At 30.3% G+C, this 144179-nt stretch overlaps 10 protein-coding genes, 1 long non-coding RNA gene and 1 pseudogene across 16 annotated transcripts in view; 6 read left to right on the forward strand and 6 right to left on the reverse strand.

Annotated features, from left to right (window-relative positions):
* Positions 1 to 6308: 6308 nt before the first annotated feature.
* On the reverse strand, positions 6309 to 8122 carry LOC114367110. The gene is made up of 3 exons (XR_003657116.1): positions 7911 to 8122; positions 7432 to 7623; positions 6309 to 6464 (listed from the first exon to the last, which is right to left on the reverse strand). It is a non-coding gene; the product is annotated as an uncharacterized LOC114367110 (long non-coding RNA).
* Positions 8123 to 18625: 10503 nt separating this feature from the next.
* On the forward strand, positions 18626 to 28159 carry LOC114367785 (sucrose nonfermenting 4-like protein). Of its 6 annotated transcripts, none has more exons than XM_028324971.1 (14): positions 18632 to 18972; positions 19078 to 19468; positions 19572 to 19659; positions 20143 to 20322; positions 20749 to 20886; positions 21010 to 21069; positions 21368 to 21457; positions 23628 to 23762; positions 25150 to 25294; positions 25367 to 25540; positions 25834 to 25897; positions 26053 to 26122; positions 26499 to 26613; positions 27488 to 28159. In XM_028324971.1, the coding sequence occupies exons 2-14, from the start codon at positions 19341 to 19343 to the stop codon at positions 27580 to 27582; spliced, it is 1482 nt and encodes a 493-aa protein (XP_028180772.1). In that variant the 5' UTR covers positions 18632 to 18972; positions 19078 to 19340; the 3' UTR covers positions 27583 to 28159. The 6 variants fall into 6 exon arrangements, 4 of the variants coding, with proteins under 4 accessions (XP_028180772.1, XP_028180775.1, XP_028180774.1 ...); XM_028324974.1 differs by having other exon boundaries at positions 19231 to 19468; XM_028324975.1 differs by having other exon boundaries at positions 18635 to 18972; positions 20752 to 20886.
* Positions 28160 to 29315: 1156 nt separating this feature from the next.
* Positions 29316 to 31708, forward strand: LOC114366920. Its single transcript, XM_028323956.1, has 5 exons — positions 29316 to 29553; positions 29718 to 29872; positions 30914 to 30978; positions 31069 to 31176; positions 31254 to 31708. The coding sequence occupies exons 1-5, from the start codon at positions 29456 to 29458 to the stop codon at positions 31311 to 31313; spliced, it is 486 nt and encodes a 161-aa protein (XP_028179757.1). The 5' UTR covers positions 29316 to 29455; the 3' UTR covers positions 31314 to 31708.
* Positions 31709 to 34869: 3161 nt separating this feature from the next.
* Positions 34870 to 44477, forward strand: LOC114367754 (annotated as a pseudogene).
* Positions 44478 to 62424: 17947 nt separating this feature from the next.
* LOC114368712 (plasma membrane-associated cation-binding protein 1) lies at positions 62425 to 63930 on the reverse strand. Its single transcript, XM_028325946.1, has 4 exons — positions 63578 to 63930; positions 63365 to 63454; positions 63167 to 63251; positions 62425 to 63042 (listed from the first exon to the last, which is right to left on the reverse strand). Exons 1-4 carry the CDS (start codon positions 63686 to 63688, stop codon positions 62705 to 62707), a joined length of 624 nt encoding a protein of 207 aa, XP_028181747.1. The 5' UTR covers positions 63689 to 63930; the 3' UTR covers positions 62425 to 62704.
* Positions 63931 to 65491: 1561 nt separating this feature from the next.
* Positions 65492 to 71769, reverse strand: LOC114368825 (DNA replication licensing factor MCM6-like). The gene is made up of 18 exons (XM_028326089.1): positions 71604 to 71769; positions 71365 to 71517; positions 71154 to 71279; positions 70814 to 70976; positions 70445 to 70638; positions 70139 to 70334; positions 69976 to 70050; positions 69374 to 69603; positions 69176 to 69290; positions 68535 to 68609; positions 68316 to 68456; positions 68024 to 68227; positions 67770 to 67931; positions 67630 to 67685; positions 67312 to 67547; positions 67109 to 67231; positions 66122 to 66252; positions 65492 to 65948 (listed from the first exon to the last, which is right to left on the reverse strand). The coding sequence occupies exons 1-18, from the start codon at positions 71678 to 71680 to the stop codon at positions 65817 to 65819; spliced, it is 2589 nt and encodes an 862-aa protein (XP_028181890.1). The 5' UTR covers positions 71681 to 71769; the 3' UTR covers positions 65492 to 65816.
* A 1682-nt stretch (positions 71770 to 73451) lies between these two features.
* LOC114367468 (probable purine permease 4) lies at positions 73452 to 74925 on the forward strand. Its single transcript, XM_028324656.1, has one exon. It carries the CDS (start codon positions 73526 to 73528, stop codon positions 74753 to 74755), a length of 1230 nt encoding a protein of 409 aa, XP_028180457.1. The 5' UTR covers positions 73452 to 73525; the 3' UTR covers positions 74756 to 74925.
* A 2866-nt stretch (positions 74926 to 77791) lies between these two features.
* On the reverse strand, positions 77792 to 79382 carry LOC114367329 (probable purine permease 4). Its single transcript, XM_028324493.1, has one exon. It carries the CDS (start codon positions 79166 to 79168, stop codon positions 77963 to 77965), a length of 1206 nt encoding a protein of 401 aa, XP_028180294.1. The 5' UTR covers positions 79169 to 79382; the 3' UTR covers positions 77792 to 77962.
* Positions 79383 to 89962: 10580 nt separating this feature from the next.
* LOC114367522 (probable purine permease 4) lies at positions 89963 to 91461 on the reverse strand. The gene has a single exon (XM_028324722.1). It carries the CDS (start codon positions 91390 to 91392, stop codon positions 90169 to 90171), a length of 1224 nt encoding a protein of 407 aa, XP_028180523.1. The 5' UTR covers positions 91393 to 91461; the 3' UTR covers positions 89963 to 90168.
* Positions 91462 to 103128: 11667 nt separating this feature from the next.
* Positions 103129 to 104187, forward strand: LOC114367755. The gene has a single exon (XM_028324949.1). The coding sequence runs from the start codon at positions 103129 to 103131 to the stop codon at positions 104185 to 104187; it is 1059 nt and encodes a 352-aa protein (XP_028180750.1).
* A 14919-nt stretch (positions 104188 to 119106) lies between these two features.
* LOC114367861 (galactan beta-1,4-galactosyltransferase GALS3-like) lies at positions 119107 to 122533 on the reverse strand. Its single transcript, XM_028325089.1, has 2 exons — positions 121223 to 122533; positions 119107 to 119658 (listed from the first exon to the last, which is right to left on the reverse strand). Exons 1-2 carry the CDS (start codon positions 122440 to 122442, stop codon positions 119310 to 119312), a joined length of 1569 nt encoding a protein of 522 aa, XP_028180890.1. The 5' UTR covers positions 122443 to 122533; the 3' UTR covers positions 119107 to 119309.
* A 21475-nt stretch (positions 122534 to 144008) lies between these two features.
* LOC114425100 (fasciclin-like arabinogalactan protein 4) overlaps positions 144009 to 144179 on the forward strand; it is a 1714-nt gene continuing 1543 nt past the window's right edge. The window contains exon 1 of the mRNA XM_028391862.1: positions 144009 to 144179. This exon is cut by the window's right edge and continues 662 nt beyond it. Within this exon, the coding sequence (XP_028247663.1) occupies positions 144158 to 144179 (22 nt within the window). The 5' untranslated portion in view covers positions 144009 to 144157.

Genomic DNA, 144179 nt, shown 5'->3' on the forward strand with positions numbered 1-144179 from the left:
ATGATTAATTACGGGAATGATATATGGGAAATATTTAAGATTTCTATTTGAGAGAGTCGGTGAAAGAGAGGCTCATTTTTTCAAATTTTTTAATATAAGGAGACATTTTGTATAAGTTAAAATTAAAGATTTTTAGCATTATGAACAGACATGTTTGTTTTTCATTTAAAAAAAACAAGAACATTTTCAAGAAACATGTTTTTGAATCAAATATGGGATCTTTACAAAAACTGCATGCCATAATCTTTATGAAAAAATCAAAACCATAAATGCTTCATGCATTGAATTTTTTATTTTTGAGATAATCATGCATTGAATTTTTTATTTTTGAGATAATCATGCATTGAATATTACATTTGCCATTAATGAACTTTTTTTTGAAATAGTATACTTTTTTAAAAATTTTAAGATTTTATGCATTACCTTCGTGATTGGTTTTTATTTAAATTGAAATTTTTTTTGTTTATACGTATTTTTTATTAGAAATAATTTTGTTCGAGTAAGTAGGATAAATATTTTTTTTCTATGTAATCTTTCAATCCACAAAATTAAAGAAAATACTCTTAACTTATCTACCTTATGGTTCTGTATCGAAAGTTTTTCCATAGTTTTCTTATCTAATTATATATTGAGATTAAATTTATAATTTATAAAAAAATATTATTTGAAATATTGGGTATATGTATGTATCTTAAATAACTTATTCAAAACATATGCTTTTTTATCTAAGAAAGCATAAGCTTTTATTGCAACAACAAGATTATTTTGGCTTAAATTTAAGAAATCTCCACTTACATCTACATCATTTTAATTAGTTGAGTAAAAAATTAGGTGAAGGCCGAATTCGTTTTTTAAAAAACAAAAAGTAGACGCTAACTTAGAAGTTAGATAGATAGTATGGAATTGTTGTTGAAATGTTTTTTCTTTATTAAATAAAACATTTTACCCCAAATTTTGATATCCAAGTCCACTTTCCTTTTTATTCCTCATTTTTTTTGTCCAACACCAATAAAATTTGGTCTTAGTTGTTTTGTGTACAGTTTTTACTGGTTTTATAATGTTTAATATTAGCATATTTAGTATTCAAATAAAAGAAAGTACAATTATTTTTTCCATTTCATTCCTATCCCATTTTCTTCTTATTTTCCCGATATTTTTCATTATATTGTCTGTTACATCTTTTACTTTCCCCCGTGATTTTTTTATCTCTCTTCTTTCAATTTACACACTCCAAAAAAAGGAGTATAAGTTGAACATTTTCCTTTGCATACAATGGGTCAATACGTTATATAAGATATGTGTTATAATTTATCTATAAATAAATAAAATGGCATATCAAAGTGGTTATCATGGCTTAAGTTGGGACTTACTCTTTTCGTCTCGTCGTCTCTGGTTATAAAATTCTTTTAAAAAAATTATTTGTTTTTTTATAAAATTATTTTCTAATTTTTAGATATATTAATTATATTTTCTCTACATATTCTCACTTAATTATTATCTTTCCAAATGTTAATGGAAAATAATTAAGTGGATAGAGAAATAAAAAATAATAATTTTGGAATGATAGACAAATTTAGAGTAATAAATTAAATTAACTACTTAAGGAAGGCAAATTAATTAAAAGAGTGTTGTAATTAAAAATAGAAAGAAAAAAAGTAACACTTAAATCATTATTAATTTAAGTCTTTTTCACACCTTACATTAAATATTCTTTAAAAAATGATAAGTAAATACTCTTAGCAAAATGACCAAAAGACAAAATATTCATTATATATACAATTAGACAATTATTCTATCTCGGTATCACTTTTTAGATTATTAGACATAGTTTATTTTAAATATGATATCAAAGTCTCATAGATTCTTGTGTTGACTATAATTAATTTTTATGTTAAGTCACTCATAATAAACATGTAGTTTTACAATTTTATGTCTCAGTGTTTAATTCTAGGCATAAGTTACAGATGTTAAGACATCACATTAATTATGAATATAGGTATAATTTCTATAAGGTAAAAAAATGTTCTCCATAAATTAGAAACTATGTTAAGTATAATTTTTAAGAAAATAACTCTATAAGATAACAAATTTATGTTCCACCCACATGGGCATATAATGTAAGAGGTTAAATTATTGATTATATGATACCTTAACTTTATTTTAGGTCGTAAATTAGTTTAAGTATTACAAGTGGCAAAAGCACGTTCGTACGTAGTTTAAAATGCGCAGAAGCTATGGTGATTAGCTTCTCGTTCTCGTGAATCGATTTTGTAGAAACAGGAAAACAAATATGTTATTAGTGATTTCGTTAGGCAATTTTCTTGGGGGAAGGTTTTTGTTCCTTAATAAGTTAATATAGATTATAAGTCAACTCTAAAAAGCTTATTGGTATTAGCATAGTATATTAAAGTTGTATTATGTTGGTCTGAGCGAAAAACAAAAAAAAATATTATAGTAAATGATTGCAATGTAAAGAAAAAATTGTAAACATTGAATTTAAAAGAAAGGGTGTAAACAACTGAAATGTAAATAAAGCCATAAAAGAAAATGAATGATTGGAAAAATATATTGGTCAGGGACCTATTTTAAATATGAATTTCTAATATAGATACTTTCCATTTGAAGCGCGAAAACTAGCACACTTTCCTTAAGTCATAAAAACTCACATTTTATTTCAGCTGATTAAAAAAAAATAAAAGCTCACAAACAATTTGTGCAACCATTCCACCGATACAACTAATTTGGCCCAAAAATTAAAATGTATAAAGTCTTACATGATTCAACACTCTTACTTGTGTACCAAGATGTAAATTGATCCAATTAATTTTAGTGTCAATAAATAAATAAATAAATATATATATATATATTAAGTTGAAAAAGATATTTTTGTTAATTTTTAATTTTTTTAATTGTCTAAAAAAATTCATTTGGATATTTGATGAATAAGTTTTTTTCAGTATTTTTTCAAATACTACTTGAAGTAATATTTTTTAAAAATATTAATTTTTAACTTTTTATATGTTTTTATCTTTAATATATTTATCAAATTTTTTTTCTTATCATTTTAGATGAATTATGATTTTATCATTTTTCAATAATTTTATATTTTTTAATTATTTTAATAATTAATTTTATCAAACACTTATAATTTAATAAAATAACTTTTTAACTTTCGACTATTATTTGTCAACTATTTTTCAGTTTTGAGCTAACTTTCGAGTTAGTCTTATCAAATATAATCATACTTTAATCCAAATTTCCTAGCATGAGTTTAATAATATGCTTGACAACCCCTTTAATTTTTTTAACTTGTTTATGTTATTAATTATTATTTGCGTTAATAAAATTATTTGCTTTGTGAAAATAAAAATTATTTTGATAATTAGATAATTATTCAATATTATTTTGATAACTAACTTATAGAAATAAGTTACTTGAGGTATCGTGTGAAAAATAAGTTTGTATAGATGTGTATCAAATAAATTTATTTTGGTCAAAATAACTTATAAGATAGTCAAAGAGCTTATAGGGTGATCAAAATCCTTATCAAACATAGAGCAATGATTGTTATACCCATTTATTAATTTTTCAATCAAATATTGGATCTTTACAAAATCGCAATTTCTTAATACTTGTGGAAAAAAAAATCTAAATCATAAATGCTTCATGCATCGAATCTAACATTTGCCATTAATAAATTCTTACTTTTTTGGAAAAAAAAAATATTTTATTGTAAACTTTAATATTTTATCTAGCATTTTTATGATTTGATTTTTATTTAAAAAATGAGCATTGATGAATAATTTTTTTTTGCTTTTTTGTTCACAATCTTTCATTCCAAGGAAGATGCACTTAATTTATCCACTTTATAGTTCTTTATTGAAACTTTTTTCCATATATAGGCTTCTTGTACGCATTAAAGCCTTAATTATATGTTGAGAATAAATTTGTAAGAATTTTTTTAGATGTGTATTATAGATTATAGATGTGTTATAATTTATCTAAAATTAAAAAAAAAAGTTTATTTTTTAGAAAAATAACAAATCAAATTAGTTACAATGGTTTAAGTCGGGACTTAACACACACAAGTTTTATCAACTCTAATCATTATTGATCTATGTCTTTTTTTTATAAAAGTATAGGTGAGTTGAGTATTAAAAGCTTGTTTTTGAGGGTTAAAACATGTCTCAAGGTTCAATAAATACTTATATAAATACTTACATTAAATATTATTAGCAATATGGAAAAAAAAAACCATATACTATTTGGATAATTTTTTTCTTCCCTCCATATCATTGTTGAGATTAAGCTGGGCTTAGTGGAATCGATGCATGGGTTTGTAAATCCAAATTTAGGTTATACATAAATATTAAAGGTCACCATCAACTATCATATTTAAGCAATAGTGACAAATTGATGTTTGAAAATGTAAATATGTAAATATTTGAATATTTTTTAAGGAGGCTGATACTTTAGTCAATAAAAACATAAAAGTTAAATTCAAATGGCAGCCTAAAACACATAATTATAATTATAGCTAATTATAATAAATATAGCCAATGAAAACGATCCCATAGCACTCTTGATTAATGTATGTTTCATTCTTCAATTTCTTTGTCATTCCAAGGTTTGTATTTATTCTCTTATCATCAATCAAGATACATTTAGTAAAAAAAAAATCAATCATCAATCAACATACCTCAAATCATAGTTTTCATGATGATGCAATAATATCTGACAATATTTTGAGGGTAACTAATTTGCTTATAATTTATGTAATATTATGTAGTGCACTACATAATATTAAGAAAAGATTTATCGATTTAAATGAGAAAGCAATATGTTAGATCTTTCTTTACAAACATGTTTCACCTTTTTCATTTTATAAAAACTAATAAAAAATATAATTTTTGCTGATAGGTCTAAAACTTAAGTTTTAATTGTTTAACCCATAGCCGACCTTGGTATCATGGCATATTATGTACAATATATTTTTAAGGTTCAAAGTTTGTGATATATTGTTTATTACCTAAAAAAACAGTCATGTATTATTATGTATTAACACCAATTTATGCTATTAGTTATTTTTTTTTCATGACTACTTTAAAATGATTATGCCCTACTAAAAAAAACTGGTTTTAGCCAAGAAATTGATATTGCCTATTGTGGTTAAACATTTTCAAAAAATCATGAAGTCATAGATGCAATAAGACTCCACGAGTGGCAGGGCGCGATTTTATCGTGGCAAAAAGTTTTAAATTCACACAATAATATTATATTATAGAAAAAATAAGTTTCTTAAGTCATAAATATTCAAAACAATAATATTATACTTTAGAGTTAACTTATAAATGTAAATATAAATAATTTAAAATATTGAGTGAAAGAAAGAAAACAAACATATAGATCTTATGTTTAGAATTTTGTTTGAAAAAGTTGTTACATACAAGTAAAGTAATAAAAAATAATATCTTAAATGGCTTAAAAGATAAGATACCATGAGTAGTGGTTTTGAATTTATTGGAAATTTATTTTTTCTACGGTGTGCTATAAATACAATTCTAAGCTACTCGTTGATGCACACAATTATCACTTTTCTTCTCATTTTCGTAAAATACCAATATTTTAAAATTATTATTTCATCCGTCAAAGTTGTTGACAAACAAAGATCATTTTTGAAATGAATATCCATATAATCTACACACTATTGAATAATTTTTTTTATGTTTCAAGAATTCATCAATAGGTACACATTCAATATAATGTATGTTTCAATATAATTTAGATACAAAATAAATCTTTTTTTTATGTCGATTTGTGTTTTGAACACTCTTTTTTTTTCCTTTACACCTCACCATCAACCATCCACCATATCTTGAATTTGAATTGGTGTTATGAGTAGCAAATGACTTCTACTCATTGAAATTATCCTTAAACTAACACAGTTTATGAGTAGCTATCTCAAAAAAAGAAAAAGAAAAAACTAATGGACCGGTACGAACCCTTTATTCTAAACTTGCATAATTCTTTATTCCCAAAGTTGCATGATTGAGTTAACTTATATGTAGACTTATTGCACACCAAATCTGCGTTAGAGAGCCAGAATGTATCAGAAATACAAAGGAATGACATTTTAGATGACAAAGACGGTTTCCACACTAAAAGTTAGAAACATAATATTCAAATAACAACAGAAGTCTTATTTCACAATAACATAATGTTCAAACATATAAAGAAAATGAAACATATGGGACCAATATTAATTTATTAAGTCTCACTGTTTCATAAGTAATTGTAAAGAAGCAGAATTGAGATATTAATATACTCAGATAGACCACAAAACCAACCTGTCTAGATTGAAAATGCCTCATTTTTTTTTAAAACAATAAGATAACACATATCTTCCTCCTCAGCTTCAAAACCTTTATACAGCTCTGCATGCACAGTTAATGCAGTGGCTATACCTGCAAACATTGTGCCTAAAACAGATTATGTTTACTAATCATAATACAACTTGTAGCGTTTGGAGTAGGGATCATTTCATCACGAATTAGCGAGACAAAAGTAAAATACATCAGTAATGTTAGAAATGATCATGTCTAAGTTAATTATGAACTCAATTGCTGCAAATATAAGGCAATATTCCTACTCTGTAATTTCAATAATTAAGCCACTAAGTTAACTTAAATAGCCAGAATAAGTACAATGCCTTTAATTATTTTCCCTTTTTTTGTTAGCAAGCCTATTATTCTTAATTGTGTCACTCCAAGTAAAGTAGTTATAACATTCATGGATTTAATTTGGCACAATTTTTTTAATTATAAATGTTGAAGGGGCGTCATGTTTCTTTAATATTTTTGTAATTCTCCTTTTATGCATAATAAAATTGAGAAATATTATTGTAAACAGGCAAATTATCTAAACTACATGTAAAAAAGGAACTGAGATTACCAAAAACCAGAATTGTAATTAAGACCACTAAAAGAACCATAATGTTATTTTTCTGCACATCCAATATTTGCTACTAATGATTCGAGTAATTATGCTTCTAGCATACAAAATACCAACCACAAAAACCCAAACAAATTGTCTCACTCTAAATCTAAGTTGAATTTCGAAACCTCTTTCACCTATCAATCAAGTGATATTTATCTTGACTCTGTTATCATTTGCTGCATAATTTGGTTCCTACAATTAACACCAATAATATGTAACATAATAAAAAAAATCAATTTAATAGTAAAAAATATTTTAATTAGCAAAACATTTTAATAAGTAAATGAAATATACTCAATGTCAAATTGTAATCATAAAAAATAAGTTCACACAAGAAGATATAAAATACTTTCTCTTCTGTTTTTAAAAAACTCAGGTTGGTTTTGATGCTCTTAAACCTATTTGTTGTAGCAAGATTCCCAAATAGCAACTCACCAACATGAGGGATTAAAAACCCAAACATTGATTGAGATCAAGCATCCGTGAATCTAATTTGGAAACAAGCCTATTGAAATCTTGGTTCTGGTTTGCTACGAACATAATTGTGTCATCGTGGAGTGACCAGAACGTGTTGGAGGATTTAATTTGCACCTTCGATGTGATGCGAGAGTTCCATATGTACGAACACTTTACAGGAAAAAAAGAAACAAAGAAAACAAATTAGCCAATAAAGAATCTTGAGGAAAGGTTCATGAGGGCTCGAGGTGTTTGTGCGATTTCTGGTTTTAGTTTTTCTTTATCAAAGTAAGGATAATCTTCCATTTGATATTATTATGCAGAAAAACATGATCAGAACAATGAAACTAATGCCATGTCCATGAAAAATTACGACACGTAATAATAATAAAAAAAGTGGTTAGTAAAATAGATGAAAGCAATGAGGCTGAACAAAAAAAAGAAGCAAGGTTACTTACCATGCACCTGTAATATGGGTTCGATAATGGAAACGATGAAATGATATGAATGTGAATTTTATTTAAAGAATTTGGAAGGAGAAAGAAATGGAAATTCAGGAACAATTTGGTTGACGAAAGATTATGAGTTTTCGAATTTTACATGTCGTTTGCATTATGAGCATCATTAATATCAAAGAGGGTACATCAGGAGCATATTTATGCCTGCAATGAAAATTGTAGGGTTGGCAACGGAATGAGGAAAGACAAAAATGCTGCTTTAATTTGATGGAATGATGTTTAGGTGGGAAGATATGAAGAGTCAAAACCTTAATAGTGTGTTTGGATTAGGAGAATTCATTTTTTTAAGGAATTTAAAATGATTTATGATAAAATAGCTTGTTCGGATAGAGTATTTGAAAGGAAATTTAATTTTTGGTATTTTTATGAATCATTTTGATTGACTAAAATAGTGGGATTTCAAATTCTCTAAAAAAATATAGAATTTGAAATTCTTTTTTTAGAGATGCTCACTCTAACTCACGTTCTTGTTCGCGACTCTTTCTTGTTCAGCACTCACAACTACAGGTGACCAAAGTTTTTACGGCCGATATCGACAGACGTTGACCGAGGTTTTTTCGGTCAGAATTTTTTTGTATGATGTCAACCAAAGCTATTTTTTGCCGATATTGGCTAAGATTTTTTTTAGATGATGTTGGTTAGGGTTATTTTCTCACTCACGTTAGTCATGGGAAATTTTTGCTAGCGTCAACCAATGATTTTTTTGTCGTTGTCATCCAAGTTTTTTCAGTTGATGTTGACCAATGATTTTTTTCTACTGACATCGGTCATGACTAACTTTTGAGTAGACACCTATTAGGGTTTTTCAGCCGACGTCACTAGGTTTTTCCAGCCAACATCAGCCAAAGCTATTTTTTAGCCAATATCGGCTAGGGTTATTTTTTAGCCGATGTTAGCTAGGGTGTTTTGGCTGATGTCAACTAGATTTTCTTAGCTGACTCCGGTTAGGATTTTTTTGTTGACATTGACTAGGGTTTTTCGGTTGACATCTACTAGAGTTATTTCTTAACCACATTAGCTAGGTTTTTTGGTTGATGTTGGCTAGGATTTTTTCTGCTAACACCAGCTAGGTATTTTTGACCGACATCGGGCATGACTATTTTTAGTCGACATCGATCAGAGCTATTTTTTAGCCAACATCAGCCAAGACTATTTTATAGCCGATGTTGGGTAGGATTTTTTGTCCGACATTGGTCAGGGCTATTTTTTAGCCAACTTTGACTAGGGATTTTTCGGCCAATGTTGACCAATGATATTTTTCAGCCGACATCAGGTAGGTTTTATTGGTCGACATCGACCAAGCTATTTTTTAGATGATATTAGGTAGATTTTTTTGTCAACGCCTGCTAGGATTTTTTGGGCCGACGTTGGCTAAAAATAGTTTTGGTCAATGTTGTTCGAAAAGATCCTAGCCGATGTCAGCCAAACAAACCCTAGCCAACATCGGCTGAAAAATAGATTCAACCAACGTTAGTCAAAAAATAGTCCCAACTGACGTCAGCTGACAAATATTTCTGACATACTTTGACCAAAAAAAACTATTTGATGTCAACCGAAAAATAGCCTTGGTTGATGTCGGTTTAAAAACATCGTTGGTTGTGATCAGACAAAACAACCCTAGTTAAAATTATCAATATTTTGTATTTATAAATTATTAAAAATTGAAAATATTTTTTAATTAATATTTCAAAATTAGATTTTGTTTATTTTTTATAAAGTTTAATATTAAAATTTCATCTATTTAAAATATAAAATTGAAATTTTGCATATGGAGGAAATTGAATTGCCCTATCCAAACAAAGAATTTAAAATGAAAGAAATTTGAATTGATTTATCCAAACAAAGCATAAAAAATGAAGGAAATTAAGATTAAAGATATTCAAATTATAGGCATTTCAAATTCTTTGAAATTTTGAAATTCTTGATCTAAACACAAGGTTAATGTTTTTTCCTTGTAAACTGGAAACACACACAATCAGATAACCACAAAACTCACAAAGAACATAAGTAAACAAATAAATCCTAAAAGCAATAAAAATGAAGGACTTTTCGACTTCTCATGATGAAATTGAAACCTATCCTTCAACGACAACATCCATGCCCCGCACTTGACGCGTGAATCATGAGGAGCGATTTGAAAAACTGGTATTATCAACAAGTCTAAGCCTGAGGTCGGCATAGCGCGACAACATGATGGAGATCTGGTGGTCAAAGTGGAAAAGGTGACAAAAGGGAGCGGAGAGGAGCAAATGAGGGTTAGCGACCGAAGATGCACACAATGACGTAAATGACTGTGATTTCTTTTAATTTTTTAATTAAAATACATCTCATTCATTTAAAAAACAAATATTGTAATTTATAAAAGTCAATGTTAACTTTTTAACAATTTACTATTTGATTTGAACATGAGGACCAAAATAATTGATTTTTAAAAGAGGAGGGCTGAATGTCTAAATTTTAAAATAGGAGGACCAAAATTACAGATCGATAAAAATAGAAGGACCAAAATTATATTTTAGTCTTTTTATTATGCGGTCAGGATTGTTAAAGACTTGGTTACAATCATAAAATTTTGTGCCTTTACTAGAAAGTGGGCAACATGATCGGCTTGTTTCCTCGTAAAACTTACTTTAGACTTTGAAAAGGACAATATATTTGCTCTACACTTAGCTAATATAACACAGAGATCTGAAAATCCAGTAGCATTATTGTTTAGACTATTGGCAATTGTCTTGTTACCAGGCTCAAAGAGAACTTGCTCGAATCAAGTGTTGTTGTCCATTCGGTGGTGGCCTGGAAGAGAGCTTCTGCTTCTACCGGTGATGGGATTCTCGTTGAGAGTGTTGGTTTTTGCTTTTAAAAATTTGTCATGTGATCCACGAATAACAATGTCAACACCAACGGAATAGGAATCTTTGAAAAATGTTAAAAATCCTAAACAAAGTTTTCATGTCCCTAATGCTCTTCGGCCACATTGTTGATGTTGCACTTAATTTATTCTTTCAAAAGAAAATTAATTTCAACTCTCACCAAATGTTTTATTAATTTGGTATGACATAATTAGCATAGAATCATGGATTCAAAAGGAGAAAGAACCAATTTAATTCATTCTCACTGGAGCCATGTGATAATACATGTTATAACTTTTGCGAATTTGTATGTTTAAGGGTAAAGATGCGAATTTCAAGACTCCAAAGACAAAGACTCGTATCTTTGTAAAAAAAAAAAATAGTTGTGCTCTGTGGGTTTAAATTTTAAAGACTAGTTTCACATATTCAAGGTATGTTTAAGGGCAAAACTCATATATTTCAGTTAGTTTGTATTAGACAGGTAATTATTAGGGAGTATTTTAATAAATATATATATATATATATATATATATATATATATATATATATATATATATATATATATATATATATATATATAGGCAAGCTGAAGAATCATGACCATGATTAATTTTGTACTTAACATACAATTTTATATACAAAGTCAAGATTGTGTACGACAACAGATTTCATCATGATTATGATATTGTGATATTTTCATCATGGTTGGCTCCAAACTTTTATCATGGTCATATTAATCTATTCGAATCTGATCTTATTTGATTCAGGGTAATCATTTTTATTATTATTTGTCAATAATATATATAGTTATGTTTTTGAATAATTATATATACGAAAAAATGTGACGTACAAATAGTGAAGCAGTAATAGACACCTCTCAAGTTGTTTTACCTCACACTCAAGAATAATTATATGCAGAGAAAGATGTGACGTACAAGCACATTTAGACAAATGTTGAAAGGAAAGTTAAATATTGTTTGTTTAAATAGAGTTGCTTGTTTGTTTAGATAGAGTTAAATAATGTTTTTGTGGACAACACTATTTTCCTTACTAGTCATGCAATTGCTCAAGGAGCTTAACATCTGAGTAATCTTTGCACCATTATTTTCTAGACCTTACATTTGTTTACTGATTGTTCTATGTAAAATAGATATTTAATTAATGTTTGGCTGATAACTTTTTAATTCAATGGTTTACATTAATCACATTATGTTTGAGTTGGTCAGGTTGGTGCTAGTTCCCTTCGTTAAGTCAATCGATTATTGGCTATTAATGTTATTCTATGTGTGACATTATATTTAGTAACCTTTTGTACTGTTTTGAGCTTCTAATGTTTTCTTTGGACTTGTATTTAAGCTTCATACGGATGGTACCAATTAATTTATATATAAAATATTTTTTACCATTGTTAGTTTATTATCAATGTATAGAATAAAAATTACTCAAAATTTCTTTTGCCGTAGGAATATCAATATATTATGAGAGAACTTCAAAATCCCAATTCCTCATGGTGCACCGAATGGGTTCACAATCAGATTTAATGGGAAGAAATCAATTGCCGAGAAAATGTGGCAACGTCAAGCGACTATTTTTTTGTGTAAGAGAACAATCTCATAGTGTATTTACTAGAGAAGGAAATGATTTGCTTATCATTGAAGACTTTTCTCTTTAGGAAGTTTTGCCCAACGAGTACACCATCAATCTCCATACCTTAGATGGTTGACATCCTAAGGTAGTCATCGAAATGAAAAATTATCTTAAGGATAGCAACAACTTTGTCTATATTGTTCTGAAGGAAGGAATGCCGATCCATGAAGTTCCACCAAGGAAAGAGAACTTGCTCACCAAGCTCAAGCTCAACCTCTTCAAAGAGTATCTTGTCCCTGAGTTGATTGAAGACATGCATAATCTTTTTTTTTTGGTTGAACACTATGTGTCATTATTGTTGATGGTTGTTTTTTTGGTTGAACTTTGTGTCATTAGTGTTGGTGGTTAAGTTGTGTTTTGGTTGAACATATGTGTGATTAAGTTATTTTTTGGAGAACATTGGACGTAGTGTACCGACCTGGTTATGATGTTAACTTTAGTTTTTCTAACACCTATTCAATTTGTTTTTGTTCTTTCAATTTTTGTCTTTTAGGTGCATTTTCCGTTTCCTTTTAATTTTTCTGTCAAAGTTCCTAGTTTGACCTCCACGAATGTCTTCGTAGTAAACACATAGATTGATAATAATTTAAAACATATTGGCTCTCCAAAGGTCATTTAAAATCTATAACTAAAATTATTACAATTTAAAAACATAAATTTAAAGAAAAAATATAAATAAATCTAGGCCCGATATCACAACCTATCAAAGTATTAGAAACCATAAGAAAACACATTATAAATTAAAGTTTAAGTCTCTCTTTGAGAATCATCTTCAACATGGTAATGGTACTAAGTCTTACTTGCAAATAGGAATGAACCCAAACACAAACAAGACAAAAAGATATGAGAGTAAGATACATCTCCCATATATAACAAATTAAGTATTTTAAACAATTAAAACAAAGTATCATCACACTAACAAAATATAGTCACATAATAATTTACATTCTCATAGACACACATGCATTATGATGTAGATTCTATTTAAGACTCTATATACATGTGTTATCAATAAAACACTTTTGAAAGAACCTAGAAGAACATGCAATTCCCATATTTTCACGCCATGGAAAACCCGACAACACACTCTCACTAAGATGAGACTACCGACGATGTGTTAGGGTTATCCTCATTGCAAGGATATTCCAACTCATGGGATCAACATGAGTCGCATAGAGATTCCAAACCGAATAACCATAAGGACAGAACCATACTTCAGCTTATTCATGTCATCCCTGGTTAGCTCAGTAACATCTTATAGTAGTAAAGTTAATATCAATTTATTCTTTCTTTTTAATTTCTTATATGTTTTAGAAAATATCTTATAGGAAAATACTTATTTTTTATTACACATATATGAGAAAAAAAAAACTTTAGTGGGGGCAATTGCCCCCATACACAATAAGTGGATTTGTTTCTGAGGTGGCATACCCAGTGCTTAACATTGAAAAATATAAACATCACACAACAAGAAAAAGTAATGTTATATCAATTGCAAGTGATAGCTTGACTTAATTATAAATTAATTAGAATAACATATGTAATATGTATAGGCTTGCAAGATCTTTCCTGAACTTAGTAGTAATCATGTATTTTTTGCCCTAAGCAAGAATAGGAAAGTCACCTACAAAAGTAAAAGGATGAGCGTGGTGCATAATTGATTTGTGAGAGAGTTGTTTTTTTTAAATAAAAAAATAAAAAGAGATGATTTTGCTCACAAAATTAGGAGGTTAAGCACCCACCAACACCTTACATCTTCTTCTCAATGTCCATCTACATGTGCATATTCTCTGATTTGCAAGTTTTTGTCGAATCCTATTGCGTTCGATCTGTAATGCAATGCAAGGCTTCAAATTATCATTGCAAAAACAAAAACAATAAAATTGGATTAAAAAAATAAAGGATTTGAGAGATCGTAGGTGAAGGAAGAAGGAGGTGAGACAACTTTGAGGCTATGTGGAAGAATTGGTACTAAGTCGTGGGAGGAAAGGTCTATGATAGAAACCCTAGGTGTGAGATTAGGAAAAATGCAAAGCACACTAAAAAGAGATAGGGCAAGTCATATACCAAGGCACGCCAATTTTTATCGGAGGTGTGACACCTTCTATCCTAACATGCATATAAATAAGTGGAAAAAACATATAAAATGCAGAATCTAATTAAATCAATTTTATTCAATAAAATAGTAAGTGAATCCACGTGGGTAAAATATTTATATTCACTTTATTGTTGTCAAATAAAACTTCTTAGAAACATTTTTGGCTCAAAATAAGACCGTTCAAGTTTACAAAAGAACTCAAGTTAAGTAGCAAAATAAAATAAAGTTAAATGACACGTTTGGAACATCATGCAATTAAAACAAAAACCTATGTCCCAATGTTACATCATATTAGAGCATTGTGTTTCGACGTTCTCCAACACGAGGTTCCTTAAAGTAATTCTTCTAGTCATTTGCTCCCACAAACACAAGATTTGAGATCATCACAGGATCCAAACACAAACAACACACGAGGAATGAGTTATCACATTCCTAAACAGGTAGAGATAAGCAAAGACACACACACACACACACACACATATATATATATATATATATATATATATATATATAGTATAAGTATAACAAGCTCAACTTAGCACAATTCATATCATTTTATCACTCATTGTGTAACATCATTTGTCCCAAGGATTTAATCACAAATTCACATTCCACACCTTCACATTAATCACGTGTTCAGAACAACAAATCTCAAGTACAACACAACATTTCACACTCGCACAATTCATTACCCATCATCACGTAGCAAGTCATAGTGATCATTACACATGCGTTATGCAACAGATACACTAAGACCCAATCTTATATGCAATGTGGTACCATGTCAGTACGAGGGAGCCTAGGAGTACATAACAAGACACACCACACAATGAGTATGTCTGGTTACTTTCACTAAATGAAGTTATAAGGTGACCAGTCAGGATCACTCTGTTTAGCGAGAATGCTCCAACCATATGGGATCAATATATACTTAAAAGAACACTCAAACCGAGTGTATTTACCCTAAGGCCTAGACTCTAAAGAATCCGTTAAGGACTCACCTTCTTGATTCAAGTCCAACCCTTAAAACAACTTTTGCTTGTAGACACTACTAATGAATTATACAATACTCATGATCTCATACTTATTTTCAAATACATTTGACATAATGCCCTACAATTTAACACTTTAGGTTCCTAACTTGGAACCCTACACTTTCCTTTTAACACCTCACGTATTGGGCTACAATTTAACACCTCATGTTCCTAACTTGGAACCCTACACTTTCCTTTTAACACTTCACACATTACGCTACAATTTAACACCTCAGGTTCTTAACTTGGAACCCTACACTTTCCTTTAACACCTTGCGCATAAACACTTGTCTCAAGGTAAACACCTGTCGAGTTATTATACAATTCACAACTCAAGACACAAGTAATGTCACATAAAGTATTAACCATACACTTATTTACAACCATATCCCATGTCCACAATTTAACACCTTCCAATGTCACAATCCATCATTACATGTTCTCGTATATCTCACGAATTAACACATGCTCAACTTATCACTTATACTCAATTTCAATCACAATTTATAATATACTAATAGTGTTTCATATATAAACACACATAATATATAAATAATTAAAAACACAAAAATTCTAATCATGCATTTACAAAGTAAAATATAATCAAACAAAATTGCACCAAGGATTCACTAAAACTTTTGAAGAACCTTATAGTTAAATAGACTTTGGCCAATTTTAAAGAATAACAATATGAAACAATATATAAACTCATAGTAAATATTAAAACTAAAACAATAATCGAAAATATCATTCTGTTAGGCTATTCTAATTCCAAATTATAATATTAATTCCAAACTATATATAAAAAACCCTAAAGAGCACGAAAAGGGGAAAATATGAAATCAATATCTCACTCCCTCTTACGGTAAATCTCTCCTTACTTAATTTCATCAATTCATGCTAATTAGAAAATACCCAATTTTTAGGTTTCACATTCAACACAAGAATATATCAATTTCACAATAATTTCGCATCGAGACATCAATTAATTCGTTAAACACAATCAATTCGCGAATAAAAGAATAAGAACAAAATTGAAATTCATAAAACAATCCAAAATAACCCAAATTTTATCCTCTAGGGATCTATACACATGTTCATTCTAATTCCCAAGCGTGAGTAATTCATCCTTTACCTTTAAGCAGACTCACATGTGTAGTCTAGTAGTGACAACGACAGTTCCCTAAGATTTCTCAAGCTTTTCTTTTGGTTGCTCTGTTAGGGTTTCCAAGCGTTAGAAAGAAGAAGAAAAGATTAAATCATCAATTTCACTGTCTCTATGCAAGGGGCATTTTTCTCTCTCTGCATACATTATTTCGCAAATCCCAACAGTGGGAATGTGAGTGAATGAGTTCTGAAGGTAATGTCCAAATTTTGGAATGATCCAACGGTTAATGAGTACGAGATCGTAATTTTACTAATATAAATTTAAGCGTATGCGAAAAAAAAGGATTGTTGGGATGAGAGAAGAGAGAATGAATTTGGAAAAAAGGAAAATCATACAGACGTATTATAACCGTAAAAACTAACCTAATATGTCTCTGTTTATAATTAAGATACTCTGAACTTATTATTTACTCAATTTTTTCTTTATTTAATTATTTTATAAAAATAAACTCTATTTTATTCTTTTATTACATAAATAAATAATTAAAATATCTTTTTATTTTGTAAAACATCTTTTACTTTATTTATTTTCTAATATTATGAAACTCTTATTTTAATTAATAAAAATTCCTTTATGTTATTTGTTTAATTTCTTAAAACTTTATTAATTTTTAAATAAAACTCTTTTTATTTATTTTATAAAAAAATTGGGTGTTACATGAGTTGAGTGCTACAGTGTTCTAGATGGAGAGAGTGGTCATGAGGGTTTAAGCAAAGCAAACCACGAGAGAGACCAAGACTCAGAGTAGGGGAAGGGTTGATGAGTGAAAATTTAAAAATGATATAAAGCGCTTTTATAGAAGGTGATGTGTGTATTTTTTTTTTTTCTAAAAAAATATGTCAAAGTAAGGCGCTTTTCTAAGTTGGCGCAATATAGTTGTTTAGATAAGCACTATGTCAAATTTCCATACTGTAATGTAACACTTTTTAAATAAGTGTTGTATAATTGTCGCTATATAATTACATTTCTGGCGTAGTGAGCCCCTCTTTCATCCAACTGGAATAAACATAACTCTTGATTTATGAAACAATATAAACATATGTCTCTTCTTTATCTTTTCATCCTTCACATTTTGTGAACAATCTTATACAAAAGGGGTTAAAATACACAAAAGTGCAAGAAACAATTCAATCCTCCTCTCGTGTATTCTTTGTTGTTTTTTTTTTTTTTGGAATTGTTCATCATAAACTCAAAATATAAATTATGTGTTCTAAAGTATTTATGTATTATGAAATTTAGACATAATATAATTTATATATATTTCGAAATATAAAATAAACATTCATATTATGTACTGCACATAAATACTACTTATAATTTAAATTGTTCGCTACAAATATAGAATATAATTTATACATTTAAAAAAAAATTTATTATAGAATTTAATCATATAAAATTAAATATTTATTTTATACAGCACACAAAATATAAAATAATTATATAAAAATAAATATTTATATTTGTACAGTACACATGTAAAAATATTATTTTTTTTAAAACATAACAAGAATAGGAAAGATAAAGTATACAATTATAATATTTTCATAAAATATTTTAATTAACTTGCAGAGGACTTATCTTTGGATTACATTGGGCTGTTTGTTGCTGTGTAGGGTTAAAATTTAAACCAATAGTATAAATCCGTTTGTTCTTACTTAGAAAGTTAGAATGGAGTTAATCAATTAACCCCTTTTCTTATTATATGCACTTTTTTTTATGTAAAGAACAAGGTAAATTGCTTTTTTTAATATGTTTTTTTATAAAAAAATTTGGGACTCACCACCTCAGACACTTGCCAAAGGTATAGAAAACAGAAGACAAATACGAAAAACTTCTTACCTTTAAAAATGCGCAGGTGCACTTCCAATCTGACACCTTTTACAGTTTAACTGCCACTTTTATCATTCCATTTTTTCCAATTTCACAAACTCACTCACAGAATTTTCCCTTTAGCAATTCGCACCTTCATAATAATCATTCATTTTCCCTATTCGATTTTTTTTTTAAATTTAAATTTCTATGATTTTATTTTATTTTATTTCTTTTGTTTTTCGTCTTCGGGGATAAATCTCTCGGTTTTCTCAAACTAGTTTCTTCTGATGTTTCAATAGGGTTTCGAATTTTCCTCTGTTTCCCTCTTAGACTCTCTCTCTGCTTTGGTTTTCTCAGATTTTTCCAAGTTCGCGGCTCTTCCAGGTTGAATTTGGTAGGTTTTTTCAATTTAGGGTTAGGGTTTTGTGCGTTCTAGTCAATGGTTTGTTGCGTGCACATTTAATTAACTGTTTTTTTTCCATTTCCGTACCCGCTTCAGTTTCTTCGTAGGTTCTGTTGCAGTGAGAAATGGGCACTTTCTCCTTTTGATTTTCCCGTCGAATCAAGCATCAAAATCCGAGCTTTTTCTTTTTTGCAAGTGGTTTTTTTGATTTGGGGTAGATTTTTTTCTTTCTTTTTTTGGGCTTCGTAGTGCATTGAATTGGCGCGGCATTCACTTGAATTTGCAACGTGGGAGCCGGAGCTGCGATGAAGTGTGGTGCTTGGAGGGTATTCTCAAAGTAGCACTTAATTCGAGGTTGAATGTTTGGTCAGAGCATGGATTCTGCAAGGGATGCTGCGGGTGGTGTGGCAGGGACAGTGCTAATTCCCATGCGTTTTGTGTGGCCATATGGAGGAAGGAGTGTGTTTCTCAGTGGTTCTTTCACACGGTGCTTAATTTTGTTGATTGTTTCATGAACGTCGTAATGTTTTTGCTAGAATGTTTTAGTTTAATCTTGCTTATCTCTCTTGATGTAAGTTTTGGTCTGAAAGGTGGTTGGAGCTTCTACCGATGTCGCCAGTGGAAGGTTGTCCAACTGTGTTTCAAGTGATTTATAACTTGCCACCCGGTTACCATCAGGTGAGTTTATGATTGTGTTTCTAAATGTTGCGGGTGTTGTGTTTGATGGTTTTGTGGATTTGATAATTTGTATTGGCTGTTATTTAGAGAGATGTTTTGGTAACAAAACATTCCTTTAGCTTGTGAGGGTAATATTACTGACTGTACTCTATATTGCTGCTAAATAATTAAAATTATAAAATTCATGGTTTAATATGGAGTCTGGTTGATATGGTCGTAATTGGATATGGTGCTTGAGGTTATTTACAAAGGTTTAGATCCTGTTTTATTATAGTTATTTAATTTTCTTTTTGAAATGTTATTTGGTTTTGTCAATAGTTGTTATCTGAGTTTGAGGTCAGGTGCCATATGTTGCTCATGTTTGGGATTTCAAGTCGCTGATTATGATACGCACTGATGGATTTGAAAAGATGTTATTTGTAGAAAATGTTTGACCTTGATTCCTGGTGGTTGGATACTTATTATGAAGTTATTTGAATGCAGTACAAGTTTTTTGTTGATGGAGAATGGCGGCATGATGAACATCAACCTTATGTACCTGGAGAATATGGGATAGTCAACACTGTCTTATTGGCCACTGATCCTAACTACATGCCTGTTTTACCTCCAGACGTTGCTTCTGGAAATAGCATGGATGTGGATAATGATGCTTTTCGCCGAATGGTGAGAGTTAGTCTTACCTTGACACTTCTGTTTGTTTTTAGTGACATGGCTGCTCTTTGTATTCTGGCTATGCTGTACTTGTGAATGGAATTTCAAAAAGTAGGGTCAATACTATGATCTGACTGGACTCTAGAGAATGTTTTGTAACTCATTTTAGATGTTAAGATCTATGTTCCAGCAATATTAATCTATGTAGGTCTGTTGACTTTTCTCTCTGGAATGAAATTAAATATAATCTTTCTGATTCCTTGTTTGTTATAACTTGTGAACCTGGTAACTTACAATTTCTTGTTGCTCATGTTTGTTCTGTAGCATTTTATAATATGATTTCCACTCATGTCTGAAAACTGAAACTGTATCTCGTTTATTTGCATAGGATGTTTAATTGTTCAGACTTTAAGTATATTATGTTGTTCACTTAATAAGCAGGCCCGGTTGACCGATGGTACTTTGAGTGAGGTGCTGCCAAGAATATCAGATACTGATGTACAAATATCCCGTCAGCGTATTTCTGCATTTCTATCTTCACACACCGCTTATGAATTACTTCCCGAGTCAGGCAAGGTTTGGAAGTTTTACCTTTACCCTTTATTTTGGACATTATGATTTGCCTACATTTCATCAAATTTACAAACCTCAAACTTGAATCATAAAATTACTAATAGTGATAGTGACTCCTGGCCACAGGTTGTTGCTTTGGATGTTGATCTACCAGTGAAACAGGCATTTCATATATTGCATGAGCAGGTAGCTATTTTTTTTCCCTCTCAGATGAAATGAAAGTTTCCAGAGTCCTTTAAGCATATTTAGTAATGTTTGCCAAACAAATTGGTGCCATTTTAAATGTGCCTTTACCCTGGTAAATAGGTGAGAATGAACTCGTGCTTTTGAATTGCTCTATGGAATTTGACCAGTTATTTTGACAATGATTTTAAGACTTTTTCTTAATCCTTATTCCTTTATATGCATTAGCTTTCTTAGTTTTAGTGTGAATTGCTGATTAGAAATTTGCATATGCAATTTTTCTGATCTGGATAATTTGCAGGGAGTTTTCATGGCTCCTCTTTGGGACTTCTGCAAGGGGCAATTTGTTGGTGTTCTTAGTGCTTCGGATTTTATTTTAATTTTAAGAGAGGTATTTATTTTATATTTTAACAGAGGTGCATAAGTTTAGGATCATTATTTCTTTGTATTGATAAGCTTTCTGAATACAATGCTTTTATGGTGATGATTTGTGATGCTGTGATAGATAGTGTATTATATGTCATATAGATAGAAGAGGTATGACAAGTTACAAAACCTGGTAATGAAAGGAAAAGGAAAAAAAGAAAAATGTGTGAAAAACTTGTATTTTTATTCTTGAAAGCTAGTTGCTTCAAATTCCAACCAAACAGTCTACTTGTATGATTGAACAAGTGTCTTGTGCAATAAACTTCTTGGCAAAAAATATTTGTTCAGATTTGACACTTAATCATCAGTGATTGGCAGGACCAAAGTACTATGACTTGATTGGTAGAAATATTTGCATAGAAATTTTCATAATATTTGAGCCATTGGAAGTGTATATACATATCGATTGATTCTGCATGCTGCTGTTTGCACAAACCAACTTGTTGCTATGACTTTTTATTTTAAATTATTTGATGTTGGTTATGGGTACGGTGAATTGGTGTGTTAAATTCCACTTCAAAATTTGAAATCATCTTTTTGTCTTTCTTAACAATTCTAACATTTGATATGCACAATTACAATGCTGATATTTATTTTTAGCACTTTCCAGTATGATCTGGGAACCAGAAATAGTTGTTTAAAATCATCAATTTCAAGATTTTGCAGTATCGTTAAACTGCTCATTTGAATTGCATATTTTTAGACCACTTTGTCTTTTTGCTGGAATATACAGTTTATTCTTGGAATTATATGAAGATCACGATACAATTTTTACAACTTGTTTATTCATGACCTTTTTCCATTAAAAAGAATTTGTATGCAAATCTTCATCTGAAAAGAACTCATGTATCACAATCCTACTATCAAATAAACCAACTCATAAGTTTTCTTCTGTTTATGTTTATGTCAGGGACTATAATAATATTGACCTTCTACAATAGTTTCCTTCTTATCATCATAGTGATATCCACTGCTAAGCTGCTATTCACCACATCCCTTTTCGATAGAAAAATATTTTTAATTTGACAGAAGAGAAAGAAAGTAATTATGGTTTGGGCAAAATGAGGTTGTTCTCTAAATTATGTAAATACAAAAGGAAGAAAAAAAAAGAATATAAGAAAACTAAGTGTGCAACAGGGCTACTTAATCTCTGCAAGTCAGAGATGGAAAACATTTTAACATTGAGCTGAACACCAAAGAGAGGCTTTAAGACACAATGTTGTCCAAAAAGGAGATTTAATAGCATGGAAACCCCTTGAAGAGTTGAAGGTGTGTGCGTATTAGGCTCTGATTAAGTTCACCAAAGAATTGTATAACTTGCACACTGCCATAAAATTTTCGCAGCCTCCTTATTGCGAATCAACAGAATTTGTTTTAAAATATGAGGATTCTTCATCCTCTCCTAAAAAATTCCACAAAATATTGTTCCAGTGGAAAATAGCTTCCTTGCAAATTGCAAACAACAGATTTGGGTGTTGGAGGGACTTTTGGACTGTCTAAGGATTTATCAAGGAGGAATCTCTGGATATTTGGGAATTGAGCTAGGTTGCACGAAAACACACCAGAAGGAGCTAGAGTCTATACTCCATTTTCCGAGTTACTATATAGAATGTTTCTTTCTTTCTTCTCATGTTGCTGCAAAAGCAGTGACCTGAAACAAAGATGCTTATTAAACTATCATTTGGCTCAACTCTTTTTGAGCTTCTCTTCTTGATTAAAAGGAGGAGCTGGGCCAAACAAATTTTTAGGTCCATTTTCAGAGAAGCTCCAAAGAGTAAAAGTATCTCTTTTAGTGAAGAAAAAACTATAAACAGGGATGTCACAAAAGCTAGATGGATCCGCTTCTACTTTTAAGGAGAAGAGATGACTACAAAAATTAGTAGAATCCTAACTTGAGAGAGTGTGCTTTTAAATTTGTTTGCTAACTATTAAGAAGAAAAAAATTGTTGGTTAACTTACTACTGTTGATGATTAGTAGAATATATAGCTTTGTTTCTTTTGCGACCATTGTGCATCACTAGCAGTTATTCTTCAATTTTTACATGGATACCTTAAAGTTTATTTGTGTGTGCACACATGTGTAGTTTGCAACAATGCTTGTTGAAACTTAAAACTTTTTATTTTCCTATTTTCAGCTGGGGAATCATGGATCCAATCTGACAGAAGAGGAGCTTGAAACACATACCATATCAGCTTGGAAAGAAGGAAAATCGTATCTAAATAGACAGAACAATGGACATGGAACTGCATTTTCAAGATGTTTTATCCATGTACGTGTTTTTTTATGGCTTTAGTATGTCATAGGGCTCATTTTTTTATTACTTGCGTATTGTGTTTTGTAAAATATATACAAAGATGCATGTGTATAATGGTGTAACATGAGCTGCTTGAATTAATTATTGCTGTGGATTTTTTTGTTTTGTTAATTCTATCTCTGGGTAAAAGGTTAATGAGATGAGGTCAGATGTAGAGTAGTGTCTGCAACAGGCTTAAATGAATGGAAAAGAATTTACAAATTGTTAAATGGTGATTATGCACCACCATAACGGAATAGTGGTGTGGTTTTGATGTGCACTGCCGTTTGCCTCCTGCTTTGTGGTGTTTTGTGACCATAGTGGTTTATAGCGACCATGGCAGAGATGGACATTTTTTTCCTTATTTTTTTAAATCAATTTTTTAAGAGTTTTGAATAGGATTTTTAGAATCTTTCTTCACTCTTCTGCATGTTATCTTCTCCTGCTCTTTCCTGGACCTGTTGCTTCTCATTACATTCTACCACCTGCCGACAATTATGACTCCAGTGACTCAAACTCTGGTGACCAGAACTTCTTTAAACCCTGTCTGAGTTAAATACTATCTTCTTTCCTTTTTTTCTTCACAATATCTTTATCTTGTCTATCTTTCGTTTTTTATTCAGTTTTGGGGACCATCTTTTCTTTTGTCCTTTTTTTTTTTTTTCTGTTTTTATTGTATTTCTAATCCTGTTTTTATTGTCCAAACTCCATTGTAATGATACCATGACCTTGAGTGGTTATATATATTAGCCAACATATTAGGGCTTCAAATTGTAAAAAATTATTATTATTATTATTACTATTTACTGCCCATCCCATTTTCACTTGTTATTTCAGGTTGGGAAGAAATTGGCATGTGTCTACTAAGCTTTGGTCTTTTCCTTATCAAAAAAAGATAATAAAATACTGTTTCTCCTTCATTATTCTTGTTAATCTTTTGTTCTTTTTTAGTTTTGTTTCGTCAAGTTAAATTCAGTATGTTTTGTGTACCAAGTGTCTTTGTGGGTGTTTGGGTATCATTTAGGATGCATGTAAGTGGCTCAGATCCACATTCGAAGTTGAAGCAATTATTTCTAGCTTCTCTTTTTTCATAATATTGCCCTCAACGCCAATCCACCATGTTGTTTGACAGTCAAGTCATGGACCATAAGGAAGAGGATCTTGAATCTAAATTTTCTAGGGATGGAGTTGCCTATGTCTTTGCCTAGACTTATATGTGTTTGGAATCATGAAATGATTGACTGGTTTTACTAATTATCATTGTATTCTTTAATTAAAGGTACCTGTCTATTGCATTGCACCACTGTAGTACTATTAGTTCAGTATATTTGACATCCTTTTGTATGATTCTTTTATGATGCAGGCAGGGCCATATGATAATCTGAAAGATATTGCCATGAAGATCTTGCAAAAGGAGGTTTCAACTGTTCCTATTATCCATTCATCTTCTGAAGATGCTTCATTTCCACAGTTACTACATCTTGCTTCACTTTCAGGAATACTTAAATGTAAGCTTTCTTGGTAACTTTCTTTAATTGTGTTATTAGGCATGCTTGATCCTTACCAAATTGATTTTTCAGGCATTTGTAGGTATTTTAGGCACTGCTCTAGTTCCTTGCCTGTACTTCAACTTCCAATCTGTGCAATACCTGTGGGCACGTGGGTGCCCAAAATTGGGGAATCAAATCGGCGGCCTCTAGCAATGTTGAGACCAACCGCTTCTCTTGCGTCAGCCCTAAATTTATTAGTTCAAGGTGTGAACTTTTTGTCTGACCCTGAACATAGTGTATCAAAAAGAAAAGCAACAGAGAGAAAGGATGAAGAAATTGGTATCCTATTATACTTCTGAGGTATTAGGCTGATGATAGAGAGCACTGTCTTCCAGTATGAGAAGAATTTTAATGTGTGATTAATCATCAAAAGAAAACATGAATTTTATGGGGTGATACTGTTTTTTTATTCAAACATTAAAATGTAAAAGAGAAATATTTTCTTTGAGCAAAAGCTTAATTTTACTTACATTAATTCTTGCCCTGTTCTTTTGCAGCCCAAGTAAGCTCAATACCAATAGTTGATGATAATGACTCATTATTGGATATATACTGTCGGAGGTCTGTTGTGTTTTATATCCTTAATATTATATTTCATGATGCCTTGTTTGATGTACTATAATGTCTCAGTTGGTTCAAGCATTAAATTGTGCTAGCAATTCTTTGCAATGGTTTGTATAATCTAACTTTTTCACCCTGCTTTTTTTTATTGACAGTGACATAACAGCTTTGGCAAAGAACAGAGCATATACACATATTAATCTTGACGAAATGACTGTTCATCAGGTAAGTCTTTTTTCTTCTCCATTTTGCATACCTATAAACTTCTGCCAACATAACAATCTATGTTTTGAAAATTGAAAATTACAAATATGTTCTGATTTCGTCTCTTCTTCATAAATTATATAAAATTTTGTAGACCTGATCTATTTAATGAGAATTCTCGATCCAGGGATTGGTTTAATGACATTCAATGTCAATAAATAGTTATTAAATGGAGTAAGACAGACAAGCCATACTCTTGGAATAAGGGAATTCCTTTCCTATGTTAGCGTCTTTGTCAGCCTGTATTCTAAGCCAAGTTTGCATACTTTATCTATAGATATGAATGGCTTTTTTAAATGTTTTTCTTATGACCTCATTTGCATCCTTTATTGTCCAGGCTTTGCAGTTGGGCCAGGACGCATATAGTCCCTATGAGCTTAGAAGTCAAAGATGTCAGATGTGTTTGCGTTCTGATCCTCTGCATAAAGTGATGGAACGCTTGGCAAATCCAGGTGTGCTTGTTTTCCCTTTCTGATGAAAGCATGACTTTCACTTTCATTCAGTTGACTGTTCAGTGTTCATTCAAAGCTTGCTTTTTTTATTTTTTTATTTTTTTTCATATCTGGGTTAGCATTCAGTTCTTGTCAATATTCATTTGTATCTTCAAATATTGATAAAAACATCTTATTTTGTAGACTTCTACCCCCAAATTCACTGAACATGGGGAATAGAGAATTATTTTACTTTACATATGTATATATACTATATTTATGTTGTTTCTGGGTGCCATTCTCAACAATGTGATTCCAATTTCCTATGTTGACCTTGGGTTAGCTCTCTTTCCTCCAACAACTATCTGATGGTTTTCCTCAGCCATACTGAAAAAAGGAGTTCTTTTGTTTATCCCCCGTCATTGTATTGATTATTGACTTAGCAGGTGTAATGGCACCCATAATGAATGTTCACAAAAATAAAAACTAAAAATCCAGACACTAGTGGCCTGGCATATTTTTCTCCTTTTAGGCTTTAAAAACCGAATGAAAATTGACTAAAATACTCTTAAAATAATTAGTTGCTTGATAGTAGAAAGTGGACGTAAGGTGGCCTAGTCGTAAAGCTGTAATAGGACTATTTTTTTAAATCTATTTTTCATAGCATATACTATTTCTTAGGATTTTGTTAATAGAGTTGGATAGACCAAGCAGATTGAGTGTCAATATAAACAATGAAGACTTTGAGCCCAACTAACAACTGTGATCTTCAATTTGTTTGTGTTTTTTGTTAAGTTGATATTGCAGTTAAGATTTAGTTTATCCAGATTTGCATCGATTTCATTTTGAAGATTGTCCTGTTGAATGCTTTAATTGTGTTTAATGCTGGAGTCAGGTGTCAGGCGGCTTGTCATCGTGGAAGCTGGCAGCAAGCGTGTAGAAGGCATTGTTTCATTGAGTGACATATTCAAGTTCTTCATTGGTGGTTAGTTTTGGATTGGTGAATGGAGAAGTAAAATGGTATGTGCTGTGGTTATGACACTTAAGCATCCATACAACTAGCCATCATCACTTGTCCAAACCATTGAAAGTGCTTTCTACACGGTGATTTTATCTCTCATTTCATTGTAATACAATTGGATTGGCCTCTTGCTTTATTGCCTCTTTTTAAGATTTTAGGCTGAGAAAGAGGCCTGTAAATTCAGAGTATTTGATTGCCCAAAATTTATTCATCTCTCCCCATTCGTATTATCTTCAAATGTATTGTGCTCCTGACATAGATACCAGCAAGGTGGGGGAGCACAACTTCTGTAATCATTCCATGCTGTGAAGATATCAAGTTTGAAGAAAAAAAAATGAGGATGAAGATTGAGATACTGTTGTTTTATATTTCTTGATTAGTAATCCTTACTTACGGTTTGATTGTTTACCTTACTTATGAACAACTTTAGCCGGAGTAGCTTATGAATAAGGAACCGTTGCATATGAAGTTGTATCATTAGAGGAGCTGATGCTGATGTGAACAAAAAAAAATAAAAAACTATAAGCAGCAATTGTTTGTATAAGTGATCGGTGTTTATCTCATAGTGGGGCACATGATTTAAGCAACTCTCTTCAGTTGCACGGCTAATGGTAAATGTTAATGATGCATTCCAAAGCGTTGCATATTAAGGAGCATTACACTCTTGGCTTTTGCTATGCCAAAAATATACATTTCAAAGCAAGGTTTTTCAAAGTCAAATTCTTTCACTTCAACGAATGGAGTTTGGATGGGTTTATAAATTTAAAATTATAAGAGAAACATGTAAATTTAAACTACTGAAAATAATATAAATAAGTCAGGTTTAAGAGAAAAGGGATTTTTTTTGTGAAAAATTTAGAAAGGATTAATTTTGAAGTATAAATAGTTGAGACTAAAATTACTCACATTTCATTATAAGTAACGCACGCTCTAAAGAACTTGTTATTATTTTATATAAGTCATTTTATAAAATCTATAAAGCATTTAATATTTTAAGTCTACCTTAAATTTTTAAATAAGGAGAGAAAAATTAAAAAATGGTGAATTTTAAAATAAGGATAAGTTTGAAAAGTTCAAAATTTTTTTTTCTATAAATTTAAGACTAATAAGTAATTTTACCAAAGTTTCTCAATCTTTGTTAATTAGTTAAGAACGACTAAAAGAAGTAAAATAAAATAAATTAATTACCAACGAGTTATTGGATCGAGTAGTACGGTCAGATTTTCTGCAAAATCACTTACCAATAATATGATTTAAAAAAAATATAAAAGAAATTAATTTGTATAAAAGATTTAAGGCCAAAAAATGAAAATTTTACATTAAAAGAATATTATATCTAATTTAATAAGCATAATAAATACACAAGAGGTTACTCAAGTGAAGTAAGGAAGGATTTTTTCCTTAAAAAAAAAAAAAGTAGGTGAACATCTTACTTGTGTGTCATCCTCTCTTATCAAGGTTGTGTTGGTTTGAAAGAAAAAAAAGAATAATATATCAAATAAATTTGTATTATATTTTATGAGACTCATATTTCTTATACTTTATTTTAATTAAAAAAAATTCTTCTATTTCTTTCCTCTATTTATTTTCTCTAAACTAAACATATCCTACATCTTTTTACATAAAATAAATAAATAACAAGCCTAATGAATTTTAAATAAAGTATTCTTACAAGTGAGTTTTCCAACCTAGTCAACCATGAAGCATCAACGATCCATGTCAAATAAAACATTTTGTTTTTGTGCGCAATAAATCAAATTGAATTTGAACTAGAAAGGAAGAGAGTAACTACGATTTGAAGGAAGAGACGCAGACATAGGAGGTTTTCCGCCAAATTCGAAAATGGTGAAAGAAATCGAAACTCTGACAGAAGATGAAAGACGCGCACTTCGTGGAAGCAAATTCGCCCCTCTTCCCCGCCCTTCCAATTCCAAACCTAGGTTCGCTTCTTCCTCATTTTAGGGTTTTTGCCCCCTTTTCAATTTCACACTTCATTGCTAGCCCCATGATTAAATTTTTTATTTTGAATCCACAGTTTCATTACTCACCCCTTCAATTTTAGTGGGTCTGACGTGAATTTTCGATTGGTGGATTTTTGTTACAGGTTGGCTCATCCAGGTGGACCCTTGGCGACGAATAAAGCAGCGGCTTTGGCCAAGTTTCTGGAGAGAAAGCTGAAAGACCCAAATGGATTGGCGTCTATTAACCCTGATATCCTTGAACTTGCTGTCAATAATGCCAAAGAAACTGTCTATGCAAGTAACACTTCTAACTCTTTCTCTATCACTCTTCCCTCTCTTGTATGACCCTCTCTGTCTTGAATTTTAATTAGAGTGTAATCTAAAGAGTTTTTATACCATCATTTAATCATAGTTTGTGCTGACTTTTATAAAATTTCTTATGCTGAGAGTGTTTTAAAATTGCATTCCTTTTTGTGTATTAGATCAGTTATTTATATTTTATTGGTTTGATTATTAATTTGGTCCCTATGTACTTGTTGGCACTTTGCTATTTTGACCTTATGTGTAAAAATTGTAAGTTTTAGACCTTGAACGAACAAATTTAATGTGGTTTGGTCTGTGTCGTTAGTTGTCTTCTTACTCTGTTAACTTTGACAGCTGTAACAGAGCTAAAAATATTTTATGGCGGTGTAAAATCGTTCAAAAAAAATTTCTGCTGATGTAAAATTTCCAGAAGATTTTCTTCTGTGGAAAAAATTTCTAGCGGCTTAACACTGCCATTTTTTTTTTTGCTGGTGCTCTTAACAGCAGCACCATAAGCCACATTATGAAAAGTCAAAACACATTAAATTTGCTTGTGGAGGGACTATAACTTACAATTTCGATGTATAGGATCAAAATAACAAAGTGCAGACAAGTATAGGGACCGATTTAATAATAAAAACTATTTTATTTATTTGTTTATTAACTCATGGTATGAGAAATTCAAATTTATTTACTACTGTTATTTTGCGTCAAGTGTGTGTTTTTGCTGTGACTATTGTGGGAATGCTGTACTTGGCTTGTGATTATTTGATGCATATATTTATCTTCTTGGCCATGTTTAGTAGAAAAGAATAATGGTGGTTTTCTTCTGCTATTTAATAAAAAATATGGAATAGAGGAGGAATTATTTTAGTAGAACTTACCAATACAGACAGACATCAACTGGACAATCATGATTAATGTTTATACTATAGCTTGCTTGTTCTATGTGATATTTTAGTTTCTTTATCCTATGTCTTTAATTGAATTTGTGGGAGTTATTAAGTGTAATTTTTATGATTTCCTACAACTTTAGGTGGTACTTCTAATTCACGAAGAAATGTTCGGCATGTGGACTCCTTTGGTGACTCTGATTCTAAGGTTCTTTTTTCATTACTGTTAAGTGCTGTCTGAATAGTTGTTAAGATATCTGCCTTTTTCACTTTCTCAGTTTGTTTCTGATCTTGATAGGATTCTAGTGATGAAGAGCAGAATGAACTATCTGAGGTAAAGGAATGCAAGAAGAAGAAGAAGAAGAAGAAAAAGAAGAAAGAGAAAAACAAAAACAAAAAGCCAAAGGTCACTACTTGTTTATGTGACTGGTTATTTTCCTAGAGACTTTTACAATTCACCTAACCAGGTTTGTTTTGCTGCAGAATACAGAGGACCCTGGATGTGCCGTGATGAAAAAGCCTAAACAGAAGTTTAAATTCTGATCTTATTTGTACTGGCAAAATTTTGAAAGAGGATTGGAGCTCAAAATTTTTAGCCATGGTTTCTTTCCTTGCCCAAATTTGCTACTTACAAGTAACATGGAGTTTAGATGCAATATTGTGCAGGAGCTTTTGATTCGATCGACCTTTCCAACAAGCTACAACATAGATTACGAACCTTTATATATATATATTGTTAGATTCTTTCATGTTGTGAAGGTGGAGGGAATTATTGTTGAAACAAGTCCAATTTCCAAATATTAAATGGCAAAAATGCAGGTCGGGCGATGGGATTTCAAATCGTTGTTGTAATTTGTAAACATTCAATTTCAATCGGGATAAACACTTTCATTTGTCCACCCCTTCTTTTAATAGTTTTTGTGTTTTCTTTTCGTTTTTCATTTGTCTTTTTTTTGTCCCTGGCTGGTTTCGTTAATACATCATCACTTTTATTTTAGTTTTGTAAAAGGAATAAACAAAAACCCTCTAGTTTGATTTAGTGTGTTTGTTTTACTCGAATCATGCGTTCCAAAGCACGTTGAACGTGATTCAATGCCAAATCAAACACAATATTAGTTGATCTCACTTTATTTTTTGCTTTGCTGTTTGCATAACATTAGTTGAGTATATTTGGGAAGATTTCTATGGCAGAGAATTATGTACTTTATTGACCCTCTTACTAGTATTGTCTGCATTAATCAACGGTAAAAAATTTAGTATCGTTGTGTGATTCAATAAAATTAGTTTATACCCTTGTAAAGTACTGTTCTTGATGTGCAACATTTTTTTTTTATCTCTCAGACGAACTTGTTTTGTAATTATTCTTCGAGAGTCCTATAATTTCACGAGTGATTTTCATCCCTTGTGATGATCAATTACAAAATAATAAGGCAATAATATATTTACTTAATAACAAAGAATTTCAAAATTATCATGCATGACTGTTTATTATTTTTTAGCCGCACATGATAATTTTGAAATGTTTTATTATTAAATATTTTTTTTTCTATTTTGGGGTGTGTGTAAGGTGTTGCATACTTGTATTTGTTCACTGTTAATAGTGTCATTATTATTACACCACTACTACTGCCGGTTAAAGGTGTCTTTCTTGTTAAATAAGTTAGTAGTAACTGAAGCTAGTAGGTTGAGATATCAAGGGTGAATTCCAAAAAAAAAAAATAAAAAAATACTAAGGATGCGTTTGAATTTTTGGTAGGAGCAATATGTTCGAGAAAAAAAATGAATTTTGAGATAATACTTGATTATTCTCCAAAAGTATGTTTGAGACTAAAATTATACTTAAAAACTCAATTTCAAAGAAGCAGCAAACAACGTTTAGTAGGAAAAACAAAATGAAAGCAAATTCAATGGATAAAAGTAAAAGTAAGAATCCTAATCCATTGGTAAAATTACTTGGCAAATGTATTGCTCCTGATTTTTTTATACTTTTTTATGATATTCATAATAAATATTTTTTTTCGTTTAACTTTTTAATCAATATTCTAAAAACATTAATTAGCAAGACCTAAATTATTTTTTTTTCTTCTCAAAATTGCTTTTGTAACAGAAATCCAAACATTCAGGATATATTTACAAACTTAAATTTTACCCAAACTTTAAGTTTTCCAAACTTTAATTAATTAATTTAGAATTTTGTTCTTTAAGCTTGAGGGACTAAGTCCATTCACCCTTATTTATTTGAGGGGTTAGGGTTAGGGTTAGGGTAGAATGCATAACCAAAGTGCACACTACACACCATTGTTTCCCTCACACACCCATCTCTCGCTCTCGTTCGTTCTCTTCCATGTCTAGGCCAAAAACTGGTAGTTGACCCACCAGACATCCGACGCCGTCATCCGCTTCCTCAAACTTGCATAGACAGATCATCCCCTGCTTTGATTTCTTCAGCAACATGTTTCCTTCTTACCACAGGTCAGTAATTCAACCCATCAATAGCTAAAATGCTAAATAGTTCTATAAAGTCAAGTAATCTTCTAACTGTGAAAAAATTCTTCAAGTTGATGTTTAAACTTAATTTTTTTTATAAGTAGGAATAAATACAAAGTATTACAAAATGAGAAATTATACTTGTACAACAAAACATACAATTAAGAGAGATAAATGTGGATAAATTTAAATTTGAAATGTAATAAATGATAGGGTGAAAGAGAAAGATAAATTCAAAATATAATATTGTATCAATTATTGTATGTGTATCACTTCTTAGATAAAGTTTAAATATATTTTAGTTCTTGTAACTTAATGCTATTTTGTTTCTTTTTCTTACAAAATTATTTTTTTGTTTTTTGTTTTTATAAATTATATATTTTTTTAGTCCTTAAAACATTTTATATAACACTTTGAAGAGTGAAAAAAACATTATCTAAACACTGCAAAAATAAAAGACAAAACAAACATAATTTATAATGATTAAAAAAATAATTTTGTAAGAATGGAAAATAAAAAATCATTAAATTACAATGACTAAAAAGATATTTAAGCCTTAAATGGGTAAAATGCCATTTAAACCCCTAAAAGTGTATAGCATTGTTCCATTAGCTCTCAAAGAAGAACAAATTATAAAAAACAAAAAAATTCCCTGATCTGTCAATCACTTTAGTAGAAACATAAAAAATGGTATGACCTAAGTGATACTACTAACATATCTTTAAGAATAAGGTGATAATAAGTAGTTAAGTTTAAAAACTTGTTATGATTTTTTTTAGTTTCGGGACTAAAGTGATAATCCTTTACACTTTAAGGAACCAAAATGGTGTTTTACCCTTATTTAAATACATCAACTTAAGGACTAAAGTGATAAGTAATTACTTAAATAGTTTTAGAGTAAATCATCTATTTTTTTTTCTTAAAAGAGAGAGGGCGGTTTAATTCCCAAAATTAAGGAAATTCAAAACAAGTTCCTAAAAGTGTAAATCGTCAATTATATTGTTCCAACCATTACATACAACGTCTAACTTAAGTGATAATATTAATTTATATTTAGACATCATAAGTTGATTAAATTTAGAGACATATTAAATAACTTCAATTTTAGGAATTTATTTGAAATTTTCTTGATTTGGTAGACTCGTGACAAGGTTTAGGATTAGAATGGTGATTTACCTATTCATGTTCCTGAAAGCATACATAGATATCACATTAGCCCTCGAAAGTGAAAAGGTTCAAACAATAACTCTTGAACGTGCAATTTGTCATTTACTTTAGTGTAAAATTTAAAATGTCAAGTGATTTAAGTGATAATATTAACATATGTTTAAGGACTAAAGTGACAATGAGTACATAAGTTTATAGACTTATTTCACATTCTAGAGATTTATTTTGAATTTTCTTAGTTTTAGATATTAATGTGACAATTTTCACACTTTCTTTGAGGACTAAAATGGTGTCTTATCCGTTTTATTACTTTAGAACTACTTAGAGGGAGAAAGTAATACTTGGAGGATGAAATTGATGGTTTATTCCACAACCACCATACGTTAATGAAAACTGATGTCTACTACGCAGACATTTGCTACGACATGGCAACACTTTAGCATGAAATCTTGAACATTTGAAGGAAGAGGTAGTCCTTGAGTCCCTCATTGTTAGACTGATGGAGTATTTTCCTCGTATGATGAGAGCAACCCCTAAGCAGTTTAAGGAGTCTATGTAGAATGTGACTCTCTCTGTAACATTCTATTTTTCGTAAAATAAATTAAAAATAATTTTATTTTAAAATAAATAGAGTTTTATGAAAATAATGAGGTCTTTATAATTAAATAAATACAAAGAAATAGTTTTATTAATTAAAATAATAATTTTAAGGTAAATAAAATAAATATATGTTCTTAGAAAATAAAAAAATATTTTATTTATTTATTTGATAGGGAGTAAAATTGAGTATCTTTTATAAAATAAAAAAAAATAGAGTAAATAATAGGCTGAGAGAACCATAATTATAAATAGAGACATATTAAGTCAATTTTACATTTACGATACTTCTCTACGCTCTCTTCCTCTCACATTCATTCATTTTTCCTTCTTCCTCTTTCAAAATCCTTTCTTTTTTCCGCATACACTCAAACATATCTTAGTATGATCTTGGACTCGTTAACCATTAGATCATCGTGAAATTTGAAAGCTAGGTCCGAAACTCATTTTGCACACATCCCCACCATTGGGATTTGCGAATAATGTATGTGGAAAGAGAAATGTCCCTCTCACGAAGACAGTGAAATGGAGGATATGATCTCTTCTCCTTCTCTTTAATGCTTGGAAATCGTAATAGAAGAATCAAAGGAAAAATTTGAGGAATCTTAAATTGGTGACTGAAAAATGAATTTTAAATGATAAAGTGGTGAAGTGACGTGGGTTGTATTAAGTTGAACTATGTTATAAATATTTTTATAATTTATTTTGCTCATGTATTTGTTTATCCATATTTTAGTTAGAAATGTGATAACTCATTCCCTATGTGTTTTTTGTGCTTAGACCCTATGATGATCTCGAACCTTGTGTTTGTGGGAACATATGACTTAATGAATGACTTTAAAGAATCTTGTGCTAGAGGACGATGAAACACAATGCACTAATAGGATGTGACATTGGGACATGAGTTTTTGTTTCAACTCACACTTTCTACCCCAATATGCATATAAATGGGAAAAACATATGTAAAATGTGGAATCTAATTAAATCAATTTTATTCAATAAAATCGTAAGTAAATCCACGTGGGTGAAAGGTTCACATTCGCTTCACTATTACCAAATAAAACTTCTCAGAAATATTTCCGCCTCAAAATAAGGTCGTTCAAGTTTACAAAAAAAAATAATTTAAGTTAAGCAGCATAATCAAATAAAGTAAAATGACATATTTGGAACATCATGAAATTAAAACATAAACTTATTCTCTAATGTTACATCCTATTAGAGCATTGTGTCCTGGCCTCATCCAGCACAAGGTTCCTTAAAGTAATTCACCTAACCATCTACTCCCACGAACATAAGGTTCGAGATCATCACATGATCCAAACATAAACAACACACATGGAGTGAGTTATCACATTTCTAAACAGGTAGAGATAAATGAAGGCACACACACACACACACACACACACATACACACATTGTATAAGTATCACAAGCTCAACTTAACACAATTCATATCATTTTACCATTCATTGCATAACATCACTTGTTTCAAGGATTTAATCACAAAATCACATTTCACACCTTTACATTAATCATGTGTTCAAAACAACACATCTCAAGTACAATACAATATCTCACACTCACACGATTCATTACCCACCATCACGTAGCAAGTCACAATGATCATTGCACATACGTTATGCAACAAATACACTAAGACTTAATCCTATATACAATGTGATACCATATCAATGAAAAAATAACACCGGGGCACCTAAGAGTACCTAACAAGACACACCACACAATGAGCATGTCAAGTCACTTTCATTAAATGAAATAATAAGGTGACCAGTAATGATCACTCTGTTTTGCGAGAATGCTCCAACTGTGACACCCTCTACCCCATACATATATGTATTAATAATAAAAGGAATACAAATTCATAATTAATTAAAATTTTTTAAAATACATTTAAATAAAAACATTTCAAAATGGTAAAAGACTCGCATTCACTTTTCTAACATCATAAAATGACTTGTCCAATAAATACTAAAATCATCTCGGCTTAAAATAAGGTCGTTCAAGACTTCATGCAATTAATATAGAAACTTATGCCCCAATGTCACATCCTATTAGAGCATTGTGTCCCGACGTCCTTCCGCACAAGGTTCCTTAAAGCAATTCACCAAGTCATCTGTTTTCCTGAACACAAAGTTCGAGATCATCACAAGATCCAAACACAAACAACACATTGGGAGTAAGTTATCACATTCCTAACTAATAGAGAAACAAGATAACTAAATATACATATCATATAAATAAGATACAATTTAAACATAACTCACGTAATTCCACTACTTTGTCATTTAAAATTCACTTTTCAATCATCAATCACATTACACATGAATCACACACTTCGATTAAGACATAATAACACTCATCAATTTCATAATAAATAATTAGCAAGTGTTATGCAACAGATATACTAAGACTTAAGCCTATATGCAATGTGACACTATGTTAGTGGAAAACCACCCTGGGGCGATTAGGAGTACATAACAAGACACACAACAAAATGAGTATGTTAGGTCACTCTCACTAAGTAAAATCACAGGGAGACCAATTAGGGTCACGCTATTTTGTGAGAATGCTTCAACCATGTGGGATCGACACAAACTTCAAGGAGCACTCAAACCGGGTGTATTTACCCCCAAGACCTACACTCCAAAGAGTCCGTCAGGACCTCTCCCTCCAGATTCAGGTCCAACCCCTAAAATTTTTTTTGCATGTAGACACTATTAATGAATTATACAATACTCATGACCTCACACTCGTGTTTCAAACATGTTTAACATATTGCACTACAATTTAACATTGGTTCCTAAATAGAAAACCTACACTTTCCCTTTAATACTGTGCATCAACACTTTTCTCAAGATAAACACTGGTCGGGTTATTGTACAATTCACAGCTCACATCACAAGTAATGTCACATCAAGTGTTAATCACACACTTATTCACAACTAAAACTCATGTTCACAATTTCACATCTCATTATGTCACAATCAACCATCTCAAGTTTACATGTATATAACAAATTAACACATGTTCAACTTTGCACTTATACTCAATCTCAAATAACAATATTATAATCTCAAAGTAACATGTTATTCCACAATTCATCACATATTCAATTTATAGACATTGTTCATGAATTATACAATACCCACGACCTCACACTCGTGTTTCGAATACGTTTAACACATTGCACTACAATTTAACATTGGTTCCTAAATAGGAAACCCACATTTTTCTTTTAACATTGCACATCAACACTTTTCTCAAGATAAACACTGGTCGGGTTATTGTACAATTCACAGCTCACATCACAAGTAATGTCACATTAAGTGTTAACCACACACTTATTCACAACTAAAACTCATGTTCACAATTTCACATCTCATTATGTCACAATCAACCATCTCAGGTTTATATGTATCTCGGAAATTGACACATTTCACTTTGCACTACTCAATCTCCATAACAATATTATAATCTCATTATAATAATTTATCATACCTCATAACTCATATACACATCACAAAATAATAATATTTGCATGACACAAAACATATATATATAGTAAATATATATATATATATATACACACACACACACACACATAACATGTTGATCATCATCGTGGGAAAATATAGAATAAGATAATAATTTGTATAAAATAAGTCATTAAAGAATATTATTTAGAGTATAATTCACGTTAATAAAAAGAACTCAATTTAGAACACAACAATTTTTCATTGGGACATCAATTGGTTCGTCAAACATATATAATTCACAATTATAATTGTAAGGATAGAATCAAAATTTGCAAAAACACCCCAAAAACCTATTCTAATTGATACTCTAAGGATCCCTACACATGTTCTCACTACTTCCCAATTGTGAATAACTCATCCCTTACCTCTAAGTAGGCTCACGTGTGTATTTTGACAACGATAATGACATCTCTAACATTTTCTTGAGATTCCTCAAGCTTTTCCTCTGATTGTTCTAATAGGATTTCCAAGCGTTAGAGAGAGGAGAAGAGATTGAAGCCTTTATTCCATTGTTTATGTGTGATGAATATTTCTTCCTCCAAAGACATTATTATGCAAATCCCAACGGTTAAAACATGAGAAAGTGAATTGCAAACCTGGTGTCCAAATTTCATGAAGATCCAACGGTTAATGAGGTCGGGATCATAGGTTTACTGGGATAGTTTTGGGTTTCTACGGGAAAGGAAAAAGCTACGATGCGAAGTGTATTTCTCTCGGCTCCAACATGCTTTCCTAATTTCCAACGGTGAGAATGTTCAGAAATGAGTTCCAAACCTGGTGCTCAAGTTTCATGACAATTCAACGGTTAAAGAATTCGAGATCGTTGTTTTACTAAGACAAGTTTGAGTATATGTGGGAAGAAGAGAGGGTTTTGGGAGGAGGAAAAGAAAAAACAAAATTGAGAGGAATAGAAGACGTAGAGCCTATCGTCAAAACTGACCTAGCATGTCTGTGTTTATAGGTAGGGTACTCATAGCCTATTATTTATTCTATTTTTCTTTGTTTATTAATCTATAAACAAATACTCTATTTTATTTCCTATAAAATGAATCTATCAAATATCTTTCCTTTTTTTTTTCTCCTTCAAACTATTATTTTAATAAAGTTATTTCTCCTTATTTTTTTAATTATAAAAACCTCATCATTTTTTCCTAAAATTCTATTTATTTATAAATAAAAATCCTTTTTAATTTATTTACGAAAAATGGGATGTTACACCAACCATATTGGATCAACATAGGCTAAAAGTGTAACACCCCGTTTTCTTTGTTAAAAAAATTAATTAAAAGGGGTTTTAAAACAAAATAAATAAGTTTTTATTTAAAAAAATAGAGGTTTAGAATAAATAATAAATATGACTCTTTAGAAAATAAAAAGAATGCTTTAGAAAATAAGAGAGGTTTATTTATGCATTTTTTTTATTTATTTAATAGAGAGAAAATAGTTTTTTAATAATTAATAAAATAAACTAGAAAAATATGAATAAGAATTAAGTCATCTGATTTCTCACTATATAAAGAAACTTTTAACCCTAGAGCAATTTTACAAAACATTTTCTACATTTTCTGTTCCTTTTCCTCTGATGCTCAAAAACCCTAATAGAACAACTAGAGGAGGAGTTCTAGAGAGTACCAAAAATGTCACCATTGCTAACGGAGAACACTTGAGCGACTGCATCGAGGTAAGAAATGAGTTAGTCACACTTGTGGATTAGAATGAAAACGTGTAGAGATTTCTAGAGGATCAATTTTGGGTTATTTTGGACTATTTTTTTAAAATTCAATTATGTTTTTATGCTTTTATTCATAAATTGATTGTGTTCATGGGCCAATTGATGTCCCGATATGAAATTGTTATGAAATGATATGTTCTGGTGTTTGAGTGTGTTTCATGATTTTTTTTTTGCCTATTAGGAATTGTGATGGGTTATATTTAATCATTCACTATATATAATTCTTAAAGGGTGACTTATTCTAATTATATATAATTTGTACCTAGTGATAATCGTTATATAACGATTATTCTTGTCGAAGTTTGTTTGAATTTTGTTAATTATGCTTCGTGATTTTCTTTATACAAGCACATTGGAAAATTTAGGTGATTTGAAAGTCTAATGCAGCGGTGTGATACAATGTAGAAATAAAGTATATAGACCATGTCAGTAATTGTTTCAAGTCTAGACAAAAAATGAGTTTGCAACTGATATTACACATTGTGTTGAAGTCATTTTAGTGTGTACGAATTCCACTTGCATGCATTAGCTATTCTATGTTTACGGGTTCATGAATGTTACAATAATAGTTATGCTATATTAAAACAAATTAAGTACAAGAATGCGACAAAGTTAGTCTACTATTATATATATATATATATATATATTTGATTATAGGTGTATGTTTATATTATAAATTGATATTTAGGATATCATAGTTTTATTATAGCATGATTTTGAAAATGTTTATTGTCATGAAATTGGAAATATTATGGATTGATCGTTATATATGCGTATGTGTATGTTGTATCTTATGAATATTGTTATGAATGTTATGAAGATGTATAAATGAACTTGACGTGGATTAAGTGATAAATTGAGTATGTGATGAATTGTGAGATACATGTATATTGAGATATTATATGCAATGAGTTGTAAGCTATGAATTGTGCATTCACACAACTGTCAGACCCTTTAAGGATGACGAGTTAATATGTGATGAGTTTTACTATGGGAACTCGATGAGTTTAATCACTTGAGGCGCAACAAGTTAAAATAATTTTGAAAATAATTGAGATTTTGAAAACAATTGAGTAGTTGGGTGTATTGCATAATTTATAGGTAGACTCTGTGTGTTAAAATATTTTCCGGGTTGGACCTAAATCAGGAAGGAGAGACCCTGATGAACTCGTCGGAGTCTAGACCTTGGGGGTAAATACTATTCATTGAGTTAACGATTGGGGTTTTGATGTTATTTTTTGGAGTGTGTGAACTTGAGTAAGTGTGAATACTTCTGTGTGATTTGGTGAAGTGTTGTTGTTTATGTAAATTCAGCTCTATGTATTTATATGTTTCACATGCTTTAGTATTTTATTATATATGAATGTGATAACTTATTCCCGGTGTGTGTTTGTGTTTGGACTGTTTTGGGTGACGAGTTCCATGCTAGAGATGGAGAGACTTAGCCTTTTTCAGGAAAATGCTCTGATATATATGACATCAGGGCATGTGGTTTTATTTCATATGTTACAGTTTTATGAATAGTATAGTTGTTTTATGTTTTCCACTATTAGTTTGACTTCTTTTCATTTAGTATGAACGACCTTGTTTTGAGTAGAGATGATTTTATTATTTATTTGGATAAGTTCTATTATGATGTTCAAAAAGCGAGTGTGAACCTTTTACCCTTTTTGAAATACTTTTATTCAAACGTGTTTTAAAACTTTTAATTAATTATGCATTTCTATTCCTTTTATTATTAGTACATATATGTTATGTGTAAGGTAGATTGTGTCACATAAAGGAGTACTCAAACTGAGTGTATTTACACCTAAGGTCTAGAATTTGAAAAATCTGTTAGGGTATCACCTTTCTGATTTAGGTCCAACCCCTAAAACAACTTTTACATGCATACAATGCTTATGAATTATACATGCAGACACTGCTCATGAATTATACAATACCCACGATCTTACACTTATTTTTAAACACGTTTAACACATTACGTCACAATTTAACACCTCAGGTTCCTAACTTGAAACCTTACACTTTCCTTTTAACACCTCACACATTGTGCTACGATTTAACACCTCAAGTTCCTAACTTGGAGCCATAAACTTTCCTTTTAACACCTTGCGCATAACCAATTTTCTCAAGATAAACACTAGTCAAATTATTGTATAATTCACATCTCACAATACAAGTAATATCACATCAAATATTAACCACACGCTTATTCACAATCATATCCCATGTCCACAATTTAACATCTCATAGCTCATGAATTATACAATACTCACGATCTCACACTTGTTTTCAAACATGTTTAACACATTGCGCTATAATTTAACACCTTAGGTTCCTAACTTGGAACCCTACACTTTTCTTTTAATACCTCGCACATAAACACTTTTTTCAAGGTAAACACCAATCGAATTATTGTATAATTCACAACTTACAACACAAGTAATATCACATCAAGTATTAACCACATACTTATTTACAACCATATCCCATGTCCACAATTTTAACATCTCACAACATCACAATCCACCATCACATGTTTACGTGTATATCACTAATTAATACATGCTCAACTTGCCACTTATACTTAATCTTAATCACAATTTTATAATATACAAATAGTATTACATATATAAACATGCACAATATATAAATAACTAAAATAAATATTTTAATCATGAATTTACAAAGTGAAATATAATTAAACAAAACTGCACTAAAGATTCACTAAAACTTTCGAAGAACCTTATAGTTAAATAGGCTTTGGCCAATTTTAAAGAATAACAATATAAAATATATAAACTCATACTAAATATTAAAACTAAAATAATAATCGACAATGTCATTCTGTTAGCCTATTCTAATTCCAAACTATATAAAAAAAAACTTAAGAAACACGAAAACGGGAAATATAGATCAATATTTCATTCCTTCTTACAATATATCACTCCTTACTTAATTTCATCAATTTACGTTAATTTCATAATAATCGAGAATGCCATTCCGTTAGCCTATTCTAATTCCAAACTATATAAAAAAAACTTAAGAAACACGAAAAGGGGAAATACAAGATCAATATCTCATTCTTTCTTACAATATATCACTCCTTACTTAATTTCATCAATTCACGGTTAATTAGAAAAAAAACTCAATTTTTAGGGTTCACTCTCAATACAAAAACATATCAATTTCACAACAATTTCACATTGGAACATCAATTGGTCCATCAAACACAGTCAATTTGCGATTAAAAACATGCAAACAAAATTGAATTTCATAAAACAACCAAAAATTAATCCTTTATGGAACATGTTTAGGTGTATGTGGGAAAAAGAAATGATTTTGGGAGAGAAAAAAGAGAGAAAGGTCGTAGGAACGTATCCTAATTATAAAAACTGATCTTATGCATCTCTATTTATAGCTAGGATACTCTGAGCCTATTATTTACTTTATTCTTCTCTTTATTTTATTATTTTATAAAAATGAACTCTATTTTACTCTTTCATTAAATAAATAACCAATTAAAACATCCTTTTATTTTCTAAAATATCATTTTACTTTATTTATTTTTTAATACTATGAAACCCTTATTTTAATTAACAAAAACCCTTTCTTATCATTTATTTAATTTCTAAAAACTTTATTAATTTTTAAATAAAAATCTTTATATATTATATGAAAAACGGGTGTTACACAAGTGAAGGAAATGGGTTTTGTCCTTTGAAGTTGCAATTTGTTAAAGCCGTTCATGTGAAGCTGTGTGTGAGCAGGGCTACGTGGGCGTGGAAGGAGGGTGTGTATAGGAAGTGGGTTGGAGTGATGATGATGTTTTTGCAGCGTTTAGATTGCATCCCTTATGTATGTCTCTCTCGTAAGGGAAGATTGAAGAGTGTCATGAGTTTTTTGGTGAATGAGCTGGGCTTTGAGGCTTCTCATGTTGCTAGGTGTTCGGTGGTGTTGTCCTTAAGCTTTGGGAAACAGATTGTTCCGAGGGGGTCTGTTGTTCTTGTTTTGAAGTCAAAAGGAATGGTAAAGGTGAGCTTGGGTGGGATATTTAAGTGTGATGAAAAGTTGTTCTTGGATAAGTTTATATATGGTCATGATGAGAAACAAACTGAGGAGTTATTGAAGTTGTATAAGGATAAAATGACTCTTGCAGGGTGACTAGGGATCAATGTTGGTTATAGGTAATGAGTGAAATGAAGTAATCAAGCTTTGTGGTTGTGGTTTTACTGCAATCATTAATATTGTGGGAGCAAGAGTTCTAACAGCACACTATTTTAGCACATATAAGGGTAAATCGACTTTTGCAGGGTGACTAGGGATCAATGTTGGTTATAGGTAATGAATGAAATGAAGTAATCAAGCTTTTAAATTGTGATTGTGGTTTTATCGCAATCATTAATATTGTGGGAGAGAAGAGTGCTAGCAGCACACTCCTTTTAACACATATAAGGGTAAATTGATGGTGACTAGGGATCAATGTTGGTTTTAGGTAATGAATGAAATGAAGTAATCAAGCTTTTAAATTGTGATAGCCATTTTATCGCAATCATATATTAATATTGTGGGAGAGAAGATTACTAACAATACATTCTCTAATATATTTATTTTAACACGCATTATTATTGATTGATATTTATTGGAAACTACAAAATTATAAGAGAAAGTAATTTGATAATATGTGCAACCCATAATTTTTAGTATTTTTCAAAAAATTTCAATAAATAAGAAAGAATGTGTTTGAAAGAATGTGTCTAAGAGCATTTATCTTGTGAGAGATTAGACACAATGTTCATCTTCGAAAAAGACTTTAGGCAGGTGAGTATATAACCTCCATTGAAAAGATGACATGAAAGTTATAACATAAAGCTTTTGGATGGACGAGAAAAACTACATTGTTGATCCATAACCAAGCACGCATATAATCAATGTGGTTTTAATTGTAATATTGAACAAGTTTTAAAATCTTGAAAGTAAAAGTTAAAGTGCTTATTCCCGTGAGCTACCTGTCTTTTGGTGCATTACATTATTCAATCCATTTTTCTTCTGGTTTCCTCCAATTCAGCTTAAATGTGGCTAGAAAATTAGTATTGATCTTCACTGTTTTTAGGCATATTAAATGGATACATTTGCTGCCCATTTAAAGTTGGTTTTCAAATGATTGTATGGTACAAATTAAGATACGATGGATTAGGTTTGCTGACCTTTAGTATTATCTGAGTTCTATGTAATTGTTGGTTGGGTCATATCATGGCTTGATATGAAAAAATATAACCATTCTCTTCATTTCATAGTCACTGTTCCACTAGATATGTATGCTTTCACATATTTTTTGCTGTAGTAAAATGTTTATAATCTATAACGAATGTGCAATCGTTGGAAGTGAATTAAATGAATTGACTAATTAAAAAAAAGATTATTTTTTCGAATAAAAATTATACTCTAGAAGTTATTTCACTTATATATTTGCAACTAAGTCATTTTACCAGAACAAAAATTACCATCGAAGTTTTCTTTTATAATTTTTATTTTGTTAACAAAGCTCCAAGAGAAAAATACGAATAAACTGTAACGGGGTAAAAGGTGGCATTGTGCTTAAAAACAAGAAAGCTATAACTATTTGCTTCTAAATTAAGGTGAAAAACAACATCCACAGTGTGGAATCAAATAAGCTTGACAATTAAAAATGTTATTTCCACCATTTTTTGAATAAGTCTTTGAAAATAAAAAATAAAGAGAAAAAACAAAGTGATATTTTTATAATTATAATTAAAAATAAAAACTGTTTTATCAAATAAAAAAACCTGCTTGAATATGCTGAAAGTTGTCGAAATAAAAAGATCTTAATTACTAAATGTGACATTGGTCTAAGCTATGCATGTCAAACACTCCAAAAGTTTGCTGAGCATATGCAGCTCAATCGAATCTAAGATAATCCCTTGTGCACTGCACAAGTTAGTCACAAAGTACATAGCTATTCAGTTCTTCACACAGATCTCTTTGGCAACCAAATCACAGTCACAGTTTCCTCCTTTTGTTGGTGTTTTTCTGGTCCTGAGTGTTAACATTGTGGTTAACAGCCATGTCCTCAGCAACAGCTTTGTCCTGATCTTCCAGTGCTTCTTTGACAAACATGTTTAGTTTCCACAGTATGAAGTCACTCTGCATAAACTAGTCAAATTGGTGAGTAGCTCAAAAGCACTTACTAAACAAAACAACTTAGGATAGGACAGACAAACTTAAAAAAAATAAAAATGAATGACAACTAGCATGTTCGGATAGCTTTTGATTTTAGCCCCCAAAATCAGGTGAAAAATTGAAAAAGTAGAAGCAACTATTTGTTGCTCTGACTCTCTCGACTTGACTTTGGAATTGATTCTATAGGAAAATTGAATCTAATCCAAACATGCTAAACATACTTTAGTAGCTATAGGGTAGCGTTATAAACCTGACAATCAAGGTCAAGGTCGACCTGTGGAGCATCATGTTGGAAGGTTGGGTCAATCTCATGAATTATGGCCATTGCCTTGAGGAGATTATCACCATTCAGTCTGTTTAAATTTTTCTTAAGTGCCAGTTTCTCATGAGTTGATAGTTTCCTGCAATATTGCCAACACATACACATAATCAACCCAATGCCACAACATGGAAAAACAAAAAACATAGCAAACAAAAGTCATGTACTTAAAAGGATCAAATATTGCTGGACCAAATATTTGTTAATTAGATTGAACTGTGCTCGAACCTTTAACAAACTATGGATTTTTCATAGTTAATTTAGAAAAGTAAAAAACTAATTCAAAAACATTTATTTACCTAAGCAATAAACCACAAGGAACCCCAGAATGACACACTCAATATAACAGAAAATTTCAACATCATGAGTGGGACAGGCAAGTTAATGCAGTGCAGGGGTATACATTTTCACCAAATCTTCTTGGAGGTTCTGGTAAATCTCTAAAAATTCAAGCACCATTTTGAATTTAATCTCATTCATACTCTCAAGATTTTAACAAAATTTTATTATCAACGTTAAAGCCAGGACAGTAAACAAAAAGATGGCATATGATACTTGTTTATTGCAATTTGACCTTGATCACCAAGTAATACTAACTAATAAGGGACAACATCTTAAAAAAAACATGTTCACGAACCTGCACTTCTTAATCACCATTTCTTTGAGATTCTTTAACTGCTCATCAACATCGCACAGCTGAAACAACATGTAATCAAACACATTAAACATCTGATATACTTTAAAGTAATACATAAACAATTACTAATTTTTCACACACTCTAACAAGAAAATAGTAAATCAACCGCATGTCTTATATCCTTTGTCATATTGGCATAAGCAGCTTCTTCAGCAAGCTTCGCTTTCAACAGTGCACGTGCTTCTTCCTTTTCACTTTCCTGAAATAATCACAAGAAAAAGGTGAAGGTCATAGGATGACTAAAATCACTATTATTTGACTATTTCTGTATGTGAAGCCTCCAAAATTATATATAAGAAAGTTCCATTCATCCAAAATAGAGGGAAATATTTTGGAAAAGCAAATTACCGCCTGAGCAACTTTAGGTAATAGCTGCAGCCATTTCTTCTCAAATTTTTCCCGCAATGTCTTGGCCATAATGTGGATATCAGTTTTTTCATCATTGTATTTCATTGCATTCTTAAAAACCAGGGTGACATCAGAATATATCTGACGCACGTTCTTATAACCAGAACCATCCTTAGCATCCATTTTCCTTTTTATCGTACCGAAATCCATAGGCTTTTCGATAATCTAGGGAAAGAAAATTATATGAACAAATTCACTTTTAGAAGGAAACAGCAAACAAAGAACTCTGATATAAAATGTAAACTTTTAACAAGTAAAAAAGGCCACCAGTTACAATGACCAAACAATTATTTAAACATTTTTTTCTGTAAGTGTACAAGAATACATGCTTTTATGTTAAAAAATGATTTCAAATGTCATTTATATAAATATAAATAATATATTTATAGCCTTCTTTTTTTCCTAGATATTTATAGTCTAAATCAAGAGAAAAGCTTTAAAAAGAAAAGAAAAACTTAAATACCTGATAATAGTCACTCAGCCCAAGACCTTCAACATCTACAGGATCCATGAAGGGCCAAGCCCATCTATGCTGAGTTATCTGAGAAAAAATAAAAATGTATCACTATTTATTTTCTGCAGGAAACTTGGCACAGTCAATTTGGAAGATTCAACAGAAAAACGACAAAGATAACTTGTAAATTTTCTAAGTATCTTGTGATACATTTAAACCTTAGAATAACCTGCTCATATAAAAAATTTAAGTAAAAGATAAAACTAAACAAAATTATTATAAATGACTACCATTCAAAATGCCGGTCCCAGTTTTAAAGAAGCTTGAAATTGTCATGATTAGATCAAAACAAACTAAAGCTTTTTAGCAATGTATTTTTTTCTGTACAAATCACACCAAATAGTGTCTGAATATATTTACCATATACTAAAACTTGAAAATTAAAGTTTTTTTTTTAAAGAATTAGTTAGTAACACATATCCTAAGGCTTAGAGAAAATACAGTGACAAACAAAGCAAGGAAGAAATGAAAAATAAAAGTATTGCATCGATAACTAAAAGACAGTTACAGTACTTGGAAAAGAAAAAACTACATAAAATCCAGAGGGAGAATGCAAAATACTAAAATTGAAGAGCAAAACTTAAAATACATTTTTGTACATTAATGGCATGAAGAGAAGAACCAAAAGTAAAACTGTATATAAGAAAACCAAGATTAACAAAAGCAAGTGAAAAAATAAGTAAAAATTGGTTAAATATTAGGGAGCCGGGCAGGTAAATTGATGTTAGGAAACAAAGAATAACTCAATAAATGAGTAACTAGGCTGATACTCAGGTAAGACAAAGTTCTGACATGGTCAAATGGAGCCTCATAGGAAAGATGACAAGTGGGTGTATGATCCGAACTTAGTAAAGGGAAGCTATGAAATTTCAACACAAGCCCCATATGGCGAATGAGCACAACTAATTAATAGTAAAACAATTTACGTTGTCTATCATTGAAAGCTGACCAAATTCTTTTTATTGATCAATGGTTCAAGTTCAATTCATGTAGGTCCAGTAGAAAGATTATTGACTCAAGTGGTGTATGACCAATTTCCAATGTAGGTCCAAGATTGTAAATTGTAATATCTTAACCCCACAATTGAAATATGAAATACAAAAAATAGTTGCAAGGTATTTGCACTTGCCTGATGGAATATTGTGGAAAACTGGTGCATAACCTCTTTCATTGTGTTTGAAGAATTAGCTTCCTTACTTGATCCACCTTGTCGTGACCTTTTGGTGCCAATAACATGCTTCTCCTGGCTTTTGTCTTTGGCATTATTAACTTGATCATTGATGGTACTGTAGTACTTTTGAACCTCAGCAACTTGCTCCTCAAGCTGCATGCAAGACATGACACAAATAATTTTTTAAAACTCAATGTCAAGTTCAAACTTATAAATACTACATCCCATAAAAAAATTAAGGCCAATTCAAATAGCAGTCTAAGAAAAATAGAACACGGAGACTAGAAGAGAACTTTGTGGGCTTGTGAAAAATAGGACTAAGAAGAATGTTTAAGAAACTGAAAAAAGAATTTGAAAGAGAGCACATAAGAGGAAGCCATAGTTTAAATTCTCCAATCTTCTTTGAACGAAAAATGAGAATAAACAAGTGAAAGGTGAAAGGACTGAAGCTAAGAACTCTCTCTACTCTTTAGTTTCTTTGTAAAGTAAAATTTCCATTCACTATCAGAACCCTGAGTACAATAAACATTGGATGGGTGAAAAGAACACAAAATAAACAGGACAGAGAAGACAAGTAAATTAGTATTTCTATATGATGCATTTAGGTAAATAACTTAATTAAATAGTTAATGAATAACTTCTTATTACACGAATACTTATATTATAAATAAATATAACAAGAAGATTATTGGAAGAAGCTAAAATGAACTTGTTTTAATAAGTTACAGAAATTTATTGAAATACACCAAAAATAATTTATGAAAACCATACACTATTTTCTTGAGTTCAAACAAGTTCTCAGTAAACTCTAATTATCCTCCCAAAATTTGGCATAGGAACCATGACACAGATACAACTGTTCAAAAAAAGCATTAGCATTATGAAAAAATCTTCCAAGAACTTGCACGAGGTAACAGTGGTTGCTAGGTTGGCTCAAGACATATTAAACAACATAATGCCATAATGAAATGACCTCAAGACAGAAGTGCCAAAACTATTTAGCTGTCAAAGCAAATTTTCAGCATTGAAATCAAGTTTGTAGGTCCCCAAACCCTACTCAAGGATAACAAAATCCCATCCAACAAAACTTTTAAATATAACTCTTGTGCAAAATAAATCTGTTGGAGATATATTAAAGAAGAGGAGAACTGAATATTGTAAATAAAAAAAATGCACACTTTTATTGATTTCATCAGATATTGCTTAAATAGATTGAGTTAAAAACTGAAAAACAGAAAATAGAAACTAACTAGCTAAACTTCAGCAACTACGTGAAAATAAAAAATAAAGAATCAAAGCTACTGATGCACACATTTGCACACGTTCAAACACTCCTCTTTGCATCAAGTAGGTGCAAATTTCAAGTCTTTCTCTTAAATCTTCAAATCTGCTTTTTGCAAGAAGCTTTGTGAATATGTTTGCCAGTTCATCTTCAGTTTTGCAATACTTCAGTCTAACTGCACCATCTTTCTGAACATCTCTGACGAAGAGTAGTTTGATGATGAAATGCTTGGTCTTCCCATGAAAAATTGGATTGTTTGAGATAACTATAACTGCTTGATTATCAACCATGACTTCGGTACTCGTTTTTTGCTCTAAGTGCAGATCATTTACAATTTTTCTCAGCCATAAAGCATGATTAACAGATGTTGTTGCAGTGATGAACTCTGCTTTGATTGTCGATTGAGTCACAATTTCTTGCTTCTTTGAACTCAAAGTAAATATTCTTGATTCGAAGTTGAAACAAAAACCAGGAGTGTTCTTCATGTCATCTAAAGACCCAACCCAATCACTATTAAAATAACCTTGCAACTCAAAGCTTGGTGTTAGGCAAAACTTAACACCGAAGCTTACAGATCCCTTAACATATTTGAAAACTCTTTTAGCAGCTCTAAGATGAGACTCATTAGCACAATTCATAAATCTTGAAAGAAAGTTTACAACATTCATAATATCTGACCTTGTAGTTGTTAGATACATCAAGCAGCCAACCAAACTTCTATATTCAAACTCATCCACTTTAGTTGTTCCATCATCCTTGCACAACTTTTCTTTTTGACACATAGGAGTGTTCTTACTCTTACAGTTACCCATGCGGAACTTCTTTAAAATCTCCTTTACATACTTTTGTTGATAAATGAATATTTCATTTTCTATTTGCTTGATTTCTATTACGAGGAAATAAGACATTTCTCTAAGATCAATCATTTCAAAGACTTGCATCATGTCTTCTTTGAATTGTTGAATAAGCTCAATGTTGTTGCCAGTGACTAAGAGATCATCCACATATAAGGATACCACAAAAAAATTATCACTGTCACCTTTAACATATAAAGTAGACTCACTAAAGCTTTTAACAAAGCCTAGTTTCAGTAGGTATACGTCAATTATGCTATATCAGGCTCTTGGAGCCTGCTTCAAGGCGTACAGTGCCTTCTTTAATAGATACACCTTGTCTTCATCTCCTTTTGCATCAAAGCCTTCAGGTTGCTCAACATAAATTTCTTCCTTTAGGAAGCCATTTAAGAAGGCTGACTTGACATCAAGCTGATAAATCTTCCATTGATTTGTGCTGCAATGGCTAGTAACATTCTGATTGTATCTAGCCTTGCAACTGGAGCAAAAGTATCAAAATAATCTACTCCAAAAACTTGAACATACCCTTTTACCACTAACCTTGCTTTATATTTGTTAATTGAGGCATCTGCATTCACCTTCTGATGTTGAGGTCTTTCAACTAATTCCCGGGTCTGATTTTTTTCGATCTAGCGAGCTCTTTCTACATAGCATCCTTCCATTTAGGATCTTTTTCTGCTTCCTGATATCCTGCTGGTTCAAGCATAGCAACATTGCACCTCTGATATATGTCAGCAATTAATCTAGTGTTGCGAACAGGAGAATGATCAACTAACCCTTCTTGATTCAAATCATCAGTTTGCTGATTTTTTTTCATCGTTCCAACTCCACTTCTCATTCTCCATGAAGCTTACATCCCTACTTATTAGAATTTTTCTTGTGTCAGGTTGAAAAATTCTATAAGCTTTAGATGTTAGGCTATACTTGATAAATATGTTGGGCTTCACTCTTTTGTCCAACTTGTCTCGCTTAACTTGTGGTACATTCGTAAAACACAAACAACCAAAAACTTTCAGATTTTTTAATTGTGGCTTAAAGTCATACCAGGCCTCAAAAGGAGTATTTCCATCAACTACTTTTGTGGGAAGTCTATTCAACAAAAATACAACAATTGTTGCCTCCGCCCAATATTCTTTGGGAAGTTCCTTCTCAGGAAGCATACATCTAACCATCTCCATTATGGTTCTATTTTTCCGCTCATTGACCCTATTTTGTTGTGGAGTATATGGTGTTGTAAGTTGATACTCAATTCTAGCCTCCTCACAAAATTTATCAAATTCATTTTAGGTGTATTCATTGCCATTACCTGACCTCAAAACTTAATTCTCAAGCCACTTTGGTTCTCAATCCAGTTCTTGAATTTGAAGAACACACCTACAACCTTTGACTTGAACATAAGAAAATAGATCCAACACATCCGTGTATAATTGTCAATAAAAACAATGTAATATTTACTCCTATTTAGTGAAGGAGCCTTATGAGGTCCGACAACATCTGTATGTATGAGTTGCAGCTTCATGTTAGCTCTCCAAGCTTTCTTTTGAAAAGGAAGCTTTGCTTGTTTACCAAAATGACATGCCTTACAACTTGGTAGATTCAACTCAATATGGGGCAAGCCACGAACTAACTCCTTCTTTTGCATATTCAAAATTGTCGTGTGATGAAAATGACCTAACCTCTTATGCCAAGTCTCTGTGTTGGTCATAGCAGCCGTATAAGCTGCTTGTTCCTCCTTCATTAGGTCAAGTGAGAAACTCTTGCCTCTCATTTTAATTCTTATGACCTCATTGTCATACGGATCCTTGATCGTGCACTGCTTGTTCTCAAAGAAGACTTTGAATCCCTTCTCAAGTAGCTGCCCAACTCTCAGTAAATTCTAACTAATGTTTTTTACCTGTGCTACTTTCTATAATAACAGTTCCTTTCCCTTTGACAGTAATGTAATCACCATTGCCAATTCTGACTTTGGATACTTGTGAATTGTCCAAATATCTAAAGAGTTCTTCATTATTGGTCATGTGATTAGTACAACCACTGTCTACAAGCCAACAATCACTAGAGCTTGAACTGCTGCTTGTAAAACATGATGCTACGAACAGTTGCTGCTCTTCCTCTTGTTTGCTTACTGCTTGGGCATCGTTCTTCTGTTGAGAATTGCTTTTGCATATTCTTTCATGGTGGCCAAGTTTATTGCACTTCCCACACTTTACATCAGGTCTTCTCCAACATTTGAAAGGAGGATGACCCTTCTTGTTACAATGTTTGCAAGGAGGAAAGTCCCTATTCTTTTCACCAGCTGTAACACTTGGGTTGAAATTCTTCTTAAAACTCCTCCTTTTGTCTTTATCTCCTTAATTACTTTGTAAGTTAGCTTGCAATGCTCCTTCCATAGAATCTTCACTCCTCATCAGTTTCCTTTGTTCTTGAGCCTGTAAGGCATTGTGTAGTTCTGTCAAGGTGATTTTTGATAGATCTTTGCTATTTTCCATGACAAATATAGTAGCATCAAATCTTTCAGGAAAGGTTACAAGTATTTTTTGAACGATTCTAGAATCAAAAAATTCAGAACCAAGCAGCCTTATTTGGTTAGCAATGCTAAGAAGCATATTTGTGTACTCATTGATTGTCTCTGACTCCTTCATTCACTGCATCTCGAACGCACGAATTAGATTGAGCACTTGCATACCTTTAACTTTGTCATCTCCTTCATATTTAGTTTTAAGGAAATTCCAAACTTCAAATGCTGAGTTTTGGTGCATGATTCTAGTAAAAATCTCTTCTAAAACAGCGGCAAATAATGTAGCTTTTACCTTCGACTTCCTTGATTTATTTAAAGTATCACTCTTCAGCTAAGCCATGGTTGGGTTATCCGTTAAGGGAATAACTTCATAGTCTTCCTCAACAGCTTCCCAGAGATCATTCGCTTCGAGGTGGGCTTTCATCCTAGATGCCCATAATTTATAATTTTTACCCTTAAACACTGGTGGCGCTAATGTTGTAAAGGGTGTTTCAAAATCCATGTTATGGATTGAATCAAGGAAGGTAAGATTTGTTGTTGAATTACTCGCAGATCCCCTTGAGAAAAATAGCTCTTGATACCGGTTTGATGGAGATATATTAAAGAAAACGAGAGCTAAATATTGTAAATCACAAAAATGCACACTTTTATTGATTGCATAAGATATTGCTTAAATAGATGGAGTTAAAAACTGAAAAATAGAAAATAACAACTAACTAGCTAAACTTCAGCAACTAAGCTTAAGCCACTAAATGACTGGTACATAACAGTCAAACAACCTAACAACAAACTCCTTAAAACTTAGTAAATAAATTAAACGTGAAAATAAAAATTAAAGAATCAAAGCCAATGATGCACACATTTGCGCAAGTTCAAACAAAATTAAACAAGCCACTTTTTTCAAACTAAAAGTAGGTTGCCCCTCCAATTTAACCAAAATGAATAGATTGAGAATAAACAAAGCTAACAAAAAAATAAAATAAAAGATGGAAATGCGAACTTAACCCCCCTCCCCCAAAGTGAGTTTTGCCAGCTTAATGAAAAATAGTTTCATAAAAACATATTGGTAAATTGACAAATGAAAATAAAAGTATCAATTTTCATTGTAACTCAAGAAATAATCGTTAGGAAATTTTTTTTAAAAAAAGGTTACATCATACATTTATCAAATTGTGGATTAAATATTTCAGTGGGTTCATACAAGGAGTCTAATTTAGTTCTAAATGTTGAGTCTAATTTAGTCTTACACGATAAAACATCTCACTATCACTATAATATATGGTAGTGGGAGAATATTCATATTTGTTTCACATGTGAATAGAACGACAACACACATTAGGTCTATAGCCAAAACGGCAAATATTTGAATTGTGACAAGAAATAGAGCGGAAAAGAAAACAAGAATTAGCATTAGATATCAAGAAATTTGAAAGCGAATTGCAATACCATCCACACATGTGAATAATATTCCACAAATTAATTGGATCCTAGTCATAATCCTATGCATATTTAAAAAAAAGAGAAATAAATAATTTTGAATTATGAAATGAGGAGTCACCTTTTGAACCCTATTGGAATTTTCATAGACGGATTGCCAAAGTTGATTCAAATCCTCCTCTATGACATTAGGATTTGGAGCAGATACACCAAATGTTGGATCCATTTATCACAATTTCTTTTGTAGTGTGCCACTTTTCAATTTATAGGATTATATAGTTTTAAACCCCTAAAAATTTTTTCCACGTCCAAATTTTTTGAGAGGGCAATCATCAATCTAATCTAGTCTATTAATCTGATCTGAATCTGATCTAATAAGTAATACATATTAGTTATGATATTTGAACTATCTGGTTAGGTAGACCGATCGAGACACAAAATAAATGTTGGATTCTTAAGAATGGCTGAACTAATAGAGATGCACTGATTTCACAAGAACGGCCTAGGGCAATTCAACCATCACGTCATGGTAAACATTATGCTGACCGGATGTCCTAAGTCCAAGCCCAAATACCAAAAAGACCTAAGCCCAATTAATTAATTATGTTCTAGAGACTTCTACACAAAATATGGACATTTGAATCTTACATTCTCTTATTTGTATCTTTCATTATATTTTAGAATGGATTTCCTAAAATACAATGGGAGGTGTTGGATTCAATAATGAGAATGCAAGAAACAAATGCCAAAAATATGGTGTGGTAATCATCATTACACATATGCGCTATCTTACTGGTGATATGACAACTTGATTATATATCCAAATACTGAAAAGACTTAGGCTCATCTAACAATGTTCTAGAGACTTATGACACTAAAATAGGGTGTGATAATATGTATTATCTTTTAACATAGAGTAGGAAACAATTACACATATTTCTACTCTACTATGAGACCTAAATCATGTGTAATAGAACTTATAAATGGGCATAGGATGACTCTATGAGACATCTAAAAATGTTTTTTTTTTCAAGAGCATAGAAAGAAAATTAAGATAAATTTAAAAGTGTAGTTATAAAGGAGGAGAAAAGAAAGGAATTTTTATTTTATTTTTAAATTAATAGAACTTACTCCTATATTATAGATCTGAATCTTTATTTTGAACGAAAACATTTTTAAAAGCAATTATTCTACAAGAGTTTTTTAGGCTTTCTTTCTTAAACAATAACAACTTTAGGAGTTGTTTTCACTCATTAAGCCACGTGTTTTATTTCTAAATTAAATTTCATTATTTTCTTAAAACAATTATCAATAGTTAAAATAACTTTTTATCACAATATAAATTATTTACAGTAAATTTAAAGTGAATTTGTATGTTCAAAAATATTTATTTAATAAGAAATTTAATTACAATAAGATTTATATATTTAAAATATTTATTTATTATAAATTTTAGTTATTTAAAATCAAATATATAATTACACAAACTAAATTACTATTTCCCCCCTACTTTCACAATTTTACAAATTTTTCTACCCAACTACCCCCACATATTTTCCTTCACTCTTGCCTAATTTCACACATTTTGTCTTTTATTTTTATCCATAGGAATTGAACACGGTAACACAAAATTTAGAATACTTACACACTTTGTTCAATCAATTGAGTTAGACTCCCTTGATTTTCACACATTTTGTCTTGATGTTAGTTAACCATCCATTGTTGTTAATTGATTGCTTACATGGAATTTTGATTGTTGATGTGAACATGGACTATTGACATGAAAATAGAGGGGACAAAGTGGATCAAATTGGTTAGGTTAACCCAAACCTACAAGATGAAATGACCATTGTATCATGCAATTCCACTATTACATCTTGCACCTCCCATTGCAAATTTACATTTTGGAATAAACTTTTCGGGATGCAATCAGAGGTGCAGGATGATATAGGGGAAGTACAAGAAATAAATGCCTAATGAAATGGAAGATTTTGGCTTTAGATTTTGGGATTGAATAAAATGCAGGCCGATGCGAGCTTAGATTGTGTTAACAGTTTGACAAGTGCACCAAATGTTCAAGTAGTAAAACTCGAAAGTCTGAGTGTCAATTTTCACAGGGATTTTGTTTTGTACTTTTACTGTATAATTTTCAATTTGTAAGAGGTAAAGGTAAAGAGTGGTATGAAATAAGTAAAAGCATAATAACAGATAATTATAAACAATAGAGAGCAAAAGAATAAACTAGAGAATTCAATAGAATGAGAATGTTAGGACCTAACATGCCTTGTTTGCCTAGGATGTATAATTTTTGGATTTTTCTTTATCAATTAGGTGAATTTATCATATCCACATCTATTCGATTACTTGTCCCTAATGCCTCACGATGACAAGCCTATTTTATCTACCTATCTCCCAAATGTCTTTGTAAAGATTCGATAGATAAAATGCATGAAGCTTGATTCTAGATGTGTACTTTAATGCATGGACATAATGTTATCATCCTATGTCTAGCAATGATTTCATTATGATATCTTTTCTTTTTGTTCTATTAAAAGTTATCCTCTGTCGAGCATCTAACCCCTAATATAATGAAAAGATGAGCAATGCATGAGAATATAAATAATAAAAGACAATAGGATAGAAAACATCTGTGCATTGATAAATATGGAGTACATCATACATCTCTTGGCTTTTTAGGCCTGCTAGACCCTAACTAAGGTTTTAGCCTCTCATGACCATTGATGGCCTTGCACTAAAATGGAGGTATAAGAAGGGATGGAAGAAGGGAATAGAAAAATGATGGGAGAGAGAAGAGAATTCCCTAAGGAAAAGTTCTTAGGCTTTAGATAGGTATGAGAGTGCTCTGAGACTCAGTGTGTGCTTTCTCCTTGATTTGACTCTCTTTTTATAGTTGCTGAAATGGATTTGGGCCTTCATACTCGCGCTTAGCGCACTCTGCTCGCTCAGCGCAGGTGCATGTTTTCGCGCTTAGTGCAAGTGCTTGCTTGCGTGCTTAGCGCGGGCAGCGCGTTAAGCGCGCCTTGGGCTGGGCTTGATGCTAAATCCTCAACTTTTCTTCGTGATTTCTATAGCTTTTTGCTTTTAATCCCTCTAGTTTTTATATCTGCCAGTCATAATTGGAAAAACATCAATTCTTAACAATTAAACACAAATAACTATTAAATACTTTTTTTTTAAAGATATTTTCACTTTATTTTTCATTATCAAAAGCTCATTTATTTAGCAGTTAATAGATTGGAAAACTCTATCAAAATTCCAAAAAACCTAAGCCTTTATAGGGCTTGAATTTTATTTTAGAGGATCAAATTGAATTTGAAATTTTTTAGCCTAACCTATTATAGCTTGCAACTTTGCATCAGATTGGTCCATATTGGATCAGTTAGTTTTGCCAGCTCTACACAAGAGTTTGATGTTAATGTGACAATGCAAGAGACATTGATATAGACCATTGGCCTAAGTTATTGATGTGACAATAAAATTAAATTACACTTTTTGCCTCTTATTATTAAATTTATGCACATTTTGTCACCCAATTTTGCACACATGTTGTCAACTACCAAATTTATATAGTACCTCTTTTATAAGAAACAAGTGTAAAATATACTATCACTTGTTTCTTATAAAAAAAAGGACATGAGATAGTAATAATTTTTTTCATTTTAATTATACAAATTTATAAATTATATACACATTGAAATAAATAGTAATACTAAATAAAATGATAATATAAATTTCTTATCAACAAAATATTATTAAGAAAGTAATAACCAAAATAAAGGAAATGAGAAACTAACCAAATGAATAATAGTAGAAAGAAAAACAAATTAAAATAAAAGTGTCGATCATATTAAAGAAAATGATGCAAGAGTGTAAACAAAAATATATTAGGAATGGGAGGGAGAAACAAATGGTTTAAGCAAAAAAAAATGATTTATGGAGGGGATTTATCTGAATTTGTTGAACATGTGTGAGTTATTCTAAATTCTTATACTTATTTTTTTACTTCAACAAACAAAAAAAACAATTTAAGGAAAAAAAAAGATATAGGATTTTTAAAATCCATTCCTTTGCAGTGAAAAAAGTAAAAAAAAAAATAAATGAAATGAATAATAAAATAAGATGAGACTCATACTTTTACACTCATTTTAATTAAAAAATTTCATCTCAATTCACTCTTATTTGATTTCATTTTTTTTCATTATATCAAATGGATCCTTAATGTTTAATCAAATGAGAGCAGTAAACTCGAGTGAGTTGCAGACAATTAATGGTTGGCTTCCTACAAGTTTAATCAAAATTTTTTGTCTATTTTTTTTTATAACTGAGCTTTTTTGTAATTTAAAATTTTATTATTGTATTTTCTATTTTAGTCTTTATTATATTTTTTTATTCATAAAAATTAAATACAATATCAAAAAATTTATAATATTTATATATTCCGCTCAATCAATTGAATTAGACTCATTTATTTATTATATTATTTTAAATACAAAATTCTAGGAGAAAAATATACAAAGTTTTAAAAGGGAGGAACATTGTTGGATGATGAAATATGCAAATTTTATAAAGTACGCATACTAAAATTGTAATTTTGTTTCCTTACCAGGTCAGTAGCTCATGTTAGTGACTAACTGATTATGCACTGCCAAGTCATCATAAGACTACCATATCAGTAGTCCATGTCAACAGTACTACTTGCCAAGTTGGTGGTTAAAGTGCCACTTCATCTAATCGCTCCTATTGTGTGCAATAAATGAGGTAGCGAATTGGCTTGCAAACCATGCTCATTCATATGTCTTGGGGTCTAAATATCTTAACCTAACTTTTTAGTAGGTGTGTATCATTTATTCTAATGGACCTTTTCACTGTTCTTGGTACTTAGCCTTAGGTCTTATGTTTGTTGCCTTAGGTGTGTATCCCGTTTATTCTACTGTATCCTATTCATATGTCTTAGGTTGTCTTAGGCTTGGCACTTCCTTGTTGAGAAATTACTGAATGGTCTAGGACTATCACACTTGTATATGATTCTAGTCAATCTTTACATCATGCATATTTTAAGTTTTTTAATATATGTGAAAAGTCAATATCACTCAGTGTCATATTAAGATTAGTGAGGAACATAATAATTTCAAATCATATGATATTTTTTTATTATAAAAAAATATTATTTGAGGTACTTATTATAAGGTCTAATTAATTAATTCATCAATACTAAAAAAATTGTTTAATTTAATTGAGTATATTAAATTTGTCCTAAATTAATATTTATTTTCAAAATTACGCCTGTGAACAAAAATACAAACGGTTAATGGATTTTGTTTCTTTCACTCATTTAATGCTAGAAAACTGTAAGAGAAAATTTCAACTCAAACTTATTTTTGATCGAAAAGTTAAGTACTTTCAATATAGAAAATTAGAAACTATACAAGGCAAATTTTTAGTTTTTCAAGAATTTTAAGTTGAGAATGTTAATTTCTCATGTTTGGTTTGATTTTAAAAAAATATTATTTTCAAGTCGTGGATTGTTAGAAATGTCAGTAGAGTATACATATTATTTAGACAAAAAACAATTCTAAAGAAATGATGTCAAGGATATCTATAAATCATCACAGCGAAGGAGCGATGTTGTATTTTTAGAACAAGAAATACAAAATGAACACATTTTTAGAAAATAAATAGATTTTTTTTTTCAAGAAACTTATGTAAATAAAAAGATGTCTGGTAACATGGTGAACTGAGGGTCTATTTGGGTAAGTTTTTTTAGAAGTATTTATAAGAGAAGAAAAAATGAGATGAGTTTTTTTTATAAATTAAAATGAGTTATTCATTAGTTTAACATTAACTAATTTGTAGAAGTTTTATCATATAACTTCTCTAAAAGATGAAAAAATATTTACAAATTAACTCATGATTAATTAATCGATGACTCATTTTAATTAATGGAAAATTTATTTCATTTTTTTTCTCCAAAAAATACTTTAGAAAAACTTATCCAAACAAACTCTAAACTTTGAATCCCATATATAATGTCAATACATCTAATAAGATTGTCTCTTAAAGAGATACTTATGTATACAAAAAACCCTCCTCCCTTTGTGTTTTAAATTTTTAAAGCTTTTCCTAAATTTATGCACCTTGTGTGCTGCATGTCTAACTAGTGTATATAAAACTTTCAAACTAAATATGGAGCAAGAGAGAGTTTTACATTTGATGGGCTTCAAATTTGAGCCTTCACTTGTTTCCCTCGGTTGTTTCATTGGAGAGTTAAATCGAGACTATAAGTACTTTTATAATCATTCTTTAAATATAAAAGCTTTCCTAAATTTTGCTAGACAAAAAAATATATAAATTAAGAGAAAATAGATTATACGGTCATAATATAAAAATAATTTTATATTATTCTTTAATTATAAATGTATGATAAGTTTGTATTGAATTTTATATTAATAATGTAATTTTATATTATTATTTTAATCGTAAATATATGATAAGTTAACTTATATTGAGTTTTATAATAATTAGTTTAAAAATTTGACCTAGTTGATATACCGAAAGTACATTACTATTAAACCCATAAATCAACAGTGAATCCGCATACAGCAACAAAAATAAATGTAAAACCCTGCCAAACAGGACTTCCATAATGGCACTGATAACTTTTAAATGAAACAACAGGTAGCTGGGAAGGATTCGATGAACCAAACTAAACGTCACAATTCCTTGACTGAAAAATGAATAATATTACAAAACGATTCATCATAAAAACATTAATTGACATGCATATCAATCACCAAATCTGCAACAATATCAAACTAAGCAGCACAAAACCAATTTTACACAGGAATAAAAGAATAAGGGAATGGTATGTGACAATTTTGGACTATATGCAAACTAAGAATGCACGTATATGATCTTCTGCATCTTCATGAAGCAGCTACATATATATAGCTTCTGTTCAGAACGAAATTTTCAAGGCTTTGGTGGTTCTGCTGGTTCAGCAGGTTTCTCTTCCTCTTTAGCAGCAGTCTCAGCTTGTTTTTCTTCCACTTTTTTCTCATCACTTGTCTCGTCTGCTTGTGGTTTTTCCTCTTCCTTTTTTTCTTCTTCAACCACTGTCTCCCTCTCTTTGACAACACTACTTGTTTCTTCTTCTGTTTTAGTTTCTACTGCAGGAGGGGCTTCAACTTCTTTTTCTTCTGTAACAATGAAAGTGGACACCTTCTCAAACACAAAGAAAACTGAACCTGAAGCCAAGGCTGGTCCAAACTTTGAAGATGCTTCAGATGCCGCCTTTGATCCAGGGAAATCTGAAATTTAATTAAGGGGTTAAATTATTCTTTTATAAATAATAGAGATCCCAGTTGAAACTTTCAGGTAATAACTAATAGCTGATAAATAAAAACTTATAAAAGGGCTACAAATATTCTTTACCAATTTTAACCAGCTCTTCTAGGAACTTCTGGACTTCTGTGGAGTTCTTCTTCAAACCAGCTTCCTTGGGTTCTTTAACCAAACTCTGCAAGGTGACAAGTTTTTTAATCAAGTACTTTTTCAATCAAATATTAGTTTGACTCTTTATTTCTTGTATTATGATATATACACGTGTGTGTGTTATATGTGTGTTCTCACCTTGATTTCAGTTGATGAAGCCTCATATATTTCAACAACTTTGGTTTGAAGTTCAGTCTTCTTTTCTTCAAAGGCTTTGTTGTATTCCTCCTACAAACCAAACACCAAATTAACCAAACATAGCTAGCACATATACAAAAAAAATTGTTTGATAATTTTCAACACATAAAAGAAGGGTTAAACAAAAAAAAGTTGAGAAGATTAGTCTCAAACCTTTGACTCATCAAAGGACTTGGTGGCCTCAGCAGCAGCAGCTTTCTTGGTGCTATTCTTCTCGAAAACCTTCTTGATCTTGGGAAGAACCTTAGACTTCCAATAACCCATCTTGTGTTTTTCTTCTTATTTCTCTTTCTCTCTCTGGTCCTTAACCTTATTAGAGCTAATCAAACTATCAAAGTCTAACTGAATGCAAGTAGTGTTATAGCCACTTGTCCTTCCAAATCAACACACACACATGATATATAAATATTAAGTATCTAATACTTTGAAGGCACTACTTTGAAGGCACACACACACTCCCCAATCCAGCACACACACCACCATACAAACTTCCAAGTTACAACAAAACAAATAAACCTTCAAATTCCAACCTAATTACGTGAATGTCCGCTTGGCACTTGCCCATTCATGCCAGCCAAACTGCGCTGCTCAAATGACCTCATAGCCACCTCCTGTCGGGCCATGCAACTAGCATGACACGTTAACGTCAAGGATGAAGCAAGGGCAAAATCGTAAATTCACCACCATTGTAAAAGAGTGAGGTGTAACAGATATGATTAATATGAAGGTATTGGTGGTAATTATGTGGGGAACCTTAGGGGTATAAAAGGGAACCCAAACTTTTGTGGGGGAAATGACAGTTGGCAATAAACTTATTCCGTAGGTGGCAAATATCAGATGTGGGGGCCATGCCATTTTGTATTTATGTTATCTATCATTTTGTTAAATTTTAAGAGATTTTAATAGCCCTGATGTTGATCTGTAACTCATAATTTGGCTTTATCATCTACGTTGTGTATTGTTCAGGACAAAAATGCGCTAGTGTACTTAAGTTGGCTTCTCAAATGAAACTTGGCACATGGCTTAGCTGGTATGGTACTGCAATCACGCTCACAATATGACTTCTATTTTTCTGTTCAAACCCTTTTTCTGTTTGGAATATAGAAATTAATTAAGGTAATGTTGTTTGTGGATTAAGGCTTGAAAGTTGGACTAGGCGCGGCTTAGGGGCTTTGTGACTAGCTAACCAACATGATAAGCAAAAACATACCAGTCTGTGGTGTGGATAAATTCAAACTCAACTCTGATTTGAAACGAAAACTGGAGTTGAAGGTATCTATCATTTGTAGGGTCCAGAAACCATCAAGTATATATCCTATCATCTTCTTTAAATTATTTTTTGTGTTAACTATTTTTATTAAAATATTTTTTATTATTTTACAATAAATGCTATATATATTTAAAAGATAAGTACAGTTTCTTTCTTGGATAAAAATACTAGTACATATTAATTAATTTATCACATATTAATTGGGTATGAAAATAATTAAGTAAAAATAAAAAGATTATGAGTCCCAATAAATTTAAGGTTGATTTTAACAAAATAACACAAATTGTTAATGGATTTTACATTCAGAAAAAAAAAAGATTATGCACTAACATAAATTTTTTACACAATTATACAGTCAAAATCTATCATATATTTGATAAGTTTATTATTTTTAAAAATAATTAGCGTTCAAATAATAATTTATAATTAAATGATTGTATAAAATTATTTTACATTATTAATATATAAATATCAAACTCTTATATTAATCAATTTTCTTGAAGAGTGTAAATTAATTAAATAAATCTTATATTAATCAATTTTATACTAAATTTAACTTTTTTTTATTTTACTGCAAATATTTGTTTAATTTTAGTAATTGCATCCGTTAAGTGATTTTATTGCTTAAAAATGTCAAAAGTGACATTTTTATTCCAATTTTTTTCCCAAATGTAGAATGAACTATTTAATAAAATTATACTTAATAAGTTAATTTTCACTCAATTTATGAAAATATCTCAAATGTCACCTATTTTCAGGTGGAATATTATTCACAACAATAAATTCAACTGGACATAGAAAAGAGAACAAGCAGTTCATGAAACTCTTAATCAGCACGTGTAAATAGTAAATACGGTGTCTAATCTGCGAACATAGTCAAACTTCAATAAGTTTCTCTTCAGTACTCAGTAGTAAAAAGATGATGACAATGACCTATAAAATAATGGACAAAATATACTCTAGATACAATTTGCAGCTCAGTTTTCTTTCTAGTACACTATAAACAGTCAACAGATAAGGAACCAATTTGCAGCTCAAGCCAGTCAACCATTGGGTGGGTCACTGTAGTAATAGTAAATGAGAAAAATGAAGTAATTTCCAATTTCTGTCACCCTTGGGCTCTCAATCAATGACATAATTAGGAGCCACTGCTAAAATTCGGTAATTTCTTGGTGCGCCTGGGGGTTCTGCTGCTGCGGCTGCTGCTTGCCCATCATCTACCACTATCAAATGGCCCTCTCTCCGAATTAAGCTCTGCAGTACACAGTGAATCATATATTTAACATATCTGCAAATAATATTTTAAATTCTTGGAAGGATGTAAAGTAAAAATAGCAAACGATTATAATTTTCAATAAATTTTAACTAAGATGAAGTTCTAGAAAGAATGCGTTAGAGTGTGTTGCTAACACTCTTAAAAAATATACCTCTATAATAGCTTTAATTTTGGAAATTTCAGCTTGCACCTCCTCCATCGAACTGTAGTTGTTTCTCTCATTTTGTTGGTCTACGTACCATTGAATCAAATCTTTTTGCCTCATCCCAGACAAACCGTTTCCTGTAATTAATAAGTTCACAGAAAATTCACTTTTCAATATAAAAGATTGCATTGAACACATCTAATCTCCCTAATAAAAAGTTAATTAAGAAATCTTGATGTACATATGACAAAGGGTGTTCAGAGTTTCAGAACATGAGTAAAGTATACAGGACAAACAACTGATTAATTGAACATTTAACTTCATGGTATTCAGAAGTTAAATAACAAATTGGCATATATTAGAGCTGTTATGTTACTTGGTTACTTGGGTCTTGCCTATTGTGGCATTACTACAAATGGTGAGTGCGCAAAAGAAGGTTATGGTCCAATAAATTGAGTTGGGAAGCAGAATGTCGACGTTAGTGCTCAAGGCTTTTTTACATTTTCTGAATATTCTTATAAAAATATGAGCTAGGTGTACTGCTGAAATACTTGGGAATCAGGGGATGAAAAGTAACAGAAGCCTCATGCTCTGTGATAAAAATCAAGGGCGGGTGTGTGGTGCAGATGTAAACATGTCTGGATTCAATTCATTAGGAAATGTATCAGAAGTAAATTGGGATGGGTGCATGTGCTGTTTTGGATTATTTCAAATGTATCTTTGCTGTCATTGTATGTTTGGAGGGCTTATGTTAAGACATGTATTCAAATGTAATGGGGTTGGGGACAAATGGCTTTGGTAGGGGATGGGGCTTATTATGTATCAGTTGATTTCTGTAGGTGGACGGGCAGTATACACCTCATAATCTTGTAATCTGTTTTTGTTCCAATTTGCACTTCTTGTGCTTGCTTGGAATTGAACTATCAATAATTTTCTTTTGCTTTTCAGAAAAAAGAAGTTAAATAAAAAATAACAATAGTTTCAAGTGACCACCTTGCACAACAGCCTCTTCATGCTGTCTTAGTCGCATGATAAGGGCGCTGGTAACTCTCTGATAATATTCATCACTCATAACGAGTTTTCTCACTTGGGGTTTAGATCCATCTGCTGAATTTCCTGCAAGATAATTAAACCAATGCACAACTAAGCTTAATCCAGAGATGTTTTCAAGGTAAAATGGGTTAGCGGCACTTTACCATTATTTCCAGCAGGTTGCTGAGCTGCATCATTTCCCACTTGATCATTAGCAGTTTGCTGAGTTGCATCGTTTCCCACTTGATCATTAGCATTTCCGGCAGCTTGCTGAGCTGCTGCATCATTCCCCACTTGGTCATTAGCATCTCGATTTTTATCATTTCCATCGCCACCACCTGCACCATCATCATGGTTTTCTTCTTGAAACTCAGACAGATCAATCTCACTGGACTCCACACTGCAGGAAAAAAGTAAAATAAATTATCACCAAAAGCTAGGTCCAAAAAACTGAAAAAGATAAGCAAGAAATATATTTGTACCTTATGATGGAAGTTTTCAGCAGTTTTACTGCTAGACGAACATGACGAGGTTGTACCTGATACCAAATCTTTTTAGACCAAATAAATAAAATATACAATCAATGCATAAGCATTAATAAGCCTCTGAAACTTAAAAGCACCTCATTGTCCAAATGACACCGTGCAATGGCCTCTGACAATCTGATTAATGCCTCCAACTGCCTAACTGTCATACGATATGCAACCCTACTCCCAGGATTTGTATCACCTCTACGGAGAGCAACGTAAGAGTCTACCAATAGTTTTCTGGCATCTGGCGAAAGCTGCATTAATCAAGCTAAATAAATAAGCTAGAATCACAAAGGCAAAAATTATCCTCATTTAGGAAAGCACTTCATCCAAAAGAGTCACTAACCTTTGGTTTAAGAATTTTTGCATAAGCTATATAACGCTTCAGTTCTGCTGTAGTGAATGCTGGAGCAAGAGCACCTTCACGCTTTTGATGAACTCTCACAATATGATGAGCTATGTGGTAGTCTGTCTGATCGTCTGGGTCATCAATCATAACATATACAAGATCAAACCTTGAAAGTATAGCTGGTGGGAGGGCCACATTGTACTGAAATAAGAAAAGGAAAAAAAAATCAATTAGGCCAAGTGTACTTTAATGGCAAGGTAATCCATAACCAGGTATCAGAACATTTTACCTTAAGTGGTTTAGATTTATCATAGCGTCCCCCAGCAGGATTGGCAGCAGCAAGAATGGAAGTACGAGCATTAAGTGTTGCTTGTATTCCTGCTTTTGTGATACTAATAGTCTGCTGTTCCATTGCCTCATGAATTGCAACCTACAATCCCATCAAATATGAGATAAGAGCCAATCCATACTGTTGGATGTAATACAGGTAAAAAAATATGCCTCTTACCTGATCTCTGATGTCCATCTTGTCAAATTCATCAATGCAGCAAATGCCATTGTCTGCAAGCATCAAAGCACCAGCCTGAAATATCATATAAAAAAACAAGTAGACATGTAAATATCATGCAAATCAGATAATTATGATTATGCAACACCCAAACATATCAAGACCCTCCTTTCTGTCCTACTCAATACTCATTCAGCATCTTCTAGTCATGTTTCATAAATAGTTATGCTATACACTATGAGTTGTTAAATGCAAAATTCTCGTTTCATAAATAGTTTCTATGCTACTCTATACATGAGTTGTTTAATGCAAAATTCTCATTGCAACATAACACCTATTTGACATGACTATAACTCACAATCCAAGATGGGTAGACAAATGCAGCACACATTGATGTGAAATAGAGGAGTAAAATACCATGCTTTAACAATGAATAGTTGCACTAGTAATGTAACTCAAACTAGGAAATGTAACACATTTTAACATTTTAAATTCACTGAAACATAAACATATGTAACAATAAAACACGGATGACAAAAAATATAAAGTTTGCAAATTGTCAGGAGCTTGGAATAATCTAGCTACCTTGATTGGGAGTGCAACTAATTTTTACACAAATACAAAAGAGACAGACTATTGACCTCAATACAAAACTCCCCAGTTTCTGGTTCCTTGGCAACAGTTGCAGTCAAGCCAGCAGCAGATGATGATTTCCCAGATGTATACACAGATCTTGGAACTATGCCTGAAGTATACCTGCAATGATAAACTAGCATACTTGACCATTCATTATGCATAAACCAGTATAAAGTAACCAACAAAAGGAAAAACAGGAGTACTTAAGAAATTGAGATTTTGCACAGCTGGGATCTCCAACAACACAAACGTTTATGTCTCCTCTGAGGTTGATGCCTTCATGAGTAAATTTGTGAACACCACCCAAAAGCATAAGAAGGATAGCTCTCTTAATATCTGGATGACCAAAAACAGTTGGAGCAATGCTTTCGACAAGTTTGGTGAAAAAATCTGGAGTGCTCCTCATTCGTTTAATTTCTTCCAGTTCCTGATCCTGTCGAATCACCCAGGCAAATAATGGGGTTAATTATCCTTTTTCAAATATATGATGGAAAACTAACCAAGAGAACTATGTGAAGTGGAGAAAAATGACAAGATCTAGAACTACAGCAGACATTGAAAAGGAAATGAACCAAAAAATCCAACCAGTTTTGCATATTGAACATAGATTGATAAATATTGGGAAAAGATATACAGAATAGCAATTAACCTAATGATTAAAGCAAAACTACTGCTCTTCACATCAAGATAAATATTCAACACGCTTCATAAGAGTTAACACCAGCCACAACAGCTGACAATATAAAATCTAAACCATATGAATAACATTATAATGGATATAGATGGAGTGCACCATGAAACTTACAGTAAACTGTTGATTGTCATCATCAGCATCCTTCTTTCTGTTCCTGATGTCTATTTCTCTTCTACCATCACAAATCTGAAAGAAATTATTCAAAAACCACATCCATTACAAAATCAATATCACATCACATGAACATGCCATTAATGAGACACAAATAACCAACCTGAACAGAGTTGGCGATAAAAGCTAGACGATAGTTGAGGTCTCTGACTCCCAGAGCCTTAAGACCACTCACACCCTCATTTCCAGCCGTAGAACCCCTGCGTTGAGAAGCATCACGGCGGCACTCTGATCTCTCTCCCGGAGATGCCAATGCCATTATGTCAGGTATAGCAACTACAGTACCTGTGAAAATCACCCTACAGATATACAGAATGTGATAAGTTATTCTGATCTTCAAATTCTGACAATCAAAAGAGCCACTATAATTTGACTAGTTCAAGGTAATTTGGGGCAAGAGAAGTCTCACGTGTCGCCAGCCCTGGCCTGTTCCACGATCTCATGACGAAGAATAACATCCAATGACCTAGGAAGGGAGCCTGCAGGTATCTCTTTGGACGTCTCCTGCATTCTGACCCTCTGCCAATCAGCAAATTTGCTCTCCTGGCGCAGCAGTACCCACCTTGTTCGATTGCTACAGGTAGCATTTGTGCAGATTGTTGGCTGCAGTGTGGTATAACATCAGAATGGGAATAGTAAAATAGAAACTAAAATACCCAGTTAATGACAAATAACAATGAATTATAATGAAGTCCAAACTCCAAACATTAACATAACATGATAATGATCAAACAAGACAAGAATCAAAACTAAAACATAATTTTCATCTTTTAATCACCTCAGTATACTTGAATTGCTGTTCAACATTCTTTATAACACCACCGCACTCTAGGCACTTGAAAGTTCCTTGGAGAAGCTCAGGTCGAACCTCACTCGTCCTCGTCACCACTCCTGTCACAGACACAAGCCTTCCGATCTCTGATGTACCCAATTCCCTTAACCTGCAAGAGAGCAAACTTGTCAGCAAACCAACCGCCCATGATTAATTCCATTTAGAATTTACTCATAGCAAATTGAAACACCAAGACATTCAATTTCAATTAAAATTCAACTCAACCAATAAATTTTAAAAAAAACAATTAACCAAGAGTAAACATTATAAAGGAAAAACCATAGACCTTTTAACGATGGGCATGTTATAGAAGGCAATGTTGATGTCCTTGTCAGGACTATCGTCGGATACAATTGACGGCTTGAGATCCATAACTAACCGCTTGCAGGCGTTCTTCAAATAAGGTTCAAATCTACAATAATAAACACAGAAAACAAAGTCTCAGTGGTCCAAATTCCCAAGAAATTATTTTAGGGTTTTGAGAGGTTAATAGAAACCTCAAGTATTCATCGGAAATGGTTTGCTGGAGGAGGTCGCTGAATCTGATGACGTGGTCGAAATCGACGAACATGGTGTTGGAGTCATTGCTCTTCATCAATTCGATCTCCGCTTCGTAATAAAGTTCGTTCCGATGGCTACTGGACTTGAAGCTGCTAATTCCGCTACAATGTTAGTTATTTATTTTGAATGCGAAAAGAGAAAAAAAAAACAATTAGACAGAGACGAAGAAGAGAACCTTTTGAGGAAATCAAGGAAAGCGTTCTCAACCCTAACGGCTTTCTCGTCAATCATGAAACCACCGTATGCTTCCATTGCTGCTTCTGCTCTCTCTTCTTCTTCGCGGTGAAACCCTAACCTCTTGGCGCGGAATTTGGGTTCTCTGAGGTGTTGTCTCGCTCTAACTAATGCCACTCTGTGGCGGGAAATAGATAAAGGAAACAAACGCCTTCCCGCCAAATCCTTTGTGGGCCTCTTTGGGATCCATCACGGCCCAAATACGCTGTCGTTTTGTGTTTTTGGTTACATCATTATTGTTTTGTTTAAGTTTAATCAATGGTTAAAAAAAATTGTGATCACCAATATTTAATACTTTTGTTTGTTGAATTAAATCCTCCAATTATTTAAAAATACTATAATCAAATTAATAGATTTGATGGAAAAAAAGTATAACTATAATTTTTTAAAAATAATTGAAGAATATGAATGAACTTTTTAACAATAAAGAGACTCAATTGAAGTATTTTTTAAATAATTAAAATTTTCAATTAAATTCTTTAATAATTGAAAGGTTCAATTAAAATTTATTTATAATTAAGTCTTTACAAATTGTAAGTTTTATTAATTTTTTATATTTCATTTAAAATAATTAGATTAATGTTTTAAAAAAATACTATACCTGCAACCTAGTTATTTAAAATACATTTCAACAAAACGAATATTATTTAAAATGCATTTCAACAAAATATGTTATCTTCAATAAAAGAATTTTAAATTAGATATATTTTATATCAGTACATAAAAGTATTTTAAATTAAATACATTAAAATTTTATATTTATTAAATAGGTAAATATTCGTTTTGGTTTGTGAAAGCATGAGTTAGTGATAAATTGATTCTTAAAAAATGAAAAAAAATATTTAATCACTGAATATGAATATGAAAAAAGTTTGATTGTTTAAACTTACTCTTAAATCTATAAGATTATTTTGTTATTAAATTGTAATATTTAAAGATCAATTTTATAATAAATTATATTTTTTAGGATTAATTTGACATTAACTTGTAAAATTTAAAAATTAATTTATCGTTAAATTATTTGTATTAAGTAATTTATCACGTTTGTACACATTTAATACTAAATTTATTTTTTTTTATTTTTTTTAAACTAATTTATTTTATTATTTTAAGAATTAAAATGAGTATTTATTCTTATTAAATATTCCTTTAATGTAATTATATTAACCATAAACATCAATAACAAATTTATATCGAAGGTGATATTTTATTTCAACAAATCATCATCCATACATCTATCCAAATAAGTATGATACTTGTTCATCGCAATTCTTAAATGGCCCCAACCTACTTCTCATTTCTTAATTAGTTGGTTCATACTTCATAATAACTTCAATATCATACTTTTCTACGAAAGCTCCTGTTATTGGAATTTTGTTCACTGTAGTTTAAGTTAAGAATAAATATTTATTTTGATACCCGAGACGGGGATAAATTAATTTCTGAAAAATAAATTTTTTAATTTAATTTATAAATATATAAAAAGTATGATAAATTAATCATACAAACAATCTAACAACAAATTAATATTAAAAAATACAACTTAATAATATTAAATTAATTTTTAAATATTATAACTTCAGAAAATTTAATAAAAAAACTAATCCATAACACTTTGTAAGCATTTCCCATTTAATCTGAATTTTTCATTTTTGAATGATGTTTATTGTTTACTCTTTATTTAATAATTTAAAGTTGTAGAAAAACGTAAGACTACACGCAAGGTGACAGATGGTTCACATTCACAGTGAAGGTGGCAAGCAATGAAAGGAACTGAATAACTTCAACTGATCTATTTCAACCCCTAATTCGTCTCTTTCATTCAAGGAGGTTACATATAATCACTGTCCCCAACACATCACCATGAGTCCTTGTATCAAGAAGAACACTAGAAGTACTGAAATTGAATTCGTTGATCAGTTAGAAGCTGGTGGAGAAGAATTAGCACATGCAGATCTAGTTTCTCCCATGGACAACACAACATTGCAGCTGCATGCAGATCAAAAGGGTAGCAGTAGCACTAACAAGAGGTACATTAACATCAACATCAATATGCCCCTTTTGGTGATTAACTATGCATGTCTCTTTGTGGGTTCACTTTCTTCTAGTTTGCTATCTAAGTACTATTTCACCCACAAGGGTTCAAGTAGATGGGTTTCAACTTGGGTTCAAACCGCAGGATTTCCTCTTTTGTTAATCCCAATTTGTGTTCCTTATCTCTTTAAATTCACCAAGAGGGTACCCTTTAATGATTTCACACCAAGAATGTTGATTATCTCAATTTCAATCGGAGTTATGTTAGGATTCAACAACCTTTTCTTCTCATGGGGAAACTCCTACCTTCCCGTTTCAACCTCAGCACTTTTGCTATCTTCCCAACTACTCTTCAACCTTCTCTTCTCTGTCATCATAGTGAAGCAAAAAATAACCTTTTCAAACGTGAACTGCGTGATCCTTCTCACCCTAAGCTCCATCCTTATAGCCTTGGACTCTAGCCACGAGAGACCAAAAGGGCTAACTCAAAAGAACTACTTCATTGGATTCTTTTGCACCATAGGGGCAGGTTTGATGTTTGCCTTGTACTTGCCACTAATGGAGAAGATTTACAAGAAGGTGAATTGCTACCAAATGGTGATGGAAATGCAAGTGATAATGGAGGGTGCAGCAACAGCATTGGCCATAGTTGGCATGACATGGGATGGTGGATTTTCTGAGATGAAGGTAGAAAGCCAAATGGTCTTTGACAAAGGAAGCAGAGTTTATTGGGTGACAGTGATGGGAAATGTGGTGACTTGGCAGCTATGTTTCATGGGAACTGCAGGAATGGTATTCCTGACATCTTCATTGACTGGGGGGATTTGCATGACATTTTTGTTGTCCATGAATGTGTTAGGAGGTGTCGTGTTCTTCAGAGATGCATTTGGTGGTGTCAAAGCTGTGTCCACTTTTCTCTGCATTTTGGGGTTCTGTTCTTATGTTTATGGCATCTACAAGGATAACCAAATGGGGGAACACAAATTAGCTTCAACCAGGAACAAGACTATTAGTAGTAATGCTTCATCCACTGAGATGATCCACATTGTGAATTATTGAACTATATATGTGATATAGTTCACAATGTCATCCGAGTGTAATTAGCTAGATTGACAAGATTGCCAATCGTTAATTGTAGATGTCAAAATGTCAATATTCTCCTAGTTACATCTATGTGGATATCATGTACAGTCGAAAAATTGTTGTGTATAAATTTACTCTTCAGTTAATGAGCGTTTTGAAAATAGCTTAAATTCATGAATGTGCGAAAGATCCATTATAGAAACCACGGCTAAATAGTTTTATGATGCTAAAAAACGTTTTCTTTTTTTATATCAACGCACGCATTTGTTTCCTACGTGAGAAATTTTTGTTTCCTTAGATGCATTCCAACCTTTGTAAGTTAGCTATCTGTAGACATATCTAGATACTGTTTGTGCATAGCAGCAGGTAATTATTTGGTTATCGATAGTTTAATATATCAAATCTGACTGTATCATAGTTTGGTGCCAATATATAATTTTAAAGAAGTATCTTTTTGATAATCACGCTTTCTAACAGATTAAGTCATCAAAGTTAAAATTGATTTAGTCTTCCAAAACAAGAGCTCATTATTGTATTATGAAAAGTACATATTTATCAAAGATTAAAAAATATTGCTCTGTATTGATATCAGATAACTATACCTACAGTACACTCAAACAATACTTAAATAACGTTTTTTGTCCTTGTAAAATAAAAGTCTTTTTTAGTTCTTTAAAAAAATTTGTTTTGACTTTAAAGATTTCTTTTGGGGTTTTAGCCGCTGTGGTTCAGTCACAATATAGTGTTATAAAGACTTGTTCGGTGTGGTTGAGGTAGTTGATTAGTAATCCAGTAATTAATCTGATTTGATCTAGTATATATTAAAAATTTAAAATTATATATGTATCTATTATATATAAGTATATAATTAACATTATTTGATTAAGAAAAATTCATTCATATTTCCAAATCTAAAATAACAATTGATAATAATGAGACATTAAAACGGCGTTATAGATGTAGTCCATTTTTTTTTGCGTGCATAGCCCAATCCAGGTTTATAAAACTAGGTCGGGTCATCGGATTCCTTCAAAACCAGTCAATTGGGTTTGGTCGGGTCATCCTAGACCACATACATGAACAGTTCAATAACAAATTGATCTGATTTAGGTCATTGGGTCCCGGTTGGACCGACACGACAGGCGAAGCCGAACTGAGTTTCATAACATTAGTTAAATAATGATGTAACGATCTGGATAACTCATTATTATCAACGATTTGTCACCTCATCAAATAGTTTGACAAGGAAGTCACATATTATTTTTTTTTGGTAAATCTTTGTCTATAAAACTTTATTTATTCAAACTAGTTGCAAGTTAACCAAGAATTTGAAAACATAGTTTACCAAAAGAGAATTACATGTGACTGTCTTGTCAAACCCGTTGGTAATGTCAAAAGTTATTTGGACTGTCAACGTTACAATTCACATTGTTACTTAACGCTAGAGAATAAAATAAAAAAATATTTAAATGACAAAAAAAGAAATTAAAGGAATAATAAAAATCCTATTTTATAGGAACTAAAAGGTTATGTATGTCCACACATGAATAAATAAAAAATATATGGACACCCGAGGTATATGTACCTAAAGAGAGACAAGAAGAGAAAAGAAATAAACATTTTTGTAATAGAAGAACTAAGTGATTGATATAATTGATAAGAAGAATGGTAGAAATACTCTATCTAACACTTTTTTTATTAACTAAAACTTATTGAGAACCACAATTTTTAACACGACTTTTTTAGCATTTTGTTAAAATTAATTGTTGGTAGTCATAAAACTATTTAACCCTCACTAATGAATATTTCACACATTTATGAAATTCAATAGATTTGAGCTAATTTTCTACAAACTAAGAAAGTTGTAGTGTACTCTCTCCATCCCCAAATAAATGTCATTCTAAGTTATTTTACACATACTAAAAAAATTTAATAAATAAATGAAAGAGTGATAGTTTTACAAAACTAATCTTATTAAATAGATGAAACAAAATGATATTAGTATTAGATTCAAAAACTAAAATAACATTTATTAAGGATATTAGTAGAAAAAAAAATTAAATTACATTGAAAACTCAAATGAGACACTTATTTCGAGATAATTTTTTTTCAAATATGACATTTAAGTTGAGACTGATATAGTAATTTTTTTTCACCCGAAATCAGGGTACATTAGACAATCCTCTTTTAGTTATTTTATTTTCATTTATTTAATAAATATTTTTAATTAGTGAAACATTTAATAGAAATTGAGTTTTAAATGTGCATTTATTATTAAATACTTGGTGAAAGATAAAGATTTCAATGTATTCATTAATTGATTATTATGCATTTATTTATTATATACATGATACTCTATAAAAAAATTATAGACTTTTTATTTGACACTCAACTAATCTCCCTCCCTCCCTCCCTCTAGATCAATCCATTTTGGGATAAAATGATACTTGCAGTTGTAACTCTATATTCAAGTCAAACATCGATCCTCATGCCTTAATTAAGTGTCGAACCATTTGTGTCAATAATTTTTAATTTTTATAGAATAAGTTGAAATTGTTTTGCTTTAATATTTTCAAAAGAAAATAAAAATAGTATTATACATATATATCATTAATATAATTAAATTTAGGAATTATAATATTTTAACTGAAAAGTAAAAAAAAAATTCACTCATTTAAAGATAATCAATTTAAATAATTAAATATTTATAAGAATAAAAAAACAAAATTATTTATTTAGCTTTCATGAATGATAATTAATCACAAAAAATAATTTTAAAAATATCTACAAAATATATAAATTGTTGTTAAATAATTATTATAATTTACGTCCAACATCATAAAATGTTTGGCATCATAAAATGTTTGGTAGTCGGTACACTGCGCGCGCGTGTATATATATATATATAAAGACAAATGTTAACCAGAGTTTTAAAGGAATAAAAAAATATAAAAATTCAAGAAAAAGTATCATTAATATATATAATGCGATTTCTAGTATATTCCGGATGTATATTCCAACAAAGACATTTTATTTTGAATTTTTTTTATTTTAAATTCTATAACCATCGGTGCATTTAGCAAGAGACCCATATATGAATAGATACTGATAGTCTTGGTCAATATTGTAGCTAATTACACGAAGATGACATTATTATAAACTATACATATGCAAATATATAGTTCAATGTTTCAAAATGTGGATCATCTCAGTGGATGAATCATTACTACTAATATTCTTGTTCCTGGTTTGAGCAAATTTGTGTTCCCCCATTTGGTTGTACTTGTAGATGCCATAGACATAAGAGCAGAACCCCCAAATGCAGAGAAAAGTGGACACAGCCTTGACACCACCAAATGCATCTCTGAAGACCACAACCCCTCCCAAGACATTCATTGACAACAAAAATGTCATGGAAATGCCCCCAGTCAATGAAGATGTCAGGAATACCATTCCTGCAGTTCCCATGAAACATAGCTGCCAAGTCACCACATTTCCCATCACTGTCACCCAATAAACTCTGCTTCCTTTGTCAAACACCGTTTGGCTCTCTACCTTCATCTCAGAGAATCCACCATCCCATGTCATGCCAATTATGGCCAATGCTGTTGCTGCAGCCTCCATTATCACTTGCATTTCCATCACCATTTGGTAGCAATTCACCTTCTTGTAAATCTTCTCCATTAGTGGCAAATACAAGGCAAACATCAAGCCTGCGCCTATGGTGCAAAAGAATCCAATGAAGTAGTTCTTTTGATTTAGCCCTTTTGGTCTCTCGTGACTAGAGTCCAAGCCTAGGAGGATGGAGCTTAGGGTGAGAAGGATCACACAATTCACGTTTGAAAAGGTTATTTTTTGCTTCACTATTATGACAGAGAAGAGAAGGTTGAAGAGTAGTTGGGAAGATAGCAAAAGTGCTGAGGTTGAAACGGGAAGGTAGGAGTTTCCCCATGAGAAGAAAAGGTTGTTGAATCCTAACATAACACCGATTGAAATTGAGATAATCAACATTCTTGGTGTGAAATCAGTGAAGGGTACCCTCTTGGTGAATTTAAAGAGATAAGGAACACAAATTGGGATCATCAAAAGAGGAAATCCTGCGGTTTGAACCCAAGTTGAAACCCATCTACTTGAACCCTTGTGGGTGAAATAGTACTTAGATAGCAAACTAGAAGAAAGTGAACCCACAAAGAGACATGCATAGTTAATCACCAAAAGGGGCATGTTGATGTTGATGTACCTCTTGCTAGTGCTAATGATACCCTTTTGATCTGCACGCTCCTGCATTGTTGTGTTGTCCATGGTGGAAACTAGATCTGCATGTGCTAATGCTTCTCCACCTTCATGATCAACAAATTCAATTTCACTGTTCTTGATGCTAAGAGCCATAGTGTGAGAGATTTTTTGTGTTGGGGACAGTGATGATGTAATTAATCCTCCTTGAATGAAAGAGACGAAAGTGAGTGTTGAAACCGATAAGTTGAAGTTATTGAGCTCTTTTTATTTGCTTGTCACCTTCACTAAGAACCATCTGTCACCTCTGCTTGTAACTCTTCTTACGTGTGTAGTGTGTTACGTTTTTCGACAACTTTGGACTATTGAAAACCAGAGTGAGTGAAATGAACCTGGACCACTCCGAAATTAATGAATTCAGTTCACACCTCCATTTTTTTACTATTTCTAGAACTTCCCCGCTTCTCTATCTTTTTATCATAAATTAGTACACCCGTAATTTGAATTTTTGTTCATAATATTGATTTAAAAATGTTTGACAAATATCCTATATGCTATCACACGTTTAGAGAGAAAATAAAAAAAATAGCTTAAACTAATTTTTGTTCATAATATTGATTAAATTCTTTTAATTAATTTTATCTTATAAAATTTTATTATTTCTAAAATTTCTTTTAATTGTTGGATTTTTAAAGAATTTTTATTCATATTTATTTATCATTTACAACGTTCAATATCACATTAATTATTATTTTATTAATTATATCCTCACTTACCTCATAATTTTTAATTAATTTATTCATGTATTTTCCTGGGAAGTGGAAAGAGAAAAGGATAAAAATAAGAAACTTCATAATTATTTTATTAAAATCAATAAAATTTAATGCATTTCTTGATTTTTACATGATAAATTAATTGAAATTGATGTAACTTTTTTTATTAATTAATGTGTTATATTTTATTTGTTATATTTGAGATTAGAGAGAATATTAATAAGAGATAATAGTGAAAAAAGATAATAAATATTATATTAAAAAATTAAAATAATAATTGTTGTGAAAGTTTTTTTACACTACAATTGTAATCAAACAAAAACAATAATAAATAAATTAATACATAAATTTAAATACATAATAATGACACTATTAAAATTCATGACCTTTTCTCAAATATTTAAAGTGAGCATTAACAGCCCACTATCTGATAAAATTAAAGTGAACATTAAATGCACACTTTCTAATAAAACTAAGGTGAGCATTAAAAGCGCACTCTCTAATAAATGTGAAATTAATTAACATAATTACTAAATATATAAATTAAAAGTAAAATAGATAAAAATATATTTATAGTACCTCTACTTTTTGATGAAAAAATATGAATCAAAATTTCTTTTTTATCTATTATATACTAACTTTATCATTAAATATAATATTTTTTAACAAATTCAAATATATTACTTAAAAAAATTACTTAATTTAATTAAAACTTAAATACAACTTTGATGGTCATATTTTTTAAATTTGTGATTGTGATGTCTTATTTTAAAATAAAGATATTTGATCTCCTATTTTAGAAAATAGTAACTTTAGTACCTTTACTTTTAATGAAAAATATGGATAAAAATTTCTGTTTTATTATATACTAACTTTATCATTAAATATATGATTTTTTAACAAATTCAAACTTGTTACTTAAGAAAATTGCATAATTTAGTTAAAACTTAAATACAACTTTAATCATCATATTTATTAAATTTGTGATTGTGGTGTCTTGTTTTAAAATAAAGATATTCAGTCTCCTATTTTAGAAAATACATAATTTTAGTACTCTACTTTTGATGAAAAAATATGGATCAAAATTTCTTTTATTTATCATATGTTAACTTTATCGTTAAATATAAGATTTTTTTAACAAATTAAAACTCATTACTTAAGAAAATTGTTAAAACTTAAATACAACTTTGATCATCATATTTATTAAATTTGTGATTGTGGTGTCTTATTTTAAAATAAAGATATCCAGGCTCCTATATTAGAAAATACATAATTTTAGTACCTCTACTTTTGATGAAAAAATATGGATCAAACTTTTTTTTATTTATCATATGCTAACTTTATAATTAAATATAAGATTTTTTTAACAAATTAAAACTTATTACTTAAGAAAATTGCACAATTTAGTTAAAACTTAAATACAACTTTGATCATCATATTTGTCAAATTTGTGATTGTGATGTTTTATTTTAAAATAGAGATATTCAATCTCCTATTTTAAAAAATACGTAATTTTAGTACCTCCACTTTTGATGAAAAAATATGGATCAAAATTTCTTTAATTTATTATATACTAACTCTATCATTAAATATATGATTTTTTAACAAATTCAAACTCATTACTTAAAAAAATTGTGTAATATAGTTAAAACTTAAATACAACTTTGATAATCATATTTGTCAAATTTGTGATTGTGGTATCTTATTTTAAAATAGAGATATTTGATCTTCTATTTTAGAAAATACATAATTTTAGTACCTCTATTTTTTATGAAAAAATATGGATCAAAATTTCTTTTATTTATTATATACTAACTTTATCATTAAATATAAGATTTTTAAAAAAATTAAAACTTATAACTTAAGAAAATTGGATAATTTAGATAAAACTTAAATACAACTTTGATCATCATGTTTGACAAATTTGTGATTGTGGTGTAGTATTTTAAAATAGAGATATTTGATCTCCTATTTTAGAAAATATGTAATTTTAGTTTAATCTTTAATTTTATCTATATTTTTTTATTTCTAATATTTTAATTAATTAAATCATTTTTATGGCACCTTAAATAAATGTGTTAGGTTAAGGGTTCAATTGGATCAAAATAAAAGAAATAAAATATATACGAAATTGAGAATTAAAACAAAATTATGAATTTTTAAAATAGAATAATCAAATGTCTCTATTTTAAAATCAAAATTATGAATCGAGTAAAATAAAGAGACCAAACTTATATTTAACCCTTTTACTTAATATCATTAACTTTTTTTTAACAATTTGTCTTATATTTCTAAAATCACCCTTAAAAATTACTGAGAGTCATCATCTCACTTTTTCTATTTAATTAATTAAAAAATTAATTAATTAATTTTTGTTAGTTATCTTCTAGAGATATAATGAATTAATTTTATTAATTTACAACATTTATTATAAATTAATTAAGAGTGTTTTAGTGAAAAAATTAATATAAGAGACTATTTAAAAAGAGTATTGTAGAAACTAAAATGTGATAAATATTTTAAAAAAATAGAAATGGAGATAGTAAAAGATAATTAATGTCCTACTCGCTCATACTATATTTCTTACAAATATCAAAATGTGCTATGAAAATTGTGGCGTAAATAGAATGGGGTAAATTTGGCCTGACTCAATGGACCCTACAGACTAGACTGAGCTAAAGAATTGTAGTCATGAACACCACCAAACCTATTTTAGCTCATATTATTTTAATTTTTTAATTTTTCTTTTAAATTTATGCAACTTACGATAAAACAAAATGGTCTAATATGACCCAGCCGAACGAGCATTAGGCAGCTAGGCCACAAAAAATGCAGCCCATAAGAAATTCGGGTCGGGTTAGTTCAATGCTATTTTCACATTTAGCTTGTCAAGTTGGGTCAAGCTGCCTGTTTTAACAATTCTAATTTTCTTTTGCTCAATAACTTCCCAACTCATGTTTTTCCATCTTTGCTCCTACTGATACAAAAATTTTCATGATAAAAAAAAAAACTTCACTCATACTTTCATCTTCAACAGATCCCAACCATTTAATTTTTTAATATTTTAATTCGACGGACACGATTCATAATTCTTCTATCAACTCTGGTAATCCTTGACACATCTCAATCATTAAATATTTTAATTTTCATATCCAACGGAAAAAAATCAGGCGTTGTTTTTTTCAAAATTTCTATAGGATGCAAAAGTAATTTCACTTTTACACCCTACACCTATGTTTTTCCCACTATTTTGTAACTATTGTTGTACTTCATTTTCTGTTTTCTACTTTTCCTACCTTTTTCCGCCACCACTAATCCAAACATAATCTAAGCTTGTATAAGTATTTTCGTCAATATTAAATTAGATTTTCTAAGCACCGAACGTGACTACAAAAAATCAACACTTCTGCGTTAAAATAAATTATAACACTTACTCAAACACATCCTAAATATTCATGAAAATGTCTTTCCATTCTCAACCTTCAATTCAACCTCAGCAAATGCATATCTTTCCACCATTTACAATTTGTTATAGATAAGAAAAATAATATTGTGAAAGTTTAAAATAAAAATGTGAAGATTAAAAATTAAAAGTTTAAAATATAAAAATAAAGAATTTAATTATAAATTATAAATAACGGGAATTTTGATTTTACGTATATTATCATTTAATTATAAATTATAAAATTAAAAATTACTATTTTTGTAACAATCACTTTAAATATTATATTTAAGATAATTTTTAATTAATCAATATTATTAGTTTATTAGTTTTTTGTTAGCTAGAAGGATGAAACTCACAATCTTTTCCTCCTTATATCTCATCTAAATAAATAACATTACTTTACACTAATAATATATCTAAAACTAAAACCAAAATAAATTTAAAATTGAAAAACAAGCCTTATTTCTCTTATAACATTTATAGGCGACAAAAACATGAAATCATCGTCACTCAATGCTTTTAATAACATTTTTTTTAGAAATGAAATGTTATCTATTTATTTACCGATCTGCTATATAATAAATAATTTACTCATTGACATATATCGTGTTCTCTTGCTTTTTCATTTTCTGCCCAAATGTATCTTTCAAATGTCCAAAAACCTTTAGTGACATAAAGTTATCCATAATATTTGATAAAATATTATAAAAATATATTAATAATATTTATTTATATTTAATGATATTTTTTGATATTGTCAAAAAAATTAGAAATATTTTAATTAAGGATTGAATAAAAAATATTACTAAAAGATACATGTGTAATATATAATAGTCTCATTGAGGTTTGAATATATCATCTGGTACATATTACTCCAATTCTAGCATTAGGCCAACCTTAGTGGTACATGAGACACAATAAATAAAGATATATTAGATATGTTATATTTGGATTATTTTTTCATGGATTTTCATAATAATAATGCTGCATTAAATTCTTTATTCTATCTTTTCTTCCATGTTTTGCAATCTTTTTTTCCTTCTTCTTTTATTTTTTATTTTTTTACCAAACGTTTTTTCCTTTTTTCTCTTTAATAAAGTTCCTATCTCTTTTATAGTTGGATGATAATAAAAATAAATTTAAGTTTTTTTTAAATTAGGTTAAAACAAATGATAAAATAAACCTTTTTGCTGATTTTATTTATTTATTATTATCTGTTTTTTCTTTTATTTTTTTCTTCTCTTTTTTACATTTCAATTTTATTTACCCAGACCAAATAGGTATTCATAGTCTTATTTACAGATACAAAGCTACAACTCTAATGTTACATTAATTAGTTTGATGCGTGAAGCTTACGTTTAATCTTCAAAACTGATAACTTTCATGAAAATATATGAAATGACAAAAAGGAATAATGGTGGAAATATGTCAATTTAAGTTAGACCCAACTTTAACATGCCTGAATTGATTCTTAATTACAAAACTTGAGTCTGACCCTTTCATATGTCGTGACCCATTTTTAAATGTCTGACATAATTTGTTTCAAAATTTAACCTAATTTGGAAGTTTATTTACCTGGCCTGTTTTATAATTAGACTTATAAACAAAGTTAGTATACCTATAAATTAAAACAATGTAGGCCAATTAATTGTGTTGGCATTCCCCATCACATTTAAATATAAAACCAAATCAATATGTGACAAAATAACAAAACTCGATCAGATTGGAATAGATCATTTCCCCCTCAAAATCAATCAAACAATTACTAACTAGTAAGCCAATTTAGTGGATAAAAATACTTAATACACAATAACCAGAACTAGGAAACAAAACTCTAATTGATTCATTCTCTTGTAAACGGGTGCGTATCTCTTGTTTTGCTGAGAAAAAAAAAAGGCTCTTTATCTAATATTTTGTTCATAAAATTGTCAAACAATACAAGAACTGAAAGAGTAAAAGTGCAGAAGCTTGCGGGACTCGGAGCTCGTCATTGTGCTGAAGATTTTCCATCGTGATATGCTGTCAGCGTCTTAGTTTTTTTTGTCTTGTTTGTTTCCTATCGCACCAAAAAAATAGTGCACATGCATTATGTGAACTCTTAGTAAGTCCCATCTGTTATCTACTTTTGTGTGCGCAATAAATTAAAGGAAATGGGAATCGTTAGCATTTCATTTCATAAAATACCCTTTACGGGAATATTTATCAAAAGGGACTAAGAATTAATCAAACTCTCTCCAACGTTCATTCACAATTTGTATTTGTTCTACCAGTTATTAATATTACAAAAATGAAACAATATAATTATGTAAAAATAAAGTGTAAAAAGGGTAATTCAGTTTTGTAAATTCAAAACAGATAGTTTTGGTCATTGAACAAATTACCAATTAAGTGAAAAGGTATAAATATTTTTTATTTAATAACTATATAAAATATTAATTAAACATTTTAGTTTCATCTTTCTTTAATTGAAATGAATTCTAACCGAAGTGTTCTGCAATTTTTGTCCTGAAATTTGATCTAATAGATAGGTCATAAAAATTAGTCGCTGTAACTAAAAATTACTATCACGAGTTAACTAATTAAGCTACTATAGATCTGTATGAGATTAATAATATCTTCCAAAAGGGGATGAAGTCTATTAATGAGCACTTTTGAGATCATATTCCAAACAACTTGTTAAAATACAATTTTTATCTTCCTATAAAAAAAATAAAGATATTTGATCATATTATTTTTTAAAATAAAAATTTTGGTCTAATTGTCAAATTCAGGATGTTGATCGATTCAATATTTGAAACTTATATAACCTTGATTGCAGATTGCCATTAAGTTTCCCCCACTCTTCAAACCTTATTGATGGGAGGAAACTTGGATATAGTAAAGTACTATTTAGAATTCACTAAGTTTTTAGTTTTTTTTTAAAAAATCAATTTTTAAACTTTTGTTTGATTAATCAAAGTTTTTAAATTTTTAATTTTTAGTTGATGAATAAAAGTTTAAATTTTTTATTTTTTATTTATTTAACAAGATTTTAAGGATTAAAAACTGAATTTTTAAAAATTTTAGGAAGTAAAAACTTTAATAAAAGATGTTGAAGAGCATTAATCAATCAGTGAAACAAAAATTTAAAAATTAAAAATTTTAATAATAATAATAAAAAACTTTAACTAATCAAACAAAAGTTTAAGAATTAAAAATTATTTTTTTAAAAAAATTGAGACTAAAAACTTAATTAACTATATTATTTATATTTTTGTTTAATCATAATTAAAGTTTTATTTCATGAAGCTGCATAATAAAGTTTGTATTAAAAGATTTAACAAATTACGAAGGTAATGATGATTCTCATTCCCATGATTATCACCACATACGTTGCTAGAATTATGGGAATTAGGGTTTGGCTACACCAGCTCTACTTGCACCTCTTCACTGCTACTCCCGTCATCTGTACAACCTCAATCACTATTAGAGGATCTTTTTAGGCCATCGGGCAGTCCGTTTTCCAAATGGCCTTACAAACCATGCCTCTTGCAAAGTTAATCAAGTCCTTCATGCATAATCATACTCTCCACATTGAACCAATTAAATGGTTCCTACATAAACAAACCCTTCCCACAAAAGGCTAGTTCATATGAATTTCAACACATACCATAACAAATTTAACTATGCATGGAAGTGGAAGCATATTCAATAGTACATATTCCACCTTAATGGACCTTCCTATATATTGCAGTTGGAAAGGCCAATAGAAACTTTCATTATATTATTTCATACCCAAGCTTGAAAAGCATATTCTTACTATTGTACTATATCAATAGTGACTTGAGAAGAGGCAAAAAGTCTGAAACCCAAACCTTGTACCACAAGGTAGTGATCAAAGATATCATCTAATCAAGGACCTTCACTGATAGTCTTCTCCCTGTCCACCAAAAGATCATCAAATTTTACCATTAAAACCCATGTGCAATGTCGACTATATTCATACCTCCAAATAGTTTCCAAATCAGCTAGAGTCTATCCCGCATTGTATAGAAGTTGAGACTTTTCCCAAGCAGTTTCACAATTATAGCATCTAGCTCTCTCTCCACCGCATCCATAATTCTCATAGAATTAATAGTCTCATCTATATAACAATTAGGCTTTAACTTATCACCATCTTCTAACTCAATCTTAAACTTATTCTCTGCTAACAAATCCATGTGATCTCTTTTGGGAAGAGGCATTTGTTGCCCTAAATGTCACAAAAGGATTTTTTTTTTTTTTTTAGACAATCTCTTCCACCCTGATCACCCCTTTCAGGCAGTTCAGGAAGTGGTGAAGAACTATGTGTGTCGTATTTTCGTTCAAGGGTTCACTCATTTTTAATGTTGTTACTCTCAATAAATTAAATTCACTTGGCTAAACTTATATACGTTTGAATTTAACAAAATTTGAAAGTTAAGAATTTAGATATTTAGTCTCGAATTTAAAAATCAATGACAAGAATTTATTTTTAGTCTATAAAAATATAAAAAATAAAAATTCACTTTTTTAAAAAAATATAGACAAGTGGATTAGCCTTTTTACTCACAACATGCAAAATGTTAGTTAATAAATTTTTAATCTACAATTAAATTTGTTCGACTATGTTCATCAACATAAAAATCTCATGACTCACAATAGATTAACTCCAATATCCCAAGACCAATATTTTAACAATCCCTATTACTTGAACCAAACCAATTAAATTGATTTATGTTTTTTTAGTTTGAATTGGATTTGAACATAATCAATCTCAACTAAATCAATTATATATTTATTATTATTTTTTAATGCTTAACTTACTTACTATTGTATGTCGATTTGAATATGGTCATTGTGTTTCACAAACGTTGTGTAGATAATTTGGTATATTTTTTTTTATTATTGTAGATGAAGTTTTATGATTTAATTAATTAATTATGCGTTATTTTTTATAATTTGTTATTATTTAGTAGATGAAAGTCAATTACACTCAAATATGTTATTTACATTCTTTTATGACAATATTTTTTGTCAAATTTGAAACATAATTGTACTATATATCTTTAATTTTTTCCAAAATTTTATTTATAATATTTTTGTTGATATCCGATGATCCAAATCAAATCAAACTATTCATCATTTATCTAAACTAAAATGATCCATTTAACACTACTAGTTGGATAGGTTATTGCCTCTTGTCATGTGGCCATTATATTAACTTATCTATGTGTTTTCATGCTCAAGTTTAGAATAGATACAATACTTTATTGTCATGATCGCATTTAAGCATGGCAAAATCCATGGCCGGGAATGAAATCTATTATTATAAACATAATTTAAGGGATAGATTTTATTTCCTCGCGGAAGGAGTAGTTTATTTCCTATACTCAATCTTAAATGGGACAGAAGTGAATATTGTGGTGACACTCAGGCATGATTAATGAAATTATTTGAACTCTATTAATTGTTCAAATAAAAATTTAATCAAATGAACATATATTTGTTTTGACTGCATCGAATAAACATATTTATTTAGAAAACTTCTTTTAATTAATTAATTCTTTTTTATTTGTTTTGTAATTTTTAATAAATTATATCTGCAGATAATTATTATGAATGTATAAGTTGTAAATATCTGTCAAACTCGCAAACCAGATGGATTCTGAAACAAATTATGGCGTTACTATTCATGGACAAGTGCTCTCGGAACAAGGAAGTTAATCCCTATTTGTTTTTGTGTTCACACCCTTTACTATTAATACAATCAAATTGATTAAAAAAGTCCTAACAGTAACTGTTAAAGCTAGGTGACAGTCAAGACTATCACATGTTTGAGTCTGTAAACAAAAAGATATAAAGGCGGTGAAAGAGTTTAATCTTTTTAATATTGTCTGGTCTATTAGGTTTGAATGTAACTGATGATTACAGTTGAGACCTTTGAAATGATAACTTTCAAATACACAATTTCCTATACAATAATACAAACAAACAAAAAATGCACAAAACCAGGCAAAGAGCATAACCAGTAACTGAAAGCTGAGATTCCAGAACATGTTATGCGTGACTCACTTCAAAATCTCACTAAACTTTTTTCCTTTTGGTAAAAAAATCCAAGTAAAGTTAAGCAACAGATTTCATGTGACACCAAAGCTAGCTGTAATAGCTACTGATAACAAAGTTATACCAAACTTAAGATCAATTAACCGCAGGGAAAATATTGTTAGTGATTATCAATTACTATCTCGTTCATGGTACTTGGTGATGTTGTCATTAACTCGATTAGCGAGGATTTAGTGCATATTTAATCAAAGAATCAATTTAAAGATAAACTACAATTTTCGTTTGTAAAAATGTAATTTGAGAAACTATATATTTATACATTTTGAGAATGTACCAAAAGAAATTTATACATTTAGAACAAAGAATTGAATAAAGACATAACTTGAATCTAGTTTATATTTTAAATATTTTTATTGTTGATCTTTCATGAGTATTCAAATTTTATTTCGATGATTTCACGTAATAACAATTTGTGTTAAGCAATAGAAATATTAGCGAGGTGAAATTTTGGACAAGATCTTCTCCATGCCTTTGAAACAAGATATTTCTTACAGCAAAAATCTAAACCATTAATCACATTATCTCGTTTAATTGTCGTACAAGAACTAATCAGTTGTTGTAAATTTAACTGGATGTTTGTTGCAGACAAAGTTAGCAAGAGAGAATCCATTTTGGCCAAATTTCAATTCTCATTAATTAGGAAAAGAACAACAAAACACCTAACAGTAAACTACATAAAAATTTTGTTCAACAATATTTAAGTCTAGGCCAAACTAGTTCGATCTCTACACCAAATTGAAAATTGAGGTACTATATAGTACCACACTAGCTACCACACTACCACTATCTTATCCAAGTTCCATAGTTTCAACAAGTTACACTACCATACGATTCCCGTTAGGGATCAACTCTGTGGTAGTTCCACCACTGCTGTTCCTCCTTTTAGCCTCCTCCTCTTGCTCCCTTTTGATGTACATGCCATAGACATAAGAACAGAAACCCCAAATGCACAAAACAGTAGCCACAATCTTAAAACCTTTGAAGGCATCATGGTACACCAACCACCCTGCCAACACATTCATGGATAACAAAGCAGTAGCAGAAACCCCTCCAGTCAATGAAGACGTGAGAAAGACCATCCCTGCAGTTCCCATGAAGCAACACTGCCACGTCACAACACTCAACACAACCGTCACCCAGTAAAAAGTGTTTCCCTTGTCGAAAACCCTATCAGCCTCTTCCTTCATCTCAGAAAACCCTCCTTTGTACACCATTCCTCCGGTGGCCAGCACCGTCGCCGCGATCTCCATTACGAGCTGCATCTCCATCACCATTCCGTAGCAGTAAACCCTCTCGTAGATCTTCTCCATCAGTGGCAAGTACAAGGAAAACAACAAGCCTGCACCTATGGTGCAAGAGAACCCTATGAAGTAGTCCTTTTGGGTTAGCCCTTGAGGCTTCTCGTGACTAGAGTTCAAGGCTAGAATGATGGAGCTCATGGTTATGAGGATCACGGAATTGAGATTTGAGAATGTGATTTTTTGTTTTACAATGATGGCTGAGAGAATGAGGGTGAAGACTAGCTGAGAGGATAAGAGAAGTGCTGAGGTTGAGACTGGGAGATATGCCACTCCAAATGAGTACAAAAGGTTGTTAAACCCTAACATGACACCAATACAAAATGAATAGCATAGCATCTTTGGAGTGAAATCTGTGAAGGGCTTTCTCTCTGTGTAATTGAGGAGACTTGGGAGAAAAATGGGAATGATTAGGAATGGAAAACCTGCACACTGGACCCATGTAGAGACCCATTTGCTTGACCCTTTGTGGTTAAAGTAATATTTTGTGAGCAAACTAGAGGAGACTGATCCCACAAAGAGCAAAACATAATTTATAAACAAGAGAAACTTGTACCTCTTGTTCTTCATTGATTTTTGATCTTCATGGTGATGTTGTTCTGTATTTTCCATGAATGGAGTAGGGTTTGAAAGTGATTCTGGACCTTCTTGATCAATTGATTCAATATCGCTGGTGTAGTCGTTTGGGGTTGTGCTGAGAAACTGGTGATGCAATGGTGGGGATTGTGATTTGACAGCCATGGAAGAGAGAGATTGAAAAGAGAGAGAGATCGAAAATAGGGAGAGATTGAGAGATTTGATTTGCAAAAGTAAAACTCTCTCTTAAGTCTTAAACATGGTCATGAGAACTTGTATATATACTAGTACTCTATTTATACAGATGTAACTCTGATCCTGACAAGTGACATCTCATGCATGTATGGTTACATGAATAAAATTAATGTTTAATTTCGCATTTCATTAAAATTAATGAATTATTTTGACATTTCATTTATTGTCACATAATTAAAACTAGCATAAATTAATTTTGAGAGAAATTAACAATAACGAAATTAAATTTTTCTATCAAAATTAAATTTTATCTATTTATATTTTTTTAGTAGTAAATATTGAATTCAAGTATGAGGGATTATAATTAATTATATTGGGATTTTTTTAAAGATGAGATATAATTACTAATTCATGATCTGTCATATATACCGAATGAAACTTCATATTTTATTCTAAAAAAAATTATAATTAAATTAGATTTCTTTTTGATAAATTTTATCAATACATATAAGTTGAATTATATTTTTATTGATAAAGAATGTTTTTAAATTGTTCCCTCTAAACCATGTGAAATCCAATTGACCCCACCAAAACAATCTACATTTTATTCTTCTAAAATTTTAACATGTTCATCAAGTATGTTAATTATGTGTTTTTTAAATTCAGTATGGTCATTATTATTTTAACATGTATTATCACTAATTATTTTAAAGTGTTGTACAAATAACTCAAACATAGTATGTGTTTAACCTGTATGTGGCGATTCAGTACTACAATTAACATATTGGATGAATAATAACATGTTAAAAACTTAAAACTGAAATGGGACGAATTTTTTTGGAAAGGACCAATTCTGGATTTCACATATTTTAGAGGGAATAAAAATATTTTTTATTTTATTATTATTATTTGTTAAATTTTAAAAATAATTTATATTTTAAATATTATATACTATATAAGGTAATATGTTGAAATAACAAATAATTTTTTAAATTACATGAAATTTTGTAAACTTCATCTGTTTCTTAATTTTAATGCAATAATTCGATAATAAAGAAAGTTATTAAATGAGTTATTTTACTAAATTTTGACACTTCTTTATATACAATCAGATAAAAAGATTTACACTTATAAGCCTATGCAAACTATCTCAAGCTCTTATCATTAGGCCAATTTTAATAGGTTAACTAAATTTAATACTTAGTGTCATTTGATCTTGTTTATAATGTTTTTTTCAACCCAAAATGATGGATATTTAAGATTTTTTTACATAGATTAAGAAAAATAAATATTCTAAAAGAATTAATATTTATTAGGGGACAAAATCAAAATATTTAAATATTATATGGAAGAAGTAGTATAATATTTTCTTTCTGTACAAAAAAAAAATACATATTTACACTTAAAAACCTGAGGTATAATATTTAATGTCTATATTTAATATGTCAAAAAAATAATGTGTATGTATTGAGAAGATATATAATCTTAAATGCATTTGATAGTAAACTAATATGAGTAACAATAGCATTTCTAAGCATTCAGAAATAATTAGACTCAAACAATCAGACACAACTTTTTTTATACATAATCAAACATAACTTGCAATAAATGTTGACCATGTCTTTAAGACATTAATTAAAGAATTTAAAGGAGAAAAATTTTATTGTAGAGATCAGAGCATAAAAATGTTATAAACATTTTATTTTTTTATTAATCATATGAACATATTAATGTATATATTTAATATGTCAAAAAAAATAATGTTTATAAATTGGGGAAATATATTATCTTCAATGATATTGTGACCTATTATTTAAAATAAAAAAAAACTCACTAATTTTTTAAGAAAACAACAACTCACTAATTATACAATTATTACGTTAACATAAAAAATTGGCATTATATATTCATATTTTTTCCTCTCAATTTTTTTATTTTTTTTTAGAAATACCCATCTTAAAAATATTTGAAAGTATCAGTATTTGAAAGCTGAAACGACATTTTCAAGTTCTCTGTATTTTGACACTCAATCCCTAATTAACTGACCCATAATATTTATTTGAAAAATGTTAAAATCACTAGAAATTCTAAATGTCTCTTCAGCTTTAACGTGCAAAAGCATTCATTTCATACCACACTTGCACATTAAATGTAATGAGTTTGATGTGTAATTTAGAATATGGTTGGTGTTAAGCCATTAACATAATGAAATAATTAATTAGTTATAAATTAGTAACATATATTGTGATAACTTATTGACTTACTCTTTATAAAAATTAAGTAACTGTAAGCTTAAAAAATAAAAGACCAAGAATGCATAGTTAAAAAAATGTCAGAAGTTACATTTTTATATTTTTTATCATTGAGAATGAAAACAAAACAAAAACAAGAAATAGAAAATAGAAAGCATAAGTATTTGAAAGCTGAAACGACACATCTGAGTTACTAGTATTCTGGCGATCAATTAATCCCTAGTTATCTAATCCATAATCTTTATTTGAAAAACATTATGAAACTTTATTACTAGTCCACGCTCAAAATCACTTGAAATTCTACTTGTCTGTTCACCTTTAATGTGCAAAGTGTATTTTATGGAAATATACAGTAATAACTTATTAACTTACTCTTTATAAAAAGTAAGTAACTATAAGTTTAAAAAAATAAAAGACCAAGAATGCATAGTTTAAAAAAAGGGACGAAAGTTACATTTTAATTGTTTTTATCATTGAGAATGAAAACAAAACAAAAATAAGAAAAAAAATGAAAAGAATTAATATTTGAAAGCTAAAATGACATGTTCGAGTCCTGTATTCTAACCATCAATCCTTGATTAACTGACCCATAATATTTATTTGAAAAACTTTATGGAACTTAATTACTAGTCCACGCTCAAAATCACTTGAAATTCTACATGTCTCTTCACCATTAACGTGCAAAAGCGTTCATTTCATTAATTCCACAGTTACACATTTAAAATGACTAGTTTGATGTGTAATTTAAAATATGGTTGATGTTAGGCCATTCGTATAATGAAATAATTAATTAGTTATAAATTAGTAACTTATATCTAGTTTATTTTATGGAAATATATCGTGATAACTTATTAACTTACCCTTTATAAAAATTAAGTAACTGAAAGTTTAAAAAATAAAAGACCAAGAATGCATAGTATAAAAAAAGAAACGGAAGTTATATTCTAAATTTTTTCCATTGAGAATGAAAACAAAACACAAACAAGAAAAAGAAAATGGAAAGCATCACTATTTGAAAGCTAAAATGGCACGTTCAAGTTCTTTGTATTCTGACGGTCAATCCCTAATTAATTGACCCATAATATTTATTTGAAAAACTTTATGGAACTTAATTACTAGTCCACACTCAAAATCACTTGAAATTCTACATGTCTCTTCACCTTTAACGTGCAAAAGTGTTCATTTCATACCACAATTGCACATTTAACGTGATGAGTTTGATGTGTAATTTAGAATATGATTGGTGTTAGGCCATTCATATAATGAAATAATTAATTAGTTATGAATTAGTAACTTATATCTAGTGTATTTTATGGAAATATACAGTGATAACTTATTAACTTATTCTTTATAAAAATTAAGTAACTATAAGTTTAAAAAATAAAAGATCAAGAATGCATAGTTAAAAAAAATATGGAAGTTACATTTTAATTTTTTTTTATCATTGAGAATGAAAACAAAACAAAAACAAAGAAACAGAAAACAGAAAGCATCAATATTTGAAAGCTGAAACGACACGCTCAAGTTCTCTGCTTTCTAACTGTCAATCCCAAGTTAACGATAAAGACATTTAACTTTTCTACGACAATTATAAAATAAACGTCGTAGAAAAGTCAAACTTTCTAAGACGGTTGTTAGTTAATAACCATCTTAGAAGGTATTAGAAATGATACTTTTTAAGATGGTTGTTAGCTAATAACCGTCTTAGAAAGTTGTCTATGTAAGACTTTCTAAGACGGTCGCGGGTGACAAATGTCTTAGAAAGTACCATTTCTAAGACGGATGTTAGCTAACAACCGTCTTAGAAAGCTTACACTTTCTAAGTTTGTTACCTAAACCGGCTTAGTCAAATGAGTACCAAATTTTGCAAATTAGGAACAAACAAGCATACAAATGCAATATTCAACATGCAACATGTCCATAAAGCATTAAAAGTCCTTACATTGTTTGAATAGTATTTTGTTTCTAACCTAGGTTGAAGTTTATACACTTACACATTCAAAAATGTGCATGAGTGCATACATGTCTACATTTGTTTTAAAATGTACATATGCATGAATGCATTAGTCCCCCGTAAGGAAAAGGATTGTAAACACAAATTAAAACACACCTTTCAAAGTTTGCAATGATAAAGGCCTCCAAAGCCTTGACTATTATTTATAAAAAAGAAAGTTGTATTCTTATTATATCATGGAACTAAGCAATTATATTCTACAATCAAAGTAAACAATTACAAGAGCTTGAAGCAGCTCTCCCATGCTGGGAAGGGAAAATGTTAGCACCATATTGTTTTGAGATAATTTTTTCCTTCAATAAAAAAAATGTAATTTGATTTTAAACACTAAAGAACAAAAAATTAGAACAAAAAACAAAAAAGAAAATTCTATAGAAGATGCACATCTCTTATGTAACTTCAATATACTAAGCATCTAACTAGAAGTCATTATACCAATTCATCATGCAACTAACTAAAAGTCTAAAAGATCAAGACTCTTCTTTAGAAATATGACTATGAGCAAATAAAAGTTATACAAGAACTCATTGATCCACCTAAATTTAGTGTCTCCAATCATATCAAATTCTTTAAGTCAAACTAATTCCCATAGGAATTCAAAATAGTGGAACGACATTCCAACCATAAAAATAGGCAAGGCAAGTTAAACAAAATGATTTCAAAAATAAAACCTAACATTTGAAAGCATGTCATAGAAATCCTTCATAACTCGAGCCTCCAGGAAAACAAAGGTGCACTATTTTGGTTTTGATGGTACCTCTTGTGTTGCTTTAGTATCTTTTATCAAACTCATGACATTTGGAGCATCCAAAACCTCCTTTAAACTATGCCTACAGCTATAAATAATAATGCTAAAGCGATAAGATAAATCAGATATTGCAGTACCCACAAGCAATTGAACTACAAAGTTAATCCTAAAAACAACAATACAAATATAATATTATTAAAGATAAGAAAGAAAGGCTACAACAAAGATCTCGATATGTCTTCTAGAGTAAGGAGCAAAAAAACATAGAAAACATAATTTCATTCATACTATAAGGACATATTTGGTGCAGAGACATCCTCATCCAAACCCAATAAGGACATATTTGGTGCAGAGAATAAATGCTAAAGATAAGAAATCAAAGTCCTTGGACTAAATTTCTACCAAAACATTGTGAAAGAACTTATCCAAAGCCTACAAAAGGGAGGATTCCCGTCCGCCATTAGCAACTTCTCTTAAAATTGAAGATTATGATCCCATAAATCGCATTAAAAATTTCTACAAAGTAGTGGTTATCTTCCGTTTCGTCTATGCAGACACATTACCATAACCCACGTTTTGGCGATCATTCCACCGCAAAAAAAAGTCACAAACGAAATTCGAGGAAAGTGTGAGCCGCATAGAACCCTAGAATTTCAATCTAATTCGACGAATGAGAAAATGAAGCAACATAATGTTTCGAAGATTAATCAAAATCAAAAATATTTAATCCAAAGTTTATTAAACGAATGATAATAAGGGAGAAACATGTTACTTGAGAGACAGAGAGGAGACAAATGAAGCTGCTTTGAACTGCAAAATAAAAAAACACTTACGATTCTGGACACAAGAAAATAAAATAAAGAGGTAGATAGAGACATTTGACGAACTGGACGTCCTTGATTCGAGAATCGCCGGTGTAGAGTTCGACGGCGATGTTGGAGTCGAGAAGGATCGTGGAGTCGTTGACCTCGTTGGGTTTAATGCTTGAAGGGATCAATAGCTGGGATTAAAAAGAAGAAAAAGGAAGAGGGTTGGTGGTGGGGTTTGGAGAAGAGAGAGGTAGGGGTTTTGGAGGGTTGCTTGAATGGGCTACGCACGACATAGGACTTCCGTCATAAATTTTATTAGATATAACATTTTAAGTTGGTTTTCAATAACCGTCTAAAATTGTGCATCGTAAAATGTATTTTTCATTACAATAATTAAAAAAATGTCACTGTCTCACTTTCTAAGGCAGTTTCCAGAGAACCATTACAATAGAATATGTGTTGTAAAAAATTAGATTTGTAGTAGTGCAAGCTCAAAACCACTTGAAACTCTAATATATCTTCACCTTTAACGTGCAAAGTGTTCATTTCATGCCACAGATGCACATTTAACGTGACGAGTTTGATTTGTAATTTAGAATATGGTTGGTGTTAGGCCATTCATATAATGAAATAATTAATTAGTTATAAATTAGTAACTTATATCTAGTGTATTTCATGGAAATATGCAGTGATACCTTATTAACTTACTCTTTATAAAAATTAAGTAACTATAAGTTTAAAAAATGAAAGACCAAGAATGCATAGTTTAAAAAAAGGGACTGAAGTTACATTTTAATTTTTTTTATCATTGAGAATGAAAACAAAACAAAAACAAGAAACATGAAACGGAAAGCATTAGTATTTGAAAGCTGAAATGGCGTTCGAGTTTTCTGTATTCTGACCATCAATCTCTAATTAAATGACCCGTAATGTTTATTTGAAAAACATTATGAATCTTAATTACTAGTCCACCCTCAAAATCACTTAAATTCTACTTGTCCTCTTTACCTTTAACGTGCAAAAGCGTTCATTTCATACCATAGTTGCATGCACATTTAACATGATAAGTTTGGTGTATAATTTAGAATGTAGTTGGTGTTAGGCCATTCATATAATGAAATAATTAATTAGTTATAAATTAGTAACTTATATTTAGTGTATTTTATGGAAATATACAGTGATAACTTATTAACTTACTCTTTATAAAAATTAAGTAACTATAAGTTTAAAAAATGAAAGACCAAGAATGCATAGTTTAAAAAAAGGGCCGGAAGTTACATTTTAATTTTTTTATCATTGAGAATGAAAACAAAACAAAAACAAGAAACATGAAACGGAAAGCATTAGTATTTGAAAGTTGAAACAGCATGTTCGAGTTTTCTGTATTCTGACCATCAACCTCTAATTAAATGACCCGTAATATTTATTTGAAAAATGTTATGAAACTTAATTACTAGTCCACCCTCAAAATCACTTGAAATTCTACATGTCCTCTTTACCTTTAACGTGCAAAAGCGTTCATTTCATACCACAGTTGCATGCACATTTAACATGATAAGTTTGATGTATAATTTAGAATATGGTTGGTGTTAGGCCATTCATATAATGAAATAATTAATTAGTTATAAATTAGTAACTTACATCTAGTGTATTTTATGGAAATATACAGTGATAACTTATTAACTTACTCTTTATAAAAATTAAGTAAATGTAAGTTTAAAAAATAAAAGACAAAAAATGCATAGTTAAAAAAAGGAATGGAAGTTACATTTTAATTTTTTTTATCATTGAGAATGAAAACAAAACACAAACAAGAAATGGAAAACATCAGTATTTGAAACTAAAACGGCACATTCGAGTTCTCTGTATTTTGACGATCAATCCCTAATTAACTGATCCATAATATTTATTTGAAAAATGTTATGGAACCTAATTACTAGTCCACACTCAAAATCACTTGAAATTCTATGTGTCTCTTCACCTTTAACATGCAAAAACATTCATTTCATACCACAGTTTAACATTTAACATGATGAGTTTCATGTGTAATTTAGAATATAATTGGCGTTAAGCCATTCATATAATGAAATAATTAATTAGTTATAAATTATCAACTTATATCTAGTGTATTTTATGAAAATATATAGCAATAACTTATTACCTTACTCTTTATAAAAATTAAGTAACTGTAAGTTAGCAAATCCTATGCGCATTGAAAGAAGTCAGAAAATAGAAAGAAAAAAAAAAGAAAATCAAATAACAAGAAAAAATAAATAAATTTTGATCAACATAAATTAATTGGGTTTTATGTCTAACAAGGAATGAGCTGAAATAAATTCAAATGATTAGTTTCAAAACTTCATCTCTTTTATCCATGGAAGTTACATCATCAGTGACCCCAACACATCATCATCATAAATCTCTTACCATGACCCCCTAACAAGAAGTAGATTCCCCTTTGGGTTCTTAATTATTTATTGCTCTTTGTGGGATCACTTTCTTCAACTGTGCTTTTGAAGTACTACTTCAACCACAAAGGTTCTAGCAAATGGGTCTCAACTTGGATTGAGTGTGTAGGCTTTTCCATCCCACGCATTCCCATTTGACTCGATTCCATGTCTCATTAAATATACTAAAAGAAATCATTTCACTAATTTCAATCCAAAGATGTTATTGTATTCACTTCACTAACAAGAATCCTTGAATACAATTACACATCCTTGGATTCAAATCAAGGGAAGGATTTCTCTTAGTGTATTTAAGAAGCCATGGGAGACAGATGTGGATAATAAAGAAGGGAAGGCATGCACACATTCAACAAGTTAAAACCCATTTGCTTGAATTTTGTGGATGAAATAGTACTTGGATCGCAAATTTGAGGATAGTAAACCCACAAAAAAATAGGAGATTAAGAATCAAAAGGAGAATTTATCTCTTGCTAGTCAAGGACTTCTGATATTGATGGATTGTCCATGGAAGAAGATGGATCTACATATATGTGTTAACTCTTCTTCGTCTCCTTGATCAAGATTGCTAGGACGAGCCAAACTGAGAAATGATTGGACTTTTGCCCTCACTACTTTCACACTAAAAGAAAAAAAAATTAAAGTGCCAATAATTAAATAATAATTGATTTACACACAATCCATGAGAAAGATATAAATGTGATATGGTAGTGCATTGGAAGCATTATATGTTAGAATTTTTTATTCCAATAATTAACGTGAGCTAATATTATAAGACAATTATATTAGTTATTTATCATTAGTGGATTTATTTTATGTAATCAAATTAAGTGAGTCTGTTAGACAGCTGAATAAGATGATATGGACTTAAATGAACAAATGTTAGTGTTGGTTGGTCCATTAGGGGATAATAGAAATCCTATTAAGTTAATACGCTATAAAAAAGTTATGGTCCCCAATATATTGAGTTGTTACACATAGTTTCTCTTCTCTCCATCTCAAAAATTACGAAGGTCCCATTGAGGAAAAACTATAATATCACCGTTCGTGATCATAATAGATAGCCGCAAAGATCTTATAACATATGTTGAAGAACACTTAAATCAGGAACCAATTACGGATCTAAGTATTTTATCTAATCCTTAATAATCAAACATGTTATAGATCTTAAGACTTTTAGTGAATTGTCCTAAATTATAAACTTGTAAATTTTTAGCTTACACATAAAGAATAAAGATTAAAGATATTTCAGCACCAGAACACATAGAAATAGACTAGAGATAATTGAAAAATGAAGAATTGGGTTCATGTGTATTGTATTACTTGGATTATGTCTACAAAAACTACGAACCAAAACCTTGGAGACGACGGACTCTCACAAACACAATTTCACTCTCTCCTTAGTTCTAACTAAGGTTACATATATATATTGATGGAGGATAGGGTTGGAGGCTTAATCCTCAATCTGAATGAGGTTATATATACATGTGTTTGTGGGGATGGAGTTAGGGTTGGAGGCTTAACAATGTTTCCTGTCCAGGGAAAGTAATTCTGAATGCTTAGATACATTGATTTTTAAATGATTCGTTGATATTTTTATTTTATTATTTCTCTTTCTTTCCCAATTTACCCCTCCTTTCTCTTCATCATTGTCATTTGTCCACTTACATTTCCTTTCCCCCACACTTAGATCTGCTTCTTTGATGTTGTCGACAATGGTAGATCGTTGGAAGAATATCACGAGCAACTTGTACGTCATCATTTTGGTGTTGCATGCCACAATGGTGAACACCTGCATTCTCGTATGCCACGTGGGTTTTCATGTCAAACCACCATCACCATTGCCCCAAAGAGGCTATGATACGGTCAAACCAAGGGTCACAGATCACACACTTTGTTTTCCTTTTTCTCTTTAAAGACGCATGAGTGTGGATGCAAGTAGTTCATCAAAGTTATGTATGATGTCTTTGTTGATATGGATTTGGTTTCAATTTGCTGGTTGTAGTTTGCATATTTTGCAATTAACAGAGTTGATAATTTTGAATTTTGGAATTATGATATGTTGGTTTTTTATTGAAGTAAATCTAATTTTTCTGTTTTAAATCTTATTTTGATAAATTCCTTTGATGATTTGATTTTGGATTCCCAATATGGATTCCTAATTTTATAACTATTGAATTTGGTTTGTTGATCATTTTGAGTAAATTTGTTTATTGAATCCTGATATGTTGGCCTGCAGACTTTGGTAAATGTGATTTTAAGTATGGATGTCGAGTAAAATTGATTTTTTCAAGTACTGGTGTCATTCTTCCTTTGGCAACAAGGTTTGCTTGCGAAGCGAGGAGTCTTCAAATTCAAAACTCCAACTCCTTTTTGAGGTTCACTAAGACTTTGTAAAAACACATAAAAACCTAATAAAATTTTCTGCAATTAACTAGATGAAAATTAAAAACCTAAACGAGAGTAAATCCTAATCAATTGGGATCAAAGTAAGCAATAAATGAGAAGAGAGATTATTGTTGTAAAATTTAAGTGTAAAATTAACAATGCACAACAATTATGAACAAGTCACAAAAAAAAATGAACTTGCGTGTGTGTTGAAGAAGACAACCACTGAACACTTTCCTTGCTAGTTTATTATGCGTACAGTTACAAATTAATTTGGATAATTTTAAAAAGATATTTTATTTATAAATTTATAATTCACATTCTTAATGAATTCCAATAAAAAAGAATTTAATTATCATGTACTAATAATATCAAACAAATAATAATCATTCAATCATAAATTATTGTTTGTATAATTTTTAAGATAATTATTATAAAAATAAATAAATTTATTCTACATGCTTGTGTTTTTTGTATAAAACTATTCTATACTTTTAAGGCATATAGACTTTTTTCTAAACAAAATAGAAGGAAAGTTAATGTTTGCGACCATTAGTAGTTGTGAGCCGTATGTTAGCTATAGTCTATTTTCTACCTCGTAAATGTATGTTGACATCAATTATTATTCACTTTCTTTGGCCCTAGATTCTTTTTGTACGCTTTGACATATGACTTATATTTTGATTGATGCCAGCACGTATAAAGTTCAACATATGATATAGTTATACTTAATATACCAATTCATGCATGTGCTATACATTACAGGGAACAATTGATCATTATTATTATTAGTGTCTTCCAAGTTCCTGCTTATTTAATACAAAAAGTCAGCTGATACATATATAATTAACTACAGTGGACAAAGAACATGGTCATCACGACTAAGATGTTCATGTTCATGTTGGCACGCTACTACACATTCTTTACAATATTCTATGCTTCATCTTTATAAGTAGTCAGCTACCATTTGGCGCTTCACAAGTCCATGTTGATTGAGTTTCTGATATAGAAATCCCTATTGTCCAAAAGCATGGCTTCTGTACAAGTAGATAAAACCACCATAGAAGTTGATGATTTCCTTGTACGAGAGATTGAGAAACACAGAATTTCAACCATGGAGAGCTTGCAAAATGAAAAGCAAATTATGGTGGATCCACTTTCACTAAAAGGTTCTATTAAATACCTTGAGACCACCACCACCATGCTTCCAACTATAATCACAACTTCATCATCCATCATTTTGCACCCTCCACCACTACAACCTCCAAAGCCAAGATTTTTAAGCACAAGTCTTCCAAATTCAGCGAACTCATCTCCTCGCTTTGCTTCACCACTTTCCAAGAAGAAACCAAAAGGAGAGAGCCCGGAACCACAAAGCCAAGGAAGTAATTTTACACACAAACTTCAGCATTTGCTACCAGAAGTGCAATTAAGGAAGAGCAAGTCATGTGGTGAAGCAAGAGCATTTGCTACCTCAGATGAATTTGATCACTGGTTGAGTAAACTAAGTGCATTGGAGCATGATAAGTGGCACCATGACAACCTCTCCAAAATTGAAGTTGTCAAAGAAAGTCCAAAGAGTGTTAATAAGCTTAAGCACATGAAAACAACACATGCTGGATTTAAATGCAGTGCTCTATGCCTTTATCTACCAGGCATTGGTGGCAAAGTAAAGCCGGTTAAAGCAAGAAAGGAAGAATCAGAAAAGGGTGGTGCAATGTCTCGGACAATTTCCTTGGAAAAATTTGAATGTGGTTCATGGTCTTCTGCAGCAATATGCAATGAGATTGGAGCAGACTCCACTAACTCCTACTTTGATCTGCCTATGGAGTTAATCAAATGCAGTGCCAATGAAGTGTATTCTCCCGTTGCTTCGGCTTTTGTTTTCGAAAGAGACCTTAAAGGGATTCTGAAGAATGGTTCCTCAAGAAACAGTGTTAGAAAATCAGACGCATCGCCTCGCCATGTTCGGTTTTCTACATCATCTTCTGCATCACACCCTGCCTCTCCAGCCTCCTGCATCTCTCCTCGTTTGAGGAAAGCCAGAGAAGATTTCAATGCCTTCTTAGCAGCAGCACAAAGTGCGTGATTTTAGCCTATGGAAATATGAAATGTTAAATAAAATTGTCTACTCAGAAAGGTTCATTTGTAGATGTTTATGTTATCTTTTTATTCACCAGCTTATGTAGTCAATGTCTGCAATCTGCATAATCGTTATGCAAGCGCTGGACTGCATGTTAACCAATTAGTTTTAAAGAGAAAATGTAGGGTAGTTTTGTTTTTGATACAGATGATCATCTATGGTTTTCTCACCATGCATAAAATATTAAACTGTACTTAAAGAGAGTTATTTGTCTGAGGTCAGTAATCTCAAGAAAACTTTTGATTTTTACTTAGATTTCGGTCACATAAGTAAGATGTGTTTTAGTTAGCAATGGTGTGACAACCGATGCAAGAGTTTGTTTCTACAGATTTTACATCTAGCATCATTATGTGAATTAGATTTATTTTATGTATAATATTATATGAACAATATTTAAAGGAGACAAAAAATAAACAAATTGGTGTCTTAACAGTTCAATTAAATGAATTTGTATACTATAAAATACATTACCTCTCTATTATTTACATTTTCCTCTGATATGTAGTTATTATAGCGGAGTATATCATTTTTTGAACAGAAATAGAATAGAAAATGTCCGTAACATCAAGGAGATCTCTATATATTTGTAAAAACAGGGAGAAATTCCAGTTTAGGAACCATACAGTAACTTCTTTACAAACTTAAATAGAGTTGAGTTTGTGTTCGCCACAGTGGAGTGACACTAATAAAGTATTCTTAAGATCTCTGTAACAAACAGAATGTTTGCAAGTAGTTAATAGGCTGCTAACCTTTGCCGTTGTAAACATTCATCTGCTTCAGGTGTCTTATACAGTTATACTCTATGACGCACACAGATACCATACATGTATCAGCTAATATGATACGTATCCTATATGGTGATACAATTATATTGGAAATATACAAGGTAAATATAAGATTGCTGAAAAAAAAGAAAGAGAGAAAGAAATTATGAGTTCGAATTCCTGCTAATAAAAATTAACAAACTAATAATTAATAGGTAAAAGAATACTATAAATATATAATATAATGTGGATACGTCTAACATTTGGATGTGTATAAAAATTCATAAAACATATAAGTACATATACAATACTAGATTTATACATCCAAATTAAGAACATGCTGGGTGAACATTACTAGAAACAAAATAATTATAAATCATTGTCATCATAAATTACTTCTTATTGATTACAAATTAAAAGAAATAATAATATCAATCTCTCTTTTTTTTTTTTCAAATCGTCTATAAAGAACACAATTTTTATTTTGTTCATCAAGTCAAGGGACAATGCTTCTATGTTTTTTATATTATTCTTATTTTTGTATCTCATGTAGCTGTATTGGATCTTTCATAAAATAATTAAATGTTTAGATATCAATGAAGTATCCAAGAGTATAGATGTACATATCAGATACATATGTGTGAAGCAAATTAAAGTAATGATGATTCATGTGTTATACTACAAGCTTATTTCTCGAAACTATTTGCTTAAGCAGTAGCCACTGATACTGGAAGTCTGGAATCAACCCTCATACAATATGGCTACAATCTGCAAGTATCAGGGATTCATTTTCTTTTTTGGTTCTACTTCATGATTGTTCCATCTAGTGCCTTTGAACAATGACGGCTATAAGTAAAATCCAAAGATATATAATTAGTGACCAAGAAGCCAAACACTAGCTAGTGAGTGTGTGATCATAGAAACTTTTCCTTTTCTTTGTGGGAATGGAACAGTGAGGAGTTATAAACATTAAAGATAAAATCATGGTGTATTTAAACAACTTCATAGTTCGTTATTTTCTAATCCATGGTTTGAACTCCTCATTTTTTTTTTCCCGCACGCAGCTTGAAACAATATACTAGTATTAGCAAATACTCAATTTAAATGCATCATTAGGAAAAAGGGGCTCCGATGGAAATGTAGTTCGAGCAGTTTGTTGTTCCTTTGTTTCAGATCTTGCTAGCAAATTAATGATGCTATTAGTTCTTCCTCGTCCGTTTTCCTAGATTCTATGATTTGTCTGCTTCCCACCATGAGAATCTTCGCTTTGATATCAGCACGTTACAAGATTTTATATAAGATTTGCTTTCCCACTTATATTTAAGAATGTCAAGCATGCATCATCATATATTCCACTATCACTATTTAAGAAAAAAGTCGACCAGCCTTCACAATCAATACAAAAATAAATATATATAAGTTATTGGTTTAAGTGATAGGAGACTTGATTTCTTTAAATAAAATCTTGTATTCAAATCTTATAGATAGAAAAAATATAATTAATTGAAAAGAGAATTTTACTAAAAGTGATTAATTAAATTTTTCAATGAAAAACAACGATGTATCAACAAAATTGATTACATAATAAAAAACCAAAAATAAATTAAATTCAATACTAAGGTTGCCGACTCCCTCATTGATCTCTCTCAAGTCTCAATCATCCGATCCAAGCACAAAGCAGGCCAGGAATTTACAATGTAAATATGCAAAAAAGTCAACTGATACTAAGAGTCAAAAGCAAACTATTTGATATCAATATGGGGTAGTAAACTAAAAAAAGAAATCTCAAACCATTTTAGAGAGAAATAACACCACTCTAAGCCTCTTCTTCTATAAATAGTCAAATTCTCTTAATGTATCTCTTAAGTCTATACACTTCAAGTTTCTAAACCACCAACACTTGAAACCAATTGAAGCCAGCATTACAAGGAAAGCTGAAGCAGACAAGTTTCTTTAATTTCCTAGTGGCAATGATGGGAAAATCCAATATGGATATTGAGAAGAATGAGCATCTTCAATGGATGAACATGTCGCTGCCAAGTAGCCAACATGCTGTGGAACGGGAACATGAAAACAGACATCAAGGAAGCTTCTCCAAAAGTGGAACATTAATCAAAGACAGTGGCAAGAGAATGCAGGATGAAGGATCCAAATGCAATGCTCTTTGCATGTGTTTTCCATGCTTTGGCTTTGGTAAAGCAAAGCCTGTTAATGCAAGAAAAGGAGGCATCAAAATGGATCACTCAGTGAATCATGTAATGCCCAGCACATTTTCTTTGGAAAACTTTAAACTTAATTCTACACAAGGGGAAGGGATAGTAATCCAGGAAAATAATCGTGAAGATGACTCCTTCAGTTCTTACTTTGACCTGCCTTCTATAGTATTGAAATGCACTGGAGATGATGCTTAATTTTCAGTTACAGCACCCTTCTCTTTGATAGACATTAAAGCAGGTCAATTGTTTCTGCAGGGAATATGGATAATATTTATTCCTTGTTTTCTTGATTTGATGAGAAAATATTGAAAACAAAGTCATGTTCTTGTACTTCTCTCTCGATCTGTGTATATGTGTGTTTAGAAGAATTGTTTTGCACAAAAAATTCCTCTGAAGTAAGTGTATTTGAAATATTTTTTTTTAAAAAAAAGTAATAAAAGTAAAAGATTATTTAACTAAAATAAATTTAATCACCCATACACTAAAAAATAATTTTATTAGTAACTCTTATGTAACTAAAAGATTAAATTACAGTTTTAGTTCTATAATTTTTAATATGATTAAATTTGGTTTTATAGTCCTTTAAAAATTTATTAGCTTCGATCCTTATAAATTTTCAAAACTTCAAAAATATTTCCTCTCATTATTTAAGCATGTGTTGTGTGTTTAAATATTTTTTTTGGAAAAAGATAAATGAACACCTAAAATTTTATTAGACACCCAATGAGAGAGATAAATAAGAGAAAAATATAAATATAATAAAGTTTATGATATAATACAAAGAGAAATAAAAAAAAAGATATTGATAGAATATTTAAAATGAAAAGATATTCATGCATCACCATCATATTTTATATAACAACCCTTAAATATGTTATCTCATATGTCACCTCTAAATAATTGTTATCCTAATATATTTTAATGCATGTGGCATTATCATTAAGTAATATTGCATTAAAAAATCTAAAAAAACAAAATTATGAGGGCTAAAATCATTAAATTATTTTTAGAATATTAAGAACAAATTTATATAAGATTATTTATAAGAATTAAAAATATATTTAATTTTTATTTTTTATATTATTTTTATTTATTATTTATTTATATTTTCTTCTATTGGGATATATGTACACCTCATCGAACATGATTTTCAATTCATTAATTAGAGTTCTAGTTAAAAAGAAAGGTTGCTAACCCATACTATTTGGGCTAAGCTTAAGTCATGTTATATATATCATATGTCTGTCTTAACTAACAATTACGATAAAAAAAAAAAACTTAATTAGCATGATATATTTAATAGATCCATGACTTGATTAACATGGTCTATTTTTAGGTATTATTATGGTATTCATTTTTTATTAAGTATTCTACCTATTAAGCATTTTATTAATCATTGTTACTTTTGATAAAAGAAAACGCATTTATTCTAAAATCATTATATAACAAATGCTTACAAAAACTCACCATGGATAAACAGGTCTATTGTTTATTAGGCTAATTATTCTATAAAGACTTGTTCCATTATGGATATGATTAAAGCTTAGATAACGCTTAGATAAACAAATTAATAAAAAAAATATTTATAGAAAATATTAAACTTTTATCATGAGTTAAAATTAATTTATGTGATTCAACTTATATAAAAGTTATTTTATCTAAAGTTTTTTTTTTCATTTTGTTCCTAAAAATTTTCTTTTCGTTTTAGTTCATATATAAAATGTGTTTATTTTATTTTTCGTTCTTAGATTTAAAAAAATATTATTCAAAATACTCTTTTATTATTGAAAATACTATTTAAAACAGTTTAAAGACAAAAAAATAAAATAAATACATTTTGTAAGAATTAAAAAAAATTATAAAAACAAAAAAATATTAAATTATAGAAATTAAAAATATATTTAAACTTATAATTTATGATTGGTCGTCATGTGTGCCGTTATTAATCCTCCCTACTAATCCCTCCATAAATGATCATTCAGGAATAGACCCTGATTTATTGCTGATTTAGGTGATTTGTTGCCCCTATTTATGTCACCTGCTAGGCCATATATTTTTATTTAAAAGAAATAGGATTTGAATTCATGCATTAACATTTAACACACATACCACACGCAGATCTGCGTCCACATGTTTCATACATGAAATGTCTCAAGACAACCACAAGTTGCAAAGGCAATAGCAAATTTTGTTCCATTTTGTTTCTAGAAAATAGCTGTTAAAGCAAAAGTTTTGAATTTCTACTTGTTAAGAATCATGAGTAGATATTTTTTGTATATGATTTATTTTATATTTAAAGATAAAATTTAAATATTAAATATTTAAATAAAAAAATACAAGTTACTGTTACTTATAATAATAGTTGTTGATGTGATGATTTTCTTTAATCATATTTATTTTTGAGATTTTGTTTTCTTCACCGAAGGGTCTACTTAACAGCTGAAAGGCCAAAAGAAACACGTGTGCCTGGCCCAAAAAAGACAGCATCTAACACAGAGACTAGAGAAATCCCATGCGCATGCATGCTCTAGTATTTGAATTGAACAAACACATCTATGAATGAAGGACAAAAAATAAAATCATGTCTATCAAGAGATTCTTCTACACTAAGGTGAGCAAGAGACAAAGGAGGCAAGCTAGTCCAATTGTGAAGAAAAAACCATTTCTTGCAACCCCTTAAAATAAGTCATATTTTTTCATTTTTTTAATGGATAAAAATAATAAATATATGTGACCCTATAAGCTGACCTAAATTAAACCAAATTTAATTAGGTAGTACAAGTTGATTTGTTTTTTTTTTTTTAGGGGAGCAGGGAGGGAGGGAGGGAGGGGGGTCCTTGATAGTACAAGTTGAATTGGGTATAAATTTTTGTGCAAAAGTCAATCTGACTTCGTGTGTGTTTGGATTAGTTTCAATTGTACCAAAATCAATTTCAAGATAAGTTGAAGGTTAAAGCAACAAATAGTTGTTTTAACTTTTTCAAATTTTTAATTTTAATATTTATAATGATTTCCGGATCAAAATTGATTATGGGAGGTATCCAATTTTGAATTATTTTTGTTTCTAAATCTCACCCAACAGGGGCCAGGAACCCCTAGGCCCTAACAACATTTGTTATTTCAAGTTTTAAAGGAATTTTATCCTATTCACAGCTTTATTTTACTCTTCACACCACCTACCTATTTTTGTTGTAATTCTTTTTTTTACAAAAGTACTCTATGAAAATTAGTTTTCATACTCTATTAAAACATAACTACATTACAAAAACTTGATTTTGTAAAATCTGAAGAAAAAAATAGGGGGGCTGAAGGTGAAAAGAAAGAGTAATATTTTGAGAATATAAAATAATGAAGGTGTGAAGAGCAAAAAAAAAAGCATAAAAAGCATGGGCCTTCGAAGAAATCCTCAAATGGACTTCTTTAATAGTCCAAACTTCAGTATTATAGTGCAAATCCAGGCCTCAATTCTAACTTGGACACTATAAGTAGACCCTAAATACAAACAAGTATGACCCCAATATAAAGCTTGAATAAAAAATAAAAATAAAAAAATAAAAGGAAGCTACCTAAGAAATTCAAAGTCTAGTAGTGTAGACTAGTAATATTTCTGTATTTTACATTAGAAGGTAAAATTTCAACAAGGTATAAAAACTAAGGCAATTGACCGATATCTTTAAAGTATTAGTTAAAAAATTAAAAAATAAATATTTTTATTAAAATATATAAAGTTATATTATTTATGATTTTTTTAGGCTTTTGTATGATTTAGTAAAAAAAAAAAAAAATACTACTATAAGACTTCAATGGCACATGTCATGATCCATTGACTCCTTTACCACTTACGAGGTACATACACAGATGACAAATTTTATTGGAGTTTGCATCATATTCATATGTACATATCTTCTTGAGCTCTGTAACAGTACTAGTACTACCAGGTTCACACGTCATGCATTATCTGCAACGTGCCCTATCGTAAAAATAGATGACTCCAAATACAAAATTCAACACTTTTTATGCACCTAAAGCTATAAACAAGTGCTAAGCATGTTGGAAAATCCTAATCCCCTGTATTTCATGCATCTTGCTCAGCACTTTTTAGCACCGATAACTACAAGTATTTTTTTTCGCAAAAAAAAGAAGATTAATTTTGATCTTTCTTGTTAAGCATGTTATACATTGTACTCGAAGTATCATGCAAACATTGATGTTTCTTCTTCATTAGACTGTTTTAACAATGGTTGTTAATTATCACTTTTATCAATTTACTTTTGTTTTAACGAAATTCAAAAACTTTTAATTTTTGTAAAGAAAATATTATTCGATTTATTTGTCTTTTCAAAATTTTAAGATAATATTTATTATTTTTTTAATTATACCCTTATAAAAAAAAGGAAAATCCTATAAAAAATATCAGAATAATAAGTAAAAAAAATAAAAGACACACTACAGATATATAAATAATTTTAACATAAACACAAATTTATTTTATGACCATAAATAATAACGAATAAAATGAAAAAGTATTTGCGATTAATGTCAAATTTGACTAACTAGTTGCTGATATGTCTCGGCTTTCATTTTATTTTATTTTTTAGCTGAAATTGTCTCTAAGCTAAGATGTCTAAATCATTTATTATTTATTTATTCCTTTGGTCTGCTGTCTATTAAATACGTGTCCACTTATACAAGATTCTACCAAAGAATTTGTCTCGTGGCAATCCTCTATATCCAGAAGATTTTGATACTACCGTTGCATAAACAGAGACGGACAAAACTAAGAACCTTATGTTACATTTAATTTCTGCATAGATGAAATCTTCCAGTTCCAGTTTATTTCCCTTTCACAAATTCAGATTCTGTTTTATTTGGAACCTAACCAATAAAAACAGCAAAGCATGAAAAAAAAAATCATCGTTCCAATCTATTATTACTAGGAACTATCTTAGCATAATTATCTTAGCCTAGTTCTCTTGGAACACATACATTATGAGGATTGGTTAGAGATTCCGCATGCATAAAATAAGGGGTTTTCATGAAGGAAAAATTTGAAAGCAAAATAAGAACCACCATGCAAATGAATTTGAGAAACCAACCACCTCTTTTATTATTGTGGTTGAGTTATGTTCAAATACGCACATTAGAGCAGACAAATAGAAAAAGATAGGATTATATGGTTGGTCAGTGGAATTATTCCTTCGATTAATCAAGAAAAAGCTGTGTTATTAGTATCAAATTGTCTATACTTTATTTTTCAAAATGGTATAGGTTCTATATAGTTTAAGATAACAATAAGAAACTTTCTCATATAATCAACAAGTCTTCAATGGTCCTATTTTCTTTGCTTCAATGATTAAAGGTAATCATTGGTGCCGTCACGTACCCTTGGAGTAGGTCTTAAGTGGGAAGGTGCCATCCAAGTTTAGGTTTCTCTTAGCTATAGTGTTTTAACTTTTTGCTAAATGTAATGCCATTTGTCTATATAAAACTAAAGAACATGCATGAAAGGTTAATATATAATTGTCTATAGCCATTTGTGCATATTCTGAGTCTTTTGTCACATTGTATTAGATTATGAGAAGAAGAAAAATGGAGCTTGGAAGAGTATAATTGATTTACTTATAGCCGTCTAAGCTTACTATGTCACCGGATTCTGAAAACAAAGGAAAAATGCTTTGTTTATGTCTATATTTAACAGCAGCACACTTTCATGATGAAATTAATTCAACAAGATTCAAAATTAAAGTTTGGAACTCAAGAAAATGGATTCTCTCATGTTAAATTTTTACATGACTATGACATTTTCATGTTCATCTCTCTTTTCAAAGAAAGTAAATACGTGGGCCAATATTAAAATTTGCATACAATTTAGAAAAAAGACTTTTCACATAATATGGTCATGTAAAAAATCAATTTGAGACTAAGTTGTTATGTCTCATGGATAATTGATAAATAATTTACAAGAAATTGTCCATATTCTAAAAATCTAATTGCAACTTCTGCGTGAATTTCTACATTAATGTGTTGCGTAAAAATTCTCTGTTTATTTCTCTCTTTTTGAATGTAAACATGTTTTAATATAATAAATTATTAATTTTGAGTAATATCGATCTCCTTAGATAAAGTCTTGAATATAAATTTTATGAACAAAGAAAAACATTTCATTAAAAATAATTAGTTAAATTTTATGAAGACTAATCATTAAAAAAAATATTGAACAATATTTCATAGCAATAATAACATGATAGCATCCATTAATTAAACTTTTGCATAATATAATCATATAAAAATTCAACATAAAAAAAATTCACTCCCATCTAGTTTCATAAGTACAAACTCTTCATTGAGGTTGGCATCAACAATTTTCATCAGAATAACAGACCCACCCAGCCAATTAAATTTATTTACATATATAAACCGTACATGCAGGAGAGTGGGATCAACATGCACTGAACTAATACGTGTAGAATTGGCCTAACATAATGCAGTAGGTAGAATAGAACCTCCCCTAGTACCCTGCACGTAAAATCATTAATTTTCTTACCCAAAAGAAAGATAAAGAAAGAATGAATTCCATTTAATTATGTACATCTCAAGTATGGGCCATTCCATTTTCACAAGCCTCCTCTTAACTGAACATTAAACCGTGTGATTTCAGAGTTATTTACTAGTACTCTATCCAGATTTTCAGTCCTTTTTTTCTACATAAACCCAACAAATAGGAGATTTATGACAAAAAAGTCAGTAGCTGGAAATTGGTTGCAGAGTAAAGTAAAAGTTTGCAGTAAAGTACTACTACTACTAGTGATCTGGGGGCAACATCAATTATAAAAATATAGCAACAATAAAACGGTGCAATATTTAATGCTTTGATGCCTGGGCCATGTGCATAAAATATTAAGCTACGTAGTAACTTATTGTACTTTTTATAAAATAAATATTTTTAACTTCACTCCATATGATAGGGACCGTCAAATCTCTAGCATCCACTTTAACTAATATTTTATTATGGGTCCAGAAATTCTTTAACCTAGGGATTATTTGGATTTAAGTCATTGGTTACTCTTCATAGGTAGACTTAAATACAAAAGATAGCATACCCCACAGCGCCACTAATCATAATATGGAATCAAAATAAGCAGGAAATGCAATTAATAGCATGTGATGTCCAGAGTATAGTATTTTTATTAAAATAATGGATGCTACACGGTTTGGTTAATAACGAGAGATTAATTAGAGATGCTTCATACTAAGCAATTATTTTTATATAGTAGTCATTACTTTTTCTGTTGAATTAATGCGGCTGTTATCAATTGATACTAATGAACATATGGAAGCTATAAATGAGAATTTAAATAATGGAACTTTCCCATCATTAATTGATTCTTCATTGTCCCTTTCTTTGGGTGTATGGACTCCGAAGAAGTATTCTTTTACTTTTTTGCTTCTTGGTGTCATAGGAAGACGAGAGAAGGAAAAAGAAAAAGAAAAATCGAGACATGTATCAGAAACTCGACACTCCCAACAGAACCCATTGGATGTATTATAGAATATGATTTGTTAAATGGTTTTTTCCATTTCAATTTTGCCAGCTCTTTTCCATGACGTGCCACCACTGCAATTTTTGAGGGTCCATTCATTTGTCCCCTTCCCTATAATCTTTGTCTTCATGTGCTATTGGTGATAACAACTCGTAAACTATTTGAGGGTCCATTCATTTGTCCCCTCCTAATCATCTTGCATTGGTGATAACAACTCGTAAACTAACTTGTTGAAAGTTTTTACCTGATTACCAATTGCATTGGAAGAAGCTTCAATTTAATGTTAAGTCTATTTAAGAGAAATTTTCTAGCATTAACCATGTAGCTCGAGGCCTCTCCTTTGCTTTCCACTTTCACACGCATAAACAAATGTTCAGATTTTTAAGGTCAGAACATGCTAAAGGTTTAATAAAATACTTACAGAAACGAGATTCTTACATATAATAACGAGATTTAAACTCGCATTTTCGTAAAACATAAGTTAAATATTTAGCGACTAAACTAATTTTTATTGGTTTATCAGGCTGGTTTCTATTGGCAAAAATTATCAAGGTTTTATATACATTGAGGAATTGTAATTACATTGTGTGACACTTTCTAGGAAACTCACATCATGGACTCATACAATTGAGTTATCTTTTCCTAATGCAATCATGAGATTAAGAGATAAAGAAAGACAAAAAATTGAAGAGTGTAGTAGAAGGCACCCAACATGAAAAGCTAGTGAAGGAAAGAACATAGATGTTGACTAATTTCTAAGGCTCATTATGGATACACCATTTATACATTATATGAGCATGTGCCAGCAGGCTGAGAATGTGATATTAGATACCTCACAGCCTGCCCTTCAACATAGTCACACCAAGACTTTTCAACCTTTAAATAAAGCATGCCAATAGCTTGTAGGACCCCTGCCTTTTTTTTGCCCAAACAAATAGATATGGCATGTGGACCACATTATCATTTAGCAGACTATATATGCTTTTCAATTTACACAGTTTCAATATTTATCTAAAAAATTCTGTTTTATGTGAACATAAAGTGGGAAAAAAATAATTACCCTTATATTATTAAATTTTTACTCTCTTGCATGTGTCTTGGATTGTGGCTCTCTTTGATGCCATTCCTTAATTAGCATATAGTCATTCCTGGTCAACCGACAGGAGAACAAGGTACCCCGATAACCGATGTTTGGGTTCAGCTAAAGCCACGTGTATTTCTAGAGAATGGAAATGAAAATTTTTTTTAAAAAAAACCAATCTATCTATTAAATGAAATGATATGTTATCGAATTAAAATCTAAAGGTTTAGAATAATAATGCATCAAATCAAAATTAAGTTCAATAAATAATAATGATGTTCAAGTTATTTTTTTTTTCTAATTACATTTCAGGTATGTAAAAGATTACACGCTACACTGGCTACCAATAAAAGATTACAACGCTTTCTTTAATTTCCTTTTTTCTCTCCATTTCTTAATTTTTGGCGTATTTTTTTTAATTTCTTGATTTCAGATGCAGAATTTACGTATGAATCATTGAACTGGTTCTTAAACAGACATCATAAAGACAACTTTGACTTATTAGGAACTACATATGCCCATTACATCATTTTCAATATGTAGATACAGTTGCTTTGCAAATATTCTTAGTATAAAATTGAAAGAAGTTCCGCGTACTGACAGAAACTAATTGAGAACATTTATTTTTAATTTTATATTGCCTATTTACCTGCTGAAGTGTTTTTTAAATAAATTTTAGTATCCGTGTATATATATTAATATATATTAATGAGTCAAATTTAATTTTCTTATATTAACAGTAAGCACAGAAATATTTAGAAAAAAACAATCATATATTAGTAAAGCAATTTTATTTAAAATTAAAAAACTAAGCTTAACTCTCCTCGCTTTCTAAGTTTTTTTCTATTTAATAAAATTATTTTTTTCTTTTTAAATTTTGACTATCCTCAATCTAGACTCTTCTCTAGTGACGGAAGATTTCGATAAAGGGACACAGTTATGGTACGCTAGCAAAAAGATATTTTAGTTTAGGAAAAATATATTTTATTATATGTAAGTATAAGTTACAATATTAAAAAATCAATTTAAAACCATTGCTGGTCTAAAAATTTGCCGTACCGTTTAATAGTATATTACCATATTATTGAAAAAATTTAGTATTCTAAGTATCAAATCCACTGTGTCAAGAAAAAGTATCAAATGGTATATTATCGAATGAAATTATAAATCAAATCAAAACTAAGTCCCAATAATAATGATGTTCAAGTTTTGTTTTTTTAACCTAAAAAAATAAGTTTTGTTTTTTAATTACCATCCATGGAATTGGCTTTGCTTTTAAAGAAAAAAGAATTCCTCCATAAGATGAGGCACTTTCCTTTTTCTTTATTTTGTATTAATGATGATATTAGTTCGAAGTAATTCTACCAAAAATATTATTCTTTATTTTGTATTGATGATGATATTAGTTTGAAGTAATTCTATCAAAAATAATGACTAGTATTATATGTAAGCATATACAATGTGATATTTTCCTTCCATCTTATTTTAGGAGTTTTGAAATAGATGAAGGATGAAAAATTTATGTATCTTTTAAATCACATTACTTGTTCATATTGATTTAAATTTTTAAGTGCTTTTTTTAATCAAACATAAGTTTTATAATTTTTGTTTCATATTATTTTTATTTTTGTGTTTTACTAATTTTAATTTAATTACTTTAGTTTTCTTATTAATTTTATGCTTGCTTAATTTTCTAACCTGTTTTAACTATAAAAAAAAAAATTCCTATATGTCAAATTGAATGCATTCTACCAACGTGTGTAGTTGATTCAAATAGAATTGGATTTAAATTTTTTTAAGGTGTTGAGATTGAGTTTTATTGATGAAAAAAAATGTAATTATAAGAAATAATATGATTATGAAAAAAATACATTCTCATAAAATAGTTTTTTATTCAATAAAAATGTATATAATTCTTAATTTTTTTTTTGTAATAAATTACTCATAGATTTATTTTTTAAAATTATGATTGTTAGATTTATTTAAAGTTTAAAACTAATATCATATATTTTGTGCTTTTATTTTTTTATAAAAAAAATCACTGTATCCATTATAAAATTTGTGGTTATGAGTAATAATGATTCTGTTAAAGATAATTAGTTACCGGCAACTAATGGTTCAATCATGTGCTGTTATAATACAACCAACAGAAAGAGCGCTCATGTCATCGACATGTCCTTTTTGACTTGTCCTAAAGCTAACCCCTTTCATCAATCACTTGCTCCCAAACAAAACACCGTTCAGAATCTAAAAAGAGTATGGACTATGGAGTCCACAAAATTTGGTAGTTTTCTTCTCTGAAACAGGGACATATTCGACATTTCGCTCAGAATATGTATACTTTATTAAATAGAAAATCTCTCCTAAATGTTTATATATATATATATATATACGAAATCTCTCCTAAATGGTAGTATATATAATACAGTAATACACCGATAGATGGGCGAAGTAAAATAACAAATTAGTTATGATTATTCATTTCAGCTTTTGATAGTAAAATATGTACCAAAAAAGCTTCTGGTATCAAGACTTATCAATTTAATTCTTAATTTTAACTATTTTACGGTCGTGTTGATGCAAGTAATAAAACAACCATATATCTTATAATTTTTTAGTTTAATGCTTATATTCTCACAGGTATAATGTCATTTAATTATAAATTATCATTTAAATTATTTTAAATAATTATATTAAAATTCAATAAATTAATCATAGGTTATGAACTCTTTTTCTCATTATTTTTTAACTTTTGTGCATTTCAAAAGACTAAAATATGTAATGATTATCAAATTTAAAGAGTAAAATAAATTAGTCAAATTCAAAGAAAAAATAATAGTATTAAAATTAGAATTAACCCATTTAGTTTCTTTTTGTAAAATCAAAGGACCAAGATAATCAAAATAATTTTAAGAATCAAATTAACACTTCGCTCAATAATCCATAATTTTAAGAAGTTGATCTGGCATTAAAAATGAAAAACAAAACCCCTTTTTCCAGAACTTCTGTTCATCAAATAGGAAAAAAAAACAATAGTATTGATACCAAATTTTATTAAGGAACAAGAATCCGAAGTAGAATAAAAAAAAAAAAAAGATGCATGCATACCAGCAAAGCAACAGGAGCGCATTCACTACCCTTCCATATGGTGCCACTGTAGGTGGGGATGCAATCATGCCCCACCGACAACATAATTGAACCATTCATCTTTATTCATTATTTATTTTTTTACAAAATGTAAAAAAGAAAGAATAAAAAAAAAAAGGAAACACAAAAGAACTATTTAAAAATGAAACAAAGATCATATACCCATCTGTAAATATACCACATAAAAAAATTAAGAAAAAAAAAAAAGAAAACTATCAAACAGGAAAGAAAAAAAAAACCGCTCAATGAATTTCTACTCTAAAATACAAGTTAAATTATTATATAGTTTTAAAAAATAAATTAAAAAAAGTTGGCAGTGTCATTGCCGTGTCTTGTGTTGTAGCCTGTCTCCAATCATCTTGAGCTCAAATTTCTTGATCACACCAGCAATGTCCCTCATGGTGGTGTCCAACACATAGGGGGTTTTGTCATATGTGATTTCTGTTGAATTTATAAGCATTTTACATGATTCTCTCTTTTCAGCTATGGTTCCATGATAGTGGTAGTACATTATTTTCCCTTCAGTTTTGTGAGTGGTCTTTCCTGCAAGGTTTTGTGACATGTGAACCCCAGTTGCATACAAACTCCTTGGTTGCACTGCATATTTTCGATCCCTTCTAATCCCTTTCTTTGAATCTTTGTACACCAGCTTCTCAAACCCCCATTTCCTGCAAAAAATAAATTCATACACCACAACACCATGTGAGAGACCACACAACACCCCACATAACATTATATATGCTAATAACATAAACATATCACACAGAATGGTTGACAACTGTGTAGGCAAATGTTGTCAAACCCAACTGTAAAGGCAACAAGACATTCACACAACACAAACCAGCTTTCTTTTTTTTTTTCCTTCTATTTCTATATTCAGCGTAAGGTAACAAAAGCTAGCTATATAGAAACACTTGGAATTGGACAAAACAGCTAGATCTAACTGTGGCTGAGGGAGTGTGAAATTAGGAAACGGTAATTATCATTATCATGAACATGGTAAAAAAAAGGGGTCGAGTGCACCCCAACAAATCCGTCGCAATTAAAGCTCTTGTGGACCAGGTGGCACGGGTCTTATTCCAAAATCAAAATCAAAATCAATACAAGTGAACGTTCAGGAAAAAAAAATCATCACCATCATCACTAGTAATCACGCTCTATGATTCATTTACTTTTTCTTCCTTTCAATTGCCGGAATTAAACATGATATTGACATTTTCCACAAGAGGCAGGGCAGCACAGCAAGACAAAGTTACTAGCAAGAGGACATGTATGTGATTGAATTAAACAAATGTTCTGAATTCCCAGTTTCACATTTAAAAAAACCTTCCACAGACAACAACACCAGCTTGCTATTTTTAATGTAGTTAACACTATCTCCAGCTAATAAATAAGAAATAATAAATCACTCTTGAACAAAGTTCAAAGACAAATACCACATTTTGACCTGTCCACAGGAATGGGCTACTCCAAACTCGTACAAAACCAAATCAAATCCCACCTTCCACACTAGGGAAAGAAACATCACGCAACCACTCAAGATCCTCGACATTATCAAACACCAAAACCATACAAGGAAAAATCCAATGACATCACATTTGTTCCTCCAAACTAACCACCCGCAGTAAATGCTCCTTACACTCCCCCACAACCATCCAAGATTCCCTCATGCCTAAACTAAAAAACCCGAATCAATCCACCTCAAAAACCTCCACAGATCCACTTACTACTAATCTCATAATTGCTCCATCAACCAAAATCCCACAACCGACACAAAGAAAACACAAACCCCCCATTAGCTCCTTCAATTTCGCAGCACAGAAACACCCAAACTAAACTAACCAATCCAACACATTATAAAAAAAACAATAAGAACTAAATCATCAACCAAGCAAAATCACAAAACTTTTGGCAAACCCCATCAATTTTTATTTTTTTTTGCTACAAGCCTACAAACATTCTTCCTCCAAGTCATTCATGCTCGAACCAGATTAGACTACTGTAAACAATAAAACTCTTCTTTTTAAGTGTTTAACATTCCATACCAAAATTTTGAAAATTTTTTATCAATAAATATTAATTGTTAATTTGTAATTTTTTTTAACAGCCAACCTGCTGTCTTTTCCTCTTTTACTTCTTTCTTAATTACTCAATCACCCTTATATCTCCGGTGAACCCCATCAGATAAAAACAACAAAATTCGAAAAATTAAGAAGTTTAACGAAAATGTACCTATATGTCTTCCCGTAATCAGAAGTAAGACACAACTTGCTACTCATTGGCATCTGTTCAATGGTGAACTGAGAGTACTCAGAGAGCGAATCAAGCACAGACTTAATAGTACTCTTTGGCGGCACATAGATGTACTCATCCACATCAAAGAAGAACATCCACTTAGCCATGAACTTATACCTATGCAAGCAATCATTCACCACCATGAACTGGTTATGGTAATACCCATCAAACCGTTCTTGGTCCCTTATGTCATGCAGAGTCACATACCCCAAATCCATCCACGGCTTCAGCACCTCAAGAACCTGTGGGTGGACCCCACCGGCGTCGTGGATGACAAAATGCGATCTTGGCCCGAAGAACTTCACGTGGTACGCGATCCACTCCCTCACTCGCTGCGGGTTCAGGTTCCCGTAGAGCGAGGAGCCGCAGTATAAGTAGTCGTACTTCGGCTTCGAGGAGAATAAGGTTGTGTCGAGGGTACGAGGTTGTTCGGTGAGAGCTTCTATTCTGTCGGTGGTGTTGAAGCTGGCGTCGCCGCCGCCGGAGGTGGAGGCAAAGAGGACGAGCTTCCCGCCTGAGTTGTCGGCGTTTACGGGAATCGGGAATGTGCAGTTCACGATAACTACGGTGTAGACGCGGCCGTAGCCCCAGTCGGGGAGGATCTTGTAACCGACGGTGGTGGAAAGTTTTTTCTTGTCGCCGGCGAGTGAGAACCACGCGCACTCGTAGGTGGGTTTGGCGTAGACATGAAGAGGCTTCGAAGCGATGCCTATGATAGCGAACGTGTCGAGGCCACCTCTGTAAGCGCCCATGGTGACAAAGTTGTAAGCTGCGGAGCCGTAAGGGTTGAACACGCGCTTTATTGTTCCGTCGGGGAGGATTTGCTCTGACGATGGCGGCGACGGTGGCGGTGGGGAGGGTGAAGTGGTGGAAGATAAAGATGCAACGAGTGGGGATGCTGATGCTGATGCTGATGCTGTTGCTGTTACTGGTGGTGACGTCGCATTAGTTGAGTTAGGGATAGTTTGGGTAGTTTGAGTGACGCGTGAAATGCAGACGCGGAGGTCGGAGGCGGAGATGGTGAAGCGGGAAGGGAGGAACTGGAGGAGAGTGGCGACGGCACAGAGGAGGAGGAGAGTGGTGAGGAGGAGTTTGAGTTCGGCGGCGTAGTTTCCGAGTAGGGCTACGTAGAGTTTCTTCTCTCGCTCTTTGGCCATTGGTGAAGAGTGAGAAGAAGAAGAAGAGCTTAGAAGTTGTGTGTTATGTTTTTGGAGGGGTTTGGGTTGTGGCTTATAAACGAAGGGGGGAATATTTATGTCATGATATAAATAGGACGTATTATGGTGATTGAGGGTTGTGTGTGATCTGTGAAACGATGCCGTCCATCTAATGAGGGATTAATTTATTTCATCTTTAATTAGACAAACCTTGACATACTGATTGATCCTTCAAAAAAAAAAAATACTGATTGATAGATACTGTTATTATTGTTCTCAAGTATACTTAGAGTTTTTTCACTTGAAAATTTATGTTGATTTTTAATGTAAGCGAATTATTAAGATGAAGTTTTTAATTTTGATGGAAGATTATAAAAAATTCTCATAGTTACTCCATCCATCCCAAAATAATAATCATTTTAGGTTGTTTTTTACATATAAAAAATAATAATAAATAAATAAAAGAAACTAATAATTTTATAAAATTAACATTAAATCATTGGAATTCATTTATAAATGTTATTGTTTACCATTAATACTATAAAAGATATAAGCAGAAAAAACTTAATGAATATTACATTCAAAAACTAAAATGATAATTATTTTAAGATAATTTTATTGCTCTTACACAACAATTATAATGAAACTAGGAGTGGATCATTCAATAATTTTATTTTGAGTGTTCAACAAAATAAACAAGATAAGTAAAATACCGTAAGTTTCATTCAATAATCTAGTCTTAATGTTAAATACTAAAATAAGTAAGAAATAATAACAAAAACATGTTAAATATAGAGAAGAAGAAAATTTTAAATTCCCAAGCTATCTCTCAAACATGAAACAACAAGCAACATATCATCAAATTTTTAATGTGATTTCTTGAAGTTGTTCATCCACCTTCATTTTGAAGGGAAAAAATGTTATCAAAATATAAATATTTTATTAAAAAAATTTGCCTCATTTTTTTTTAAAGATTGATTTATATCTTTTAAGTTTTAATATATATATATATATATATATATATATATATATATATATTATTTAAATAAACTTTCAAAAAGCCTAAATCTGACCTTTATGATAATCAAGTTAGGCTAAAAATCCTTGATAGCGGTCTGACTCATCTCCATTACTAAATGAAATAGAAGAAATACATTTTTAATCTACTCAAGTGTTAATGGAATATTTGCTTGTTTTGCACGAAGTTTAAGAGCAACATACTATTTTTGTCATAGTAAAAAAAACATACTATTTTTTCTCTCTTGATATAAGATTATTGAGAAATTTGTTTATCTATTTTTTTATAAGACTCTTCAAATTTTATTTCTTAGGTTAATTATTTTCATCAAAATACTACTAATACCTTTAATTATTTGACATTTGTTATAATCAATTAATAATAAATATTAAGATAAACTCATTTTTTCTTTATTAGGATTGGGGAGTATGATTATAGCATAGTACTAATTAATTAAATGGAAAAAATAGATAAAAAAAATGAGATGATGAGTTTCAATAATGTTTAAGAGTAATTTAAAAGAAAAGGTCCTAAATACTTATTATTTTTTATTTTATTATCATTTATTTTTAATGCCCACTCGTTTTTTTATTATTTTCAGTTACTAATTATAGTTATTTGATTTATATACTTTTTTATAGTAAATACACTAGATAGAATATTCAAATTAAGAATTAAAAAGTATTTAATGTAAAAATTATACAAAAATATAAAAAAATTTATGAACTGTGTAAATTTACATATCTCATTAAAAATATTTTTACTTTTTTTGTCCTATTATGAATATCCCTTAGGTCACTAAAGCATAGACTAATATCGCATGCCATATGCTAGCCTGATGAGTCTTACACACACTAGAGATCAAACAAAGAATAGTCCATTAAATATATTGTTTATGTAACAAGTAACCATTATGTCCATATGTCAGGTTAAAAACCTTTATATTTTTTGATTATTTAATCAATGCTCCTGGGATATAATGTTCTTAGGACGATAACTAAGTATTTGTTTAAAAAGAAAGTAGTATTAAAAACCTTTTTCATGGATCTAGTTGTTTTTTATTCAGTGAGTGTAAATTGCAAAGCAGTGAAACCACCTTACGAGTTGGTATTTATGGTCCTAAATTTTGTTTTATGATTGCGGTAAAACAAAGGGATTTTTACCTTTTTTTACTTTGGCTTTTGCTTTAATTGAGTTTAAAGGAGCATAAATAAAGGGGGAGGGAGACCAACGAGCTACCATGGAGAAAAGGATTTATGGAAAAAGAGAACAATGGGAGGAAAGGGGAAAGAATTTATCTTTGGGAAGAGAGAAAGCAGAGATTACATTATTGTTAGGAAAAAGTTATTGTAATTAGAGCCGAAACCTAAAAAGATGAATGGGACCAATGAGGTTCATGGAGATTTGTATAAAATAAGAATTGAGGAGAGAGAAACAGAGAAGCATGGGTTGGGTTCGTATTGGAAATGTTACCGTTAAGTTAATTTGAAGCTATGAGTTGTAGGATGGCCGATGGGTGTCAAGTGTCAACAATCTAGAGGCCATACCATCTCACCTTTTTATCCCTCCATTAATATCACATTACTTTTTTCAGTTTTTTTTACCAGACCAATGTCTTTTTTTAGCATATTCTCACAAGACTTTTAAATTAACTGTTACCTTATCGGCTTGTTTGGTTGGATATAAAAGAGTGGAAAGAGGGGTCATCGATAAAATTGGATTTATCTTGTATGATAAAAAACTAAGATCTTATAACATTATGTGTTTAATCTATTTCTATCCAACATACCTATATTTATTATAGAAAATGGAAGAAAGAATGATAGGAAAACATTTTTTTTAATTGGTTAATGAAGAGAAAAAATTAAAAAGTAAGTGAAATCTTAGGTCATTTCTAATGCTAGAATCCATTTTATGGATTCATTAGTGCAACATATAATTTAAGAACTTTCAATATCTTATATATTTCAATGCTAAAATTTACTCTAATTTGAGTTCTTAAATCATTTTTATTGAAATTGTTTTTTTCTCTCCTTTTGTTAATTGTTTTTGTGATAAAAGCAAGTTATTCAAGGTTTTTGTGCAAGATAAGGTTTTTCTTTTTCTTTTTCAGGTGAATGCTAACTCATTTCTCTCCAATGCAATAATTAAATAAGAGCATAAACTTTACTATAAGAACCTCAACAAAGACTAGTGCTGGGAGATGCCCTTAATTGTCTTTCTAAATTGAGAAGAAAAAAAGTATAAATGTTGTTTTATATATTAAATGACTAATATATAATGTGTGTATGTATGTGTATTATGTTAACAAAAGACACCATTAAGTTATTTGACTAATTTAAAAATGTATTTCATCAAATTAGATTTACTTGATAAATAAATTATTTAATTATTTAATAATATGTAATATTTAAATATTATTTTTTGAAACAGTATGTTAGGTGACATTTGAATTTACAAATCTCTAAATATTTTTCTATTTTTATCCTTATTACCTCATTAAATTTTTTTTTCTTTTACGTCTGTTTATATCATTTTTCACAATTTCCCAGTTTATTTTATTAAATAATTTTAAGTCCATCATATAATTGATCAAATTTCGATTTTCAATTTTCAATTACCTTGTTCACTAATTTTATCAACTACATTCTTTATAAAAACAAGTTAAATGAAGAAGTGTGTTTTTCTCTTACGTGTAACATTTTTCCTCATGTTGGAGAGCAAAAAGTTTTTATCACCAAAAATGAAATGCCGTTTGCAATTAAGCAATAACCTTTTCTAAGTACTGTTGAGCTTCAGACCACAAGATTTGGAAAATGATTGATATAAGACAAAAATCACTTGTCCAAAATTGATTGTTCACTGGAACTTACCCTTTTATATTTTAAATTCTCACTTGTCATTTTTTGCTCTTTTTCCTTATAAAAATATTTCCGGAAAAAATAGATTATGTATATAATAGATCGAATGAATTAAATAATTATCAATTTTGCTGCTAAAGTAGCAGTAGAAGACTAATAGCCATAAATATCACACGAATAATATATACAAAATAAATTTATAATCACTGTCATCTTTAGGTTTTTTGACAGACACTGTCATCTTTAGGTTGGATATATTTGTCTGATATGATTAAACGACAAGGTTCATTGAAGTGTTTAAAAGTAAACTCATTATAATATTATTTTTGGTGTGAAAACTCATTATGATATATAAATTGGGACCTAGAAGTAGGGAAATATTAGTAAATTTTATATGTTTTTAATGAGTATTTTTAAGTACTAATAATATATATATATATATATATATATATGAGATTTAATATATATTTTTTAAATTATCTAACAATTTCTATTTTTAATTATACTAATTAAACTGGCAACTGACATGTTTTTTTTATATAAATAAATGTTGATGTAGCATGTAAAAATAAGAAAAGAAATTGATAAAGTAGAGCTAGAGATGAAGTTTGAACCCCACCTTTATCTTCCAACAATATTACTAGAACTATTAAGTCATCATATTTATTTAACATTTATTTACTAAACTGTTAAATATTTTTATTTGAGTAAAGTTATTTGACTAATTTAAAGATTTTTATTTAACGAATTCTTACAAGTGTGTTTGACTGGTAACATTTTGATAGCATTTATTAAACCTAAATAATACTTTATGTTGCGTTTAAGATCATAAGTTTCATTTCTCTTTCTTTTTAGAGCGTTTACACAGTCCTCCTAATCTTAAATTACTTTAAAAGTTAACAAATTTATCTTATATGATAAATTGTAATTAAATAATTATGTAAAATATTTTATATTATCAATACATAATTATTTTTCTCTTATTTTTATCCTCATTATTTTTTCACAATTTTTTTATATCATTTTTTACTTATTAAGTTAATTAAATAATTTATCAACTTTCAGTTAATTTTTTTTATCATCAACTTATTCACAAATTTTATTAACATTCTCTGTTGAAAAAGTTTAAATGAAAAATTATGTGTGTTTTTTTCATTTCCGTGTAAGTCACATTTTTCTTCTTGTGCAAGTGAAAACGGAAGAAGAAAAACCTAAAGATTTTGAACACAAAAAGATTTTATCACCTAAAAGGAAATGTTGTTTGCAATTACGCAACTCGCAAGAATTTTTTCTATATAGTGTTGAGTTCTAGACCGCAAGATTTGGAAAATGATTGATATAAGACAGAAATAACTTGTAAAAAGATTGAATGATGAGTATAATTTATTAGGGATGGAAAAAAAATTCACACCTATAAATATTTGTGATTAAAATCTGCAACGGATACAAAAATAAATATCTCTAATGTGTACTTAATTATTTGTGATTCACACCTACAAGTAATTTCTCTATTTGCTTGTCAACTGGCGGGACGAGTATCATGATATTCATGATATCCATTACTGGTTAGATAGATTAGTTTTATTTAGACATGTATTTCGGAATGAAATTTTATTTGGAATTGTGCTCTAGAAAGACTAATTTTAGTTGGAAGTAAATTGTGTCTTGGAGTGCCATATTATTTGGACATTTTTATTTTTATTTTTGACCTTTAAAATATTTCCCCATACGTAACAAGGCAAATACAAGACAAATATTTATCCAATGGAGTAGGTAGTGAGTAACTACTACCGGTGTACATCTATGTTAGTCTTTTTATAAAGACCAACGTTACTTCAATCGTATTTATAGAGTTTAAGTTGTAACCAAAATATGGAGGAAATGTTAAAGTTCAAGTCTGAAATTTAATTTTTTTTTCCTACATTTAAAACTCAAGAACATTAGTGTATTCATGCACTTTTTCATTTTAATTATTCAAAATATGAATCACAAGATAATATATGCATATAGGTTATTTCATCAAATTAATGCATTAAATCAAGTAAAGTGGCTTCATAAATTTACATGTATTGTAGATTTATCACAACCCCAAACTTAAAATTTTGCTTATCCTCGTGCAACAATCAATTACAACCAGGTTAGAACAAGTCTTATGCATCATCTTAGTGCTATTTCTGTTCAATCATAAATCAATATTGTTTTCTTTAATTCAACGAGTGTACTTTATGCACACTCCTCATATAATGAAGTGTAATAGTGTATGCACTTAAATCACCAAATAAAGTTTTTGTTTACACTCAACATCACTACATGTTATCCCTATCTTATGTTTGACAATCTTACAACTACAAGGTATGTAATAGACAGGGCTTAAAAGGTGCACAATCATCAAATTGCAAGTGACAAGCAAAAGGGAGTGACAACTAAATTTTTAGAATAATGAAAATATTCACTGACAACATCCAAGTATGAAATTCATGAGATATGATGATTAACAAGGAGAGACATGTCACACATTGATGCACATAAAACACCAATAACTAATCTAGTCAAAGATAGACCTACACACAAATGGATCAATGAAGTAAAAAGGACTTTCCTTGAGTCAATTAGTAAGCATGAAGTATCCAAAAGAGGAAAGCCATGAGGACAATTCTGTGAAATATCACCATGCTTCTCAATCTATGGATTTCTAGAAAGAGAAACATAAAGGAAGGAAAAGATAATCTAAAATTTGAAATGACTAAAACTATAATGCAAGAGAAGGAAAAAAATAAAATGTTTGGGTTGTTTTCCAAAGTAGCACTTGTTTAATGTCTTGTAATTAACGGTATAATGTTGCTCAAGTTGGCATAATGAAACAAATAACACATCCTTGGTGGAGAGATATAACAATTAAGGCCAACTAAGTCTTATTCATGAATAAAGCCATGGAACCTTTGCTATATAAAGAGGTCAAGAAAAAAAGATGGATTGTACCAGCCAAATCAAGAAAAGAGAGTCACCATGTGATCATTTGTATGAGAAAATCGGTTGTAGTGAGAGTGTGTTATCATATGTTGTAACTTTTGAATGAGGATACTTACATTTATAAAATGATACACAATTTGAGTTGAGTTATAATACTTGTAATATTTTTAATATAGTGATACATTTTTTTAAAATGATTTTGTGAACATAGACAAGAAATGTCAAATAATGTTAATTATTGTATATTTTATCTAAGTTTTTCCCAGCATGCGAGTGATTTAGTTAGTGTGTAGTGTGTGTTTTTTCTCCAACATTTAAAACCCTTCCAAATCTGTTGCAATGTTCAAAACACATTATTATGCAAATTTATCATTAATGATATCTTTTATTATTGGATACTAACCTCATAAGAAAAACTTCAACAGTTGTTTGACAACAGCCTTGGTTACATTGTTAATTTATGTAAATAACATCTCAGTTTTATTAGCAACTCATATTTGAGTTTGATTAACAAACAAGAAAATCAAAGTCGCTTATCACCTTTCGAGGGCGTCTAGGTTGTACGTTAGTTCTCATTTCTTTCATAGCACTCCTAATTGTATTAGTTCTATGATTCATAAAGAAATGATAAAAATCTCCTCCTTTATAGAAAAAGAAAGAAAGACTTCAACCTTAAGTACATGTTTAGTAATAGTATTGCATGTATTAATCTTAGAAGTTGTAGAGTTTTAAGCCAAAAGATAAGGTGTATGCATATTGGAAATTGAATTTTTTTATCACTAAAGTTTAGGTGGTTTAAATGCAAAGTGAAAGATTGCATTTTACTATATAAACCTTAATTGAATAGATGCATTTGACGTTGTTTTTATTTTAACTTCCAAGAAAGCTTATTTATTATAGTTGGTGGCAATCTTCACTATAAATAGAGAAGAGAATTAGTGGAGAAACACAACACATGAAGAGGGAGTGTGTGAGAAGGGAGATTGTGAAACAAAGTCCCTTTGTTCGGAGAAAAGTGTCTTTGTGTGAGGGTGTTATCATTTCTTGTAACTATTGAGTGGGATACTCGGATTTGTAGAGTGATACATTATTTGGGGTAGGTTATAATCTTGTAATCATTTTCGTGATGGTGAAATACTTTTTGAGACGGTTCCGTGAACGTAGGCAAGATATATCGAACCACGTTAAATTCTTGTGTGTTATTATTTTTCCTATGGTGTAATCTTTGTTGTGTTCTCACGATACCTTGTGGGTGTAGGTAATTTTATTTGTGGGAGCATTGATTACCCAACAGTGGTATCGATGCTATGGTTGGGAGCACACAAAGGTTCGAGATGGGGGAGAAGACATCACTAGGGTACAAATATGTTTATTCAAAATGGGGATGCAAGGTGTACAAGGAGAGACGCTTGGTGTTGCGAGAACAGAAAAATAAAGGTAACATTTGCTATTTGGATGGACAAGCCTTGAAGAAGAACCCTGATAGCAAAGTGAAGAAGAAAGTGAAGTTTCCTATTGTTGTCGAAGTGTTGGGAGAGACTTTCGTTGGAGGGAGAACTTGTTCACTCTCAAATTAATTGAAGGATGTTTCTCTTTTGACTTTAAGGGGGAGAATTGTAGAGTTTCAAGCCAAAAGATAAGGTTCGTGTACATTGGGAATTAAATTTTTTTATCACTAAGGTTTAGGTGGTTTAAATGTAAAGTAAAAGATTGCATTTTACTAGATAAATCTTAGTTGAATGAATGCATTGGAGGTTGTTTTCATTTCAACTTCCAAGAGAGTTTATTTATTATAGTTGGTGGCAATCTTCACTATAAATAGAGAATATAATTAGTGGAGAAACACAACACATAAAGAGAGGGTGTGTGAGAAGGGAGATTGTGAAACAAAGTCACTTTGTTGGGAAAAAAAGTGTCTTTGTGTGAAAGTATTATCATTTCTTATAACCATTGAGTGAGATACTCGGGTTTGTATAATGATACATTATTTGGGGTGGGTTATAATCTTGTAATCATTTTTGTGATAGTGAAATACTTTTTGAGACAGTTCCATGAACGTAGGCAAAAGGAGTTAAACCATGTTAAATTCTCGTGTGTTATTATTTTTTCTACGATGTAATATTTGTCGTGTTCTCACGATCATTTATGGGTGCGAATAATTTTATTTGTGGAAATGATGATTACCCAACAAAAGATAAAATTGTGTATCAAATTGACACCATAGATCTCTCAATTTTTCACTTTAGGACAATAAACTTTTCTTGACACAACTAAACTTATTCATGCCACAATTACTCCTTCTTTGCCTTTCTAACAAGACTAAAATATATTTGTTGTTATCATAAAATTAAAAATATATGGTTTTCATGCTACTGTTACATTTTTTTGGTATCTAAATCTACATTTATGATTTTCTACATCAATTTTATATATAATCGATATTAAAAAAATTGTACATATAAGTTTAGGATATCCAAACCTAACTCTAAGTAAAAAAATAATATATTTTAATTTTATGAGAATGAAAAACATATTATAAATTTTAAAAAGATAAAAAACACATATTTTTAGTTTTACGAGGATGAAACATATTTAAGCCCTTCTAACAATTTATGTTTCACTAATTGAGGAAAAAAAATTAATGCTTCACTGATGTGTTAAATTTGCATTCGGCTGACTTATTACTAAACAATGGTCATAGACTCATAGTGTACAAACTATATAAGTTTAATATTTGTCTTTGTTATAGTATGTAACTATATGTACACTACGATTTTTTAATCAAATGCATAAGTGACCTTTGATTGGTTAAATTTTATTTTTGTTTCTTGCTGTATCATTATGTTATTGAATATATTATTGCATCCGACACTTCACGTGAATAAAATCTTCAACATTTTTTTTGGGGATAAATTATTTCAATGAATTGAATCTAATAATAGCATCTTCACTTCTGGACATGCAGAAATGAATTAAATTTCCATCTTCTGTATATATTCTAATCTATATTTAAGTAATATGAAAATTTATTACACACTAAGTCAAGTGGTCCATGGCATGAATATATATATTTTGATCCAGTTGTCCATGGCATATAAAAAAAAACAAGAGACCAGTAACTTGATCCGCGGTAGAGGAGAGAATAAGAAGGCTGTTGCAAAAATCAAAATCGACAGCCTCAGAGACAGGAAATTTTCTAAAGATGGGTGACACGTGGAGGGCTGTGGGGACGTGAAAATATGACTTCTTGTACGAGGCATATGCTGCTCTCTTTGTCTCTGTCTCAACGTCAAAGACAAGTGTCCACACGCACTCATATTTCAATCACACATTTTAACATTTTTTACATATTAATTTCTGTCCTCCACGTGGTCAAATAATTATTCTGTCTATCTATCTCTAAATATAATATAAAATTCTTTTAATTAATTTATATTTTTAATTTTTTTCATTAAAATAAATATATTAAATTTATTAATAACTATATTATTATTTTTTAACTATTTTTAAAACTATTAGAACTCATCAACCATTATCTCTCTCTACCTAATTAATGAATACTAATAATCTTCTCTAATGCTCATTAGAGAGAATATACTTATTCTATTAATTAATTCACTGTAAGATAATTAAAAACATTTTAATTAAAAATAATCAATACAAAAAATAACTTAAAAATAATCTTATAATTTTTTTTTAAAATCTTACATTTAAGAATGGAGACAGTAATATGAAAGAAAAAAAAGTGAAAGAAAGATGAGAATGAAAGTAATAATGATTGACTAATTTGGCTTGAAACGATTTATGTGAGATTCGTAAGAATTTGTACAATTATTTTTTTGCGTGTAAATGGTAATTTCTTATTAAGGTAGTAGAAGATAGTTGATTATAATTAATTTTTTATCTAACATATACAATATAATACAACTCGTAACTTGTTTATATTTAATCATGAGTCTAAAAGAAATAGCATAAGGAACTCGCTGATATGTATGTATTTTTTGAAACAGAGATATGCAGAGATATGTATGTATATTATTGAATAAATCGTGGTTTTCACTTTTCAGTGTCGGTTCAATTTATGAAAATGGAAACCAATTTTTCTGTCGGTCAATCAATTCTTGCAAACTAATATAAAAAATAAGACTAGGTGAGTCCAATCAATTCTTAAAAACCAAAATTTTCATATAAAAATAAAATATAGAGACCTGTCATATAGTTTTTTTCGTTTAACTGGACCGATTTTTTTAAAACTAAAATTAATGAGTTTTCTTTTTTGTACTGAACTGACTCGTTTAATTATACCAGCATGTTTAGGTTTAGACAGAAGTAATTCGTGGCTTTTTAATTTATTGATACAAAAATTTGAACAATAAATAAATTTTACGAGAAAAAGAGAAAGAAAAGAAAATAGAGAGAAAAGATATATATTATGCGATTAATTTGTGATAAAAAAATAAAGAGAAAAATTATTATTGTATGAATTATTATACAAATATTCGATACAAACCCCCGCTCTTCACATGGGTGTGAGTTTAGAATACTTTTTGTTGTCACTTTTTGTGTTTGATAGACAATATTAATCATTTCTAGAGAGATTACATAGTGTCTAAGAAGTAATTGAATGATTATAATTAGATAGAACTGTTTGTAAAACCTATAATCCGTTTAAGTCATAATTTACCCTGGACACTTTACTCGGTATTATTAGGAATGTATCCTAATTCTATCACTTTTTAGATTATAATTAATTGTTACACAAAGAATAATATATGAACATCTTCACACATCACATACTATCAAAATACATATATATATCAGTATAATATTTATTTTAGATAACTTCTGTACGAGCTAATAATGTACGGTGTGTAACTGGCACTGTATATAAATAAAATTCTATTATCGAAAAAAAAAATTCTAGTATAAAATATTCATTAATATAATATTCAGGTAGGCATGAGTAGTATCATTTCTGATATAGGGTGCAATGTGTGGATCGGACCAGGGTTCTTTATTTTGCAATCTTTTCTATAGAATTCTACGTTGGGCAAGTCCCTCTTCTTATTGTGCCACGTATCATGGTTCGCCACGTAGGCACCTTTTGCGCTGTACACATGTAAACCCTATTTGACCTTCATTATTAGTGGGACCTTGCTTTTATTATTAGTTTTCATTTTCATTTTTCTCTTTACAATGATGGTGATTACTCCTTATTTGTCTCCTCTCTCCTGAGAAGCCTGGAAATTTTCTTGCACATTTTGGGCATTGGATTAAATCCTTGCATTGCACCTCATCTTTTGTGTTTTGGATTTGCTATTTAACTATGCATGCTAATTTTTTTGGATGCTTTTGGAGTAAACAAAAGAAAAAGGTAAGATTTACCAAAATAAAGAAAATAAAGAAAAAGGCAAGAGCCATGTGTTGAACCACTCCAAATTAATCTCACGTCTGGTTTCTTTTTTATATATAAAAGCAATGCTCCTTTGATAGAGAGTCTAGACATAATTATATATTCTTCAAACAATTTGTTATGTTCAATTAGTTTCAGCCTCAATTTTAACAGAAAAGAAAAGTTTATCATCCAATTGAAAAAAAGTTAGAGGTAACAATCAGCTTGATGCAGGTTAAGGATTATAGCTAGTTTAGTTTTAAAAAATCCGAATTCCTTCTAGTCTCTAAAAATGAATTTCAAACTGAGATAAAGTTAAATTTTTTTTACAGGTGTTGTTGATCACAAATCGACTAATGATAAAAATAATATATATATATATATATATATATATATATATATATATATATATATATATATATAAAAGTGAGATATAAATTTTATCTTATAAGTCAATTTTTTAAGATTAAAATAGATCCATAATTTATTTTTTAAAATAATATCAAAGTCTATCCTAATAAATGTTATTAAGTTTGACAAATTATCCGTTATCAAACTCTTAGACAAAAAAAAATGTATATTAGATATACCACATCATTAATGATAAGAAAAAAATAAAATATAAAAATAAGATACAAATCCATCTTACAAACTAATTTTATAGGATTAAATTAATCTCATAATCCACTTTTAAGACTAAGATCATTAAATAAAACTCGCACTTAGTTTGGTTTCAAATTTTAAAACTCCAACCCTAAATTTTGTAGAAGAGTTTCAATCAACCCTACTAACCTCACTTATTTTTGTCACTTCTAGAAAAAAGAGCAGACCGCCTCAGACATACCATATGATTTATTCTATTTATCCATTGTTAAGATAAGTCTAATTTGGTGAGTAACACGTACAAACTTTCAGTTCTTTTTTTTATATACTTGGTCGTGTCAAGTGCCACAGCCGAATGAATTTCCAAATTTTATTTTTTGGCAAATGATGCATTTGCTCATGTACTACCAACTTGTTAAAAATTAACTTCCCTTCAATAAGATGACATCAGTTTGACTCATGCTTCTGCACATAATAGCAGCATTTTTGTTGAGGAATAATTTGCTTAGATCTTATTTTATGGGTTACAGTAGACATTGCTGGGTCTATACTGTGTCAAATTAGAGGGTTAGGTTGCAAGCTCAGCCTATCATGACTTGGGTTATTTTTTTTCCGTTTGGGCCTACTGAAAAACATCTTTTCCCAAAGAATATTTTGGGCTAAACATGTGGGCAAAATGGGTTGAACTATTGTTGGCACCCATACATATCCTGGTTAAATGGAGCTTTCATCTTTCATTTTTGTGACAAAAAATATTTTTATTTCATTTTGATAATTATTTAGTGCATCCCATTATTTGCTTGGTGCAACCCAAGTTTATTATGGATTGGGGTCAAGCAAATAGTGCGGTGCGCTAAATAATTTCCTTTCATTTTTCATATTTGGATGGTTAGAAATTAAGAAGTAAATGCAATGGGTGTAACTTGTATGAGAAAACTTGAGTTCAATCTTCGCCAAATATATTATTTGAGAGGGATGATAAACTTTAAGTGTGATTAAATCTCAAACTGAGGATTAGTCCCTTAATTGATCCAAAGGGTTGAAACTTGTGAAGATATCTTGGGATTCCACTAGGGAAACAAAGGTCCTAATTAAGGTGATTGAAAAAAATATTAAGAAGAAAATAAAATTTATATTAACGGATTCCATCAAATTAAGGAGATGAAATTGGATAAAAGTAATTTTTTTCTAATAAAAAAATCAAGCATTTTTTATAACATGAAAAATGAAAATAAACTTTGTTAAAAAATAACAAGGTAAGAAGTTCAAATATTTTATGATACTTATTTAAATGGTTTAAAACCTAATTACTTTATTTTTAACTAAAAACATTTTATTTGGTTTGCAGGAAGGCCATAGGCCCGAAAGGAAAAATTACCACTAACACATACTATATGTGGGTTATGTCCAATTAAAGAGACGAAAATGATGTTTTAAATTTGAGAAATTAAAAGCAAACATTATCCTAAATTGATGGACTAAACATATTTAACCCCCAACCACCACCCAAAAAAAAAGTGAAGCTTTTCTAGTATCTGATGTAGCCTAGCGTGACCAAACTTCACTAAGCAAGCCTCCATTATCTCAGGCTCTCAGCGTATCAAATGGCTAGAAGAAAAAAATATTCATGTGGTAAATGTAACTAATATTAGATATTAGGCGTTCAAGGTTGTGTATGAAATACACCATTTTATGAAATAGTATACTGAAATATAAAATCCAGCTGCTTTAAAGGTTTATTATCCTAAGCAGCTGTTAGTGCAGCCGACCCCAGATAACTTTAGTGGGATGACCATTATATTGAAGAATATAGATACAAGATAAATAATTTACACTATACACAAAAATGATCAAAATAAAATAAATTTTTTCCAAAACTTAAAGGCATTCCTAATTAACAATAAAAAGAGACAAGTGAAAATAATGTGGAGCATTGAGTAGTTAGAACTCAGAACAAAAACAGGAAAAGGAACAAAGAATCAAAGATAAATGTGAATCAGAAGTCAGAATAAAGCAACTCAGTAGACCTCTGTGAACAGAAAGACCTGGACATGCATCAGTGAGCAAATCACCAGAGGACAGTGAGCATTGGATCAGGGGTTGACTCTGTTTGCATCAAATGACGAAGGATTTCAAACCCTGTAGAAGGTCTTCTAATGAAAGAAAGAGAGGAGAAATCACAAAAATGTATAAAAAAATTAGTTGAAAAACTAAGAAATTGGTGGCAATAAAGGGAATTTGTCCTTGTACACCATAGTGGCTGTGATTTTGCACAATACTGACCACGACGTGATTGACTTCTTGTAGTGGCAACCCACTGTGATGTGACAATTGTTCTCTAACTACTCAGATAAGAATATAGTGACAAAAATCAGATCAAATGTGCAACAAATATACTGTGTGTGGAATAAACTTTACAACCTAAACATCATGTTAGACGGATGGAAACTTGGAGTACATCTAGAGCATTAAAATGTTGAGATTTGAAGCACAAAAAACAAGCAACATAACAATCACAGATGGCAACAAGAAAATTATTAAGACAAACAAATCCATTAACAATATCAAGCATGCTGGCACCCCATATCTGACAATCAACAAGACTATCCTTAGTGAAAAAAGGTAGCTAAAGATCTAAAAGACGCACCTGCATTGCAGCTAAGGAAATACTTATGAGCAGTCATATATGAAAATATGTCAGAAGTCATAACAAATACTTTTAAGATTTTTCTTTTGCAATAGCTTCCATAGCCATAACTTTACAGTTAATTATGAGAAAATATATTAAATCAGAGGTACCAGAGACAAAGGCTAAGAACCAATGACTTCATATTTAGGGAAAGACTTATCCTTATATGAAGCAAGCGATTTCCTTCGCAATCTTGTATTAATGTCGATAAAGAATTTGTAGGTAGGGGTTGAAACCTATAAATATATGAATCTCGTAAGTAAGACCAACACATCAATGCTGGCAAGAAGCTAGTCACAAAGTAACTAAAGAGAGCTTAAAATTATGAATTTAACCAGCAGAGAAGTTTCATATACATACAAACTGATGCTTTCAAAGAGGTTCAATTATGTTTGCCTGCAAAATAAAAATATAGTAACCAAACAGTGGCCTTGATATCTATTCTCAATCATAATCGACATCTTGTTGAGTGTTGTCCTTGCAAAAAACAATAGTGTTATTATGGCCATATTAAGTATAATTGAAGGGCTAGCACCGTGCCATTAACGTTGTCCTATTTGGTAAACGCACATGAATGGTTATATATCAAACACATCACAAGAGGGAAAATATTTACTATAGAAGAGATAATTCTGTGCCTTCCAAACCTTCATAGATTTCAAATAAATTGCAATAAGAACAAACAAGTTAACAATTAATCAAATTCAAGACCAAAATTACAATTGAAGCTTCAATTCAAGTTCAATAGGTCTAACAAATTAACTTACTGGAGCCTAAAGACCTGGGTCACTCTAACTAAGAAGACTTAGAAGAGATGTTGTAACAATAGTTTATGGCAAACCGAAAAAATTATTGACTAAGTCACGGACAATGTCGCTTTCTTTAAGACGTTTCGTGGCACTGTAATAGTCAACCGAAAAATGTGACTTAAAAAGTCACTCTTAAAGCCAACCGAAAAATATGACTTACAAAGTCACTCTTAAAGGAGGCAACTGAAAAATATGACTTACAAAGTCACTCTTAAAGCCAAACAAAAAATGTAACTTAAAAAATCACTCTTAAAGCCAACCAAAATTTTAAAGCGATAGAAAGAAAAAAGGAGAAATTTGCCGAAAATGCATCGGCTGATATATGAGAGGGAGAAAGAAAAGTTAAGGAAATGCTTCTGAACTGGGACAAGGAAAAAAGAAGAAATGAACTCTCTATATATAGGGAGTGAAACATTATTCAAGTGTTTATCCTGAGCGATGTAGAACTTAAAGTCTTTTTTTTTTTCCTTTCTTTTTTTTCAAACTTTCATCCTTTATTCTAACAAGAGGATTAGTCAAAACCAAAAGAGGACGAGAAAAGAAATGAGTCCTGCATCCTCAAACTGGACTTTATACTTTATAGCATGTAAATCCATACATCCTATTAGGACATATTACTCACTTAAAGTATCAGATGATTTTGCGGCCGTTCATATTTTTCTACAGAATAGTGATCCAGTAAATCTGATCTATCGATGAATGCAAGATCGAAAAGGGAGGTCAGTGCAATGAGAGCTAGATTTGTAGTCAAACTTGCCTCTTTTTCAGTATCAGATTTCTCTATTTTGTAAAGTTCTATACCCTTTTGACTTTTGAGTCTGTCTCTCTCCATTCTCCAGCTTCAGATAATCACATATAACAATCAACTCTTGAAATCTGCAATTCAACACCAAAAATTCATAATGTCATCCTTCTTCAACAAAATCAATTTATTCATAAACTATATTAATTCAAACTTACCAACATCATGGAATCTATAATACATAGTTTGTTTTTACTCTAATGACTCTCCTCTAACATCTGGAGGCATCATTTTTGCAGTTTCCCATGTATCTCCCATATCAACAACTCATAGTAATTATTAACAATGCATTTGGTTTTATAAACTGCGTAATTCATGTCTACAAGCTGGTCTCAGTGAACTAAAATAAAAAAGGGGATTTTTTTTTATAACATTACTACAATGCAATGCAACTCTTTTGTTGGCTGGACATGCTTTTTCAAGAAATCAGATAGTGCTATTTTCATTACATCCCAATACTCAGCATCATGAAATCACCTGAATAGATTACTCTTAGAGTGTATAATGTGAGAGACCTAACTCAACCCTAAAAATTAGCTCAAAGGATGAGGATTGTCCCTTACTTATATATTCTAATATGGGATTACTTTTAGCTTATGTGGGACTTGGATTATTTCCAACAACTACTAGCATCCAAACACTGGTATTAGGTTCTCCGATAACCGGTACAGAAAGAAGCATCAAGCATCACAAGTAAAGTTTCTCTTATTACTTACTAGCAGCTACCTATGTGCTCAAGACATAGCAGCCAAACTAGAGAAAATGAAAAAGCAATTTCAACACTTTTTTAAGGTGTAGACAAGAACTATAAAAAACTGAATAGGTAAATAACATTTTAAAAGAACAATAAACAGTGTTTTCTATGTTAGCAATGAACTTGTGGTCAGATCAATAATCTTTGAGATTCTTCAACTCAAAACAGCTTTTTACAATAAAGCATGAGGTAGTTGTGGCATTATTCCATCGAAGGTAATGACAGAAGGAATCACAGACGCACAGAAACAGTTAGAGGTAGAAAATGTGAGAAAGAAAGAGGTGCAAGTAAGATGGATTCTCTATCTGGGGTCACAAAAGTGATGAAGTTGACGGTGGATGTGATGTGTTGGATCAATAATGGTGACCGTGGAGAGACAGAGAATGTTGGAGAAACATCAAGTACTACACACAAGAGTAGGTTGAAGATGAATAATTAAATTCAAGTACAAATATATCATTATATAGTATTTTTTAAATGTTAATCAGTGCCATGCATCTTTCATATATCAAAGAAAAAAAATCAGTGTGTCCATTCTTCGGATACTCATTTAAAAATTAAAAACTAAAAATGTATCAAAATGCATTTTCCCGTAATTTTTAATAAAAAGAATTTTAAAATTCCCTAATAATGTTCTACGAATATTGGCCAGCAAAATCCTTAAAAATATTAATGTATTTTATTTTAATATGCTTTTAATATAATTTATAATAATTGTTTATTATTATTTTTAATTAATGTTTGTAAAAGTTTGTTGATAAGATTTTTTTTACAAAGGAAAAAAATAAGAATGTTTTTCTAACAATCAATTATTATTGGTCTTTGTTTTTTTTTTTTAATGTTTTGTGTTTTTGTTTACTTAAAATAACCAAAAAAATGTTATTTTTCAATAAGTTAAACAGTCACGTCATTTTTTAAATGATTTATTTATTTTAAATGAGAGGGATCTTAATGAAGAGAAAAATAACTGATATAATATCAATTTAATCAATACAATGCATGCAAAATTTCACACAAAATCTAATGTCCAAAACCATTTTGGTTAAGAATATAGACGGTGTCCAGCGTACGAAACTAAAACTTAACTTATTTTGCACTATGTCAGAATCTATTTTTTTTCTCCTTTTTTTAATTTTGTTTTTTCTTTTCTTTTTACTTTCTTTTTTAATTTGTCTATTACTCTAAATCTAAACCTGCAATTTCTGTAGTCACCAAGAATGATCTGTTCCACTGTTTATCTTCCACTCCAACCAAATCATCTGGGAACACTCATCTTTTCCGACAATTTAGTGTGTTGCAACCAAGTGATTTTCAATGCCTACTATTTTAATTCTTTTTTCATTTTTCCTCTTTTTCCCAAATTGTATTCTTTCCTCCTTTCCAACCACAGACTTTGACATACAAACAAATGCATATGGGTATGTTGAAACCCATATAAAAAAATGCAAGTGAGTGTGTTGAAATCTAGATCAAGAAATTGCATGTGTGTATATTGCAACTGAAATATTTGTGAGCTTGTTCCATTAACGACCTACATTATTTCAATACTCAAGCACCAACAATTTCGGATCTAAAAAAGAAAAGTAAATCTTGGATATAGAATTGAAACAAAGAGAAGATTTAGATGCACAGATTTTGGGATATCTTTGATTTTTGTAGCTGGATTCAAATTTGTGACTTTTTTGGTTACGATCTCTGTTTTGTGTTGGTGAAGGAACAAGAAATTGTTGTTTGGGAGCAACGAGAATGTGGTGGTTGAACAAGGAGGAGCGTCGTCATAGGTGGCAACGACAATAAAGGAGATAAGAAAAAGAGATGACGGGTGAGGGTAAATTGGTAAAGATGAATGAAGAAAGAAAAAAGGAAAAAAGAAAAAAAAATATCATCCATCTAATTTAAAATTAATATATTTGACGGTTTGTGTGACTTTCGCATAGTACGAAATGAGTTTTCATTTCTTACGCTAAACACCATCAAGAATATAAATCAGACACCAAAGAACAAGATAAAACATGTTGCAAAATTTGTTGGATGAGAACCTAACATAATTGACGAACGAATCTCCCTTTACTTTATCGTTCATCTATTGGATCTGTCTAACCTAAGTTGACCAATGAATTTTCCCTTACTTTTTTGTTCATCTTTTGGACCTGCCTCGAGACTTAGCTGCAACAAAATGAATGAGAAACAAACATGCACATATTTTTATAAAATATATAATATGTAGAGGCAAATATCACAAGAAGTGGGATTGAATTGTGTCTTTAGAAATTTAAGTTTTTCTTTAGAATAGATACACATTTATCGTCTGATACGAGTTTTGATAAAAACAAATAACATATAGTGAAAAACTTAATCTTAGAAAATAAATCTAAAATCAAATTCAAACCATTTGTCAATTAAACACTATGGAAAACAATAAACCAAGAGCACTCAATAATTTATACTAGTTCGTCTCAACTATTCTCGATAACCTACAAAGTTCCACTAACTTATCAAAAGTTACAAGTATTCTTCATTGTTACTTTTGACTATTACAAAGACAAGCTTTATCCAGGCTTGATTTCAATCCAGTATTCTTTGTACCAAGTCATTATTGGCTCTAAACATATCAACAAAATTTGTTATAAATTTGCATAATGACTAAGAGATGATAGTCTTACAGATGGATATTATACTCAAGACTTTAGTCTTTTCTCTTAAGGTTTACAAGGTGTTTTAAGAAGTTTCATCTATACAGAAATTTATAGAAAGCTTTACAAGAAATAATGAAAGAATATTTTGCAAGTTAATTTGTATTTTGTTTCTTCAAAGCTTGTTCTATTTATATATAGTCTTCTGTTGCCTCACAATGAATGATTTCTTCACTCTACTTCTTCATGCAGAGTCCATGCTTATAGGTTGACATGCCAAACACTTTAGCAAGATAATCACTTCTTCCATTAGCACACCTTTTAATGAAGATCAATACTTTAAGTTTGGAAACTTCATTTATTCTTGATAGAAATTTAACAAATCTTAAGAGAATGTTTCATGCAAAACAGAATTTCAAACGTATAGTATTACATAAGGTCTTAAATACAATACCTAATGTCATGTCAAATCGTGTTTATGGGATATCGTCTGAAAACATTAAATGCAAAATATAGATAATTTGTATTTATTTACATCTAATTAAAATAATTAGAACCATGATTCATGTTTAAGACATAAATATTTTTTGAGTTAACATAACATATAAACATAATACGTTTGATTTTATAAGATAAATAATCATGTATTTTTATAAATATATGTAATCATATTTTACAAAAAGAGGAATACAATCTACATTGAAAAACACTTCGGGATGAGAAATCATTAAACATAAACCATGGAAGAATTTGAACAAACTATTTGAGTTCGTAATTTTTTTTTTTATATTTATACTTTTAATCAGATTTTAGTAGGAAGAAATTTATCAAACTAATTTAACTTATTGAATTAATTTTTTTCCAATCAAGACTTATATTTAGAGTTTTACTCATCGAATGAGTTTTTAATTAAATAATTTATAATAGAAATAAAGTTATATTTAAATTTAAAGAATATTTTGAAGAGGGAGTGAGTTGGTTGTTGGAAGAAGATGGAATATGTGATAAAGTAATAATAATAATAATGGAAAACACAAGATTAAGAATCCACATCATGATTGCATCAGCCTGGTGCTCATCTCATCATTCACAGCTCACTTGAGACTTGATGTCTGTGTTCAGTCTCTCAAACTCAACAACCATCCAATCCTGAATCCATCACCATTCAACAACACACATACACAATGCCTTCTCCATCTCGTTATG

The sequence above is a fragment of the Glycine soja genome, chromosome 9 (genome assembly GCF_004193775.1).
Source record: "Glycine soja cultivar W05 chromosome 9, ASM419377v2, whole genome shotgun sequence".
In the NCBI taxonomy this organism is placed as follows: Eukaryota; Viridiplantae; Streptophyta; class Magnoliopsida; order Fabales; family Fabaceae; genus Glycine; species Glycine soja.

What these genes read in the sequence shown, in the direction of transcription:
- LOC114367468 (XM_028324656.1), top strand. Translation starts at nt 73,526, where the DNA reads ATGAGTCCTTGTATCAAGAAGAACACTAGAAGTACTGAAATTGAATTC.
- LOC114367329 (XM_028324493.1), bottom strand. Translation starts at nt 79,168, where the DNA reads ATGGCTCTTAGCATCAAGAACAGTGAAATTGAATTTGTTGATCATGAA.
- LOC114367755 (XM_028324949.1), top strand. Translation starts at nt 103,129, where the DNA reads ATGGCTTCTGTACAAGTAGATAAAACCACCATAGAAGTTGATGATTTC.
- LOC114367522 (XM_028324722.1), bottom strand. Translation starts at nt 91,392, where the DNA reads ATGGCTGTCAAATCACAATCCCCACCATTGCATCACCAGTTTCTCAGC.
- LOC114368712 (XM_028325946.1), bottom strand. Translation starts at nt 63,688, where the DNA reads ATGGGTTATTGGAAGTCTAAGGTTCTTCCCAAGATCAAGAAGGTTTTC. An exon ending in CTTCATCAACTGAAATCAAG is followed by an intron (nt 63,252 to 63,364) that starts GTGAGAACACAC and finishes GTCACCTTGCAG; the next exon opens with AGTTTGGTTAAAGAACCCAA. An exon ending in AGAAGAGCTGGTTAAAATTG is followed by an intron (nt 63,043 to 63,166) that starts GTAAAGAATATT and finishes ATTAAATTTCAG; the next exon opens with ATTTCCCTGGATCAAAGGCG.
- LOC114367861 (XM_028325089.1), bottom strand. Translation starts at nt 122,442, where the DNA reads ATGGCCAAAGAGCGAGAGAAGAAACTCTACGTAGCCCTACTCGGAAAC. An exon ending in GATTACGGGAAGACATATAG is followed by an intron (nt 119,659 to 121,222) that starts GTACATTTTCGT and finishes TATTTTTTGCAG; the next exon opens with GAAATGGGGGTTTGAGAAGC.
- LOC114367785 (XM_028324973.1), top strand. Translation starts at nt 19,341, where the DNA reads ATGTTTGGTCAGAGCATGGATTCTGCAAGGGATGCTGCGGGTGGTGTG. An exon ending in TTCATATATTGCATGAGCAG is followed by an intron (nt 21,070 to 21,367) that starts GTAGCTATTTTT and finishes GATAATTTGCAG; the next exon opens with GGAGTTTTCATGGCTCCTCT. An exon ending in TTATTTTAATTTTAAGAGAG is followed by an intron (nt 21,458 to 23,627) that starts GTATTTATTTTA and finishes TCCTATTTTCAG; the next exon opens with CTGGGGAATCATGGATCCAA.
- LOC114366920 (XM_028323956.1), top strand. Translation starts at nt 29,456, where the DNA reads ATGGTGAAAGAAATCGAAACTCTGACAGAAGATGAAAGACGCGCACTT. An exon ending in CCTTCCAATTCCAAACCTAG is followed by an intron (nt 29,554 to 29,717) that starts GTTCGCTTCTTC and finishes TTTTTGTTACAG; the next exon opens with GTTGGCTCATCCAGGTGGAC. An exon ending in CAAAGAAACTGTCTATGCAA is followed by an intron (nt 29,873 to 30,913) that starts GTAACACTTCTA and finishes CTACAACTTTAG; the next exon opens with GTGGTACTTCTAATTCACGA.
- LOC114368825 (XM_028326089.1), bottom strand. Translation starts at nt 71,680, where the DNA reads ATGGAAGCATACGGTGGTTTCATGATTGACGAGAAAGCCGTTAGGGTT. An exon ending in ATTTCCGATGAATACTTGAG is followed by an intron (nt 71,280 to 71,364) that starts GTTTCTATTAAC and finishes TTATTATTGTAG; the next exon opens with ATTTGAACCTTATTTGAAGA. An exon ending in ATGACAATCAACAGTTTACT is followed by an intron (nt 69,604 to 69,975) that starts GTAAGTTTCATG and finishes GTGATTCGACAG; the next exon opens with GATCAGGAACTGGAAGAAAT.